This window comes from Oncorhynchus nerka, linkage group LG12 (assembly GCF_034236695.1).
Source record: "Oncorhynchus nerka isolate Pitt River linkage group LG12, Oner_Uvic_2.0, whole genome shotgun sequence".
Taxonomy (NCBI): Eukaryota; Metazoa; Chordata; class Actinopteri; order Salmoniformes; family Salmonidae; genus Oncorhynchus; species Oncorhynchus nerka.
In genome coordinates this window covers 58,039,460-58,183,638 of record NC_088407.1, presented here as the reverse complement: position 1 = coordinate 58,183,638, position 144,179 = coordinate 58,039,460, and the positions used below count along the sequence as shown (strand labels likewise).

The following is a 144,179-nucleotide window of genomic DNA, read 5'->3' as shown; positions in this document are numbered from 1 at the left end:
TCTATGTCTTCACTATTATGGTCACAAGTGTATTTTTTACACCATTTTCTCCTCGCGTTAGGTCTCTTGGCTCTTCTCTGCAAGAGTTCGAGTCATGCATCCTCTGAAACATGGCCCGCCTGGCTCCTACTTCTTATCACCCTGCTCGCTTAACCCGGATGTCAGCCGCACCAATGTGTCAGAGGAAACACTGCTCGCTTAATCCGGATGTCAGCTGCACCAATGTGTCAGAGGAAACACTGCTCACTTAATCCGGATGTCAGCCGCACCAATGTGCCAGAGGAAACACTGCTCGCTTAATCCGGATGTCAGCCGCACCAATGTGTCAGAGGAAACACTGCTACCTTAATCCGGATGTCAGCCGCACCAATGTGTCAGAGGAAACACTGCTCGCTTAATCCGGATGTCAGCCGCACCAATGTGTCAGAGGAAACACTGCTCGCTTAATCCGGATGTCAGCCGCACCAATGTGTCAGAGGAAACACTGCTCGCTTAATCCGGATGTCAGCCGCACCAATCAGAGGAAACACTGCTCGCTTAATCCGGATGTCAGCTGCACCAATGTGTCAGAGGAAACACTGCTCGCTTAATCCGGATGTCAGCCGCACCAACGTGTCGGAGGAAACACTGATCGATTGACGACTGGAGTCAGCTTGCAGGCGACCAGTCCTGTCAAAAGTAGTCGCTAGAGCACGATGAGCCAAGGAAAGCCCCACCGGCCAAACTCTCCCTTACTCCGAACAGCGCTGGGCCAATTGTGCGCTGTCCAATAGGCCCCCGGATCGAACGCCAGGTTATAGTGGCGCCTCAACACACCATGTGAACTTCTTAGGGACACTATGTTTAACAGATGAAAATGAATATGGCTTGTTTGTACATGAATGGATATGACTGAGACAAATGGACTTGTCTGTTCCTAATAGACAGTCCCACTCACAGGGTACTTGTCCAGAGGATCCATTAGCAGCATATCTCCAAATATGGTCTTACAGTAGTTCGCCATTTTCTCCTGCTGCTTCACCCTGGAAAAACATAATACAGCTTCAATGATAATCCATTATTGTCTACATGCAGGTTACAGGATCAATCATATGATATAAATAGTCACATGATATTAATGAACCCAAAGAAATGTTTGTGATGGTAGGGGCACTGAATGCTAAACTTGCATGTTTTTAATTTGAAAAGAGGAGTGAAATGCATTGTCTTACGAGTCCACATGGTTCTCAAAGGAGAGGATGACGGGGTACTGTGACGTCTTGAAGGCGCTTTCCGCGATGGCCTCAATCACATCCTGTCACACAGACAAACAGACAGACAGACCAATCTGGACTCTGGGACATACTAAGTAGACACACAGCATGACTGGCAGTATCAACACAACTCTATCAGACCCAGCTAAACGAGCTGGAGGCAGGCCAAACATCATCAAGGCTGGAGGAAATCCGTGTTTGACAGTAAACTATGCCGAGGCGTTTGGTTTGGTCTGTGTGCCAGTTAGAGTGGAGCTCTGGGTGCCCTTAAATGGCAGTGTTGAGTGAGGGGCCCAGGGGACATATGGTGTGGTGTGCTAAGGCTACCGTGCTGCACGCAGGCTCCAGTGCCCAGGCCCAACATGACACTCTGCGCTGTGTCTCTATTGACACCTGCTGGCAGAGCCACAAAGAAAGCTGTCACTGTGAGACGTAAAGCAGAGGCCACTTCCTGGGGCCCCTGCTACTGTAGGTGCTTGGGTCTGGACTACCGTTGCGTAACAGTAACAGTCAGGGCCCGGCATTAGTGACACTATCTCTGTTGTCTGTGAGTCTTAATGAATCAGGGCTGTGTAAATGGGGACTGCAACAGTGGTCACAATGGGTCAATGCTGTACATTTAGTTAGATGCTTTGTCTTTGGTTGGCACGCACCATATTGGATCAGTAGGACTATTCTCTAGCATTGAGGCTAAGGCTAGAATCCCCCCAAAATAGGTTGTATATTCCTTTAAAAATGTATGAATATTTGGTTTTACAGCACTATTGCACTGTCCAGCACTGAGAGACGAGGGCTGACTGACACCTGACCTTGAACAGAATCTCAGTTGTCATGGTGAAGCCGTGGGTGATAATAGGCTCCTCATCCGGTGGTTTTCCCTTCCAGCAATCCAGCTCCAGGCAGCGGCAGCCGGCCAGCAGACACTGGCGGTACATCTCTGGAGACGACACGCCGGAAAACTGACCAGCTGTGGAGGGATCACAACATTTTTGGGGGGTCATTATACACTTTAGAGACACTCAAAGACGCATTAAAACCACAGTCTATAAGGTTTCCGGTCATTTCAATTAAGGAAATAACCAGAAAGGATTTGTCAAAGATCATTCAGCCATTGTCTTTCTATTGCTTCTACTACTAGCTCTGGGCTCACAGTTTCTGATAAGAAAAATAGGCATTCCCATTTGCATTGCTCTGAGTAGCCTTTTACAACCTTGTGTACCATAGCTTTGTTGAAATGTGTGATAGTTTAAAGACTGTTCCCGTCTCACCCGTCAGGTATGTGTTATGGGAAGACTTGATGAGGTAGTGGGGCAAAGGTTGGCTCATGTCCTGACACTTGGCCAGCTTGTCCAGTATGACCACAGATGTCTCAGGCCCCATCAAGTAGAACAGCAGACCTTCCGGAGAAATCTGACCTGTAGTATAAGATACCTGTGCATTATAACAGTGTTACACATCTCTCTTCTATAAAACACTGGATTTAGAATACAGTAACGATTGGGAATAGAGTGTAGTCAATGATGAAGATTGGCTAATGCAGTAGTAATGTGATGATCTAGACTTCTATGTTAGTTCTCCTGTTCTGACCTTTAGTAATCAAACTGTATATATGTGTCTCTTACCTCTGTTGGAGTTGGAGGAGCAGGGTTCGTACTTCTCGATAAGGGCCTTCACCTGGTCAGGTCTGAAGCGGGGGAATAGCTCCTCATTGAGGCGGGAGTCACGCTGCTTTTCGTTGACGAACTTGGCCAGGCTCTCCTTGGTCATGTAGGGCTTAGCCTTGGCAGAGCTGGAGGGACAATCAGCCGTGACAATCCCATCAACAGCATCTTACATCAGCCAGGGCCCAGACAAACCCTGAGCCAGGGAACTAATGCATGAGCTGGACACTCGACCGACCAACCATTGAGGAGAACATGATGATAATTACACCTGGCATCACCTCATGCCTGTATTCTCCAATTGGTAAGTATGAATGTTACTTACTAGGATGTGAAGATCTCATAGATCTCAGGCCGGGGACAAAGACTCATCAGGAAGAGCTTGAAAGCAGCTTCAGTGAAGACATCCGGCTTCATAGTGTCACCCTGAGAGAACACACAACAGCCTGTCACATTATGACACTTTACTGAAAATAATTCATGATACACTTTTAAAAAGGATTACGATAAGTACTTGGACTACATGGGTGCAGACCCCAGAATTGTGACTGTTGAAAAACACTGGGGTTTCTCTCTGACCTTTCCTTTGGGGAGGTGTGCTGAAGCTAGAGCTCCCTCCACCCTCTTCTTATCAGCTGGAAACAGCTTGTAAATACTGAGGATGGAAATAAAGACAGCTAATGAGAGGCTTGAATGTAGTTTAAATTGACTGAATCTGTTCAACTGTTGTTGTACACTCGTAGGAAAAAGGGTTCTAAAAGGGTTCTTCAGCTGTCCCCATAGGAGAACACTTTTTGGTTCCAGGTAGAACCCTCCATGTAGAACCCTCCTATGGGGACAGCCAAAGAACCCTTTCAGGTTCTAGATAGAACCTTTTTTCCCTAAGAGTGCAGGTGTTAAACCAATTCGACATGACATTGTCTGTGGCTCACTTTTTTACAGGGATCTTGCCATCCTTATTGGTCTGAAGGGAGATGCGGACATACCTAGGATGGAGAGGTTATTCAAAAAAAATGTCATCTGATTTACTGGCTAACAACATAGAGAGAGACCGGTCCATGTCCACTCACATTTTCTCCATGAAGACTTGTCTGCATGCGTTGTTCCTCGATGGGTTGTAAGCAATGGACAGGATATCAGCAGCCCAGTTCTACAACATCACACCATAGCTGCATGAAATAGCTGTCTGGATTTATGACATGTCCTGATAATATTGTTTTATTTGTGACCACTAGGGGGCACAGAACTGATCTGTGCTTCAGGAAGAGAGAGTCACGCATGTTGACTGTCTATCAATTGTTATTTTCATTAGAGTTGATTAAAACCGGATATTGTAGTCGTAAACTCAAAAAGAGGGCTAGGACAGAGGCTGCTTTGTGGTGGAAATGAAGGCTTATATATTAGTGGTTGACCTGAGGATAGAGCTGCAGAGCCAGTATGGAATCAGGCAACGAATATCACTTAAACAAATGTTGGTGGTAAGGTGATGCTGATAGGTATGTAAACATCGAGAGTAAATTTGCCTATCTCATTATGTTTAATTTATATATATATATATATATATATATATATATGTATGACACTTAATCATTTGAAGTAATTTTACATGCAGTACGGGCAGTATGAGCTCTGGTTATGTCATGTTGCTGTAAAGAAGATGGAACGATGTAAGGATTATGAATGTGTATTACCTGTGTCACTTTCTCCTTGTAAGCAAAGAAATTGTGGTAAGTCAAATTCACCATGTCAGGGCCTGTGACAACAGTCAGGGTTTTGACTAGATGGTCGCTGTTTGGAAAATCCAGGTTGAACACATTCCTGACTTTAGGGTGCTGTTGATGAGAACGGACAGACATTTGTAAAAACCTCAATTCCAGTGACCACAAGTAATTGTTCCTTTGTACCTATGTTATCGCAATGTCTGTTTGGAGAGAGGGAAATGAGCCCTGCTGCACCCTGGTGTCTGTTTTCCATACACAGGACGCCTGGGAGCTCGAGCTGGACCAGGCAAATCAGTGCATGCAAACTCCCGACCAGAGCTGAGAAACATGAGAGCAGCAGCTCAGCAGAGGAACTGGGGAGTTACTATGCCCTCAACTACTACAGTACCAACAGATCAATGATGCTACAGCATTTTGTTTTGATACAGTATCCATGGCTTATAGAAGAGCAACTGCTCTCCTTGACGGCAACACATAAGACAGACTGCATAGATAGATGGCACACCAGCTATGGGGATGATGTTGTTTATCCCCCAGGGAATAGCTGTGACCTCCCCCAGTAGTAGGGAGTAATGGCTGCATACTGAAACTCTCTATGGAGACAGCTCAGTGTGGGAGAAAGCAGTGGGAGAAATTCAAACTGTCAAACTCAATCATATCTCTACAGCTTGATCTGCAGCACAGAAATCACACAGCTGGGCTCTCGCTTTGGCTGCAATCACATCACTAACACTGTGTGTGTCTGGGTGTGTGTGTGCACTGGCATTGTGTTTATTGCTGATTTTGCAATGCAAATTCCCCCTCAATTATACAACACAGAATGCATGCAGAGGTTTTTACAGACAAACAGATAGAGAGTGGTTGTATTGAGTGGATCACGCAGCAGTGAAAGCATTATAGCCCTTACATAATGGTACTCACTTTAGGAAGTTTTGCATATTTTCCTGATCTGGTATCTCTGATGTTTGCAACATCCAGGAACTCTGTCTCCTAGGAATGAGGAATTATAAAATGAAAACCCACTGAGTGTACAAAACATTGAGGACACCTTCCAATTATTGAGTTGCACCCCCTCCCCCCCCCTTTCCCTCAGACTAGCTTCAATTTGTCGGGGCATGTTGACTCCAATGCTTCCCACAGTTGTGTCAAGTTGGTTGGATGTCCATTAGGTGGTGGACCATTCTTGATACACACAGGAAACTGTTGAACATTAAAAACCCAGCAGTGTTGCAGTTCTTGACACAAACCGGTACACCTCGCACCTACAACCATACCCCGTTCAAAGGCTCTTAAAATCTTTTGTCTTACCCATACACCCTTCTGAATGGCACCCATACACACTCCATGTCTCAATTCTCTCCAAGCTTAAAAATCCTCCACTACATCTACACTAAGTGGATTTAACAAGTGACATCCATAAGGATCATAGCTTTCACCTGGATTTGCCTGGTCAGTCTGTCGTTAAAAGAGCAGGTGTTCCTAATGTTTTGTACACTCAGTGTGAAGTAGAACCCACTGCATACTGAGAAAACAAATGATATCTTTCTGACTATGATAAAACAATTATTATTTTATGATTGCATCAAGAGATAGGCTTCACCCATATTCAACTGTAATATGCTTTTCTATTACTTGCATGAATACTCTGTATGGAAGCTCCCACACTGTAAGCACACGTGTGTATTTAAGCCTCGGTGGGCATCAGAATGTACTGCAGACCAGAAGGTGCCGAGAGAGAGGAGAGAGGAGAGAGAGAGAGGGAAAGAAAGAAAGAAAGAGCAAAAGAGAGAGAGAGAGAGAGAGAGAGAGAGAGAGAGAGAAGAGAAGCCCAATGAACATTGTTCTGAATTCATCTTTGCAGCGCAGAAGGCTGGTAAAACCCACATCAGCTTCAATCAATACAATCCACAAGGCTGCTGGGACTGTGAGGCGCAATGCAACACTCTAAACCATTCCTCAGCTAAATGTAATTCACTGTTAACATACAGTACATTGTGGTTACAGCGGTTGAGGCTCTAAGTCATCCCACAGCCTGACGGACCCCATTCTAGAGCTGTGGAGCCTGAGGCAGCCAGAACACATTTCATATGGCCTGGATTTAACACATAAGGACCTAAACTGCTCAACTAAGCAACCAGGCAGATTATATAAGGGGGCAATATTTACTCACTGTAACCCAATTATTTGGCAGTAATTATCTCATTGTACAATGTCGCTTCTGTTACCTTACCTTGCTTTGGTTAGTCCAGTAGAGGTAGTAGCCCTTAGGGTCCATTTTCATGGTGACAGGCACAGTCTTGGTTGACTCCTAATTGAGGAGAAATACATTTTGAGTTATTGCAAACCTTATCACATAATTTATACTTGGCCCAGCTAGTTTTGTGACAGAGCTATAGCTCGGGGTCTTGAGGACAGACAGCTTGTATTATTTATAGAGGCAACACTGGAAATTGTAATGGATGTTTTACATCAATGGACTCTTTGTAAATGCAATGTATTTTGGAGAGATCTTTCTATGATTCTCATTCAAAGTGAACTAATGAACTTGTTTTCAATAGAAGATTTTCTCCAGGGATTTACTGCACTTTCAAGAGTAGCCAACTCACCTCTGACCATTTGGTAAACCTGTCTCCTTTGACCAAGTAGAGTTTGACCTCTGGTGGCTCCAGGGTATACCGTCTCTTGTCCATTGTGTTGGTCCCTCTATTGTCTCCTCTCCTGTTGTGTGACTGGTGGAGGTGACCCCTCTACACCATGGAGCTGACCAGTGACTGATCAACCCTACCTGTACTCTCACTGTGCCCTTGGAGAGATGTACTGTAGCTACAGTCAGACACAGGTAGGGATGACAAGGGAGGAGGCACCCCAACAAATATGCATTGCAAATGAGCCCAGCAATAAAAATGACATTATTTGACTTGGTGAAAGGGTTGTCAGAAAATCTAACTTAAATAGTGTGACACTGAATGCACAAAATGTTTGATGATGATATGAATTAGTATTCTGTTTACAAATCTAATTTATTTTGATCATCCCCTTGCCACTGGCAAATAATGACTGAACTTCCATGGACCTGAGCTTTAATTTAGTCTGTTAATGTTTTTCCTCTTCTCCAGACACATATTTTACAACACAATCACAGCATGCTGCTGGACATAACAATCAGTTCCCAAATGTAGACTGCATACTGTACAATATTGAGAGACAATTGCCAGGATTCTTGTTCTATCTGTGATGGATTACTGGTCTAATGGTATATTGATTTTAATAATGTGGTGTAGAGAAATGAAATGTACTGTATCATGTTAGATGGCCAGAGGTGGCAGAGAGCGCACTGATTAATGCTGATTCATTGCTTCTGCTTCTGACTGTTCCCTGTCATTTGTGTAATATGCAAATATCCACTTGAGAGCAATACTTTAGGACAATTGCATAGGGATAGGAGGACCCAAGTTACATAAGGACAGGAGTGTTTGTGGTAGGCCTAATAATAATGTCCTACATTAGATCAAATAGAACATTATATTAGATCAAATAGAACATTATATTAGAACAAATAGAACATTATATTAGAACAAATAGAACATTATATTAGAACAAATAGAACACTATATTAGATCAAATAGAACATTATATTAGATCAAATAGAACATTATATTAGATCAAATAGAACATTATATTAGAACAAATAGAACCTTATATTAGATCAAATAGACCATTATATTAGATCAAATAGAACATTATATTAGAACAAATAGAACATTATATTAGATCAAATAGAACATTATATTAGATCAAATAGAACATTATATTAGATCAAATAGAACATTATATTAGATCAAATAGAACATTATATTAGATCAAATAGAACATTATATTAGATCAAATAGAACATTATATTAGATCAAATAGAACATTATATTAGATCAAATAGAACATATTAGAACAAATAGAACATTATATTAGAACAAATAGAACATTATATTAGATCAAATAGAACATTATATTAGATCAAATACCACATCATTCACACTTTTCAAGGGGAAACTTGATGTATGGCAATATTTCCAAGGCAGCAATAAAAGCATACAGTATGTACAACATACAGTATCCAGCATGTACACTGTAGAGTTTCTAAGTCAAAAGTACCTGCATGTGATTCATGACCCAAGCCCAGCTCAGTTACCCCCTACCATTGTGTCACAGAGTCATCATAATGCTTTGGCAAATGTACATTATAGCAGGGGCATTGGTAGACGCCATGTAATTAATCTAATGTATGTCCCTCTAACTGCCCTGAATGCCTCTGCTGATCCTACAGCTATTGTATGCAGCAATCGTGTGCCTATGAACCAGATTTATGCTGTGAGCTCTGAGGAGGTGTGCTCTAGTAGGAAGACCACTGGATGCAACTCACCCTGCACTAGCACAAACAACATGAGAATTTCTACTTCTGCTAAGCTTCCCAGTAAAGCAATGAAAACAAACAAGCATACCAGAAAAGTGCTCAAAATAGCCTACGTTAACATATGTAGCTTAACAAAGAAGGTTCATGCAATTAATAACTTGCCAGTAACAAAGGACATTCATATTCTGACTATCTCTGAAACTCACTTAGACAATACCTTTGATGATACAGTGGTAGCAATACAAGGTTAGAACATTTACAGAAAAGACACAAATGCTAGTGGTGGAGGTGTTGCTGTTTATAGTCAGAACCACATTCCTGTCAAGATTAGAGAGGATCTCATGTTAAATACTGTTGATGTAATATGACTACAGGTTCATATGCCTCACCTAAACACCCGTTCTTGTGGGAAGCTGCTACAGACCACCAAGTGTTAACAGTCAGTATCTGGATAACATGTGTGAAATACTTGATAATGTATGTGATATCAACAGAGAGGTATTTTTTCTGGGTGATTTAAATATTGACTGGCTTTCGTCAAGCTGCCCATTCAAGAAAAAGCTTCAAACTGTAACCAGTGCCTGCAACCTGGTTCCGGTTATCAGTCAACCTACCAGGGTATTTACAAAGAGCACAGGAATGAAATCATCAACATGTATTGATCACATCTTTACTAATGCTGCAGAAATGTGCTTTAATTAAAGTGGTATCCAAATCCATAGGATGTGGTGATCATAATATAGTAGCCATATCTAGGAAAACCAGTTCCAAAGGCTGGACCTAATATAGTGTATAAGAGGTCATAGAAGAAGTTTTATAGTGATTCATATGTTGATGATGTAAAGAATATTTGTGGTGTGTAATGAGGCGCAACCAGACACTACACTTCACACATTTAGGAAATTGCTTATCCCAGTTACTAACAAGCATGCACCCATTAAGAAAATAACTGAAAAATGTTAAATCCCTGTGGATTGATGAGGAATTTCAAAATTGTATGGTTGAGAGGGATGAGGCAAAAGGAATGGCAAATAAGTCTGGCTGCACAACCGATTGGAAAAGTTATTGCAAATTGAGAAATTATGTGACTAAACTGAATAAAAAGAAGAAACAATACTATGAAACAAAAATAAATTACATAGAGAATGATAGTTAAAAGCTTTGGAGCACCTTAAATTACATTTTGGGAAACAAGGCCAACTCTGCGCCATCATTCATTGAATCAGATGGCTCATTCATTACAAAACCGACTGATATTGCCAACTACTTTAATCATTTTTTCATTGGCAAATTAGCAAACTTAGGCATGACATGCTAGCCACAAACGCTGACACTAAACATCCAAGTATAGCTGACCAAATTTTGAAAGACAAGAATTGTACTTTTGAATTCCATAAAGTGAGTGTGGTAGAGGTGAAAAAAGTATTGTTGTCTATCAACAATGACGAGCCACGGGGATCTGACAATTTGGATGGTGTCACCGCCGTCGATAGAAGTGGACCATGGTGCATTGTGGTGAGCTTAAATTTTATTTTTTATTTAAAATGTCGCCAACAAAACAAGAAACGAAGAAACAACCGTGAATTTTACAGGGCTATAGTGTCACTAACAAAGATAACTACCCACACTGAAAGGAGGGAAAACAAAACAGAATGCCCACCCCACATCACACCTAACCAAATAGAGAAATAAAACAGGTCTCTAAGGTCAGGGCGTGACAGTAACCCCCCCACCCAAAGGTGCGGACTCCGGCCGCAAAACCTGAACCTATAAGGGAGGGTCCGGGTGAGCAGCTATCCGTGGTGGCGCCTCTGGTGTGGGGACCCTCGCGGCGGGCCCCAGACTGGGCGCCGTCGCTGGGGGCCCCGGACTGGGCGCCGTCGCTGGGGGCTCCGGACTGGAGGCCGTCGTTGGAGGCTTCGTGCCATGACTCCTCACTGGAGGCTTCGTGCCATGGATCATCACTGGAGGCTTCTTGCCATGGATCATCACTGGAGGCTTCGTGCCATGGATCATCACTGGAGGCTTCGTGCCATGGATGGATCATCACTGGAGGCTTCTTGCCATAGATCATCACTGGAGGCTTCTTGCCATGGATCATCACTGGAGGCTTCTTGCCATGGATCATCACTGGAGGCTTCTTGCCATGGATCATCACTGGAGGCTTCTTGCCATGGATCATCACCGGAGGCTTCGTGCCATGGATCATCACCGGAGGCTTCGTGCCATGGATCATCACTGGAGGCTTCGTGCCATGGATCATCACAGGAGGCTTCTTGCCATGGATCATCACAGGAGGCTTCTTGCCATGGATCATCACTGGAGGCTTCATGCCATGGATCATCACTTCAGGACTCACCAGGTTCACCAGGCTGGGAAGACATACAGGAGGCCTGGTTCTGGGAGCGGGCACAGGATACAGTAGGCTGTGGAGGCGCACTGGAGGTCTCGAGTGTAGAGCCTGCACAACCAGTCCTGGCTGGATGGTTACTTTAGCCCGGCACGTGCGGGACGCAGGCACAGGACGCACTAGGCTGTGCAGATGCACCGGAGACACAGTGCACAGAGCCGGCGCAGGATATCCTGGGCCGTAGAGAAGGTAGCGCACCGGGCTATGAACGCACACTGGAGACACCGTGCACTCCACCGCATAACACGGTGCCTGACCAGTACGACGCTCGCCACGGTAAGCACGGGAAATTGGCTCAGGTCTCCAACCTGACTCAGCCAGACTCCCCATGTGCCACCCCCCAAAAAATTATGTGGGGGCTGCCTCTCGTGTCTGCTCTGTTGCCGTGACTCCTGGTAGCGAAGTCATTCCTCCCTCGCTACTTCAGCCTGTTTCCATGGCAGGGTCATGTCCCTGCCATAACCTCCTCCCATGTCCAATATGTCCTCCATTCTCTCTTCTCCCGGGCCCAGGATCCCTGCTCCTCCTGGCCACGCTGGTTGGTCCTTTGGTGGTGGGTAGTTCTGTCACGGCTGTCGAAGAAAGTGGACCAAGGTGCAGCGTGATGAGATTACATTTTCCTTTTTATTTAGAATGTCACCAACAAAACAAGAACCGAAGAAACAACCGTGAAGCTTACAGGGCTATTGTGCCACTAACAAAGATAACTACCCACACTGAAAGGAGGGAAAAAGGGAAACCTAAGTATGTTTCCCAATCAGAGATCACGATAGACAGCTATCCCTGATTGAGAACCATACCCGGCCAAAACATAGAAATAAAGAAACATAGAAAACAAAACATAGAATGCCCACCCCACATCACACCCTGACATAACCAAATAGAGAAATAAAACCGCTCTCTAAGGTCAGGGCGTGACATATGGAAAATTACAGAGGATAATAGCAGACGATATCGCCACTCCTATTTGCCATATCTTAAATGTAAGCCTACTAGAAAGTGTGTGTCCTCAGGCCTGGAGGGAATCAAAAGTCATTCCACTATCTAGGAATATTAAAGCCAAATCTTTACTGGCTCAAATAGCCGACCAATCAGCCTGTTACCAACCTTTAGTAAAGTTTTGGGAAAAATTGTGTTTGACCAGATACAATGCTATTTTACAGTAAACAAATTGACAACAGACTTTCAGCACACTTATAGGGAAGGACATTCAACAAGCACAGCACTTACACGAATGACTAAGGATTGAGAGAGAAATTGATGATAAAAAGATTGTGGAGGCTGTTTTTTTAGACTTAAGTGCTGCTTTTGACAATATCGAAAAATGTGATATGTGTTACGGCTTTACACCTCCTGCTATATTACGGATAAAGAGTTACCTGTCTAACAGAATACAGAGGGTCTTCTTTAATGGAAGCCTCTCCAACATAATCCAAGTAGAATCAGGAATTCCCCAGGGCAGCTGTCCCTTACTTTTTTCTATCTTTACTAATGACAAGACACTGGCTTTGAGTAAAGTTAGTGTGTCTATGCATGCGGATGACTCAACACTATTTTTACCTTTATTTAACTAGGCAAGTCAGATAAGAACAAATTCTTATTTACAGTGTGTTAACTGCCTTGTCCAGGGGCAGAACAACAGATTTTTACCTTGTTAGCTCGGGATTCGATCTAGCAACCTTTCGGTTACTGGTCCAACGCTCTAACCACTAAGCTACCTGCTGCCCACTAGGTAACAGGCCGCCCCTATACACATCAGCTACTACAGCGACTGAAACAGAGAGCTGCAGTTAGTTTCAGAATGGGTGTCAAGGAATAAGTCAGTTCTAAATATTTAAAAAACTAAAAGCATTGTGATTGGGACAAATCATTCACTAAACCCTAAACCTCAACCAAATGTTGTAATACATAATGTGGAAATTGAGCAACTTGAGGTGACTAAACTGCTTGGAGTAACCCTGGATTGTAAACTGTCATGGTCAACACATATTGATACAACATTAGCTAAGATGGGGAGAAGTCTGTCCATAATGAAGCGCTGCTCTACCTTCTTAACAGCACTATCAACAAGGCAGGTCCTACAGCCTATAGTTTTGTTGCACCTGGACTACTGTTCAGTCGTGTGGTCAGGTGCCACAAAGAGGGGGAAAAATGTGCAATTTGTGTCACGCCCTGACCTCAGAGCTTTTTATGTCTCTATTTTGGTTTGGTCAGGGTGTGATTTGGGTGGGCATTCTATATTCTTTATTTCTATGTTTTGTGTTTCTATGTTTTGGCCGGGTATGGTTCTCAATCAGGTACAGCTGTCTATCATTGTCTCTGATTGGGAATCATACTTAGGCAACCTGTTTTGCCAACTGAGGTTGTGGGATGTTGGTTTTTGTTAGCTCTGTGTAGCCTTCAGAACGTGATGTTATTTTTGTTGTTTTGTTTAGTGTTCAGTTGAAATAAAGTATGAACACTTACCACGCCGCACCTTGGTCCACTTCTTCCGACAAGCGTTACAATTTGCTCAGAAGAGGGCAGCACGGCTGGCCCTTGGATGCACACAGAGAGTAAACATTAATAATATGCATGTCAATCTCTCCTGGCTCAAAGTTGAGGAGAGATTGACTTCATCACTACTTGTATTTGTGAGAGGTAACGACATGTTGAAAGCACCGAGCTGTCTTTTTAAATGACTAGCACACAGCTCAGACACCCATGCATACCCCACAACACATGCCATCAGAGGTCTCTTAACAGTCCCCAAGTCCAGAACAGAATATGGTAGGCGCACAGTACTACGTAGAGCCATGACTGAACATAACCTGTTATTGAAAAAACATGTGTTATAGCTTTTCAGAGCTATCAATCTAATAGAACTAATATAACTCAAATGGTTTTCTTTAATGGAAGCTTCTCTAATGTCAAACATGTAAAGTGTGGTGTACCGCAGGGCAGCTCTCTAGGCCCGCTCTTTCTATTTTTACCAATGACCTGCTGCTGGCATTAAACAAAGCATGTGTGTCCATGTATGCTAATAATTAAACCATATACCCATCAGCAACCACAGCTAATGATGTCACTGAAATCCTTAACAAAGAGTTGCAGTCTGTTTTGGAATGGGTGGCCAGTAATAAACAGGTTCAGAACATCTCTGAAACTAAGAGCATTGTATTTGGTACAAATCATTTCTTAAGTTCTAGACCTCAGCTGAATCAGATAATGAATGGTGTGGCTGTTGAACAAATTGATGAGACTAAATTACTTGGCGTTACCTTAGATTATAAACTGACATGGCCAAAACATATAGATTCAATGGAAGTAAAGATGGGGAGAGGTCTGTCCGTAATAAAGAGAGGTCTGTCCGTAATAAAGCAAGTTCTGTAGAATCTAGTTTAGTCTAATATTTATTATTGTCCAGTTGTGTGGTCCAGTGCTGCAAGGAAAGACCTCATTAAGATGCAGCTGGCCCAGAACAGAGTGGCACATTTTGGCTAAGAGTTGAGGAGAGACTGACTGCATCACTTATTTTTATAAGAAACATTGTGTTGTAAATTCCAAATTGTTTGCATAGTCAACTTACACACAGCTCTGACACACACACATACCCCACCAGACATGCCACCAGGGGTCTTTTCACAGTCCCCAAATCCAGAACAAATTCAAGAAAGCTTACAGTATTATATAGAGCCCTTATTGCATGGAACTTCCTTCCATCTCATATTGCTCAAATAAACAGCAAACCTGGTTTCAAAAAACAGATAAAGCAACACCTCACGGCACAACGCCTCTCCCCTATTTGACCTAGATAGTTTGTGTGTATGCATTGATATGTAGGCTACATGTGCCTTTAATTTTTTTTAATGTAGTTCTGTCCTTGAGCTGTTCTTGTCTATTGATGTTCTGTATTATGTCATGTTTCATGTTTTGTGTGGACCCCAGGAAGAGTACCTGCTGCTTTTTGCAACAGCTAATGGGGATCCTAATAAAATACCAAATACCAAATGACTAACTGATGCAAGCAGTAGAATCAGATAAAAACAACTGATACAAATACCTTATGGAACAGCGAGGACTGTGAAGCAACACAAACATAAGCGCAGACGGATACACACATGATAACATACACACTATACACACACATACACATGGATTTTGTGTTGCAGATATGTGGTAGTGGAGTAGGGGCCTGAGGGCACACACTTAGTGTGTTGTGAAATCTGTTATGAATGTATTGTAATGTCTGCCTTAATTTTGCCAGACCACAGAAAGAGTAGCTGCTATTGGGGATCCATAATAAATTCAAAATACAAATGTAATGTAGCCTATCAATGGATGGAACAGGATCAATTGGAAAAAACTGTTTTTGATCACTCATATTTCTCACTCTTCATCTAAATCTGGCAGGCAAATAAGTCAGTCAAGCCCCCAGTCACCTGCCCAGCTAGCAATGAGGAATCGGCCCAGAAGCGGCCCTCTTCCGGGGGGCTGGAACTGATTGAATCGGGACAGAATCGGCTTTCGGACTCGGCCCGGGAATCAAAATGAATGACTTCTCAGAATCGGCCTGATGCAAATGTAAATAAATTTATACACAATTACCCGGTTTAGTCATTTTAAATATTACTATAATACATTTTATGCATACAAATTATACGCATCTACCAAAAAAAATATGTTTTGTCGGAGGAAACACTCTACACCTGGTGATCGTGTCAGCTGCGCCGCTGCGCCACTCCGGAGGCTCCATTCACAAAGTCTTTCGTGCTTATCAATTGCCTTGCACAAAGTACCGAAATACTCAAATACAACTTAAACAGAACTCTTAAAGAATGTCATTGAAATGTTAATTGTATTTTTTGATCACAGTAACAATGAGAAAATATGGAAAAATAAATAAAAATGAAAAGTGAATTATATTAAGCAGCCAGTGTAATCATCTGCCAGAGAGTATCCCCAAACGGCCCGAGACACAAGTAATACATTTGGGCCAGATAACTGTCACCGGAATCGTCCCGAACTCAATACCTGCATCCTAGCCAAAAGTAATACTGCCTAACACCGCCCAGACTCGGGCCACATGACGTCGGTCAAGTCTGACTCTCAGCCGAGTGCCCCGACTCTCAGCCGGAATCGGCCCAGATCCACTGTGCTAGCTGGGTGAGAACGTGTGTAATGTGTTGCCTGACCACACGCTGGTCACAGATGAACTACAGCCAAGAAAAGAAGTGGTATTGACAGTCAGGGTCGCGACCCATAGTGGGGTTGATGGGGAACTGTAGTGGGGTAGCCCCCCCAAAATAGCAATAAAAATAATGATTAAATTACCAGTACAGATTATTGTATGGGACAATACACAACGTTTTTGAAACAGATAATTTGACAAATAAAAATGTATTGAGTAAATGTATATATTGGTTTATTTTCATTGTGGTTATTTGTTCATGTACAAATCCAAATTTTACGATTTTATGGTTGTGTCATTAGATTTGGGGAAGGGTGGGGTCAGCATGAAATTCTTGGGGGGAAAATGGGGTCGCCAGAAGTTCTGGAGGAAAAAATGGGGTCCTCGCTGAAAAAGTTTGAATACCACTAGCTATCCCATATGAACACGCGCACGCAAACGGCACACACGCTCGTGTGCACTCAATGATTTGATGGGCTCCCAGAGGTCTGAGATGAACCTACATTCTTACTCTTAAGACATTATTTAGAAATGGCATTCTCAGAAGATATGTGAACCTGTTTGTTAATCTAAGAACATATACCGTAAGTATGAGTCAAATAATCCCAGATGATCCCATGAGCTGCCATGATTCGCAGACGCTAACATATTTGTTTAAACAGCTGACCTTTCAAGCTATTGACTCAATCCGTAAATCAATGATGTTTAAATAAAAGGTTTGTATTTCATTCACATATGCTATATGAAATATTTTTCACGCAATGTCCGACTGCTCTGCCAATTTAGGATCAATTGTTGCCATATGCACTTGTAGGACTATCGCGTAATTATCAGCTACTGGCCACTGTCCAAGGTGCTGAAATCATAATGGGTTGGAATCCTGCAGCAAGCGTTGGGACTGCTAAATGTGTCAATTTGAGCCTTCAGTAGTGGTCTCTAGATCATCACAAACTATAAATTCCTAGTCATCAGCTCCACGTTGATGTCAATATGTAAACATAGGCACTCGCTTTGGACAGTTAAACCATGCGCATAAATATATGTCTTTACTCAAGTCGTTTTGGGATGAACTGTGCGTTTGGTGACGTTTCATTAGTTAATCCAGCCCGCTGCATAGCTGCTGGCACTTTAAGAACCTTCACCCCCCCCCCCCCCCACACACCCCCCACACCCCCCACACCCTTAAGTATTTTTAGCTGAGCCATTCACTTCGTTTGTTGTAGGCAACCGTACAGACAGTTGTGTAGGCCTACCGTATGGTCTCACTTAATCGTTTTAATAAATTACATCGAATCCTTTACTGCTGATTCGCTATATTGCTGATTCCTTCAGAAATATTGTTGGAATAAACATTGGTTGTCTGGGATTCTGCTGGCGGATGCTGAAAATCACAAGAGCCCCTGAGCTGCTTGCCTCATCCGTGATGTCCATGATGAAACGCAATGCTGCACTGGGTTTCTGAGACAAATCGCAGTGCCTTCTAGGATGAAATGAATGAACCCAAAATATATTTAGAAATAAAATAGACAGTCAAAGAGCGCGGACGGTCCACAGTAAGGCTGTGGCTCTACGTCTTCTCTCGACCGGATAGGTTCCTGTGTTCTTTTGTATTGTGGATAACAATAAACCTTCAAGACGGACGGGGTGGTAGAGCATCGAGGGAAAAATCGGGGCAATATGAGAGAGCGGGACTTTATGCCCAACATGGAGAGGGGCAAACCTGCCACCTATACGGGGGACAAAAAGGCTAAGATGGCTGCGAAGACGAACAAAAAGTGGGTGAGACTAGCCACTGTCTTCGCATATGTATTGTCTGTGTCCTTAGCAGCCATCATTCTAGCCATTTACTACAGCTTGATATGGAAGCCAACGAGCGCATCCTCTCCAGCGGGAAAGCCGGTGGTGCCAGAGGAGGTCACAGCCTCCGCTAACATCTCAACAAACAGCTCCACAAGCATCAACGTCTTAGACACTAACTCTACACAGACAGAGCTTTTATCTGTCAATGACACCAGGTTAAGCGCAAAGCCTCAGACCAAGGCATTTAACTGGGAGGGCAGAAGCAAGAGCCCCGCCATCATCTCCGACGGCATTTTATCAGAAAGTGCTCACTCGCAACCGAAACGGCTCTACGAGTCTACTCAAAGACACACAGCCGCACAAACTGCGGATAGACCAAACACTGTGGGGAGAGACAGTCAACCGTCTCAGCTCACTGGGGACAATCGGGGTCCGTTGCGCACTGGAGCACACAACCCCATGCATGAGAGAGGGGAGAAGGATGCGGACCGACCAGCTACTGGCAGTGCGGATCAAGCAGCTGCAGATGCTGCTCCTTAAACCTCAAAGGCTCAGCTGCGCACCTCCGCCACGAGCCAACAGGGATTGCACAAAGGAGACTGGCCAGGCCTTTAAACAGTGATCTAACCAGTGTTTGACAGACTTATGCTGCGGTCGGATACAATTGCCTGCAGACAGGCGTCTTCGTGGAACAGATGTCGAAGAACAGGGGATGCTGCGAGAATTGCACAGGCTTCATGCACGTATTTTATTGATATGTTATATACCAATAATCTGAATGAGTATGACTGACAATTATAGACAAACTGCTTCAAAGAAATATTGTTTTTCCCTAAAACACTATGCGTTTTATGTTAGGCTACGTTAGGCTATGCATTAATTGATGTAGGCCTACGTCATCTTTCCTTTGGACGATCTCCACCAAGGTCATTTATTTATATCCATATTATGGACAAGGACATGACATACACCTGTATTTAAAGCTAGAATCCTTACTTGAAACAATAACAAAGCGGCATCCCACCTCTGTTTTGGTAAAACGTTAAGGGATGGGCCTGGAGAAATGTAACCATTCTCAAAGTTATAGACAGAGGTATGGGTGCAAGGACTGACCATTCATTATATTTTAAAAAAATCTAGTTTAACCATGTTTTGAGGCTATACAGTGTTTGTTACTATTTACATTGTTTACAAACATTGGGGTAAAACAAGCTTATATGTTGGGTTCTGATGGGGTAGGACAGTTGAACTCTAAGCTCCTGAGGCATTTAGAAGTTAAATTCTTCGAGAATCAATGGTTATATATCCTTAATAAGTCAAACAATTTAGCACCTAAGGATTCTAGCTTTATTAACTGGTACAGGAGATATGCCTGTGGTTTGTAGGATATGTAAATTACGCATAAACTATGGGCCTCCAATTTTATTCAATAGCATAGCCATTTATTATTGCCATTGATTGGCCGAGCTATTGAACAACAGGAACGCATTTACAAAGCATTGTGTCCTCTATATTTCCTTTCACGGATACATCTGGATTCCTGGTATATAGGAACCTGTATTATTGAGTTAAGCTCAGGTATATGTGCATATAACCATGTAAATGTATTGTGTATTTGGTCATGTATATAGGGCAGATAGTGCACATCCTTTGGCCTTGATCTAACTTCTAGTCTAATTAGATACTTTTTATTGAGACTATGTCACTTAGGTCTAAATCACAAGGAAAATAAACGTCCTATAACATGTTTCTTCGATTAGATTATTATTTTTTTGACATGCAACGCAGATGCAAAGCAACTTAATAATAACCCCTTTAATATTAAACATTCTATTATTTTGAGTGATCTGAAATCGTACATATGGAAAATAATGTCAAGTGTTGATGTTTTGGAGTTTGATAGAAGCTGTTTTCAAATCGCCTAGTCTAATTATCCTCTGGTAAAATATGATGCATTAGATTATCAGGTACATTATATCTCTATCCAGTCTACGGGATTATTGTTGACATAGTTCACTCTTTATCAGCTACCCAGTGGAACAGAGAAGCAGTAATATTCCGGCCAATTATTAGTCCGACAGCTCAAAGGACAGTCAGTTTACTGTCAATGTCTTCATGTGAGCCTGTCATTAAATCTGAGTTTTGCAGCAGGCAAGTGAACAGAGGTATAAAAAAAATAAAAAATGGCCCATTGTTTATCAGTCTGCCACATTTTATAGTCAGATCTCTCTCTCTCTCCATCCTGCTTCTGACTCACTTCTGGTGAACTCTGGAGAGGGGAAAAACAACAAGCCTGTATGTATGTATCTACTTGAACTGAACACACTGAACGGCATGTGAGGGAGGTGTATCGATTGAGCGCTCGGTAGTTACGGTGCAGAAAGGAAGAAGGAATGCATTACACAATACTGGCCGGTACTATTTCCAGCTACCGCTCTTTGAAGGGCTTCTTTTTTTCACTGAGTGGTGGAGAGGTTTTGTTGTGTGTTGCTGGTGGCGAGCATCACAGTGAAATGTAAGCCTCAGTTGAGTAGTGCTGCACTGCAACCCTGTCATGACGACACCTATTGTAAAAGAGCAGGTAGTATCAGGGTACTTTGAACATAATTGTGCACAGAACACACTGGATATCCCTACAGTAGTTTCCCTATAGGCCCTACAATATGTCCGTGACAAGGACGGGGAGGGGGTAGTTAACTTTTGACCTCCCAGTCACCCGGGAGAATGTTTACAGGATGGAGTACTCCGTAGGAGATGGCCGTTGCTGCAACAAAGATCCTATTAAATGACAAATTCTTTGGTTGCTGCCCTTTCATCACTGCTCTGTTTTTCCTAACCATGTGACCTGACCCTAGTCATCACCACACCTCTCAAAAAAAATCACACCTGAGTCAGACAATCTAGCAGAATATAAAAGCTGTCCTGTTGTCCTCTTTTTTAAGGTATGTGTTTAAAAAAACAATGTTTTTTCTCAATCTTACAGCTGCAGCACGATTAGATGTTACAGTATATTGAGCTCAAGCACAGCTACCACTACCGGGGCAATGCAATGCTGAGCAGGCAACGTCTTGGGTCCCGGGGTGTTGAGAGTTACCATTGGTCGTTAGGCTACACAGCTTAATGCCAGCTATAGAGGATGAATTACTGTTGATACTGATGACAGTGTTTGTTATCAGAGCAATAGCACAGCCTAACTTTGGATTTCGCAGAACTTCTTCTGTTTATCAGTCTCAGCATGTACTGCAGTGACACCAAGCATTATTTCAATGTGCCAAAATGCCACCCAGGAGAAACCTTTAAAACAAAGGCATTTTAGAACCGCATTGTCTGAACAAGACACTATCACAATACTTGTGAATAATTAATGAGGGTTTGCAACACAGGAGAGCAATATAAAGCAAGATCATAATAGGCTCTTCAATTAACGTCAGGGAAGAATTATGGGCCCGTGCATTATTACTCAAACTATAGATAGACCCATGGTGTAGCAGTCACTCTAACGTAAGATAACATATGGTGCAGTGCAAGAGGTTTATACAGTGTCCCAAACCATGCTGGGATTTATTTGAGCCTAAGACAAATAGCTACTGTGTAAATGTAAGTTCAACTGAATTAAGCCCTCTGTTCTCAGGGCCCTTTTACTATGAAGGTGTGCATGATTTCACCATGACAACATGGGGCACAGGTGCAGAGTCATGACATAATGCAATAAGCAGATGGTGACCTAAATGCTGAGTTCTCACCCTATGCTTTGCAGAACCAGGCTGTCTATTGAACATCTCAAACGACACCTGCCAAGACCCTATGCTGCTTTTTCAAAAGAAAATACATTATAGGGAACAACGGCAGTGCTGGTCTCCAGCCAGTTTAGCTGCGGTTCCCAATAGGAAAGATTCATCTTGGCTCATCCATATTCTGTTTAGAACAACAGTGGACAGGGAAAAAAATGCTTGTTACTGACACCCACCATTTTGTGTTACATAGAAGGCTACTGGGGACTGCCTGGACCTTCAGATTGACTGACCTCTTTAACCCGTGGAATCGGTACGACTTCAGTGAGAGCAATAGATCTATTTCATACAACACATCACAGTAACAATCCATATAGTGGTCTGCCAGGCTGTCTGCTGGAGCTGTTTTATGACACGAACAGTGGAGACATGACCCCATGGCTAAAATCAATAAGGCAAGCTGTACATTGACAGCCTTGTTTGCGAGGCGTGAGGAAAAGAAGAGCAGAACACGCTCAGATAACTCCAGCTGCTGAGGCGTGGTTGGTTGGTACAGCCTGCGCCATATAGAGGCAGAGGGATGACACACACGCTCATTTGGGGAAGAGACCTGCCAAAGACCACCTGTCCAAACGCAGCCATATATGTAAAATGTCATGGCGCCTCAGAGACACTCTCACGCACTTGAGAGAAAGAGGGTTGCATATCCAGAGCGTAGCATTAGGAGCTTACTTTCCTCACCCCGACACTGAGGGCTGCAAGCGTCTCTGAGCCTGGTTCCGATAAGGAATTGGCTTTGACAGAGCATGTCTGAAGGAGACACCTTGTGAGGCTTCAATACCAGCCCCGGGTGAGAATGCAGGAGTCAGGACTGAAACATGTTAATGCCCTTGGTGACAGGCTTGGTTTCCCGCTCAGAGCCTTTCTGCCTCCAAACGTTACAGTGCTTTAGACTTACAGCTGAGCTGCTGTCACCTCCTTTATGACAGAATACCTTCTGCATTTCAAATCTTATCCCACTGTGTATGAATACTGGTGACATAATCCCACAGCCCTCTTCAATTTCCAGAGCTACCTGTACTCCCACTGTTAAAGCATTGAGTTGCATCACACCCCTCAACATCTATTAGTCACCACTGGGAGAACTGGGGAGGGAGATCATACTAAATGTAATCAAACTGCAGATGAATAGTTACATCTGGTGGTTCAGTGAGATAAACAAAATGTAAGTAATGTAATGAAAGCCTAGAGACTGTTCCCCCATGGCCATGAAATGAGAACCAGATGTGTTTTAAAAAGGGACAGAGGAGAGCCTATTACCTGCAAGAAAACAACAGGCAATGAAACATGAATGTAAGGGCTGATGCAGACTCAACTGAAAAACAAGGAGCAACAAAGCACTATGCCGAGGTCACAGGACCCAGGGGTTTAATGGTAGAAGGTGGCCCTAGAGAACGCCTGTGGAGAAGGTAATTAAAAGAGTAACACCTTGGAGGATTCTCACCCGAGGAGATGGAGGGAATGGTCTCCAACACAACAGTCCCATGGAGAGCTCATTTGAAATTAATCAAAAATGACTCCCACATGGAGGCAGCTTAACACAGGCAACACCATACTGTCAGTCTCCCATTCTGAAACACCATACTGTCACAGTCTCCCATTCTGAAATACCATACTGTCACAGTCTCCCATTCTGAAATACCATACTGTCACAGTCTCCCATTCTGAAACACCATACTGTCAGTCTCCCATTCTGAAACACCATACTGTCACAGTCTCCCATTCTGAAACACCATACTGTCACAGTCTCCCATTCTGAAACACCATACTGTCAGTCTCCCATTCTGAAACACCATACTGTCAGTCTCCCATTCTGAAACACCATTTGTTTTTTACTGTAAGTTCAGTCAAATGTAATCAAATCAAGGGTATGCATGTGCTGCTATCGTGTCATATTACATTATTCAATCTCTTATGGGACACAGAATCATAATTTTTCTAAAGTTGGCGGTTAAATATTTTACATAAGCTATTAGATACATATTAGCAGCCAACTTTCCCATGCATGTATGTGAATCATCAGAAACCTCTCTTGGGAAATGTACTGGTGTTGCTTATCAGTGCTCAAAATGAGTATGTGAAGTGAATTAGATGTGTATATAAAACATGAGATATTGTAGTGTACACTGAGTATACCAAACATTAGGAACACCTTCCTAATGTTGAGTTGCACCCCTCAGAAAGCATTCCACAGGGATGCAGGCCCATGTTGACTCCAATGCTTCCCACAGTTGTGTCAAGATGGCTGGATGTCCTTTGGGTGGTGGACCATTCTTGAGACACACGGGAAACTGTTGAGTGTGAAAAACCCAGCAGCGATGCAGTTCTTGACACAAACCAATGCGCCTGGCACCGACTATCATACACCCGTTTAAAGGCACTTAAATATGTTCTTGCCTATTTCACCCACAATGGCACACATACACTATCAATGTCTCAATTGTCCCAAGGCTTAAAAATCATTCTTTAACCTGTCTGCTATCCTTTCATCTACAATGACTGAAGTGGATTTAACAAGTGACATCAATAAGGGATCATAGCTTTCACCTGGACAGTCTATGTCATGGAAAGAGAAGGTTTTCTTAATGTTTTGTATACTCTGTGTATATTACATAGGAAAAATACTTTTCACATTCACTCCGTTTTCATGATGTTTCTATAGGTCAGGGTTAGGGGACAAGAGATCATATTTTTGAGCAGTCAGTTGTGCACCTCTGTGTAAAGCATGACAGAAAGAGAAAGACAGAATCTGAAACAGGGGGTACTTTTTTTATTGTGCTGTATGCTAACTTACAACTGTTTACAATCATAGAATTTGCACTCAAGTTAATACAAACAAAGAAGACATTTTGACTGTAAAAAACTCGATGGACACACATTTTTTTGAATTATTCAAACATCCTGTGTGAGTCCATGGAGCACAGGGCTCACAGTGATGCACATTCATGTTGAAAGGAGCAGTAATATGGCAGACAATCATTTCTAAAATGTTCAAGTGTCGTTAGGCAAGGCTTGGTGATGACGTAAATGTCAAGCAATAAATACACTTACCAAACAAACAAACAAACAAACTGGAACCCTTATCTAAAATCGAACAGGCACTGAACAGGAGAAGTACGTTTTGCACTACAGTCACATGGTTGAAGTCAATTCCACTACTTCGCACAAAAAACCTCCCTACGTTCAACTCTTTCCCTTTCTCCCTCTCCCAGGATCAATTTGTTCACTTCTGTTTTCTCCCAACAAAATAACTTCACTTCTGTAAGCTCTCAATTTCACTCTTTATTTTTCACCTCCACAGCTCCTTTTAATAACAATCGAAAGAACCTCAACTTGCTCCTGTAAATTGTCACTTGGTTATGGCAATGTGCTTTTAATACCATGTTCTCCAACATGTGCTGTACACTGAATTGCATAAAGAAGTACTCTAAAATGAAGAATGAAAGTGTTTCATTAATAAACTTACTATTTATTACATGGTAAGGCGCTCAGTCATATTTTGTTGTCAGTCTATCAAAGTATGATAAAACAACAAAGGCAACTTAATGACCATTTCCCTACTTTAAATAAAGCACTCCATCCGCTAATGTCATCAAGTAAGAGTTTACACTCCAGCAAATAGTACTTGACAATCCAATTGAGAGAAATAAATCAAATCAACATGGACCGTTCGTTAATACCACATCACTCAAAACTAAACGTGAAATAGTTCCTACATTTTTTTTGAAGAAAAACAATGCAACAATTAACAACCATCATTGACGGAGGAACCTTCTAGCATTTTAGCTATATTTGAACTTTTCTGCCAATACGATTTGTATTCGAAAATAGCAGAAAATGTATACTGAACCTTATATGACATAGTAATCCCACACTTAAATAATGCACTTGAATGGACTTTTACTTCATGTAACTGGTTTCACCAAACCAAGCCGTAAACTACTGTATGAATGAATGAGCCATCATATCAACAGATAAGTGCAATGGTTGGAGCGTTCTACTTAATTGATCATAAGAAAAGTTACATACAGCGACATGAAAAGTATTTGCCCCCTTTTTAATGTTCTCTACTTTTGTATATTTTTGATACTGAATGTTATCAGATCTTCAACCAAAACCTAATATTAGATAAATGGAACCTGAGTGAACAAATAACACGACAATTACATACTCATTTTATTTATTTTATAAACAAAGTTATGCAACACCCAATGCCCCTGTCTGGAAAAGTAATTGCCCCCTTATACTCAATAACTGGTTGTGCCACCTTTAGCTGCAATGACTCCAACCAAACGTTTCCTGTAGTTGATCAGTCTCTCACGTCGCTGTGAAGGAATTTTGGCGCACCCTTCAATGCAAAGCTGCTGTAACTCAGTGTGCAAAAAGTTATACTTTTGAATAATCTGTCCATAGAACATACTTCCAAAAGTCTTGATTATCATCCAGGTGTTTTCAGGTGCTTTTTGGCAAACTTGAGTCAACTTTTTGGTTGACATGGGTCCCATTATATCTGGCGAAAACCAAACACTGCATTCCACAGTAAGAACCTCATACCAACAGTCAAGCATGGTGGTGGTAGTGTGATGGTCTGAGGATACTTTACTGCCTCAGGACCTGAACGAATTGCCTTAATAGAAGGAACCATGAATTCTGCTCTGTATCAGAAAATTCTACAGGAGAATGTCAGGCCAGCCATCTGTGAGCTGAAGCTTAAGCGCAGCTGGGTCATGCAGCAAAACAATGATCCAAAACACACAATCAAGTCTACATGAAAACGGCCTAGTTAAAGTCCAGACCTAATCCCAATTTGAGATGTTGTGGCAGGACTTGAAACAAGCAGTTGATGCTTAAAAACCCACAAATGTCACGGAGTTAAAGCAGTTCTGCATGCAAGACTAGGACAAAATTCCTCCACAGCGACGTGAGAGACTGATCAACTACAGGAAGCGTTTGGTTGGAGTCATTGCAGCTAAAGGTGGCACAACCAGTTATTGAATATAAGGGGGCAATTACTTTTTCACACAGGGGCATTGGGCGTTGCATAACTTTGTTAATTAAATAAGATAAGTATACACTGCATATTTTTTTGTTATTTGTAAAACGCAGGTTCCCTTTAATATTAGGTTTTGGTTGAAGATCTGATAACATTCAGACACAAAAATATGTGCAGCTCATTGCAACTAGAGGTGGCACAACCAGTTACTGAGTACAAGGGGACAAATCCTTTTTCACAGCACTATAAATACAGCCAGTGTACAGTATAACTATAAGCATATAATGCTAATTATATTTCATCATTCAAATTAGGCCTACTGCTAAGGCAAAGATTGACACAACAGCACCAGGTAATTTGATTGACAATCACTTGCGGCAGTGAAGTTTAAACGCAGGGCCTGTTCAGGTCATGTAGGTTAGTCATCCATAGGAACTGAACTAATACAAGCATTAGGACTGGTATCTTGAAATAATACTTCAAATGTAAACAAAGACAGCCATTCAACATAAGTTTGCCATTCAAATAGCACACTTACCTAATGTATGACGTGGCAATACTCATACCTCAAAGAATAAAGTGCTTGTAAGTATTTTCAAGCAGACAAAATTCTCAAAATGACTTACTTTGAACATTTATCGTTTCCTTTTCCCACTGTGAGCAACTAGCATCATTTCAAATGAAAGAACATTGTGGATGCTAGTCTCACCTTGACCAACTAGGCACAGGACATCTTCAAAGAGCTATTGGAAGCAAATGTGCTATTAAAGTGGAACTGACAGCATTTTCTGACTAAAATAGGGTTATGTTCCTACTTTCACACTTTCATAGAATGTTTGGAAGTTATGTAGAGCAAGTCATTTGTGAAAATTCTATAGCAATATATAGTGGGGAAAGCGGCCCTGCATTTGTACAATAGACACCGCAGTAAATAAAACCTCATTAAAAAACGTGTCAGTCCTGTCCTAAACCGGTTTCTACACAGACCGGACTCTACACAGTAGGCATATATGCAAATAAGCCATTTGCCACATGGGCCTGCCATCTTTCACTGAACTGGACTGTTTACAGGCATTAGCAACAGCGTGACTTTAAACCATTAGCCAAAAAAATACACCTGAAAATGGATTTCTGCAAATATGCAAACACCACGGGAGTCCTCTTACATTTGGGAACTTTACAGTCCTATTGATCAAACAACCAAGAACAGGTAGATTATCCCTCCCTAAAATCAACAACTAATGTTAGCCAGAGCTAGATGATTTCAAAGAATAGATAAACCCTCTCAAACTTTTTCAGCTTGTTTGTTTGCCCTCAAAATTGCACTGAAACGATGGAAAATAAGTAGCCTGCTAACCTTTCTGCAGCTTGCCTGCCAATGCATGCTTGTCCCAACCTACGTTTTGACAACTGAATGGGGACTGCCTGCCCGCCCATTTGATTGATGCCAAATGCATTTGATTGACAACTAAAGAGATCTGCATGCTAACTGTGTGTAACGGTCGTTCAAGTTCAGCTAGCTAGCCAAGCGATTCACGTCTCTTGCTAACTAACCAAATTCATCTCTAGCTGTTGCCACCGAAAAACGATATGAGGGGAAACTCATCCAATGACATGACATCCTCCCAGCAGCTAGCTCATTTGGCTCAGTGTTTTTAGCTTGCTAAATAAATAGCTACATAAATAGATACGCTAGCCTATTAGCCACGTTATGGCTGACTTGTGATCATTGCCCTTGCTAGTTTGATTGTAGTGATGGGTCGTTAACTTTTTGGTGAACATCGGGAACCGAATTGCATTGAGACGTTCATTTTGGCTTCCTGATTTGCATACTGCTACTATACCAAAACTATGCATACATTCAGGCCCACACTCATTTTTGCAGTGCTTAAACCAATAATAATCTAATAAATTTGGCCAGGTAAAAATATATTTGAATCCGAATTTCCCGATCTGATATAATGGTAGCCTACTTTTTGGGCTTGACATTGGAGATTGATTCTAGGTGGTTCTAAAAATCATGGTTCAAAGTCCATTTTTAAGCAGTTGGAACAAAGAGCTGTTTCAGAGCCAAATAAGCCAGCTCTTAAGTGAACGAAGCCAAATTAGCCAACTCACAGAAAATACTCTGAATGTCCATCACTATTGTATTGACATTCCGAGCCTAAACTATATATGTCAATATTTTGGACAAAATATTGAGTCATTGAAACTGAAACAGTGCATCCCGAATGGAGGCAGCAAACAATGTACCAGGCCAGCTGTGATTTACAAGCCGATAGCAACATTTTTGGACTACCATGAAATGTATTGGTGAATTATATGAATCATGCATTGAACTGCATCCATCTATTCTGCCAACAATGCCTTACTCTACGTCATGAAAATGTTTTGTCAAATAGAACCTATTTTTAAAACCTCTTATAAAGTTGGTTTTGTAGCATGAACTGGAAATGTGATATTTTTGACTGATATTATGATTGTCTGTTTCATATCTGCAAAGTAGTTAAAGTGCTGTGATTTCCACTTTAAACTAAAAGGCTTATGGTAAATTCTCTACTTAAGCATGTTTTGGTTTTACATATTGACCAATTCATATAAACGTTGAAAGTCCTTCAAACAATCTTCCCATTTTCTCTTGCCTATGAAACAAAACAATGGAAAAAGGGGTTAAACAATGTGAATTTTTAAACAAGTGTAAGTAAGTACATTATTGTTTTTAATCAATGGTAGGCATACAGTACTTATTTATGCACAAGTGGTTGGTAATGCACCATGCTACAGTGGTGAAGAGCTGGAATCTGAATATGCATTGTCTCTCAGCTATTTTAAATCCACTTGAACACTACAGAAGAGCATAGTGAATACACTCATGCACCAATCAAATATCCACATTTTGCAGCCCTGATGAATCATACACACTTATCTCTCTATCCATCCAGTTTCTTTCTCTCATTCGCTCCATCTCTCAGTCCAGACTACAATGCAGATGAGCCATCCATCCATCACAGTTTCATCCTCTCAGTCTGTACTGACCTTGTCAATGCTGGTGGTGTGGGTTGGGTGAGTCTCTCCTGACTCCAGCCTCAGAACAGACAGACTAGAGTCAATCAGTTCCTCTGTGAAGGGAACCCATTTTTTAAAAACATTACATCATAGTGATAACTATTCACTGTACCTATTTGACAGGGAGCATCCATGAACAAAACCATTGCCTACCTGTATTTCTGTTGCTATTGCTCTTAGCGTGTTCTAAAGGCTGGACAGCATTCTCCTGTGGAGGGGCAGCATCTTCGACATTGCTGTGTGAAGTGGGAAAAACAGGGGTGAGCACACTGTGCTGAAAGCGGCCATGACACTCTGTTTTGGAGGAATCGGGAAGCTCAGAGCCCTCCTGCCCCGGTGTCTGCTCGAAGGCCCCGGGCCCATTGAGCTCCACCGAGAAGCGGACCTTCTTCTCTGCAGCTCGAGGGGACGATTCCTTAGCCTTCTCCTGTCTGGGTGTACCCTCCTCTGAGGTGTCGGCTGGGGCTTGAAACCAGTCGGCTTGGTCCAGGGCAGGACTGACGGGTCCACTCACCTCCTCAGTCTTCACCACATCCGGGGTCAGGAAAGACTCAATTTTGAGGTAAACATCTTTGACCTCTGGAGTTTCTGCAGTGGAGTCGTCTACGTCAGGTCCACCCAAAGCATCAAGCTCTTCTAAGAATTCCTCCAAACTTGTCTCGGAGGCCTAAAGAACCAAAAACAAATTCCATTGGTAATATGAGCCCAAGCACAGCCATCTTTCATCGAAGCACAGAGCTATACAGAACAAAAATATAAAACGCAACATACAACAACAATAAAGATTTTACTGAGCTACAAAATGGCTTTATTACAGACAGAAATACTCCTCAGCACACGTGGTCTACGGTTGTGAGGCAGGTTGGACGAACTGCCAAATTCTCTAAAACAACGTCGGAGGCAGCTTATGGTAGAGAAATTAACATTAAATTCTCTGGCAACAGCTCTGGTAGACATCCCTGCAGTCAACATGCCAATTGCATACACCCTCAAAACTTGAGACATCTGTGGCATTGTGTCGTGTGACAATACTGCACTTTTAAAGTGGCCTTTTATTGTCACCAGCACAAAGTGCACCTGTGTAATGATCATGTTGTGTTAATCAGCTTCTTGATATGCCACACCTGTAAGGTGGAGCGATTATCTTGGCGAAGGAAAAATGCTCACCAACAGGGATGGAAACAAATTTGTGCACAACATTTAAGAGAAATAAGATTTTTGTGCATTTCGAACATTTCTGTGATTTTTTAAATTTCCGCTCATGAAACTTGGGACCAACACTTTACAGTATTTGTTGCGTTTATATTTTGTTCAGTGTGCATTATCTAAGCAAAGCATTCAGTTTAAACCCCACCTGCAAATCATCCCCATCCTCGCTGGCATCCCATCTGAAATGTTAAAAGGTTTATGATTAGAAGCATTCAGAACGAGTGGTCAATGTACTTCAGTATCCTGGTAACAAAGAGTGCTTTTGCGCTTAGAAAAATACACAGAAAAAACACTATATCTGTTCTGTATGGTATCACAGATAGAGAGAGAAATATAGTGTGTGAGTGACACAAGAAGGAAATTGAGAAGGATGATAGGTCCTCTTACACACTTGTGTTTAATCATCATCTCTGCACATCCTGAGAGATGCTCTAGGCTGGTCTCAGCAGTTCTCTTCACGCGCTGCTCTTTTCCCATTTGCACCAGCAGCAAAGCCTAATAACAGGCAACTGAGGCCAGGGACCACTCTCTGGACAGACCTGACTGCTATTTCCCATGGCTAGCTCAATCTCAGAGAACTGCACAGCCACCAACACCTGCCTCTCAAGCACTGCTAACAGACTAAAAGCATTCTAGCCTCACAAATGGCTACAGTATAAAACCCTGGAACAGTTGGCTTTTTAAAATAACAGTGTGAAAAAGTGAATATGATGTTTTTTTATCATTTGACAAATGTGCACTCTTAAGTCAGTGTGTTTTGCGTACAGCCAGGCTACTGTATGTGTGTGGTTTCCTTCTCTCAACACGGGCTGCTACTACAATTGAAATCTGCTGCTACTCACCTCCTGGCCCTCCCAGTCAGCCGATCCTTGCCCTTGGCTTTACTGCTGACTACGGGCACTTTTTTAACCCCCTTGTCTCTGGCCCGTGGTTGCTGAACTGTCGATACAAACAAGGGAAACATCAGAATAGTTCCTCTATCAGTACGTAGCATGTACTTAGAACTTCAACACTGATGTTGAACTGATTCAGCTGCTGGTGTACAGTTTACAGCATTTCAACTCACCCTGTGACTCAGGATTTGATTTGGGGTGACCTCTTCTTGCATTTCGTCCTCCTTGAAATGAAACCAGTTCAACAATTATTGGGTATCACTTGATTATGGTCTGACTATTCCTGTGTTCGAGTTGACAAGAATGTTTCAAATTGATTACAGAGTGAATTTCTCACCTCTATCTGGAGGCCCCTGTACTCTCTCCTCCGGAGATTTATCTGAAAACCTAAATAGGAGACATTTCGTTTACAGTGAAAGAACTAAAACCAAATACACAGCCAGGATGTTCCATCAACAGAAGAACTACCAGATAATGAAGCCATGGTTTTGGTGTTAAACAGTAAACAGGCAAACTCTTTCATGCCAGGGATCATGAAGGGTCCCATGCATTTGGACATTCTTAAATATCTGTATTGTTCCACTAACCTAACAATTTACAGCCATATTCATTTCCCTGTATCATTATGTTCTGTGATCAGAGATAGAATGACACATTGTACAAAGATGAGTATGGTATCTTGAAGTCATGCTTCTACACTCCTCATTCATTGAGAACATCGAAGCTGCTGAATAAATAAAAACAACTTTTCTTGCTCTATTTAGTCTCTGGGGCCTTTTTTAAACCATGCCAAAAAAGGAAAGGCATCCCAACCCCAGCTAAATATAGTCTCCTGTTCTCTCCTCTCTTTAAAGTTAGATGCTTCTTTCTTCTAAACAGTACTTGTATTTATCCAGCCACTGGGCCACTCACAGCACATCAGCTGTGTTTGAAACCTAAAAAAACAACAGAAAAAGAAGGGGGTGTTCATTTTTCTTTTCCTGGTAGTAAGGATGACACTGTCTGAAAGGATAGTGCCTCAATACATAGCCAAATAGTGGGTTTCAAAATCAAATAATGCAGGTTATACACTATATACAAAAGTATGTGGACATCACTTGAAATTAGTCAATTCGGCTATTTCAGCCACACGTGACAGGTGTATAAAATTGAGCACACCGCCATGCAATCTCCATAGACAAACATTGGCCGTGGAATGGCCTTACTGAAGAGCTCAGTGACTTTCAACGTGGCACTCTCAAAGGATGCCACCTTTCTAACAAGTCAATTTGTCAAATTTCTGCCCTGCTAGAGCTGCCCTGGTCAACTGTAAGTGCTGTTATTGTGAAGTGGAAATGTCTAAGAACAACAAAGGCTCAGTGGCAAAGTGATAGGACACACAAGCTCACAGAACGGGACGCCGAGTGCTGAAGCTTGTAAAAAGCGTCTGTCCTGGGTTGCAACACTCACCACCGAGTTCCAAACTGCCTCTGGAAGCAACGTCAGCACAATAACTTAATTGGGAGCTTCATGAAATGGGTTTCCATGGTCAAGCAGCAGCACACAAGACTAAGGATCACCACCATGCGCAGTGCCAAGCGTCAGATGGAGTGGTGTAAAGCTCGCCGCCATTGGACTCTGGAGCAGTGGAAACTTGTTCTCTGGAGTGTTGAATCACACTTCACCATCTGGCAGTCCGACAGACAAATCTGGGTTTGGCGGATGCCAGGAGAACGCTACCTGCCCGAATCTATAGTGCCAATTGTAACATTTGGTGGAGGAGGAATAATGGTTTGGGCTAGGCCCCTTAGTTCCAGTGAAGGGAAATCTTAATGCTACAGCATACAATGACATTCTAGATAATTCTGTGCTTCCAACTTCGTGGCAACAGTTTGGGGAACGCCCTTTCCTGTTTCAGCATGAACATGTCCCCATGCACAAAGCGAGGACTATACAGAAATGGTTTGTAGGGTTCGGTGTGGAAGAACTTGACCAGCCTGCACAGAGCCCTGACCTCAACCCCATCGAACACCTTTGGGATGAATTGGAACACCGACTGAGAGCCAGGCCTAATCGCCCAGTACCCGACCTCACTAATGCGCTTGTGGCTGAATGGAAGCAAGTCCCCGCAGCAATGTTCCAACATCTAGTGGAAAGCCTTCCCAGAAGAGTGGAGGCTGTTATAGCAGCAAAGGGTGGACAAACTCCCAAGTAAGCCTAAACTGGCCTAGGTTTACCAAGATGCGTACCAAAGTTGAGTCAGTAAGGTCAACTCTACTTCTCCCTGGTTCCATCACGTTGCCTTTCAGCTTATCACAAACCACAGGTCAACTTCTTCTAGTGGAAGTGCCCAATGTCTAAAATAGCTAACCAATGGAGATGGAGGTTAGAGTACTAGGGAGAAGGTAGTTTGAGTACTACATGATACATATCTTAAGAGGGCATCTTTCCCCTTTCAAGGTCTAACAGAGCCTTTTTCTAAGAATGGCTCACAAACTAAGGTGATCCAATAAAGATGTTACCTCAGAAAACAAACACATTTTTCCAGGTCTTCCCTCTAATAGCATTATATGCCAGTCTCCAGTTTGCTGTGAATTGTTTTACGGTCTTGTGACTTGTTTGGATTAAGTCTTGTGACAGTGTGAAATCAGTATCATGGGATGAGGCACGGGCAGGGCCAGACCACCACATCTGGGGCCACAGGGCACCGACCTCCAGGATTAGTTTTATAGTAATCTCATGCAGTTCAGTATTCTAAAAAAATATTTCCATGAGGCGGAGAGAAAATGTTGCAGTTTAAAAGCCGATTCACTGCTATGCTACACATTCTGTCATGAGGCTGAGAGGAAGTGGCAGTTTTAAAGCAAATTTCCTGCAATTATAAACATTTTGCCATACCTTATGACAATGTTCATATGCTGTCTGGGGGGGGGGCCCCAACCAAAAATATATAATTATTTTTGGTTGGAGGCTGCCTCCAATTGTGTTAATACCTACAAACAATTGACATCTTCCGTCAGCCTAATTCAACATACTGAAAGTACCTTAGAGAGTCACAACAGGAAACAAGCCTATTAGTTCATTACCAGTAATTTGATAAAAGGGCCATAGCCATGAGAATAAGAACGTCACAGTATTGCTTTCCCTGTTTTTACCACTGTCTTCTCCACAGACATCATTCTGCGCTTCCGTAGAAAACAGTCAATGGCTATGTATAGAAGCAGACAAAAAGTAGAGAAAAGAGATAGACCGGGCTACTTCCTCTATTGAACAACGAGGTAACAGAGCAGGTAATCTGCGTGATGAGTGAGTGAGTTAATGTGTTAGTTTAGTTACAATGGCAAAAGCATGGTCTATATTGCATGGTAAGACACAACATGTGTGGTAGTTAGCTGCAAGCTGATATGTGAAAACAAAAAGACCAGAAGACGAACACATACAGAAGAGTACTCATTTTTAATTGTAACATGACTTTATAATGAAATGAAAAATGAGCACTTAAACATGGATCAAGCAAATGGAACAGCCAAACATGCAGAAACTGAAATGATTGACAATGCAAACTAAAGTGAAGTGCAAAGCAGCCAGGAATGGGAGCAGTGGGCTTACATATTCTCTGTTTTGTCCATGTCCCATGCCCGCCTCCACTGGCCATTGGCATTTCTGTGGCGGGCCACACGCTCCCGGTCGATCTGCTCACGCTCCTTCTTCCAGCGCAGGTACTCCTGCTGCTCCTCTTTGGACGTGGGGATGGTGAGGTCTGTGTCACCTGCCAGGCCTGGCCCCTCAGACTTCTGCAAGGAGAACACACGTACCAGTCATAGTTCAGTGCCAGTGGTGAAAACTGTGAAAGGTTTACCATAGTCAGATATCAAAGCTGTATTTTGGGTGTGAGAGGTAGCTTTCAACAAACTATGGGAGACAATAGCAATAAAAAGGTCAAAATAACAGCCAACAATCAGCTGGCCTTGGGTTAGTGAAGCCTCTGTGCAGTCCAGAAGATCAGAGGAACAACAGGGGTATGGGGTAGAACTGAACAAGTGCTCCTGGTTCTAACATGAAAGAGAACATGTCTGTAGACTGGATAGGCTTTTATCGCATCACTGGGACTAGTCACCTGGGGTCCCAGATAACTACACTGTCTGCAGGCTTTCATCCAAGTAATTATCTTGTTTCACTCATTATCCTTCCCATTGTGATTCATCCTCTCTGCCCAGTGTTGGTAGTGGAATTCTGTAGTGTGATGATAGTGGTAATGTTTCCATGGATGACCAAACCACTGGACTGCTACTAATATGCAGTGGTGTGTATTCATAGTTGCCAAGGGAGGCCAGGCTTCCCCATAAATAAAAAACATATTTTGTCTCTCTGCGTTTCATAATATTCCTTCCATTCGCAAGAGGCTGAATGTATCTCCCTGGAGAAAGCATCCAAGCAAGCGAAACAGCCCCCCTCTGTCTCTGAATGTGTAGGCCATCTATCTGATGCTGTCTGCTCAAAGAGTATGACATTGTTGCCGCCCCTAGCATTGAATGCAAGGAAAGCCCGTGAGCATTTGGCCTCCCTTGATAAAAAAATAAAAATAATAGCCAATCAGCATTGAGCTAAACTGAGTGAGCTCAACTGTGAATGGTCCTGGTGCACCAAAAAAAAAAAAAAAAAGATATTAAAAAGTGTCAAGGGAAGCACATTTGGATTTGGCTTCACTCCAACCACATCGCATTGCATCATTGACAGAAACTGGTTGTCTAAAATTGTCCCTTTCCTAAATTAGCCATGGATAGAGATAGGGAGTTAGACTTGTGGTTTTATTTAATTCTCCGTACTGGCCAATGATTATAACGGCGATTCTGATCCAACCATTCATTCATTCATTCATACATACTCCTGGCCTGAGAGGATGGAAGTTCAATATGTAGCTAGATGTAGAAGGTTAACTAGCTAATGTTGCCCATGAAAGAAAGTTAGGCTAGCGAGCAAGCATTTGAACTAGGTAGCCTAAGACAACAAAAAATGAAAGTCTGTACTATATGACAGAGGGATTGACTTTCATCAACATGAAAGAAAGGAGGATGGCATTTCTCTAGGGTGAGGGTGAGTCAACATGTTTTTTCTACTTGCACGCACACACACAAAACTATGGACATCCACATAATATTTAGCTTACGTTGATTGGACTAAATCGTTTTTGGTATCTTTTAGTTGTCACAGTAAGCATAGGTGTAAGCATAGGTGATTTGATCATGTTGACATGTTGAAGTTGAAATGGTGCTGGAATAGTGGAGGCAGCTTCTCTGTTCTTTTGCGACTCGCAGTAACTCTCCGTGGTTCTAAATCAATAGTTGTTTAATGGTCCGAAAATATTAACTTGCTTGACTGTTTGTTTACATGCAATATGCTTTGTGGACTACACCGGACTGATGTTGCGCTCCGGTTTTGTGATGAAACAAAAAGGTGGTTGAATTTATTCTGCCACTGTTTTCTTATTTTCGTCTCAGCCTTAGAGCTAAAGATCACGGTGGCGAGGTGTATGAACTAACAGGTTATAGAGCAAACAACGCAATTATCACAACACAGAGGTTGGAATACGTAGTTGTTTTTGGCTTGGCTTCCCCAGTGATTTTACCCACACCACTACCACTAATATGAGCTCCAGAAGTAGAAAATAATGAATTACATTAAGCTCTGAGAAATGCCCTTCACATCATCCACATGGCCCCAAAGATGCATCTCAAAATGTCAATGAACTCTGCCTTAAGGGAGGTTAGATGCTTGGCAAAAGAAGGGAGAAGAACAAGGCTGGAAGTTGTCATTGCTAAGAGTGTGTGCAGGACAGAGGAAGTCATGATGATCGGTGAAGATACAGACACAATAACAGAGCTACCACTGTACAAACCAATGTGTGGTCTGTGGAGCGTTTTTACGAACGAACCAGAGGACAGACAGAGACAGGGAGGGAGAGCGAGACAGGGAGGGGCAGTGACAGGGCACAGAGGGATAAAGTAGGGGCAGACAGAGGTGATGTTTTCCTCAAAAGGTATGGACCAATCAGAGACAGGTAAACATGTGGCTCTCCTGCAGGTGGTATCGGGAACGTGGCATCCGTGCTCATCCTCTCCTCTCTGTCTTTTCTCCACCAGTCCTGGAGGACGCAGGGTCCACAGGGGACAGCACGTCTCACATGTTCTAACAGGCCGGCCCCCGCTGGCTCCACCAGCCACACCACTAATTAGCACTTTCAATTTCCTGCCTCTGCAGGCGCTCTCTCCCAGGGTTACAGGGGCCAGGGAGGAGCCCAGGGGAGAACGACCGCCCCTCTGATTGAAGCCACAAAAGGTCAAGGCCGACCACAATACTGCAGTCAATGTTTTCAGAAAACAGGATCCCTCATTATTGTGAATGAGAAAATGTCAATCTTCGTGTAAATAACATTTAAAAAATCAAAGACCATCATGGTACCAATAATTGCTTCTATTACACCAGATTTATGTCCCTGAACCACTTATTTCAAAATAGGTTATGGATAATTCAGTTGCTAATGACAGCCTGCAGTACCCCAGTCGGCCTTCAACGAGATACTCAATGAGAGGGGGCAGCACTGAGCTGTCAGAGAGGAAAAAGCGAAGCGAGAGGGTCCGCTCCCATCAAAATCTGTCCATGCGGGAATACAGCGATTCTGCTTATCAGTCTGCTTTATAAGCAGACCATCTGCCTTCCCTCCTTTAGTACAACGACTCACATTGTACACTGTATCTCTGGTTAAGTCTACATAAATCTCTCCCATGAGAGGCCATCTTACCAAGCTAAAACCAACTTCCTGAGCTTCAAACGCACCAATGATTCTTAGGAATGCATGGTGTGATGTCATCGATGGCTTTCTCCATTCATATACAGTCATTGGAGGAGCGGCACACTGGCCAACAGAAAGGACATGGGTCATATTCATTAGGGCATCGTAGCAAAATGTGGCAAAACATTTTGCAACAGAAAATGAAAAACATACATTTCTTATTGGACAAGTACAATAAGTTTCATCTGTTTTCCTCCATTTGGTGTCCATTGAACACAACTCTGGGCTGTCTTGTCCTGAACTCTATGACCATACTTACTCTGAAGCGGTGTTGGATACTTCCCAAATATCAGAATAGAGCGTTGCAGAGAACGAGGACGGAATAACGGAATCCAGACATTAACTTGGTAGGAAATCAACTAAATGCATTGAACATATTAGAAAATTCATTAATTTGACAAAGTTATTCATAAGACGAACTAAAGGCATCAGCGATTCGTATTTTCCTGCAATTTTCTGAAACGGCACAGGTATGCCACTCTGTATGTGTGTGCCTTTATCTGATGATGCTAATGATAACCTTCTTCTGGTAGATGGAAAGGCTTTCCCAAAAACCTTCTCAATTAAATGTTAACTATAAAGTAACCCATGCCTACCTAGCAGAATGATATCATGATTATTTGCATCAATCCAGTGGCCATTTGTTTAGCAAATTCTGCAATCATATGAGGGTTACAGAAACATCACTAACCAAACAACAGTCTTGCTGGTGCACACTTGCACTAAAGGGTACCTACACTCGAAAATCAAAATATACAGTATATTTTTTAGATTAACATTATAGTTTTCCCAGCCCTCAAAGTGTTCTCCTGATCTGGTTTAAGCATTGTTGTGGACTTACAACATCCATTTTTTAAAACTGGGAAAAACAGAAACCTGGAAGAAATGAATTTAGGGAAAAACTGAACTGAATCAGGCCCCACATTTTCTTAGGGCCCTCTCAGAAAAACGTCATATCTAGGCTTTAACAGAAAAGCAGCGAACAAAGCTTTACTGGGGTGGGTCTCTGATCTTGTTCTTCTTATGCAACACTGGCTTCCAAAAACCAGTCCAGGTGGAAGAGGTTGACTAACTCATTGCATTCTCCACAATCAGGCTGAGAACACAGCAAGGTAGTATAACAGAGTGGACATGAACAACATCACTTGTCATGTGACTCCTTCCCTCCTGCTCTGGCGGCTCTGTGCCCTCCCTCCTTGCCTACCTCCCTCTCTCTCTGCCTGCCTCCGAGTGTTTATGCCCTATATTTCACTGGAAATACTAACACACAGAAGGCACATGGGGACAGCTTACCAGAGGGAGTGGGGGGGGTGGAGGGTACTTGTGTTTTGGAAAAGAGGCAGTCTATCGTCACCTCAGAAGACAGGGAGTGTGGTCACAGAGGAATAGGAAGGGGTCTGGTCTCTTACCTGGTAGTAAGGCTCACACTCTGACAGCCAGTGACGCTCCACTGTCACACCCTTTCCCTGCCCCCCTTCATCCTGAGAGAGAAAGAGAAAGAAAAAGAGAACGAGAGAACGAGCGAAAGAAAGTTATCAAATAACAACAAATGATGTATTCCTGTCCTCAGCAGGACAACAATTCATGCAGACTTTCAGAGAGCTACACTGCCCCCAAGTGGACATACAGTATCAAAGTATTTTTAACAGCCAACAGCCTATGAATAGTCAGATCCCTCCTGAGCAGGAACAGCAGTACAGCAACAGCAGTACATATACCTCAAACCCATCTTACCCAATCTTTTTTCTATGACTTTTCATTTAATGCTATTTATAGTCTTGACACAGCACCATTGTCTTCCCAGTATCCATTCACTACAACGTTTCTATTGCCAACCTTCCACTACTGACTAAGGCCCTAGACCAGGGATCATGCCAACCTTCCACTACTGACTATGGCCCTAGACCAGGGATCATGCCAACCTTCCCCACTACTGACTAAGGCCCTAGACCAGGGATCATGCCAACCTTCCCCACTACTGACTAAGGCCCTAGACCAGGGATCATGCCAACCTTCCACTACTGACTAAGGCCCTAGACCAGGGATCATGCCAACCTTCCACTACTGACTAAGGCCCTAGACCAGGGATCATGCCAACCTTCCACTACTGACTAAGGCCCTAGACCAGGGATCATGCCAACCTTCCACTACTGACTAAGGCCCTAGACCAGGGATCATGCCAACCTTCCACTACTGACTAAGGCCCTAGACCAGGGATCATCAACTAAATTCAGCCTCGGGCCAATTTTTTCTTGAGCGGAAAGTCAAGGAGCCGTAACATAATTACAAATCATTTGTAGACTGCAAATTGACCACAAGAAGCCCAAACAGATATAATAGCTGACTAAAACTTAATCTTTTCAAACCTTGCTTACATTTGTACACAGTCACATATCTCTATATGTTATGCATGGGAATACTTTGGAACAGGTTTCCAAGATTACAATCACTTAGAGCTGATTTGCTGGTGTTTTTACAGACTTACGTCCAACAATACAAAACACTGCCAGTTGGAGAACCCTGCCCGAGACGGCTGGTTCTACTAGCAAACATCTCCAGAACAGTGAGAGACACTGTGTGATAGAGGTACTGGGAATTCTGGAAAGAGTCAGGGAGACTGTCTGAGGAGTGATTTAGAATACCTTCAGAGTCACACCACTGAGCCTGGGATTTTGTTCCCTTGTGAGCACACACACAAAGGATCCCTCGCTCTCGCTCTCTTACAACTCTCTCTCTTTCCTCCCCATCTCACCCTCGTCATCCCTCTCTCACACTCTTTCATCTCCTCTCTCCTTCACCCTTCCTTGGCATGCTGCCCACTCGGTCCTGTCAGCGGCATAATGAGCCTATTCAGAACAAAAAGCAGCCAAATGTTAATTAGATTAAATAATTCTTTCATGATGGTGGGAATGAGGAAACAATGTGGAGAAGGAAAGCAGACTCTCCGTGGCTCAGGGGAGAAAGAGACTGGAAGCAGCATGTCTGCACGCCAGGTTCTCTTCTCCCCCTTACCCCTTCGTGTCCCCAGGGCCTGTAATGATAGGTAGTGCCTCACAGTACTATCACCCTCATATTTCCCTACTGATACTCCAGCAGTCATCCTTTCCAGAGACTCCCAGTCTCAGCCCTCCTCACCATCCACCAGGAATGCTTCCTGTCTTCCCATCTTCCCCCTTTCTCAGGGACACTCCCATCCGTCCTCCTGTTCTGTCTCTGGGATACAGCAGCTACCCCACCCTCCACAATGGAGAGACTACCTGGTCTGGACACACACAGAAGACCAGAGGAAGACAGGGCAGGGCACAGTGGACCATAGAGTCAGCTGTGGATCAGTAGGGGCTATGCTGCTGCAGTAAGAGTGTTGGCTGTCTGAGGAGAGCATATGGGGGAGAGGCTCAAGAGGTGAACAACATTATATAAGTAGGGTCCAAGTGGACCAGGGAGAAAGGTCTAGTTTTCCACAGCTGAGGTGGCTCAAACACTGGCCATAGTTCAAACGCTAATTCAGTGAGCATGACATGACTAGGAGCGTCTGACCAGATAGATACAGGCCAGAAACACAGCCAGGAAACATCCTGTTCACCCTGTAAATGTGTCACGTTAAATTGCTGGACCTGGCTGTAGCAGCAGGAGCCTGTAAACGCAGGGTAGGGTTCTAGATCATTCTAGAGCCTCTGTCTGTCCTGTCCCACACCACGCTACAACGTTGTGCATCCATCCTCTCCTCCTGCAACACTGATCTCTGTTCACAGAGCCCGTCTGACTGAGTTTCACATTTTAGTGTTGGAGGATCAACTGTCTGTGATGCGTATCAGCGCGTTGATTGGGCCAATGTGCGTGTGTGTTGATGTGAGTGCCAGACCACAGCCGGAGCACTAGCAGCTGTTCCAGAGACTCTGTGTGCCCAAGGGTCTAAATCAGAAACCGTATGGCAGCAGCCGGCAGTACTGTGTGTGAGTGTCCCCACATCTTCTATGAAACAACCTGCATCAGGCAGTTAATTAAAACTCTTCCATCTATAAGTATTTATAAACACCATATCACTGCACCATAACTCATTAAGTCGTAAAGCTAAAGGCAGCACTACAAGGCAGGATGTTAGAGCATTGTAATTATCCTTACATTTTCCTTGAAATAAGCAAGCTATGATTAAACAATGGCTCCTAAAAGCTAAACAAAAGAAAGAAAAACACGAAAAGAACCTTGGAGGAAATACACACACATTTTCCAAGTTATTCACTGCAGTCATTCCCAACGGCCAGACCAGTGTGAGTGAGCGTAATGAAAGCTCTGGATCAGCTAGATAAATACTTCTCCCTACAGTCTCATTATGGCCATAACAGCCAGGCCACTGTAAAGACAGAGGGACTAACAAGCTGTATGTCTGCTGAGCGCTCTCAGCTCTGTCTGAATACAGCAGCTACATCCCACCAGGACTGCTTGAGGGGCTCTGCTACGGCTCTCCAGATCAGACCTCTGTGGAAAAAAGACGCCATTTACCATCGAATGGGATATTTACATGTTTTAACACATGTATGTGAACTGAGGGCTCTCAGACGTGACTAGCTACTCCAGCGTGAGTGTTGAGTGTTCTCTCTGCTACCGCACAGCAAGGGGTACCGGAGCGCCAAGTCTAGGTCCAAGAGGCTTCTAAACAGCTTCTACCCCCAAGTCATAAGACTCCTGAACATCTAATCAAATGGCTACCCAGACCATTTGCATTGCCCCCTCCCTCTTTTACAATGCTGCTACTCTCTGTTATTATCTATGCATAGTCACTTTAATAACTCTACCTACATGTACATATTACCTCAGTTACCTCGACTAACTGGTGCCCCCGTACATTGACTCTGTTACCCCCTGTATATATTCTCGCTATTGTTATTTTACTGCTGCTCTTTAATGACTTGTTACTTTTATTTTAATTTATATTTTTACTTAAAACTGCATTGTTGGTTAAGGGCTTGTAAGTAAGCATTTCACTGTAAGGTCTACACCTGTTGTATTTGGCGCGTGTGACAAATACAATTTGATTTGATTTACTAGCTACACCCCAGCAGGCCTGACTAGCTCCAGGCCAGACCAGCGTGACAGAACAGTTCCCAGTCCCGCCCCCTAATCAATCACCACCCCTGGGGCCCTCCCCCTGTCCAACAGCCTTTGTGCTTCTTCACAGGACGGGAGTTGCCTGCTGACATGTCTGACAACTGTGTAAAACAAGACAGCATTGTATGAGAGAACAGACACGAGAGAGGAGAGGGTGGCTTAATTAACAACAAGGTAAAGAGCAGGGGAGGATGTGGAGGCAATATAAACTAGCCAAAGTCTTGATAGTGTAAAAAGTACATAGTCACTGCTATATTTTCTAATAAAAAGCAGGCTGGTTTCCTCCAGGACTCTGTTTAGAGTGTGCAGCAGCACTACACTTATACTACAATGTCTCAAGTTATGATTCGGCCCAGTGTGTGTGTATGCACTGCTGACCTGTGGTCCCGTGTCCTTCTTTGCTGCGTTAGTGTGCTGGTGTTTTCCTCTGCCTGCTGATTCCACAAGGTACTGGTGCAAGCCATCCTCTGTAAGGCTCTTCACATTCAGCAGACCGGGGGGACCTGGTCTTCTCTCCAGCCTCTCACTCACCACCCTCTTACCCTGGGATCAAACAAACAGGGATCATCCTTCACATCAATATGGATCATTTACATGGGGTTAGGAGTTTCTCCTGACCAAATGACTTGATCAGGAAGAACTCCTGGTCCTAAACATCCTTCATATCGTTCAATGGCAATATTTGACCACTGTTGGCCACACAACTTAATAATTCCCCTACCGTCTCTCATAGACACCTGTCATGTTGTTTACCTTTGTGTTGCCAGCCATGGTGACCAGTAGCTGCTTCCTCCTGCCCCGTCCTGAGCCCAACAGGTTCCCCTCCGCCTCCCTCTCCCCAAGCTCCTGGACCCCCTTTGGGGTGGGAGAACCACCCGTGCCTGGTTTGGTCATCACAACACGAGGCTCCTGCTCAATAGCAAAGTGAACATGACAGTGTATATCACTGAATTGGGATAATACATCTCTCGTGCTGATAAACATACACTGAGTGTATTAAACATTAGGAACACCTTCCTATTATTGAGTTGCACCCCCTTTTGCCTTCAGAACAGCCTTAATTCATCGGACTCTACAAGGTGTCGAAAGCGTTCCACAGGGATTCTGGACTTTGTTTACTCCAATGCTTCCCACAGTTTTGTCATGTCGGCTGGATGGTCTTGAAGCGGTGGACCAATGTTGATACATGCGTTGTAGTTCTTGACACACTCAAACCCGTGCGCCTGGCACCTACTACCACACCCCGTTCAAAGGCACTTAAATCTTTTGTCTTATCCATTCACCCACTGAATGGCACACATACACAATCCATGTCTCAAAATCCTTATTAAACCTGTCTCCTCCCCATCATCTACACAGATTGAAGTGGATTTAACAAGTGACATCAATAAGGGATCATACCTTTCACCTGGATTCACCTGGTCAGTGCATGTCATGGGAAGATCAATGTGTTTTGTACACTCAGTGTATATTTATGGATAAGGTGGGTCTTTCATCAAGATGGACAGGTCATTCTATTGGCAAGAATATTCATATTTCAGAAGTGTTCTGACAGGTAAAAGCATCTCTGTGTACATCTCTGTAGGGAGATCGGGTCACTCACGGTGGTAGACTTGTTGATGGTGATGGTCAAGTCCCCTGTGTTGCCCTTGGGACTCTGCAGTGCCATTCCTTCCTCCTCCGCTCTCTTTTTGTCCTCCTCTACCTCCTGTATGGAATGAAACAGAACATGAAACCCAGAACAACCAAAGGATCCTGATATTAGTCCTCAGCAAACCCTGTAAAAGACCTAAAAGATTTGTTCAAATGCAGTCTTCACTCCATACTAGTTGTTAGAGAGACTTACATTATCTAAGGTTTCCAATGCCACTTGCCATTTTGTTAGGGATATGATGATTAAACCATTCCAGAAAGATGCCAGGTCTTTGTCAAGCTCAATGGTGTCCTTCTGTTTTCAGAGTAAGAACAGTAGAATACCAACTCACCTGGTACCTCTTCATGAGGGCTTCATTCTTCCTGCGGAGAGCCTCAATCTTTTTATCCAGCTCCACATCCTTCTGCTCCTTCTTCAGCATGACGTCACTGGAGGTCTGGAGAGGAGAGAGACGCACAACACTCATCTAATTAGAACTGTAGAATCTTGTGCTACTGGTCAGTGGCTACAGTCCCTACAGTAAACAGTCCATTATCCTGGACATGCTATGCTTGATGGGCATTCAGAATGATGAACTCGCAGCAAAAGCAGGCCAAAAACTTGAGACTGTCCTCTCTGCTACCACATGGAAACCGGTACCGGAGCACCAAGTCTAAGTCCAAGAGGCTTCTAAACAGCTTCTAACGCCAAGCCACCTGAACACCTAATCAAATGACTACCCAGAATATTTGCGTTGCCTACCTGCCACCCCTATTCATTTTTTCATGTGTTCCATCACAAACTGTCCATAGACATAAAGCACCCAGCTACTATCCAATCAAAGCCATATTGACATTATCCCACCCCTGGTTAGCCACTATTGGCTTAAAAAGTCCAACGTAACACAATATCTGCCAATTAATTTCCAACAATATTGCCCTTCTGTCTGTTTGGTGCGTACAGTTGTCCATCATCAGTCAGTATGTAGCCAATTAGCGATGTTAATGATACCCGGCATCTTGTGGGTAGATGGTCTTTCCCCTTCTTAATTAAATGTAAAACTGCAAAGTTGGCTTCCCAGACAGAACTATTTCATGATTCATTTGGACATTGTTTTGCAGCAGTAAGCCTTACTGCAGAAACATTGCTAAACCGACACATTCCTCTCTTGCTAGGTTCGCAATTAGGGGAATTAGACTCATAAATCAAGATTTGTCCATTGACATGGACTCAGAACATAATTTTTTGTTGTTTCTCTATGAATAATTGTAATATTGAGAGTAAAAAACTTGCAACTCCGGAAAAAGAAAAACAGAGAAAACAGATTTCTGGAAAATACAAAATATAATTTTATGGGGCCTGTCATGCCCATTGCTGTTTATTAACCATTACCAGAAAACACATCTCTTACAATAGAAAAATACCCCGTGAAGTGTTACAGGGTAGAGGAGAAGACAAGAATGTGCCTATTTTAAAGCTAAAAAAAAATATATCGCAATATGTTGGAGACCCCGGCATTACAGAAGGTAGCTCTAGGCCTAACAGCTGGTGTGTTGACAAACACATTTTTTAAAATGTATCCAGGGCACACAACCCAGTGATGGGGAATCTAATCTAAAATACAATCTGATTCAACTTTGGTTCTTCCCCTTCTGATCATAAGAATTCTTGTAGCAGTCTCTAATGGCGTTAATTTAAATGGCTGCAGCGTGGGCTAAAGGGCACGTGTATGACAGGCCAAAGGGAGCAGAGTACATGTAAAGTAATGCAGGACTTTCTGTTTCACTATACAGACAAGACTATCTGACTGTATATATATATGATACGATGGAAAGAAAAGTAGCCTACGATCACTACACTCAATGACAAAAAACATTTGGGAGCCGCAAACAGAAAGCAGACGTGCTTACGGCCAACTGTACAAAACAGCAGATTTGATCTCATCTTATGATTATTTTATCTGTTAAGATTGCAGCATGGTCATTCCACGTGGGTCCTTTAGACGTAACTCCAGCGGTGTCTGTGCTGAACTGACACCTGTGTATGATGAGTAAAACTTAGACGTTGGAACACGTTTTCAAAGGCAAATGGATGCCCTGAGCAGAGCTAGTGATGGAGCATCGAATAACACTCGTTTCCTCTCCAGGCGTAGTGAACGCCCACACCACTCAACAGCCCTTCACAGTTCTCAGAGGAAAATGTCAGATCGCATTGGCTCTGCACTCTTGTACTCAGCAATGTGAGATGCAACTCCCAAAGTTCACTAGATCCTTTCATATAAGCCGAGCACTCATGATGTGACTAAACCTTGAGCTCCAACAATACATACACAAAGGCACATGCAGACACTCAAACAAGCACCATGTGTGCTGTCAATTAAGGATGCTTACAATTCAACCTGTCAGCATGAAATAAATGCAATTCCACTTTGTCATTCCCCTGTCATCTGTGTAATGAGTTTATCATTAGGAGCACTGTATACAGCAAATAATGCTAATGGTGAGACTAAAAAAATTATACAACCAACAAGTGAAGTGGCCATAACAAAACAAAACCCAGGCCTTAATCAAATCTACTCATACACTTACTTGACATCAGAGGCAGTATGACAACAACCCTAACCCGAAACCATAACAAACATTTACACCTTTCAACCCTGTGCTGTACAATTCCCCCTATAAAAAGGGGCTACTGCATACCTTGCTGACTGTCAAAGACAGAGAAAGGCAGGAGGTGGCACTCACTGCAAAGCTGCCTGCCTGCCTGCCAGTTACCCGCCGTCGCCACAGTGACGACAAAAGAGAATCCTGGCTGCTCAATGTGACATTCCGCTCAGTGCAGAACAATGAGTCACAGCGTAGCCTACACAACACAGCATTTGTACAGGATCCTTCCATGCCGTTCCACTGCCATTGCACTGTCACTGCCCTGGCCGCAAATAATGGCTGCCAGACTCCTAGCGCAGATGGTAGGAGATTTTGGAGGAGGGGCGTTGGTCAGACGTCTTGTTTTTAAAATTGACTGAAGAAAAGAATATCGTATTATTTGAAGCTCCATGTTAAAAATGACCAACATTCACATTCATCATGAACCTAAAAAAAATGCAGGTTGAATATGGCACATTCATTTTTTAATGGACATTTTTTTAATGGACATACTGACAATTTTAAAATCAGTTTGCTTCCAGTGCAGCATAGCCAATAGCAATGATTCACAGACAGCCCAATAGGAACATTAGCAAAATAGCTTTAAAAAGGTGCAATATGCAAAAACTAAACTTAAGAACGGAAGGCATAGAAATAGTGCACATAGCACAGATCTACCACTTCTTAGACTTGCTTTCAATGAGAATGACAGATCTATAAATCAAATTGCGATGTGAATTTGGTCAGGCCGCCCCCAAAAAATGACATACTGCAGCTTAACGGGACAAGAGAGCATAAAATCCAATCTAAAGCTTTTGAAAACAGTGAGATAGAAATTGGGACTCACAGAGAGGCGATGGGAAGTGCCAACTGCTTTAGAGCTTCTAGTTGTCAGGGTATCCAAACACAACAGGCCATGATCACACACCAGGAATAGGACAGCGAGGGAAAAGAACATCACCAGCTCTCACGCAGGCAAGTGGCAGCTCATGAGAATAGCCAGCTAAAGTCTCAAAGTGAGCGAGAGAGACACCACAAGTTGAAAACGTGAGGGGGACGTGGATTTACCCTTCAGGGTTTGAGGTACCTCTTTTCTCCCTCTCGGAGTCCCTCTCACTGTGATCGCATGTGAAGGGTGTGGGTCCTTAGCATACGGTAGCTGGCTCAGACCCACACACGTAAACATACACACACAGGCTGTGGGACTGTCAGCTAATGGCACCCATGCCCAGGCAAGGAGGCCTGCGGAACTGAGGCTGGCAGAGCCTTTCGCCTTAATCCCTACCCACCCAGCGACCCCAGCATCTACTTGAGGACCACAGTGGAGAATAGAGCCAGCACATCTGACTGAAGCCCTGCATTTACTTACAGCTACAACCTCTAGCTGAAGAGAGCAGGGAGGAAGTAGAGACGAGCCTGTAGCAGGAGACAACGAGAGTAAGGAGAGAAAGAACTTAGAGATGCGAGAACTAGAGAGAGAGAGAGAGAGAGAGAGAGAGAGAATGCACTCACAGGTCTCTCCATGTCAGCATTGAAACCTGGGCTGGGTCCAAACGCGAAGCAGCAGCCGAAGCGGCAGAGTCCGCGATCATGCCTTGATTACAATGAACCAAGTTGGGCGGACAGCCAAGACATCTAACAAATGCACAGAGCGCCACTGTTAATGGATTTTACAGCGCCTGCCCGCTTGCTCTCGCACTCACCCCCTCTCCATCCTTCCCACTCTCACACACATGCTCTTGCGCTTTCCATTTCTCGCTCTCTGGGGCACTTGCTCTCAGTTAAAATTACCCTTTTCCCTCCTCCCCCTGTCCTCTGCTCAAAACACAATGGTTAAATACTGCCCCCCTCCCAATACATGCACTCAACCCTCTCTGAATTTAAAGGGAAACGGGAGATTATTTTAAGTTAGTGTTACCAAACACATGCTGTCTTCCTGAGCATGATACAACCCCTCAAATACTAATAACAGCAGTCCAGTCAGTGTTATATTTGCAGCCACTGTCAATGTTATTCCAAACATGTTCCAGCCAGTAATGAGATGCATGTATTTGATTGTTAGAACAATTCCCCCTACCATCTCTTTAACAGCTGGTTTGCGTGCGAGTGCCCAGACAGGGTATGCGTTGGGGGTTGGATTTGCCTGCAGGATTTCCCACGACTCCTTCTGCAGTCAGACAAATGCCAGACTGCTCAGGAAGCAGCAGGGAAATCAAAATGCTGTGACTTGCTGTCAGTCGCATAGTTTTCCCAGAGTGCTTCAGACACACAGATAGCTTCTTTGATAGAGTAGGGCAATTCCACGGTAACGGAATTACACTGAGACTCAGTTTTTTCTATTCAAAATGTATGCCAAACAAAACACATTTATTTAAAAGTTTAACAAACTCAATGCACAATGACAAAGTTTAACAATTTCCACTGAAAAAATTACAAAAACACAATTAAGTGGAAGAACTGTGCAGATGCAAACTTTGGTAAAAGAATTACAGTCAAATCTCCCTCAGTTTTTTATGTGACCACGTTTCCCCTCAAAAATATCTGCTCCGAATTCAAAGATGTCGGCAGAAAGAATGGAGTGTCACAATACATCTTCATCTTGAAAAGAATCTATTTTGGTTATTGAACTACAGTAAGTGAAGTGGATTTACACCCAGTAACAGAATTACAGAAATGGAATTACATCATGGCTCCCTGATCTGTAGTACACAGAAATGCATAATTATGGGTATGAATGTCATTCTCCATATGTTTCACAAGTTTGGACGTCACAGTGCACCACAGTGGAGTTCAGAGCAGTATAGTGCAGTAAAGTAATAAAGTAGAGTACATTATACTGTACTCTAGTGTGCTCTACTGTACAGTATTGTACTGAACATTTACCTACTTTTTTTTAACTGTTGTGTACCGTGATATCCAAACTTGTGAAACATACATCTATGATAAATCCAGTCCATCTGTGGATGTTGAAATCAAGGCCAGGGTGGACTGAACAAATTTAAACTACTTGTCAAAGTCCATGGACGTCCGGTGTCAGTTGGTGCACAGTGGCTGAGGATGCTGGTTACAGTAAATGGAAAGAAAGGGGGCTTTCTTGGTAAGAGCTGGGAGAGTTGACATTAGAGAGCGAGAGAGAAGACTGTTTTAACACTTTCAGTTGCAGTATTTCCTTTACAGATTGTGGGGTAATTCCTTAACATAATTATGAGTTAATGAATTTAATTCAGCTACCTTTACTGTAAACTCACCTTTAGTTCAAATTGCATTTAGTGTAATCAAACATATGCCTGGAACATGCATGAATTTCAATACATGAGTTCCAAATGTTTCAAGGACATAGCTAAACCACAGATAGAACAAGGAGTCCGATGTTTCAACGGATGTAGAAATCTGAAGCATCCGGTTGGAAGTTCCACTCCCTACCAAATATGGTGAGGAGAGGAAGCCCAGTGGCCGATAGTGGGAGAGTATGGAGCGAGATGGAACTGGGCTGACATTCTGCATGATTTTCTCATCGAAGAAAACCCCCGACCTCAATACAGTTCTCTGTTCCCCAAACTAAAATCTTGAGTTGAGTTATAGAGTGGTCTACTGTGTCCGGAAGCAACTTCACCATTACTTTTCTGGATTCAGGCTCACTCAAACATCGTTTTAAGCATTGTTTTACTAAGTTGCAGCTGATTTGGGGATTCTATACCGATCGATTTGCTCTCCTTTAATATTTGTAATTTGATTCAGTCTCTGAATTGTTTCATCTAACTTTTCGCCGCAAGCTCCTGATATCGGGGCATAAAAACTACAATTTTTGTCCTGAATTAGCCTGGTGCGCATGTGCGCCCAGCTATATCCTGTCCCGAGCTTGTTTTCCCCGGTTTTTCGTGGCTAAACTAGCTGAATTATGCTAGTTTTTGTCCTCATTGCCAAACTTCATAAATACTTCACCATCAAATGATTTGTTTTGTTAAATAGTCATGACTGGTTCGAGCTATGTGTCGTAAACAACGGGGCGAAGGATATCATTGCTACTTAGCGCGGAATTTAGTTTTGAGATCCACTGTCGTCATTGGCGTAGAGTTAGATGGAATGTTACTGACGGTTCTTGGAACTGTGTCAACAGGCAGCCTCCCCCACTTGACGGGATATGTATTGATTTAGCCTATTTAATTTGTTAACCTTTATTTAACTAGGCAAGTCAGTTAAAAACAAATTATTTATAATGACGGCCTACCCCAGCCAAACCCGATTCAGCGAGATATGTACACAGTTTTGTACCCTTAACATTTTTTGAACTGACTTTCGTATTTGTTGATTAAAATCAAGACTTTATTAGAATGAGTAATCCAATAATGCCACTCGAAAATATAAACTCTACAGAGCTACAATGAATGGCAAAATGTATTTGGTCCACCACTATGATAGAACCCAATAGGATCTCGCTAACTCGTGCTTGGCTCTGCCCACTTTGCTTCATTTGCTCCCATTGAAAACGGCACAGATGAACCATCTTGGGTTATTTATGAATATTTTGGGCTAAACTTAAAATAAAAATGTTCTCCGGCACTTGCAGGGTACCATCCATGATGAGGACAGTCTATTCTTATTTGCTATAAACTAACTTTTGGAACATCATCATCGTTCACATGTTCAAAAGACCTTGGATGTCCCTGACCTTGTACAGGCTGCATAGGCTCACTGAGATCCCATTGTAATTAACAGCAATGACACAGGGAACAGTTGCAGCAGGCGAAGAAGACCAATAACACTCACGGCATAGTCACTGCGGTCTCTACCCTCTACCACGTATCCACTCTCATCGTGCAGGTGCTGGTATTCGATGCCCACCTCCACCTGTCCAACTGTTGAAAGTTGCCTGACTAAAGAGATGGCCACATACATTATAATTGCATTCTATTAACAGTAAGTGATTTGCAATGACACTCGATTTTCATGCATAACCTGCACGCATGATGAATTGACACATGTTTACATGTAGATATTTGTTTAGGCTAACGTTAGCAAACTAGCTACTTGAAATGACACTGACAAGTGAGTTTTTAGATTTGTCGCTAAAAAAAGAACAAACAAAATCCACTGCTGACCATGAAATCCTCAACGGATAGCAATTTGGCAAGCTAGTTTATTTAAAGAAAAATCGGGATAGATTATATTAGATTGCTAGCTCTACCTGGGATGTAGCAAGCCATGTTGGATGGTGATTTTCCACGGTCGTCGAAGTAGAACACGTTGGTACTTATCAAGCTAACAATCTGTTAACACATATGATAAATAGGAAGCAGCAGTGTGTATTTTTGGAAATGTACAAATTCATAAACTTTTTGACGTGTATGCCTATACAAATTTATGGTATCATTATAGCGAAATTGTGCAGCCTCTGCAAATTGGAAAAAACATGTGGACTAAACGGCAATGGTGAATAATTACCCCTTTTAACCACTAGGTGGATTACTTGCTTTATCCATCTGGTTGGTGGTTTATTCCAAAGCCTCACCTGCCATACATACATAGGCTTGCATCAACTTGTGTTGGCTCTCATGCGTTAATTTATGCTCTCATGTCATTGTTGGTGAAGGAAAGACCATTAACGTTATATATCTATGATCAACTAGAGATTCAACTAATCTTAACCAAGAGGGGTTAGAGAGAGAGGTCTACGGGGGGGTAGACCACTACTGTGACACCATAGACATTGTCTGACTTTCGTTATCACTCATATGGGACTATGGGTTAGGCCTGCCTATTCAGTGAAAATCAGTCTGGTAGTGCCATTCTTTGTGTGCACATAGTAAAATAGTATAGAATAGACCCAATAAGTATCAACCATTCCTCTTTGGTTTGCATGAATGATGGGTGTACATCGCTGAAGTCAGGAGGACTTTATCAGCCAGGCAATGTCCCCTTTAAATGGGAAGGGCACAATTACTGCCCACAGAAGCAGTGGGGTGATGTGACAGAGATAGAAAGATGTTTAGCTCTGCCCTTTACATTTACAATATTAAGATGAGTGGGCCAAGACACAAAAAGGCAGAGGTAAGTCCGTTCACTTACTTTTGAAATATAAAAAATGGTTTCAGACCTGTGCGCTTTGGGAAAGATTTGTCTCTCTAGGCTTCTTTACTTCAGTCAACTCAGTCTTAAATCACTTTAGCAAATCTTAGCTGCCAGTGTTGTCCTGCGGGATGTAAACAGAATACTGCCTGTTTCACAGGGCTCCGGAGGAGAGGGCAAATAAGAGGTAGGAGGCTTACATGTTGCAACAATGTTTATTAACTATCAACATTAACTTGGGAAAGCAAAAAAAAAGGAGAGTCGGAAGGGAGTCTAGGATGTCATTTTTTTGGGTAATTTCCAGGGGAAGGGCAATGGTGGAGGGGAACACGGTCATGGGTAAGGGAGAAGAGTTGGTAGAGGAGGTGAACATGGAGGTGGTGATCACGGTCATGAGTAAGGGAGAAGAGGTGGTAGAGGAGGTGAACATGGAGGTGGTGATCACGGTCATGAGTAAGGGAGAAGAGGTGGTAGAGGAGGTGAACATGGAGGTGGTGATCACGGTCATGAGTAAGGGAGAAGAGGTGGTAGAGGAGGTGAACATGGAGGTGGTGATCACGGTCATGAGTAATGGAGAAGAGGTGGTAGAGGAGGTGAACATGGAGGTGGTGATCACGGTCATGAGTAAGGGAGAAGAGGTGGTAGAGGAGGTGAACATGGAGGTGGTGATCACGGTCATGAGTAAGGGAGAAGAGGTGGTAGAGGAGGTGGTGATCACGGTCATGAGTAAGGGAGAAGAGGTGGTAGAGGAGGTGAACATGGAGGTGGTGATCACGGTCATGAGTAAGGGAGAAGAGGTGGTAGAAGAGGTGAACATGGAGGTGGTGATCACGGTCATGAGTAAGGGAGAAGAGGTGGTAGAGGAGGTGAACATGGAGGTGGTGATCACGGTCATGAGTAAGGGAGAAGAGGTGGTAGAGGAGGTGAACATGGAGGTGGTGATCACGGTCATGAGTAAGGGAGAAGAGGAGGTGAACATGGAGCAAGACGAGGTTGTGGCGGACATTAAAGATATGATCATGCATCTGTTGTCAACACTTATTACAAAGAAAACAGTTTGGGCAACTTTGTAAAGTTGACAAATCTCAAATAAAACATACTTATAAAACTGAGCAAAATGATTGTTTAACTTCTTAATGCATAAGCAAATATTCATACGATGACATCTAAACAGGACCTTTATATGTCAAGAGTCGGTGAGATGCACCACCATTCTTGTGTATGCCAGACTGCCCAGATCAAACAGTCAATTAAGTCATTCTTATGATTTTACTCACATAGAGAACATAAACCAACGGGGTAGTAATAAGCCCTTGTTATCAATCCTTTCCACAACATTTCAGAAAAAAAATCCAAGACTAATGTTTGTGTACAACAAAAAGCCCACAGCATTGACCCAGTAAAAGGGCCAATTTAATTGGACCTTTATTTAACTAGGAACTGCCATCATTGAAAATAACTGCCTTGTTCAGGGGTAGAACGACAGATTTTTACCTTGTCAGCTCAGGGATTCGATCTTGCAACCTTTCGGTTTCAAGTCCAACACTAACCGCAAGGCTACCTGCCGCCCAATGGTCCTTGCAGTTGTGACCTTTACCACCAGAGGGATACACATCTCAAATTAGCTGTCTCATACATGTCCTATGAAATATATTCTAAAGATAATACATTCGGGGTCTGTGCTACTAAATAGTCTCTCAAATGCAGTTATTTATACAGCAATGGCATGTTTGTACACAGATTACATTTGTGTTTTTTAATTTGGTTGAATATAAATTGAAAAGAAAAGGCATGACAAAAGTTTATTGCACATGTCCATGTAAAAGTACAGTATAATAATATGGATCTCATTGCTATGGAAACAAGTCTTCCACAATCTGGGGTGTTATCTCACACGATGAGTTGCTAAACAAACAATATGACAGAAAAGCAAGAAGCTGCTTAAATATTATCCATCCGTGATACAGTATCATATTTCTAAGACATAAATTCACAAAGATCAAGATGACATATTAGCAACTATCTATACCTTTAGACAGCATGTTTTCTCTTTTTTTTTTTTTTTATACAAACAATGAAACCATAGCTTTCTGTTGTGATACAGGTTCATCATTTATCATAAGCAGGATGATGCAAAGGTCATTGTACCTCTGAATGAGAGAGTTTTTGGACTTTGCACGTGAACATTCAGCACTCTTTTTCCTCTTGGGTCAGTGTGGTATCTGAGTTCACCAGCTCAACTCTGAGCTGATCCAAGGCAGCGGTTATGACTACCTGAACCACAGAGCATGCAGTCTCCAGCAGGTGGACCTCTTTCTGCTGCACATCACAGTTCTGCTTAGAATCACCATTCTTTTTAGCATTGAGGATTTCATGGAATGTGTCACAACCAGTCTTCAAAGAGTTGTTCAGTTCAATAGGGTATAAATGCACGTCATCACACATGTTACTCTCTAAATGTGAATCCTCTTTAACACTCTCATTTACAATTATGCTCGTTGGAGTGTTTTCCTCTATTGCTTTTATTCCATTATCTACAAAAGCATCCTCACAAATTGCATTTAAGTCAATGTGTTTGTTAAAAGCGTTTAATGTGAATGCCCCCCCCAATGATGGATCCTCTGCGGCAACTGTGCTTGAGGTAACACTTTCACTGAAGCCTGAATGTCTCTGCACCTCCTCTACCTCTGAAACAAGATTCACCCCGTCATTGCCGGCACAACTATAGGTCTCTATGGGATATGGGGTTGCCAGCATCTCATCTGCCTGCTTCAGTCTATTTTCAGGATATTTTTTAGCTTCCATTTTATCAGTTGTAGGGGCAGGGTTTTCGTAAGCCTTAGTTTCTTCTTTACTTGTTTCTATGGTGTCTCTGACCTCAGTGTCCTCTGACTTCATAACACTCACATCCACACTCACTGTTAGTGTCTCAGAGCAATGCCCCTTAACCTCCCTGACAAAATCTAGGGGATGTGGATTAGGATTCATGAGCTCAGTAATATCATCAGCATGTCTGTTAGCCAGGACTATAGTCTCCTCCTCAATGTATTCCTGTGTGCCTCCAATACGCTCCTGGAAGAAGGGAGAGGGCTTTTTGGTTCTGTGCCTCCAGAGATTCGCAGTCTTTTTCTTGGAGGAAATAGTACAAGGATAATGATCTTGTAGAGAAATCTCTGGTCCTAGCTGTTCTTGCTTTGTTTTTGAATGGTCGCTGGGAGCGATCATGAGCCTTTTGAAGATTCTCCAGGTTTTAACTTTGACCTTTTCATCCTTTCCTTTCATCGCAGGAGTGTCCATGCTAGAGCAATTGTTAACTTGCTTTTCACTGGCTGTTACCCCATAAACTGCAGTTGGTTGAACAGCAAAGTCTCTGGTTTGCTTGTTGAAAAATGTGATATCATGACCTTCCTTGTCTTCCTTTTCACCAGCTCTCTTCCTCCACCTTCTAATGCAGATGAGTGATGGAGAGAAACATCGCTTCCTTGTGCCTTGTTTTTCCCTCTTGTGCTTTTGGTTTGAATGGTCAGCTTTTACATCACTTTGTTCTGTGGAGAGTGACTTTGTGGTTTCCATTGTGTTTTCTAGTGTTTCCTCCTCTTTGGAATCAGTGGATTTCCGAGGGCTCTTTGTGGTAGATTCCAGTGGAACCTCTTCAAAGATTGTGTCCTGACAGCCAGGCATGGAATCTTCCTTGGTCCCTTTGCCATCCCCTGATCTCTGTCCCCAAGCGCAAGTCTTTCCCTTCCTCTCCATGTCACTGCTAGTCTTTGATTTACCAAGGAGTCGTCGTGGAGGACCTGTCAGCTTTCTCCTCAGCCCCACTCTTCCCTGAGCGTGTCCAATCGAAGCCTCTTTGACTGACATGGTTGATTTATTATCAGACCAGCTCTTCAGTTATTTATCTTCCAGAGGAAGTTGGATGTGTCAAAACATTACTCAACCATGACACCAGAGGAGAAAATCCTTGAAGACCCTCTGGCAGGATATCAGCCCTATGAATAAAACGCACACATTGATGAATTGTTCGAAAGTGTGAAGATTTGCGCAATCAATAACGTTTTCCTGGTGCAAAAGTAGTAAGCGTGTTTTGAGGTATACATATCAGATACAGGAGTCTCAAAGGAGATGCAACAAATGGCTTTGTTCTTATTTGCAGAAGCACAATATTCATCAATATTACAGCTTCTAACTTTAAAGGTCTTTATTGTCATGAATGAGTCACAATTATGAGACTAATTATGCCAATTAGATCATTTCAACCCAACATTAGTTGTCTATTTTTACCACATGACTCATCCATGACTCAATGAATATTGAGGTTGTTATCACATTTGCATTTATTAGGCTAATATAGAAGAGATGAAAGGTAGAAGAAGGTTACAATCAGGTAAAAGCATTGAGCAAAACAACAATAGGATTTTCTCTCAAATGATACCTTTGGAAGAAATAACTCCTCTCTTCAAATAGTTCCTAACCTAATAAATTACAATTAATTTCAATGAATGAATAATTTAACTGCATCTATTTAAATGGTGAAGTAGCAATTAAAATACAATTATTCAGAAAATATATATAATATGTATATAATCATGTTCTACTTACCATTTGTACAACTATGTAGGAAAATATTTCTTAATTTCCCAATGCCATTAGATACATGGTGGCACAATACCTGTAGACGTCCTGACAAGCCGCAGTCCGCGTGCAAGTGTCCGACAGAGCTCTCTCAGAGAGCAAGCAGTATGTTTCATTTACATGTTTCAAAGCAGCAGCATCCTACCCGGTTTCCATAGTGACGCATTGATTGGATTGTAGCACGATGCCCTGCCCACTATCACTACAACGTACAGTGCCTTCAGAAAGTATTCACACCCTTTGACTTTTTCACATACATTTTTTTACAACCTGAATTCAAAATGTATTAAATTGAGATGTTTTTCCGTCTGGCCTACACGCAATACCCCATAATGTCAAAGTGGATATTTTTGTTGTTGACATTTTTACAAATGTATTAAAAATGAGGAGCTGAAATGTCTTGAGTCAATAAGTACTCAACTCCTTTGTTATGGCAAACCTAAATCAGTTCAGGAGTAAACATTTGCTTAACATATGTTGCATGGACTCACTCTGTGTGCAATAATAGTGTTTAACATGCTCTTTTAATGACTGCCTGATTTCTGGACCCCACACATACAATTACCGGTAAGGTCCCTCAGTCATGCAGTGAATTTCAAACACAGATTCAACCAAAGCAGACATTGATGATCCCTTTGAGCATGGTGAAGTTATTAATTACACTTTGGATGGTGTATCTATACACCCAGTCACTACAAAGATACAGGTGTCCTTCCTAACTCAGTTGCCGGAGAGGAAGGAAACCACTCAGGGATTTGACCATAAGGCCAATGGTGACTTTAAAACGGTTACAGAGTTTAATGGCTGTGATAGGAGAAAACTGAGGATGGATCAACAACGTTGTAGTTACTCCACAATACTAACCTAATTGACAGAGTGAAAATATTACAAAACATGCATCCTGTTTGCAACAAGGCACTAAAGTAATACTGCAAGAAATGTGGCAAAGCGATTAACTTTTTTTCCTGATTACAAAGTGTTATGTTTGGGAGAAATCCATTACATAACATTACTGAGTACCACTCTCCATATTTTCAAGTGGTTGCATAATATTATGGGTATGCTTGTAATCTTTAAGGACTAGGGAGTTTATCAGGATAAAAAATAAAAGGAATGGAGCTAAGCACATGCAAAATACCAGAAAATGGTCGTCTAGCAATGATCAACAATCAATTTGAAAGAGCTTGAATCATTTTGAAAATAATAATGGCCAAATGTTGCACAATCCAGGTGTAGAAAGCTCTTAAGAGACTTACCCAGAAAGACACACAGCTGTAATCACCACCTAAAGTGCAACAAATTGTTGACTCTGGTGTGAATACTTACAGAAATCCCATTTACATATTTCATTTTCAATAAATTTGCAAACATTTCTAAAAGCAAGTTTTCACTTTTGCCATTATGGATTGTGTGTAGATGGGTGAGAAAAATCCATTTTGAATTCAGCCTGTAACACAATATGTGGAATAAGTCAAGGGACATGAATACGTTCTGATGGCACTGTATTTGTGAATTTCTGTTTTCAATTGACACAATTGTCACCAATATATAATTATGCACCAAGGCCACCCCCCTCAATTCTGATTGATACTACAATCAGTGTAGACAGATAAATACCTGTCTCAATAACAGGGACAAAGAGGGTAAAGATTGCAGCCAATACAATAACGTTTTGTGAATAGTTAAGATTACAGTACTGTTTGTTTTTCCTGCTCTTCTCTAAATTAGCTGCACAGCCATGCTACCTGGCTCTGATTCTGCATGTAGTTGTGCTGCTAGGCAGATGGCAGCCCCAGCAGGTGGTCCATGTCAGACTCAGCTCTATAATAATTGTAGCTCCTCTGGTCACCAGTCACAAAGCTTAATGCACACACCAACCTCCTCAGTGGGGAAATCCACTCTAGAAAAAATATCACACCTGTGTTATTTATTAAAAACCCAAAAATTCCAATGAACAGAGACATTTTCCATTTTAAATGTGTTTTCTTCTCCATTTAATAATTATTTTCTGATATGTGTCATATTGATTTTAAGCAACATGCTCAAATTTCACAGAATCAATTAGTGTACAGTACTTTAACAGTATTTGACATTGTTTCTATTTTATATTGTAATATAGAATGACCAAAGGAAACATTAAGAGAGGCACAATTAGGACAAATCTTTAAACAACAAGGATGGTCAATGTCAGAAGTTTTTATAATGCAGCAATGTCCGAATTTGTTCTGCTTAATTTTCAACTCTGTTTTGAATCTTTACCAGTCCATAGCAGTAGACAGAGTCTGATTTACACACAAATAACCACCCGATTCATGATCTGAGACTTCCCTCTCCCTAGGGTCTCCTTGCCATGCACAGTATTATCAGACACAACACTGTACTTCTGGAGGGATAAGATACAGTAGCTTCTGGGAAGGTTTGTTTATTTTTAGAGGTGATTATTGAAGGAATGTTAAGTAGGTCATTTCTCCCTGCTAGAATACTAATACAGAGTTAGTCTCGAGGGAAGTCTGTTGACAGAATTTCACCAACAAAAATTAAGTCTGGCCTTAAGTCTCTTTTTTTTCTTGAACCTTCAAGGATGAAGTTGACAACGAAAGGCCCATGTCCTTGAGTAGAATGTTGGTGTAAAGCTCCACCTTGTGCTGGGCATCTGGCAGCAGTAGATCTTCTGAGCAATGATCCGGATCTTCTCCACAATGGACAGCTAAAAGTGATTCAGACAGACAAACACACACATATGCATGACATATGAGTACCATAAAACTGGTTCAGGTCATCTACACGGATTCGTCAACATGTTTCAATTTAGTGCATTTGCAACAGTACCAACCCACTGGGCACACCACGTCATTTTAACGTGGACAATTGGGTAATATTTGGTTGAGACGTTGGTCAATGAGTAAGTTGAATTTCCAGTGTGTTATCACTATGCTTTAAACCATATAAAAGCACAACCAAATTCCAATCGAAAAACAAAGTCCAATTTTTGGTTTAGTTGTCACACATGCTGTTCCAGATTCTGCACAGTACAACAGCAACAGCAATTGTGAAGATCTCCACAGACCTGAGACGACCCATGCATGATATCTTGAACATGCATGCTTAATATGATTACATAAGAACAAATGTATAGTCACATTAACCTCAATGTGGCCATGGATGTGCTACTCATTTTAAGGTTGAATGTTACATTAGTTTGTAAGATAGCCTTAACATTAGGCTATTTACTATATTTCATGTAAAAGTCATATTGACTTGTGTTTGGTTGACAACACAACCAAATATCAACATTTAAAGGATATGCATCTACTGCTTGTATAGTTCCATCTGAGCCACTGGCTTAATCCCATCATTTTATTATTTATTTTTGGTTGAGTTGGAGCTGTGGATCCAGCATATCATTTGTTAACAAGTTAATAGGCTATATATTTTACACGACACAAGCAGGTGTGCTGCTCGTCGAACTTCTCAAAATCATGGGCATTAATATGGAGTTGGTCCCCCCTTTGCTACAATAACAGTCTCTACTCTTCTGGGAAGGCTTTCCACTAGATGTTGGAACATTGCTGTGGGGACTTGCTTCCATTCAGCCACATGAGCATTATTGAGGTTGGGCACTAATGTTGGGTGACTAGGCCTGGCTCACAGTCGGGATTCCAATTCATCCCAAAAGGGGTCGATGGGGTTGAGGTCAGGGCTCTGTGCAGGCCAGTCAAGTTTTTCCACACAGATCTCGACAAACCATTTCTGTATGGACCTCGCTTTGTGCACGGGGGCATTGTCATGCTGAAACAGGAAAGGGCCTTCCCCAAACTGTTGCCACAAAGTTGGAAGCACCGAATCGTCTAGAATGTAATTGTATACTGTAGCGTTAAGATTTCCCTTCACTGGAACTAAGGGGCCTAGCCCGAACCATGAAAAACAGCCCCAGACCATCATTCCTCCTCCATCAAACTTTACAGTTGACACTATGCAGTCGGGCAGGTAGTGTTTTCCTGGCATCCGCCAAACCCAGATTTGTCCATCGGACTGCCAGATGGTCAAGCGGGATTCATCACTCCAGAGAAGGCATTTCCACTGCTCCAGAGTCCAATGGCGACGAGCTTTACACCACCCCAGCCACAACGGTTGTCATTGCGCATGGTTATCCTAGGCTTGTGTGCGGCTGCTCGGCCATGGAAACCCATTTCATGAAGCTCCCAGCGAACAGTTCTTGTGCTGACATTGCTTCCAGAGGCAGTTTGGAACTCGGGATTGAGTGTTGCAACCGAGGACTTTCACGTCCTACATGCCTCAGTTCTCGGCGGTCCCGTTCTGTGAGCTTGTGTGGCTCACCACTTCGAGGCTGAGTCGGCAAATTCTCCTAGATGTTTCGACTTCACAATACCAGCACTTACAAGCAGACATTTTACAAACTGACTTGTTGGAAAGATCGCATCCTATGACGGTGCCAAATTAAAAGATACTGAGCTCTTCAGTACAGGCCATTCTACTGCCAATGTTTGTCTATGGAGGTTGCATAGTGTGCTCAATTTTATACACCTGTCAGCATTGGGTATGGCTGAAATAGCCAAATCCTCTAATTTGAAGGGGTGTCCACATACTTTTGTATATATAGTGTATTTCAAAAGTGATATTGAATTGTGTTTGGTTGTCAATGCAACTAAATATCAACATTTGAAGGAGATTTATATTGTGCTTGGCTAATTCCATCTGTGCTACTGACTAGTCTTCAATTTCAGTTTGTCTACAAAGTAATAATTTATATGTTGGATTCACATCTCCATCTCAACCAAAAATCTAAGTTAAAGAATAGGACTAAATCAAATAAAACTTTATTTAAAATGCATTTAAAGTTTGATTTGATGTAGTCCTATTGTTTAACTTTCGTGAATCCAACATATCAATTATTCATTTGCAAACTAACTGGAATTAAAGCCAGACTAAGGCAGTGGCACAGATAGGCAGGGCAGCATCTTTTGCATGGATAGTTCTATCTTTTTTTTCTGATAGTGGATATAACGGTGAAGATCTGACGTTTTAAAGGTACAAATTCAACATATTTTATACAAGGTTTTTCCCTATGTTGAAATTTGGTTACCATGACATAATCCTGTGGTTTAAATTTCACCCTCAACAGTTTACGTCGATTATTTTTTTCAAATTCAATGTATTTTCCACATAGATTCCACTTTACAGTACATTGACAAATGATGTTGAAATAACATTGATTCAACCAATTTGTGCCCAGTGGGAAGCCATTGCATAGCCTATATCAAGAATCAACCAATATTCCACTGCTCCTCTCCTCTGATTCCCCTTGTGCTCTCAGTCAGTCGCATGGGCAGTCACCAATCACCAGAGGGGCGTACAGCAGCAGTCCTGCTCCTGTCTCTGACAGATCCACTGTAGAGCCATTTCACATTTCGACTAACCTCGACTCAGGGGTCACAGGCACATCTCTCCTCACCTGTCAGTCGCACATTGACTGATGGGGTGACATGGGGTTGATGTATGGATACTCTGTGATGAAAACAGTCATTGGAGGACAAGAAGTGAATCAGTGATTTAATCTATGGACATGACACAAGACTGATAGTGAGATGGTATGAATGGAAGTCCAGCCAGTGAACAGTCAAGATGAGAAAAACCTTTACCACCTGAGCAGGATGAAATCAATGCACCTATGTCATAAAGTGAAAACCAAGGTCTTTCAGTAAGGTCCAACGCTCGCTTTACCTCTACATCATAGAGAAACTTGAAGTCGCTGGGGGCCTCAGAAGCCCTCTGCACAGCCTGTCCCAGGGCCACAGCACCAGCACCCCTTCAGCCCATTGAGAGCAGCGCACCGCATCAAAGGCTCCCACTGCCTTGGCCAGGCTACAGATCAGGTCCAGCTCTGATTTCAGTGTCTGTCCTGCAGTCAGGGTCACAAAGGTCAGAGGTCAAAGCACTAATACACAGGACAATAGGGGTAAAATAGTTTCAGATGCTCACCATGACTAGGACTTACTTGAAAGCGTTGACGGCCACCACCACTGGCACTCCAAAGTGTGTGGCATTTTCCACCTGTTTCCTCATGTTACTGCAGCCATTCCCAAGATGCTCAAGGTTCTACCCAAGAACACACAATGGGTCTTGTTGATATATAGCCATTACATAACATATTGTGTATACTGTGCCTTTGTAGAGACACCCCAGTGACCTTGACGAGCAAGTTAAGTGCAGCCATTTTCTACTCGCATCAATGATCACAAGTAAGCAGTATGCACTGGTCCATGTAAATGAAGGGAGCTTGTGACCTGGACCTAATTGCACTCCATAATGGCTGGGCCTGGGTAATTCAGATCAACTAATAGCATCAGATGATAATTAAACCAGGTCACAAGACAGAGCAAATACCACGCTCATGCCCTTGATGCCTTCTAATGAATGATTGAGTCTTTAGTGCAGAGGATGGGTAATATGTCATTAACAAAACATTTTCATAAAGGGGAAGTGACACATTTAGGATGGATGCCCTTTCATTGATGTGATGAGGTGTGAAGGGGGAGGGGCTGAAGTTAAGACAGTGGGGGTGAGGGGCGAAGTAGTGTCTTACCTCTTCCACATTCTTTGGGCAGGGGCAGTCCAGCAGTAACCTGCAGCAAGGGAGAAGTCCAGTCAAAAAGCCACCAAACTAGCATAAGCAATTATGGGATCAATCCCTACCCAATGACATGAAACTTAGTAGTGTTTGTGGGGGTAGAGCTAAAGCAGCAGCATAGTGAATATGAATGAGGTCTTCCTGTGTGACCGCCAAACAGCAGGAAATGTAATTACATTCTCAGCAGTGCACCTGCATTCATTGACGCGGGATAGAACATTCCATACGAGAAGATATGTGACAATAACGTGTGAACATTCTCTAGGCTGATCTGATGATTATAATTCACTGCAGTGAGCAACCATTCTTTTTCCTTTGAGGGTAAAAACCTGTCCTTCGATAGTTCTTTCTGAAAGCTGTCCGTTGGCACCACCGTTAGGACAGAGATGGAAAGATATTCGGAGACCCCCGGTAAACTGTGCAGTCACTCACCATTGGCCCATCTCCATGCATCTCCGTGCATGGGGCGGCAGGTAGCCTAGTGGTTAGAGCGTTGGACTAGTAACCGAAAGGTTGCAAGATCGAATCCCCGAGCTGACAAAGTAAAAGAAATCAGTGGTTCTGCCCCTGAACAAGGCAGTTAGCCCACTGTTCGTTCCTAGGCCGTCATTGAAAATAAGATTTTGACTTGAACTGACTTGCCTAGTTAAATAAAGGTAAAATAAAAACAATTTATAAAACATCTTCAGGGCTCGGACAGTGTCCACCAGCACCACCACGTGAGGCCGGAGTAGCGGCATTTGATGTTGAAGAATGTCTCCATGCCGATGTAAGCACCGAACCCAGCCACCGTCGCTATCCCATGAGAGAGACAACCAACACTCACATTGCATGACTCGTTCATAGCTTTGTTTCTTGCCACGGTAGAGGCTGTGTGTTTTAGCTCCACTTACCCGCAAAGCCCTCCTGGCCGACCAGCTTCAGGGCTATCTTATCAGCCAAGATGGAGGAGTTGCCATGGGCGATGTTGGCGAAGTGTCCGGCATGGACGAACACAGGTGTTTTCTGTTGAGAGAAATGCCTCAGTCACACAGCAGCAGAACATACACAGACTGTGGCAATGTCACCACTCAGACTCACAGCAGTCAGTCTACCACTTCAAAAGCCATACCGACTAAGAATCCCTTATCTGCAGTCAACATAAGTTTAGCTAAGCAAGTTCTAGGCTTTGAAATATCTGTTGATTAGACCAAATCCTGCCTCTGTACTTCTCAAAAGAGATATAGGGGATTAGTAACTAAACTAAAAAACAGCCACAAGCAGATGCCTTCTGTCTATTCCAGACTGCGTTATCACTGCTCCGGGATAATGTAGGAAGCCTCACATCCACACTACCCTAACCAATTAAATAAATCTAAAACCCATTTTCCCACGCTGCTTTGCTTCCCTCTCCTCCAGTCGCTGGGCCAGTACAGTTCACCTCCCCCGGCTCTGTGGCCCCCACCCACCTCCAAAGTCTGCATCAGGTTGGGCTTGATGGCATCCCTCTTCAGCACAGTCTGGGCTCCGCTCACATCTTGTACAGAGTGAAAGCATAGGAAGAACCTTTCAAGCCCAGAATCAACAAGCACTCATCACGGCCTATGTATTGGTTAACAGTGAAGGAAAAAGACTAGGGTCACTGACCAGATCCTCTGTGGTGATGGGCTGCCCGCTGCGGCTGGTGGCCACCACCTTGGCCAGGTGCTGGCGCATGTCCTCCAGGCTGCTGGTGAGAGCCAGCACTGGCCACCGAGATGCTGAACTGGGCCTGGGGGAGAGGGACAGAACAGGAGTCAACATGTCAGTATTAGGTGACTAACTAATGGTAAACTAGTGTGTCCCTTCTCAGTCGGTGATTGGCCAACGGTGATCTTCATCAGGAAACGATCATTGGTATCCAACACTGAAAATGACGCAAAGACCCATAAAACATTCTACTATTTCTCATGATTTTTGATAATATGCAGTATGCACAATAACAGCTGCTTGTGTCTCCCAGACACAGTGCATCTCCAGTACCTCTGTGCCAGGTAAGAGAGTCTGGGTCCATGTCCAGGTGGGCGAAGCGGTTGATCTCCTCAGTGAGAGTGGTGGGGTCAGTCTTTTCAATGCACACTCTCTATAGGAGTCATATACACAGACACTTGCAGAGAAATTCTCTCACTAGCACAGCCAAGATGATAACGGCATTATCCAATTGTCATCCAATGAGCCGTTCTTTGTTCTGATGTTTTTACCTTCAGTCTGTTTATCTGGATGGGGAAGAACATCCGCTGACCTCCACTAAGGGGGACCAGACGGTTATATAAAGCCTGTGGGAGAGGTAATAAAAGAGAAAGATAAGAAATGGACTGACACACATTCATCAAACATGAAATACCACCTTGTGCAGTGCAATCTTTCTCAACAACAGAGGTCGAGAGAGAGTTCACCTTGTCTATTTGGGTGGCTTCGTGGAACACGCAGGCGTCAATGGCTGCCACCACCAGGTTGTTGGCAGCTGTGATGGCATGGATATCGCCAGTGAGGTGGAGGTTGAACTGGAATCAGAATTAAGCTATATGGTCAGACACAGGCGAAGACGGTGAGCTTCATGTGAGCCCCCAGAGCCTGGACCAGTCCTATGGTGGTGGTGCTTTTTCCCTCCCCAAGCGGGGTGGGGTTGATTCTAGAGATACAGGTAACATTAACACTGGTGTGAAAAGTTTCAGAGAGCATAACAGATCATCAATCTTGATAAATCAAGAGTTCTGTACCAGGCCACTGTAGTGACAAGGAGCACATTTGTACATTACACCTACAGCATGATAGAAAAATAACAGATTCAAGTCAAGAACAAAAGGTTATTGTACCCAGTACAAAATAACTAGCGACACAGACAGAGCGTACCCAGCGACCACCACGTATTTCCCATCAGGCTGTGCCCGCGGGCGTTTGAGGATGTCCAGCTGCACCTTGGCCTTGGTCTTCCCATAGAGCTCCACCTCTTCCAACAGCAGCCCCACCTCCCTGGCCATCCGGTCGATGGGCTTGAGTGCGCAGGAACGTGAGATCACGATGACACTAAGGGCCACAGTGGGGTCACACTCATTTAGTCAGCAGTAACAGCAGACAGAAAATGTTCCGCAAGCCTCTGAGGACCAGGTTTAGGGCTTTCCACCATGAACGTAGAGACTCAAGACTAGAGCCTCCTCAGTTAGTGGATGCTTGAATTATTCAGCAACAGTATGGAGGAGTATTAAAAGTATGACTAAGTGACTACGAAAGAGTGATTCCACATCAGAGAAGGTAGGCAGAGGATGAGGGAACCAACCTTGGCACAGGCAGGTTGAGCTTGATGTAGGTGATGCTCCACTTGCCTGGCTGGTGAGACTCCAGTAATCGCTTGGCACTGTGTTCTGGAGATGAAGAAAAGTTGCAAACCACACAGCCAATAAAAAGCTCTGACTACACGTTCAGCTTGGAATTTGTACATAACTCGAAGGCAATTTGCTATGGTTCTGCCTTATGGACAAAAGCTATTAATTCTAAGGGAATGTGCTCTGAGCAACCGTGGACTGCACAGTGCCATAAAAGTGAATAAAAAGAAAAATTGCTTTCCATTCATTCATGTCGTTAGAATGCAATTGCCTCAGCTCAGAGGATTACCAGACAGAGGGAAATTAGCTTCTGAAGGAACACCTTATCTACTACAAAATGCTCCAGTCTTTTTTCCATAATGGCATGCTGCGGAAACAGGTGAATAACATTGATAAGGCCACAGGACAGGGAGTTTCTCCATCACAAACAAAATGACCACCAACTTTTCCCCTGAAATGTGAATTCTCACAGGATGAATTTTGGAGGTGAAGTGTTTTGTGTAATTACTAGTAGGGGTGACACTACCTTCGAAGTAGAGGTGAAGTGTTTTGTGTAATTACTAGTAGGGGTGACACTACCTTCGAAGTAGAGGTGAAGTGTTTTGTGTAATTACTAGTAGGGGTGACACTACCTTCGAAGTAGAGGTGAAGTGTTTTGTGTAATTACTAGTAGGGGTGACACTACCTTCGAAGTAGAGGTGAAGTGTTTTGTGTAATTACTAGTAGGGTGACACTACCTTCGAAGTAGAGGTGAAGTGTTTTGTGTAATTACTAGTAGGGGTGACACTACCTTCGAAGTAGAGGTGAAGTGTTTTGTGTAATTACTAGTAGGGGTGACACTACCTTCGAAGTAGAGGTGAAATGTTTTGTGTAATTACTAGTAGGGGTGACACTACCTTCGAAGTAGAGGTGAAGTGTTTTGTGTAATTACTAGTAGGGGTGACACTACCTTCGAAGTAGAGGTGGATCGGTAAACTACACTCACGTCATGAGTAACTTTGGCTGAGATCTGAGGACTTGTATTCCAAGGCTTTAGCTTGGTGGGCTACCGTATTCTTGAGGCATACAGAGAACCCGTGTTCAGTCATGGGCTCCACTCCTCCTGGTACGAGAGTGATGAAGCCAGCCTGCTCCTTAGCAGAGGAGTATTACACATCCCCCACCTCGCGCTTCCCACTGGGCCTCGTCCCATCTTAGAAGGTCAAAACAAGCATAAGTGCCCCTAAACTTTACCCATAAATAAAAGTTGCCAGCTCCATGGAGAACTGATGACACACTAATGGTTAGCTCACATATTTGTTCTAAAAAGAAAGAATACTTGTCAAATGGGAAACCAATGGAGGGGACCATACTAACCTAGGATGTGATTAATGCCACAGTCGATGACCACCGCTCCTTTCTTTACCCAATCTCCCTTCACCATCTCTACTTTCCTGAACCCAACCACCAAGATGTCAGCTCTGCCCACCTGCAAAGAGGGGATTGGATGGATCTCCTCAAAATACTATATTAGTGTCTTTCGTGGAATGAGTCTGTCAATCTAATGTACATTAGTGCTGCTGTATATGGGATCTGTATGTGACATATTACTACCTGTATACATGATCGTGACGAGTTGGATGTAGTAATGGCCTGTATATGACATGTTATGGTTGTGAGTGTGTTCATGTTCTGAGTGAGCGTGTGACATGTTCTGGGCTTGGGTTTACCTCAGCAGCGAGGTCAGCAGTTTTTGAATGGCAGGTTGTCACGGTAGCGTGGTTCCACAGCAGCAGGTCATGCATGGGCGCACCCACAATTTTACTGCGGCCAATCACTACAGTTTTCTTCCCAGCCACTGACACACAATCATTAAATTGAGCACTTTTACATACCTCTTTTGAACTTTGAGCTGTTCTGGACTGGTTCTGACTGACATTTTGGTGTACAAAGCGATCTGAAAGTGCTTATAGTACCAGAAAGCCCCACTAGTGCCTTATAGTACCAGAAAGCCCCAACTGTCCGCTCTCCACAACCACTCTGTCAGCAGAGCAGACTTGAAGTGTCAGGTTTCACACTCTACATTTGCATAGGGAATGACGTGTCACATTTTCTGGCCTATCCAGGCAAATAATAGATTTGCTCTCCCTCTAAACTACGGAGCCCAACCTTGGAGACTGCATATGAAAGAGGAAAGTCTAGCGATTCCAGCAGTTGTGGTTTCATCTCATTATAACCACTTTCACTTGGTCACTTTGTGCATAAAGCTGAAGTTCTAACGAGTCTGCAGCAATTTGAATGGTGTCTCTGCATCACTCAGAGGAGACTTTACAGAAAATGCTCTGTCATCAGTTATATGAAATGGGGCCACATTTGTACACTAACTAAATATGATCATATTTATTTTCCAGTTCTAAGAAAAGTGAAATCTTATAAGTCATTCGTAATTTGATTGTTACTATATTTTAAAAGCTTTTCAGTCATTTCAAGTCCTATTTCCACACTTTTGTTGAAGATTTTTGTTATATTTTCACAATATTTGTAAGATGTACTTGAGCTCACCTCAAAAGTGAATTCAACTCAGCAATTTATAATTATTTCTACCAGAAAGGTGAGTTCCCGTCCTTTCTAGAACTAGGCAGCATTACTAGTTTTTGTTTATGGGCATCATGAAAAAGTATCACTTTTGGCTATGTCTATTTAGGCGGAAATCTATATTTTGCATTATCATTCAAGTCAAGTGATTCAGCTGACTGGCATTTAGTCCTATTTTCTCCACTGTACCCACCAGTCTGTCTGATGAGCTCCATGCACCTGTTAGGAGTACAGGGGATGAAACAGTCACCCAGGTCCCCACGGGACAATTTCCCTGCATTTATACTAGTCAGACTGGGAACACACAAACAGTACACTCATTATCAGCATCCGGTTTCTGATCAACAATTCTAACCACTAAGAGTTAGTCATACTTACACATACAGTGGGGTCCGAAATTATTGACACCTTTGATAAAGATGAGCAATAATGATTTTTAAAAAAATAGTTTATTCAAATACTAAGCTATATTATATGCTCAAAAACATTCTGGAAATTATATAATTTTATACTAATACAATTGCTCAGAGAAAGAGCTTTTGTTTAATAAGTCATATTTTTTCTAAAACAAAGTAGGGGGTCGAAATTATTGACACCCTTAAAGATTCTTAGAAATAAAAAGTCAAAAGTTTAGTATTTGGTCCCATATTCACAACATGCTTCTGATGCTACAAACTTGTTGGATGCATTTGTAGTTCATTTTGGAGTAATTTTTATTCTAAATAAGAATAGAATATGTTTTTATTTGACCTTTTATTTAACTAGGCAAGTCAGTTAATTAAGAACAAATTCTTATTTTCAATGACGACCTGTCATTCTGCCTATTTCAGTGGCAGAATGACAGATTTGTACCTTGTCAGCTCGGGAATTTGAACTTGCAACCTTCCTGTTACTAGCTCAACGCTCTAACCACTAGGCTCCCCTGCTACCCCAGGGTAGCCTAGTGGTTCTAAACACTACTATATTAATGTGGATCCTATCATGATCATGGATAATCCTGAATGAGTCGTGAATAATGATGTGTGAGAAAGTTAGAGGTCAAAGATCATACCCCCGTTATTGGTAATGGTGAGAGGTTAGCATATCTTGGGGGTACTCATCATTATTCACGATTACTCATCATTATTCACATTAAACAAAATCTTTCTCTGAGCAATTGTGTTAGTATAAAATTATATAATTCCCCCATTTTTTTGCAGCTTTAAGGGAATATTGAGAAAACATCCTGGGTGAAGCTGCTACTACAGAACAATAATGTTTCATTCTATTGTTAATGTCGGCGTATTCCCAACCTTGATACAGCATTTTTTTAATTGAATGACATTTTTGTTAAATTTAACTAGGCAAGTCAGTTAAGAACAAATTGTTATTTACAATGACGGCCAAACCCGGACGACGCTGGGCCAATTGTGTGCCGCCCTATGGGACTCCCAATCACGGGCGGATGTGATACAGCCTGGTTTTGAACCAGGGACTGTAGTGACTTCTCTGTAGTGACTTCATTTCACTTGAATGGGCAGGGGCGCAGCCATCGGTGGGTCTGGGGGGGGCATAGGCCCACCCGCTTGGGCGCCAGGCCCACCTACTGGGGAGCCAGGGCCAGCCAATCAGAATGAGTTTTTCCCCACAAAAAGGCTTTATTACAGACAGAAATACAACTCTGTTTCATCAGCTGTCTGGGTGCCTCGTCTCAGATGATCCCACAGGAAAAGAACCTGGATGTGGAGGTCCTGGGTTGGTGTGGTTACATGTGGTCTGCGGTTGTGAGGCCGGTTGGATGTACTGCCAAATTCTCTAAAACATGAGGCGGCTTATGGTAGAGAAATTAACATTCAATTCACTGGCAATAGTTTTGGTGACATTCCTGCAGTCAGCATGAGAATTGCATGCTCCCTCAACTTCAGTCATCTGTGGCATTGTGTGACAAAACCGGAGATTGTAGATTGGTCTTATTGTCCCCAGCACAAGATGCACCTGTGTAATTATCATGCTGTTTAATCATGCCACATCTGTCGGGTGGATGGACTTTCTTGGCAAAAGAGAAATGCTCACTTACAGAGATGTAAACAAATTGATGCACAAACTTTGAGAGAAGCTTTTCATGCGTATGGAACATTTCTGGGATCTTTTATACCAGCTCATGAAACATGGGACTAACACACATGTTGCATTTATATTTTTGTTCAGTATAGATTTTGTTCTTGAGCGGATGCTCAAGGTTTAGTAATATTTGACTAAACCTAGCTTACATTTGTATACGGTCAGACATACAATATCTCTCTCTATTACAGTGCATTAGGAAAGTATTCAGATCCCTTAACTTTTTCCACATTTTATTACGTTACAGCCTTATTCTGAAATTGATTACATTTATTTTGTTCCTCAATCTACACACAATACCCCATAATCACAAAGCAAAAACAGCTGTTTTTTTTTTTAGAAACTTTAGCTAATTTATTAAACAGAAATACCTTATTTACATATTCAGTATTCAGACCCTTTGCTATGAGACTCGAAATTGAGCTTAGGTGCATCCTGTTTCCATTGATCATCCTTGATGTTTCTACAACTTGGGAGTCCACCTGTGGTAAATTAAATTGATTGGACATGATTTGGAAAGGCACACACCTGTCTATATAAGGTCCCAAAGTTGACAGTGCATGTCAGAGCAAAAACCAAGCCGTGAGGTTGAAGGAATTGTCCGTAAAGCTCCGAGACAGGATTGTGTCAAGGGCACAAATCTGGGAAAGGGTACCAAAAATGTTCTGCAGCATTGAAGGTCCCCAAGAACACAGTGGCCTCCATCATTCTTAAATGGAAGAAGTTTGGAACCACCAAGACCTTTCCTAGAGCTGGCCCACAGGCTGGGAAGACTGAGCAATCGGGGGAGAAGGGCCTTGGTCAGTGAGGTGACAAAGAACCCGATGGTCACTTTGACAGAGCTCCAGAGTTCCTCTGTGGAGATGGGAGATCCTTCCAGAAGGACAACCATCTCTGCAGCACTCCATCAATCAGGCCTTTATGCTAGAGTAGCCGACGGAAGCCACTCCTCAGTAAAAGTCACAGGACAGCCCGCTTGTTTACCAAAAGGCACCTAAAGGTGGCCTGAATGCCAAGTGTCACATCTGGAGGAAACCTTGCACCATCCCTTCGGTGAAGCATGGTGGTGGCAGCATCATGCTGTGAGGATGTTTTTCAGAGGAAGGGACTGGGAGACTAGTCAGGACTGAGTGAAAGATAAATGGAGCAAAGTACAGAGAGATTCTTGATGAAATCCTGAGCGCCATGGAGCAGATTCTCAGACTGGGGTGAAGGTTCACCTTCCAACAGGACAATGACCCTTAGCACACAGCCAAGAGAACGCAGGAGTGGCTTCGGGACAAGTCTCTGAATGTCCTTGAGCAGCCCAGCCAGAGCCCGGACTTGAACCCGATCGAACATCTCTGGAGAGACCTGAAAATAGCTGTGCAGCGACGCTCCCCATTCAACCTGACAGAGCTTGAGACAATCTGCAGAGAATAATGGGAGAAACTCCCCAAATACAGGTGTGCCACGCTTGTGGCGTCATTATACTTCACAAATTCAACTAGAATGCTTCGAGAATGGCAAAGATGTGGATGTGAAATCTCCATGATTGTCGGAGTGTCACAAAATAAAATGAAAACCGTTTTTGAGAGTTTATCACAGTTTGATTGACAGTAAACTGGTCACACACAACATGACAAACATGTTGAAACATCTTAGTGCTTTCCCATCCACATCCTTCTCTGGGGCCGCAGCGTTAGTCACCTTCTCAGTATCTATTTTGTGGATGGAGTCTAGAGGCAGCTGCACGATGAGGCCATGGATAGCAGAGTTCTCATTCACCTCCGTAATGCTGTGCAGAACCTAGAGATGTGGGGTGTGTAAAAGAGAGAGGAAGGGAAAGAAATCAAAAGAAAGGGAATGACTGAGACAAAGAGAGCGACAGAAAGTGGCCTGCAGGGACCACTAGGAAGAAACGCTATGCAAGCTGTGAAGTCAACCCCCTCAGGATCCCTCCTCACCTCATCCTCTGTGGCAGTCCTCGGGACCTTAGGTGTGTGGCATTTATTCCAGTCTACAATAGGCACAAGAAAAACAGAGTTTATGAAGTGAACAGGGAACAACGTGGAACATGTATCAAACATAAATAATCACGTCAAACTGTTATTTACCTGGGCTGCTGCCTTCAGCTTCATGCTGATGTAGAGGCTTGAATCATCTCAGTCCCCCACCTGAAAAGTACACAGCACATTGGAGCAAATAGGTAGTCTTCATTTGTTGCAATAATGATTGAATAACCAATGTCAGTTATTATGTACATTACGTTTCATAATTCAGCTATATAAGTATAAGAATGGAATAAATTCTCCTCTCCACTCTGAGCGAGTGGTTCTGAATCTGCCTGAGGAAAGATATGACCCCCAGGCTTTATTCTGTATCCCTTTTAGCACACAACACAAATTCGTTACCATCTCAAGTACACTCAAATGATACAAATACTACCCATAGACAATGGTAGGAAACAGGCCATAGGAAAATAGGCTACATGGACAGAATGAAGATTTGAACTGCAGCCCTAAACACAAACTCTTGCTCTTACCTGTAACACAACCAGAACTGGTCGAAAGTTAGGGTCCTGAGACTTCATCTGCTCCACATTCTTCTTCAGCCTCTCCCTCACCTGGCTGTGGACATAAGACAAGCTACAGTCTCACAAAGAGAAAGCAGGGGGACCATTACTCGGGGGTAGAACCTGGATGGTCTTACAGGGACGTGGTGTTCCCACACACCACTGAAGCCCTGGACCTCCATCTTCCAACTGTCCACAGCACAACTCAGATCTTTGGAGGAGGTGAGGTGCAGCATGATTACCAGCTGAGGGACAACTCCAGGAGTATGGCAAAGAGCAACCCCTGGAGTGCAATGCTAGGAAAGAGCCCTTATAGCGCTAAGAGACTCAGACCACAGGCAACCTTGGGTGTAATAGCTGGTTATTTTGGCATGGGAGAGGACAGCAATATATGATATGTGACAGAGAAAGTCTTGCTAAGGAATTGGACTGTTGCACGATGTCCATGTAAATTCACCAGCCCAGCCAAATGAAGGCCTCTTAAGAGAGGGGCATCTCAGAAATGTCTTATCTTAGGCCCTTTTCTATCAACTAAACAGTTATTAGAGAGAGAGAGCGAGAGATGTTAGGGTCGTCATCATCTCATCCTGGCTTGGCGGTACTCACATGAAAAAGGAATGGGTCAATGGCACATTCTATTACATAATAATTAGCTCCCGAGTGACGCGGTGGTCTAAGGCACTGCATCTCATTGCAAGAGATGTCACTACAGCCCCTGGTTCAAATCCAGGCTGTATCACATCCGCCCGTGATTGGGAGTCCCATAGGGTGGCACACAATTGGCCCAGCGTCGTCCGGGTTTGGCCGTCATTGTAAATAACAATTTGTTCTTAACTGACTTGCCTAGTTAAATTTAACAAAAATGTCATTCAATTAAAAAAAATACTGTATCAAGGTTGGGAACACGCCGACATTAACAATAGAATGAAACATTATTGTTCTGTAGTAGCAGCTTCACCCAGGATGTTTTCTCAATATTCCCTTAAAGCTGCAAAAGATTTTGTGACATTGTTCCCATCCACTTTGACATGAGACTAAGAGGAAAACTATGAGTGACATTTGACGTCCTCAGGTTCAAAATAAAAATGTAAGCCAAGTGGTTCATGCAGTAAATTATTAGCTACACACTAACAAGTGCATACTGTTGATACCAGAATAAAGGATGTATGGAATTCTCAGGAACACGTAGCTCAGAATCTGTTCCAACCTTGTTTGTGGTTTGCAAAGTTTTGGGTAGAGATTCTACAGAACATTATGAATAGAACGAGGTTGCCAAGTCATGCTTGATGCATGTGGCTGTTGTTCACCATGTACAATGTCTGCAGAATGCAACAGAACGTAGAGATATGTGAGAAAACCAAACTGCTACGAGGAAGCTATGTCAAAGGTTTACACAAAATCAACATCATTGTGCTTTCTAAACCCTCTGCACAAGAGCTGTGTGCTAGTCGAGCAAAGTTACAAAAATGTGCGTGATACACTTGCTGTGGTCGCCCAGCAGCAGCACCATTTTGATCCAACAGACATGGTCAGAAACATTACAGAAACGGACAGTAAATCTCTTACGCAGAAATGTCTTATCCACTGATGATTTGGGCTGGCATTGTTGGCTGAAAGAAAGTTCGTCCCGAGACAATTCAATTCAAGGGGCTTTATTGAACTTGTTCTCAACTAGCCTACCTGGTTAAATAAAAGTGAAAAAAAATTAATAAATTGGCATGGGAAACTTAGTGGGGCAAAAAAGTATTTAGTCAGCCACCAATTGTGCAAGTACTCCCACTTAAAAAGATGAGAGGCCTGTAATTTTCATCATAGGTACACTTCAACTATGACAGACAAAATGAGAAAAAAATCTACAAAATCACATTGTAGGATTTTTTATGAATTTATTTGCAAATTATGGTGGAAATTAAGTATTTGGTCACCTACAAACAAGCAAGATTTCTGGCTCTCACAGACCTGTAACTTCTTCTTTAAGAGGCTCCTCTGTCCTCCACTCGTTACATGTATTAATGGCACCTGTTTGAACTTGTTATCAGTATAAAAGACACCTGTCCACAACCTCAAACAGTCACACTCCAAACTCCACTATGGCCAAGACCAAAGAGCTGTCAAAGGACACCAGAAACAAAATTGTAGACCTGCACCAGGCTGGGAAGACTGAATCTGCAATAGGTAAGCAGCTTGGTTTGAAGAAATCAACTGTGGGAGCAATTATTAGGAAATGGAAGACATACAAGACCACTGATAATCTCCCTCAATCTGGGGCTCCACGCAAGATCTCACCCCGTGGGGACAAAATGATCACAAGAACGGTGAAAAAAAATCCCTGAAGCACACGGGGGGACCTAGTGAATGACCTGCTGGGACCAAAGTAACAAAGCCTACCATCAGTAACACACTACGCCGCCAGGGACTCAAATCCTGCAGTGCCAGACGTGTCCCCCTGCTTAAGCCAGTACATGTCCAGGCCTGTCTAAAGTTTGCTAGAGAGCATTTATATGATCCAGAAGAAGATTGGGAGAATGTCATATGGTCAGATGAAACCAAAATAGAACTTTTTGGTAAACTCAACTCGTCGTGTTTGGAGGACAAAGAATGCTGAGTTGCATCCAAAGAACACCATACCTACTATGAAGCATGGGGGTGGAAACATCATGCTTTGGGGCTGTTTTTCTGCAAAGGGACCAGGATGACTGTAAAGGAAAGAATGAATGGGGCCATGTATCGTGAGATTTTGAGTGAAAACCTCCTTCCATCAGCAAGGGCATTGAAGATGAAACATGGCTGGGTCTTTCAGCATGACAATGATCCCAAACACACCGCCCGGGCAACGAAGGAGTGGCTTCGTAAGAAGCATTTCAAGGTCCTGGAGTGGCCTGGCCAGTCTCCAGATCTCAACCCCATAGAAAATCTTTGGAGGGAGTTGAAAGTCTGTGTTGTCCAGCAACAGCCCCAAAACATCACTGCTCTAGAGGAGATCTGCATAGAGGAATGGGCCAAAATACCAGCAACAGTGTGTGAAAACCTTGTGAAGACTGACAAACGTTTGACCTCTGTATTTGTCAACAAAGGGTATATAACAATGTATTGAGATAACCTTTTTGTTATTGACCAAATGCTTATTTTCCACCATAATTTGCAAATAAATTCATTAAAAATCCTACAATGTGATTTTCTGGATTTTTTTCCCTCGTTTTGTCTGTCACAGTTGAAGTGTACCTATGATGAAAATTACAGGCCTCTCATCTTTTTAAGTGGGAGAACTTGCACAATTGGTGGCTGACTATGTTTTTGGCCCCATTGTATATGGTTTTGCTGTTTGTTCTTTATTATAGAGCCAAAAAGATTGGAGAAGTGGTTTACCCATACATCTCCATTTTGGATAGACAAGTCTTCGTTTTGTTGTTTAGTGTTTTCCAATTTTCCCAAAAGTGGTTAGAGTTGATGGATTCTTCAATTACATTGAGCTGATTTCTGACGTGCTGTTCATTCTTTTTCCATAGTGTATTTCTGTATTGTTTTAGTGATTCACCATAGTGAAGGCGTAGACTTCCCGGTTTTCCGGGTATCTATGTTTTTGGTTGGACAGGTTTCTCAATTTCTTTCTTAGATTTTTGCATTCTTCATCAACCATTTGTCATTGTTGTTCATTTTCTTCGGTTTTCTAGTTGAGATTTTTAGATTTGATAGGGAAGCTGAGAGGTCAAATATACTGTTAAGATCTTCTACTGCCAAGTTTACACCTTCACTATTACAGTGGAACGTTTTATCCAGGAAGTTGTCTAAAAGGGATTGAATTTGTTGTTGCCTAATTGTTTTTTGTTAGGTTTCCAAACTACATTCCTTCGATCTATAGCATTTCATAATATTACTCAGTTCCTTTGGCTTTGATGCCTCATGATTTGAGTATTGCTCTGTTCAAGTAGACTGTGATTTTGCTGTGGTCTGATAGGGGTGTCAGTGGGCTGACTGTGAACATGTACTCTGAGAGACTCTGGGTTGAGGTCAGTGATAAAGTAGTCTACAGTACTACTGCCTAGAGATGAGCTATAGGTGTACCTACCATACGAGTCCCCTTGAAGCCTACCATTGACTATGTACATACCCAGCGTGCGACAGAGTTGCAGGAGTTGTGACCCGTTTTTGTTGGTTATGTTGTCAAAGTTGTGCCTAGGGGGGCATATGGGGGAAGGAATGCTGTCACCTCCAGGCAGGTGTTTGTCCCCCTGTTTGCTCAGGGTGTCAGGTTCTTGTCCGGTTCTGGCATTTAGGTCGCCACAGACTAGTACATGTCCCTGGGCCTGGAAATTATTGATGTCACCCTCCAGGATGGAGAAGCTGTCTTCAAGTATGGGGATTCTAGTGGGGGTTATAGGTAGCACACAGGAGGACATTTTTCTCTGTTAAGATAATTTCCTTTTGAATTTCTAGCCAAATGTAAAATGTTCCTGTTTTCATTAATTTAATGGAGTGTGTTAGGTCTGCTCTATACCAAATTAGCATACCCCTTGAGTCCCTTCCCTGTTTCACACTTGTAGTTTGGTAGATGGGACTACCAGCGCTCTGTAACCTAGAGGGCAACCAGTGGGTCTCATCTCTTTCTTTCTTGTAGGATGACAATGCCTGTATTTCTGATTTATTTGATGAAGTCCAGGTTCCTGCTCTTTAGGTCAAAGGCAGATGATCTCAGGTCTGGGATATTCCAGGATGAGATAGTGAAGGCTTTGTGTCCCATAAAGTGTCCAATGTTGTTGGTCGTGTGGTTTGGCCTCAGGCCAGTGTGACCAGAGCCTACTGAGCATCTGGTACATTGGTTGGGATGGGGGTGTGTTTGTGGCTGGTGGTGTTGTGTCCTGGATATAAGGTCCTCTGTGTGAAGTGCTGGGGCTACATTTGAGAGCGATGTTCTTTAGAGTCCGGGCGAAGGTGGGCACTGCTGCCTTGTATAGGTGGACCTGGTCATAGGGGCTGTTCAAGACCAGGGTGGAGTGGTGGGCCAGGAAAACATTTGGTTTTGAGGCACAGTCATGGGAAATACTTGTGTTTACCCACTGTATGGTAGCAGGGTGGAAGTCTTTTCATGGTAGCAGGGTGGAGATAACCACTTGTGCATTGGGGAAAGTAGAAGAAGCTATTTCAATCACTCCCTTCAGTGCTGTGGCCACTCTTTCCTGCTGTGTTCTCAGGTCATTTGTGCCTGTGTGTATTATTATGTGGCTGGGTGATCCTAGTTAGTCCTCAGACAGAAGGTCTAGGGCGGGCTGGGCATTAGGACACCAGAGTTTAGACACACTGTGTTTGGGAAAAAGTGTTTTTTTCTTGAATATATTTCCCATTTGAGTCCATAATGAGTACATTCTGTGTCTTGTGTATGTCCTCAGTGGGTGTGGGGGGCTTGTCAGGAGGGATATCAGGGTGGCTTGGGGTTCTTCATTTGTCTGTTCTGCTGTGATGTTGACGCTATGGTCAGGGTCTGGTTTGGACTGTTCTTCTGATGAGACTTTTGTCGGGAGCTGAGGTGGGCTGTTCTGCTGGCTTCTCTGCAGGGGTGGCCAACTCTAGTGGGTTGTTCTCAGTCACACGCCATCCCTCTCAACCTTTCTTCTAGCAGTCTGATCCTCACCTCTCGCGCTCTGTTCTTCTCCTGCTCTTGCTTTTTATATTTTTGAAGTTGTCTCACCACACTCCAGAGTGCAGATATCTCTTTCCAACTACAGCTCTCCGGGTCTGGTTAAGGGATTGTTGTTGTGCTGGACTGTTGTCTGGGTCTGTGCTGAAATCACCTGCTGTTCCAGCTCCACCTGCCTTACCTCCAGCTGGGTAAATATATCCTTAATTTCATTGAGTGAGTAGTACTCTGTGCTGGGAGGTTGACTTTCCACTTGGGGTTGCTCGTCTGTGGGGTTATATAATGAAGAGGTCTGGTCTGACCCGCTTGGGTCAGGAGTCCTCGTTGTCTAGTACCCCTCGTTAACAACCCCTCTCTTAACAAAGGGGTAGTGTGCTAATATAGCACTGGGCCATGCCAGGGGATGGTTGGTGTGGAAGGTTACTGATGTTCCCATGTTTATAATAGTCAGCAAAAAGTGTCTCTTGATTTTCCATAAGGAGCTTCATTTTGTGATCTTTTCTTGCCTTATCATTCTTTATTGTATTTGAATTCCCTCTGAACAGCAGGAGGCAGCTTCTAAGGCCTCTCCATTTGTTTGGAGTAGACTGTTCAACTCTCCTGCCATTGTTGGGCTAAAGGGCTTTGACATTCTCACTTGACACGTCAGGACTAATTGAAGTTGTATCAAGCTTGGCAGCCTTAATTTAGCATGCAGTCCTTATAAAGTTAATGTAATGTATTTTTCATCTGGGCTTTTGGCAATAAAATATAGCTTCAGACTAAACATTACTCACTCACAGTTCCAGGTTGGATGGTGTTTTCAGGTTTCTGTTGTTTTCCCAGAGCATTTGCTGCAGTGTTGGAATAATAAGCTTTGGTAGTTGTAAACCTTCCAGGTGATTTCGTTATTACGTCCAAAATCAGGTTGTAGGATTTGATTTGGAGTGAAGGTTATGTTGTAGAGGGTAGTATCCTGTATATGTTCCTGACAAAAAAAATAAAAGTTTACCTAAGTCTAAATCTATCTTTTTTTAAAACATGCTGAAAAATGCAGGAGCTCATCTGGTCATGAACTCTGTCTCTCTCTCTCAGCTTGTCTCTTCAGTCTGACTGGTTTTTGATTCTGATTACTGATGGTGGTAATGTTGTTAATGAGCTACGATGCTAGCGTAGCCCACATCTATAATGCTCGTACAATTTTTCGATATGGCCATAAAAACGTCTAAGAATATTGGCATAAGTAACTATAGACAAAGATACTAGTGGGTGGAGTCATTTGTGTTGCTGTCAATGCGGTCAACCTACCAGAGAACAGTCTGAGTTGAGGGCAGGAACTGTTGGCCAATCACATGCGTCTTAAAATCATACTAAACTCCTACCACAGAGGACGCAATAAAATGTACACCACTGCGCGCCTCTTGAGGAGGAGGCAGATGTGTGGAAAATCTCATGAAAAGCAAAGATCTTTTAGACAGCAGGTGGCAGCATTGCACTTCTGAAAAAAGGGCTGAAGGGCGTATCAAAACAATGAATGTGGGCGTGGCTATGTGGTGCAATGGGCGTAACTTGACATTGCTCAGGATGTTTTGAAGCTTTCTCGAGGGTTACAGAAAATTCTAGTAGTGGTCATATAAGGATTTGTGGCTGTTGGCCTGAATTAAGACATGAAGAAATACAGAGAACGATGGAGAGCAAATTCTGCATTTTGACCGACACAGAAGACCTTAGAACCCTAATTTCAAGTACCGAAAATAATCAGCAAATTGAAAGGTAACGCGTTAGCTAGCTAGCTAAATTTCATTGGCGGGGCTAGCTTGCTAGGCTAGCAAACCAATAACTACATTTCTTGCCAAACAGTAGACTAACCGATAAACAGTATTCAATATTGCATCGACAACTAAACGCATCAACACTAGGTTTTAGAAGGTTGCACTTAGCTAGGTAGCTAACTATCGAACTAGCTATTTTCATAGCTAGCTAGCGTCAATACTAGCTAGTTACAATGGAGGTACTTAATTAACAAGTTTAATGGTCTGCAAACTAACGTCAGCTGGCGTATACCATGGTGTGTGTTGCAGTTTGCGTGCAAGAGCATTAATTATAGCTGACTAACGTTAGCTGCCATGTTCATCTTCTATTCAATTGATCAAATTATGTTGACTACAATAACAATGCTGACTAAAAACTGATAATATACATTTTTTAATGTATAATGTAACTGGCTGTATTTATTCCTCGTGTTATTATTTTTCTATTTGTCTTTTTTATTCTCTGCACTGTAAGCATTTCACTGTTAGTCTACACCTGTTGTTTACGAAGCATGTAGCATAAGATTTGATGTAATTTACCTGGGATTGCATTGCAAATGTGCATCAGACAGTTTGCTTGCTAACGTTTACAAGGTGATCCCTGGACTCTGGTTTGAAGGATGTTTTGCAGTACACTCATTTGTACTTTAATGAATTAGGCATTTAGTAAATGATGAATACATTCCTTCATCAAGACCATACAGGAAAACCCTTATTAGTCATAAGGAAGATTTAGGATCGAGGATATAAGCTGAGCCTAGCTCTGTTTAAAATCAACTTCACTTACCCCTTAGCCTAGGAGAATGATAATACCTTCATGTTATACCTTCATGTTGTCTCCTTAGGACAAAGACTTTGTTTGAGGAGATCCGTGCATCCATCAACAACAATGAAGAAGAGGACCGTTCCTTTTGGAGGCCTGTGCTCCCATGGGGGGGTGTCTACACCATCAGGGCGGGGAGGAGGGCCATCTCATGCACGCCTCTGTATGTTAAGATAAGCCTAAAGAACACCTGCACAATTGACGGGTTCCTCATGATCCTCTATATAATACTGAGAGACAACCATAGCTTTCCCCGAGAGGTGGGCATCTTTCTGGGCAGGCAGTTTGTAGAGCATTTCCTCTACCTGATGGACTCGTATGACTACACCACCGTTAAGATGCTGTGGATCTGGGACAGGATGTCCAAAAGGCAGTACCGCTCAGTGATCCACCATGCAGCGTTGGAGATCGACCTGTTTGGTAACGAACATGAGAACTTCACCAAGAACTTAGAGACAATGCTGTCCACTATGCAGGAGAGCCTATGCACCAACTGGAGCTGTCCTGCTCGCTTTCAGGAGTTCTTACAGAGAACCATCAACATCAAGTAAGAGAGGCAGAGGCTGTAAGTTAAAGTCTGATAGCTGGTCAGTGTGGGAGGATTTTATTTGTTCCGTATCTCCCAGAGTTTCTGATCAGAGAACAGTGATCCTCCATTAGTATATAAATGAATAGTTACTACAAATAAAGTATGAACTCAATTAGTTCAGTGGGGTGAACTGGGCTATGTCCAAATGGGAGGGCCTTCCCTGTTTCTATTGCTGGCTTTGCTAATTCTTCTGGACAGCTGGTCTACACCTCTGTCTTCAAGAAGCTTTTATTTCTCCCCCTTGACTCGCTGCTTGACTAAAATAAGGCCCAGCTGTCTATAATGCAGGGTTGTGCTCAATTCAGAATTGACTCCCATTCAACACATGAGTTGAAATTGAATTGGCCACACATGTTGAGTTTGAGTGGCGGGAAGTAGAATTTTTTATTCTGTGCAATTCAAAGAAATTCCACACAGTCATAGAACATAAGAGTTTAATTGAATCTGGCAGGTGGGTTGTTCCACTTCAAAAAGCACATAAAAGATTTTGACACCTACCATCTCCGATTGTTCTGAAATTGTTTGTAGTTAGAAACAGATAAGATAAGCATTTCTGCAACATTTTGTTGATTGCACCCAAATTGGCCATTTCAATTTATAGGATTTATATAGTATTCAATAAATATAGTACCTACTGTTCGATTTGCACAAAAACCTCTTCTTAACAATGATTACAATGTGAGGAATCCAAGTAATTGGTCAAAGGCCAGTATACAGTATCCGTTCTCTGTTTGAAGAGTTGTATGAAGCTGCGACCTTGGAGTGTTCTTTCATACCATGTAATATATTCTTTGTGATTTAAAAAAAAATGTAATCAATTGTTTCATCAATATTTTATATGAATGTATATAACGACATGCTTGATGTTTTATATACAAGATGTATATTTGTATAGACTACACATAATATACTCTGAGTGTACAAAACATTAGAAACACCTGTTCTTTCCATTAGACTGACCAGGTGAATCCAGGTGAAAGCTATGAACCCTTATTGATGTCACTTGTTGTATCTACTTCAATGAAGGGAAGGAGACAGGTTAAAGGTATTCTTCGCGATTTTTGCAGATGCCTTTAGGCTAGTAGATACCCATAGACTTCCAGGCATTGTGCTAATGCTAGTTAGCATTGGCTCGCAAAACTACCTCTAACTTCCTTCATACTGGACACAGAGACACAAAAATGGTATCCACGAGTTCGTCTGACTCTGGGGAATTAAATAAAGGACATCTGCCAAAATTCCAAAGGGTTTTTCACTCAACAGTTTCCTGTGTGTATAAAGAATGGTCCACCACCTAAAGGACATCCAGCCAACTTGACACAACTGTGGGAAGCATTGAGGTCAATATGGGTCAGCATCCCTGTGGAACACTTTCAACACCTTTGTGGAGTCCATGCCCCAACAAATTAATTCTGTTCTGGTGGCAAAAGGGTGTACAACTCAATATTAGGAAGGTGTTCCTAATGTTTTATAAACTCAGTGTTGAATAGAAGAGGCATTTGAATTTCACGAAATTCAATTATATTGCAATTCTGTATCCTGTTTACTACTTGAATTGAATTGGAAAGAATTGAGCATATTCCTGGCTCACAGTAGAAAATAATGAAGAGAGCAGTTGGTTTCTAAACAGCTCTGGTTCAATCTCTGCCAGAGCCTTATAAAGGTATGTTTACCCACGGTTGGCTGTATTTAGACAGTGGACTATACCTATTACCGAATCCCAACTATTTCAGTTGTTTTCATAGGTGCTTTTCTTTCTGATGGAGATTAAAATTATGAGTTAGGTTTGTGTAAATGCATCTATGTAGCCGGATACTGGTGATGGTTAGAGTTAACCCTAACTACATGGTGTTCAGAGTTCAACTTCTTAACCTTGTTCTTGTTTCCCAGTCCTCCTCATGAGCTGCCCCATAGAGATCCCATTCAGTCAGCGGTGGAGGAGTTCTTCTGTCCCAAAATCATTCTCTGCAAAGAACTGGGGTGAGACATAACGTGAATGTTGAACCATCATATCCTATAATCTCTCCTGGTCTTTTCTATGATGCTGACTGATTTCCTGTCTGTTCTGCAGGTGTAATGGGTTGAGGGAGTTCTCTCAGAGGGTCTTCTGCCATGGCCCACCTCCTTTTGTCATTCTCAACATGCAGCTATGGAAGTCTGAGGAGCTGTCCTACGTTCCTTACCATCTGGCTCTGTCCCAACACAGGTAAGGAAACCATGTAGAGCAGGAGGACTCCGATCCCAGCCTCATTGTCTGATGCTGTTCTTTTTCTCCCTGGTTGTTCATTTAATGTCAATATTGCCCGTCTGTTTTTTTTATTTTGTTGAAACAGTAACCTCCTTGCCTGTACTTTGCTATTTTCATTGATTTCATTAAGCTTTTTCTGGTAACCGAGACTGGTTTTTAACATGCTAAAAAATACAACCGTCTCTGCTTTTCAATAGGTACTCACTGGAAGGCGCCACACTTTTCAACAAGGAGGAGCATCACTACTCTGCAGCCTTCCAGATAGATGGCTACTGGATGCACTATGACGGGCTGAGGAGCGACAATCTGATCCTGTTAAACAAGCCCCCTGAACTCCTGCTGCTCTCTTCCCTTGTCTACATCCGCGCCTCAGACAAATGAGGTGCACAAAGGTAACCAAACAGGGATGGGGTCAGATCCATTTTTCATGACTTACTTGAATTAAAATTCTCCTGAATAGAATTTAATTAACCCCAACTTTGTCACCAGGGTCCTGACGGGACACAGAAGGAAGGAGGGAGACACTCGACAGCACTAATAGAAAGGAATCTTTAGAAAATTGCTCACCCTACACTTACACCTTCCTGTCTTTTTGTTGCCCTTAATTCACAGAAAAATAACCCTTTACCTTACATTTAGTTAATCATGGTTTTGTCTTTCATTCCTCAGTGAGAACATACCATAACTTTTTTTTAGCACCAAATCCTATTTTAATGACATGTCAACAACTTCCTTGTTCTGTTTTATACTTTTAAGATTATTTTCAAAATGATGTGCTCTATTTTGCCTTACTGTTGCCTCTGAAACTCTGTGTGCAAAGTGATAAGTGCGTCTTCTCTTTGGGCATGCTTGGAATCCAAGAATTTATGTATGAACTATAGTAGTTCTGGGCAGGTATGCATATTGAAGAATGAACTCAAACTTAAATAGTTTTACTGCGTAAATGTTTGTTGAAAAGTTTGCTTGCAGTGTGTTCTCTTGGGTGGGATGGCATTCAGAGAAGCAAATTCAGCTAATTCAACTTTGATGTAGACTTGTCAACAGGGTATATAAGCTAGACCAGCAAAGCTTGTGAGAGTTGGTACAATCTATTTGTGCATACCAGCCCTGACTTCAGATTAAACTGGTGCTTTTTTAAATACTATTTCCACTGTAGTTTGAAAACATTAGAAACTGTTTAAGTATTGCTTTGTATTTTGTGGAAATTCAATCATTATCCTTGATTTACTTGCTTGTTTTAAATTGTCCATTAAGCTTTTTTATTTATCCATTATTTTATCAGGTAAGTTGACTGAGAACACGTTCTCATTTACAGCAACGACCTGGGGAATAGTTACAGGGGAGAGGAGGGGGATGAATGAGCCAATTGTAAACTGGGGATTATTAGGTGACTGATGGTTTGAAGGCCGGATTGGGAATTTTAGCCAGGACACCGAGGTTGACATCCCTACTCCCACAATAAGTGCCATGGGATCTTTAATGACCTCAGTCAGGACACCCATTTAACGTCCCATCCGAAAGAGGGCACCCTACACAGGGCAGTGTCCCCAATCACTGCCCTGGGGCATTGGGATATTTTTTAGACCAGAGGAAAGAGTGTCTCCTATTGGCCCTCCAACACCACTTCCAGCAGCATCTGGTCTTCCATCCAGGGACTGACCAGGATCAACCCTGCTTAGCTTCAGAAGCAAGCCTGCAGTGGTGGTATGCTGCTGACTACTTGATGTCAGTGATTGTTAGAATACATGCTCCAATAATTGTATAACATCAGTTCTGTCTTAATGTCAGTAATTACTTACAAGTACCCCAGCACAGTGACATTACAGAAGTGCTTCTTGAGTGCTCGCTTGTTTGCCTTTCATAGTAGCATATGATATCCTGCACAATTCAATAAGGTAAATGACTACATCCCAATCTAAAGATGTCAAACCTGTAGTAAATATTAGTATACAAATGTGATTTTGTAATGCATTTGATAATTTAGAAATTAACAGAGCATTGAACCATCACATTGTGCCTCTTGCCAATTTATCAGTGTACAATTTCATTCTTGACAGAAATACATAATGAAACTCTTAGAGCAAAAATACTTGTATCTATGCTTTCATTGCTAAGTCTTCTTTTTTTTTACCAATACAAATGTTTTATATGCGAACGTGTCTGTTTTCGTTGCTTGTTTGCACCATAACTAAGAAACAAGAGCCAAAGAACAGCGTACCTTTAAGGCAGGCATTTATTAATTTTAACTCGGTACGACGGCACACACAAACTGGCTAAAATGTATGTTCAATCAAAGCATGATAACATTTTGGAAACAAAAATACTGCTTCTAAATCAAGGTTCTTGTAGTTCCAGTAATAATCCACAGGATATAGAATTCAACATTTTCACCTTAAGCCAGTTCAGACACTCATGGGAAATGTAAAAGAAGCAGAGATAATTTGGCTAACATTGACATCAGTTTCAAATGACTTCCTCCAGACTTGATTTTAGTATTCCCTCTGCATTCATAAGTTAAACAAGCACTTTGGTGAGTGGTGGCAAAACAAGACATGGTTAGGGCATGATAAAAGTACACTTGTTTTTCTTTTAAAAAATTCACATTTAGCTATACATCCCTTCATTTTGCAGTTTCACGTTTTCAGATTCCATGTATGGTCATAAAATGTCCCTCCACAGCGCAGTAAAGACTAAGTCTGTATACATTCATCCCTAAAATGTATGTTGTCTTCAATATCCCCAAGGATAACATCTTTCAAAATGTAGTAGTAGTATCAAATCCTTGACAATGGGATGGCAGCTGCAGACAATCATGCCTGCGTGATTTTCACTCTGTTCTGGTTCATTCTCCCAAGATGTTGTGGATGGACAAATGCCTAATTTGCCTAACATCAAGAATTGAAACAGAAAAGCCCAATTGCAAGAAAATCTAAAAGGGAAAAGACTATTCAATTAAAATGGTTAATGTAATACAGTATTCGTTCATTTTATACTATGTGCACTAAGTTATCTTAGGATGTTCCAAGGATGTCATATTTCACCTATTGCAATATGTTGGATTTGCGTTGATTATTCATATGAAGGACATTGAAGAAAATGAAAACCAATTCATGGTTATGTGAATAGGAGCTGTACATTCATGCAGGTTGAAATGGCATATTTACTTCCATCCCATGGCAGCGTAAACTTGTTTTGCAATCGTAGATTAATTTAGATGTTTCCACTGTGAAATGTTAAAGCCCACCATTCCAAGATGGGGGAAAACAGCAGCAGGTCTAACCATGAAACAACTTGTTTTAGAAATAACTTTAACATCACCTAAGATTCAACCATCAGCATTTAAAGAAGAGAAGTCAAGTGAAGAACTTGCATGCTTGTTCAGACAAGCTCTCATACTGCTGAGATGCTGACAATGGTCTCTTATTGCTAGAGCAAGAATAAACAGTCTTAAGATGTTTGTTTGGGTGGGAGGGGGGGGGGGGCTTCCATTGATCTTAATGTATTACGTCTAAGGAAACGTTTAGAGGGTAAGAGCTAAAGAGTATAGGTAATCACAATTGACAAGTGTGTAAATGGAACACAACACTGCAGCACTGTAACTGCAAGGCTGCTCTCTGGTGAGTAACTAGATCAGATGGCTTAGAGCAAGACCCATACAGTCAGTCTTGTGCCAATCTTACATTACATGCCAACTAGAATTTTTACTGGAATACAATCCATTTGATTGTCTGCAAACTTTCCTCAGTACATGTGAATTGACTTGCACAACATTGTTAATGGCTCTTCAAAGATGAGAGCAAACAATGCAAAGTGGGATGGGGAAAACAGACAAAAGGTTTGAATGGTGGTGGTCTTTCAGACAATATAAAACATTTGATAACGTCACAGCAATATGATACGCCTGGACTTGAGGCTAAATTCAAAGCAAAAATAATTGTATCCACAAATGTATTGCATTGTTTAAATTCCATGAACCTAAATTGAGACCTATGTACAAATTGAAATTGCACTACTCCTCAATAAGTCCGGGTAAGTGCAAAGCTCCCTTTAAGTTTTCCTCATGTGCAAACATCTATAAAATGTACAATACAAGGAAACTGCTCCTACACTCTGGACCAACAGCAGGGACTGAGTTTCTTGATCTACAGTCTCATGTTACCTGTCCTTCAGCGTGGCCCCAAGGCTACAACACCCAGACTCGGCCTGCAGCCATTAACCCAGGCGAGCGCTTTGAGCTCAGTCATGTCTCCATGCCCTTGTCTATCTGCCATGTCTCTCTCCGAGGTCCAAATAGTTCGTGACAGTGACAATTTTGCTTGACATAGAACACAGCCCTTACTGCTCCATATCCACCCCATCCATATGACAGAATGCAGAATGTCACACAGGAGAAAGTTACACCAGACTTGTGAAAGCAGGTCATCTTTTGGCACTTCACAAGGCTGTGTATATGCACTCTTGCCTGAGCTCCTCAGGAAGACCTTGGCCACATGTGGCTTCTCACACATGCTTCATCAGAGCAAGCAGAGAGCGGGGATGTAGGGGTCATTACATTTTAAGCATTTTGCAGACACTCTTATCCAGAACGACTTGTAGGAGCAATTAGGGTTAAGTGCCTTACTCAAGGGCACAGAGATTTTTCCCCTAGTCGGCTCAAGGATTCAAACCAGTGACCTTTCGGTTACTGGCCCAACACTCTTAACCGCTAGGCTTCTTCCTAACCCATTAGAGACCAACAATCTCAGACTTTCTTTGTGAGGAAATTGGCAGTGAGCCATACAACCAGATCCACTACTTCATAATGCAGGGATAATGTTTCAGACAAACTATCAGTAAACGAATGACAGCAGTGGGGCTTGAGGGAAAGCATCAGATCATAAATGGATCCATAGATGGTACCTAACGAGTCCAATTTAAAAACGGGGCTCAAAGTAAAGACTGGTGGTTGAGGTATTCCAGTCACAAGCTTGCCTTCTAGCAAGACACTGCTTTATAGCATGGGGACATTTTGATGCACAACCAACATCTACAACAACACAGAAGAAGAAATAAAAGAAACCTGATACATTGAGGCAACACAGACAACAGCTGAATCCTAATAGCACCAGTTAGTATTGTGTACAAACCCAGCTAGTGAAAAGCAGGACAGGAGAACTTCAATACTTATGAAGAGGGATGAAGTGTGACCCTACCTCAGGAAGATGTAACAGAAGCCGTAAGATGGGGATTTATCAATTGCTCCGAGGATGAAAGACAGGTGGCAAGTACTCTCAAGAGAATTCAGTGGGGTTTGTTAATCCTTCACAACCTCAACCCTTGAATCAAATACATGTATACACACACATACCATAACTAGTAACCCAGTGCAAAAAAACATTTACAGGCAATGCACTAAAGGATATATTAATATCTATACATTTCTTTTCATTTAAACTATTTACAGAGAAAAAAAAGGCAGCCCTTTAAGTGAATATAAATATTCAGATCTCTCTTTGTGAAGCACTGATTTAGATGCAGACATTTCAAACTGTGAGTCGATCACCTTGCCTGAGCTTTAATCCTGCACACAGACACAGAAGAACAATCATGCGTCTACTCACAAGCATACAGACACTCTGCGCCACACACATACTTTAAAGATCTAGGAAAAAAAAAAAAAAATGGAACATGTTCTGCTCATAGCAGAATATTTTTTTTAAATGAACAAAATAAAAAGTCTACAATTAAAAAAAGTGACAGTTTTCACCCACGGTCCTGTGAAAAGTTGTCATTGTGGTCCAGCAGCAGTCATCTCTTCTCTGTGACAAGATCCATGGTGATCTGCTCCTCTCCTCCACCCAGACCCTTTCACTCTGGCCATCTGTGGTTCCCTGGTGCCAGCCGGGCTCATTCATCCAGCAACAAGCTCTCTCTCTCTGGGATCCACAGCAGTGTGGAGGCCTCCTCAGCCTGTTGGCGATGAATGGAGGGAAGAAGAAAAAAAAAAAAGAGCCTTTTGTCTAAGTCTTCTTAAGGAGTCCTACCCAGGGGTGCCATGGGTCAAAGAGCAGTCATGCCAAAGTTACAGCGGCAGTACATCATGCCACTAGAGTCCAGCCAGCTGTCTGTGATGGGGTCGTATCGCTGGACAGTGTTCAGGTAGGATGATCCCGAGTGACCCCCCACCACATAGAGATAGTTGTCCACGATCGCGGAGCCAACCCCTGGGAAGAGAAATATTATAAATGGTTATTCCTGGCCATGCAATATGAATGGTCAACTTCCCAGCATCAACATAAACCTCTCCCTCACCAACTTTAAACATCTGCTATCTGAGCAGCTAACCGATCGCTGCAGCTGTACATAGTCCATCTGTAAATAGCCCACCCAATTTACCTACCTCATCCCCATACTGTTTTTATTTATTTACTTTTCTGCTCTTTTGCACACCAGTATCTCTACCTGCACATGACCATCTGATCATTTATCACTCCAGTGTTAATCTGATAAATTGTAATTATTCGCCTACCTCCCTCATGCCTTTTGTACACAATGTATATAGACTCCTTTTTTTCTCTACTGTGTTATTGACTTGTTTATTGTTTACTCCATGTGTAACTGTGTTGTTGTCTGTTCACACTGCTATGCTTTATCTTGGCCAGATTGCAGTTGTAAATGAGAACTTGTTCTCAACTTGCCTACCTGGTTAAATAAAGGTGAAAAAAAAGAAGAAAAAAAAAGAAAGTAATTTCCCAACTCACCTGTGCGTGGTTCATTCATGGGCCGACAGGCTGTCCACTGGTTCTGGTGTGGGTCATACCTCTCAATGCTGGACAGATGAGATACCCCATTGTGTCCCCCAACCACAAATATGAACCCTAGCATGACACCCACGGCAAAATTGATCCGTTTGTCTGCCATGGGGGCTACCATTTCCCAGGCATCCTTGCTGGGGTCGTACCGCTCCACACTGCACAGTAGAACAACAGAGTTAATCAATTAAACACTGTCCTTCAAGTGGCACAGTTATAGTCATACTGTACATTGACAATATCACTGCTGTCTTTTTAAACAGGTTAGTACAGTAGCAGGAATTATAGCAATCATAAAATGACTGACTCACTTTTTCCTGTATCAAAGCCAATACAATTCACTATTGCTATTTTTTGTTCTTAGACATTATATAGCTGTGCCATTGTCATCTCAAACCAATGCAGCCCCATTTAACGAGGCCATCTATTCCAGTCCTATATTTTTCTGGCAATATCAAAGCGATGAAAACCTCGACAACGTTGTCGGAAAACTGTCAATTTGGGAATTACCTTGGAACAAATAAGTCCCCACAGCTTCCCTGTCCAAACACATTCTCCTGAGGGGTTTGGGGAGTCAAGGAAACTGTAACACATCCCTCTAGTCAACAACAGAGGTCTAACCAGCAAGCCAGCACTTATTCTATGAAAGCAGCTACAGTGCCCGCTGTAATTATTGGATCAATTCCTTCTTTTGGTTCTATACTTTAAAAGTTGGGATTTGAAATCAAACCATGACTATGAGGTTAAAGTGCAGACTGTCCGCTTTCATTTGAGGGTATTTTCATCCATATCAGGTGAACCATTTAGAAATTACAGCAGTATTAGATGAGCAAAAGTATTGGGACACTTGTGTGTTAAAGTAGTAAAAAGTGAAGTATTTGATCCCATATTCATAGCACACAATGACTACATCAAGCGTGTGACTCTACAAATTTGTTGGATGCATTTGCTGTTTTTTTGGTTGTGTTTCAGATTTCGTGCCCAATAGAAATTAATGGTAAATAATAGTGTGTCATTTTGGAGTCACTTTTATTGTAAATTAGAATATGGTAGTATGATATTTCTGCATCTAACTTTGTCACTCATCATTATTCAGGATTCATTCAGGATTATCTGTAGTCATGGTAGCATCCACATTCATATAGAAGTGTTTAGAAACAATAAAAGTGACTACAAAATGACAGTACATTATTTACCATTAATTTCTATTGGGCACAAAATAATCTGAAACAACCAAAATAAACAAATGCAGCATCACAGACTTGACGAAGTCATTGCGTGTTATAAATATAGGACCAAATATTAACCTTTTTAATTACACAAGTGAATTTGTCCCAATACTTTTGCTCCCCTAAAATGGGAGGGGGGCTATCGACACAAAGTGCTGTAATTTCTAAAAGGTGAAAATCCCCACAAATAAAAAAGCTGACGGTCTGCACTTCAACATCAGTCATTGCTTGATTTCAAATCCCATCTTTTAAAGTATACGGCCAAAAGAAGAAAAAATGCTTCACTGTTCCAATAATTACAGAGGGCACTGTATAACCATCTGAGTAGAAGACAACAAATCCTGTTTTTACAGAATATGGGTTGCACCGCAGGCTAGTAACAGAGCAGGGGGCTGAAACTCTTTGAATGGATGGATCAAAGCATTCAAAGGTTGTGGGGTCGACCATAAATAACCTTTCCGATGTGAAAACGGTCAACGAACAAAAAGGTTGATGGCAGGTTTTGAAGTAGACCTAGTATTTCAAAAGCCTATTGGAACCCTCATGAGCAAAGCCTGTAAAAATCCATAATACCACCGCAGATTGACTAGATGAAGTGAAAACGTACCTGTTCATATGGGCGGGGCCATAGCCACCAATGGCATAGACCATGCCATCCAGCACAGCCGTGGCAAAGCAGCTGCGTGACTTGGTCATAGGTGCCACAGGCTGCCACTCCTTCACCTTGGGGACATATTTTTCTACAGACTGTAGGTAGTACTGGCCATCATAGCCCCCCAGGGCATAGAGCTCCCCAGCCAAGACCACCACCCCCAGGGTGCTGCGACACTCTGCCATGCACTCCACTGTGGACCACGTGTTGCTGTCAGGGTCCCAGCTCTCCACTGTGCTCTCATGTCTCCGGTAGCTAATGCCCTGTCGCATGTGTGTGGCGATACCACCCACCACATACACCTTCTGGTCCAACACTGCCACTCCAAACTCATAGCGGGGCACACTAAGAGGGGCAAGCCCAATCCATGAATCAGTTTGAGGGAAGTACATTTCCATGCTACGAGAGAAAGAAATAAGTTACATTTGTTCAATTTCTTTCTAATTCACATGAAACAAATTAAGAATCTACATATTAAAAAAATAAAAAGGGGTGGGGGGGGTTGACAAACAGTTTTGAATGATTCTGTTTGGGGCTCAGCATTACCTCTCGAGGGTGGCAAAGAGTCCAGCCTTGCCTCCCACAGCAAGAAGAACTTTGGCAGCACAGCGTGGCCTTGTGGACAACACCGTCTGGTAGGAGAGCCGGTGCTCAGGCATGAAATGGTATTTGAGGGCCTCATTGAGGAGGTGCTTGCAGGCGTGGTCATCCCGGATAAGGTGGTTGGCCTCGTAGAGGCGGGTGAGGAACTTAACGCTGAGGAAAGGCAAACGGACGCAGTGCAGTAGCTGAGCTAGGTGCTGCTGCCGCTCAGTCACATCGTACTTGATCCACGACTCCAGGGCGTAGAACACAGTCTCTTCCGTTACCACCTTCAGACAGTCATTTGACACTATTTCATCCAATTCCGCCCGTGTCAGCTCAAAGAACTCCTCTGTCAGGCACACCTCTTCAAAATTCTGACAGATGAATTTAGTGGCAGCCAGGCAGAGATCATGGCAGCCATAGGTCTCAGCGAAGCGTGAGATGCCTATACAGTTCCCAGCATCTAGCTGACTCTCCAAGAAGGAGCAGCACTCCTTCAGCACCAGCTTGACCTGGAGCAGGTTAGCAGCTGGCAATAGGGACTCCACTCTTTCCTGTGAGATGAATACCGTGCCAGTGTAGGCATACTCAACGATTGCCTACAGGAGGAGAAATAAAAAACACAATCATGCTATTAAAGAGCAAGACAAAGTGTGCTTTTAGGAAACACAGTGAAATCTTCCAAATGATGACAGTGAGCTTAAATGACGATTACCTGTAGCGCAGCCTCGTCAATGCACTGGAACTCCACCTCGGAGGTCTCCTTCTCTGACAGGTTGCCCGTGAACATGGCCTTGAAATAGGGGCTGATGCTCGCCAGCACCACTTTGTGGGCATGGATCTTGCATTCACCCACGCGCAGCACAATGTCACACAGCTCATGGTCCTGCCGCAACAGCTGGAGGCCTTGCAACAGCTGCTCAGAGTGGGGCCGCGTCAGACTGGCAAGCATATAGGACTGGGCCTGCTGGTCCATCTTTGAAAAAACAACGCACAACATTGCCATGCTGTCAAATGTAAGGGACACGTACAGTTTAAAAATACATTGTTGCAGCATAATCTCCATGTAAAGTTGCAGGACAGCCTGATAACAGCATCAATTTCATGAAACCAAAATACTGAACTATAGATAAGTGGAGGAGGAAACTCAAGACAACAATTCCCTCTCCAGGTCAAATCTAAGGGAAGGACTGAATTGACTTGCAGTATCTAGCAAGGTAAACACGTGAGCCACCTAAGTCATGCCAATATGATTTATGCTATAGTTAAGTACAACATACAATATGCAGTGCACAGCATACAATATATCTGAGTATGTGTCTACAAGTTTCATCGTATCATATCAGGGATGCGAATTAGCTAAATCTGATGAGTAGGGAATGGCATAAAAAAAATGGCCTGATGAAAGATGACACTGCAACTGAAAATCTAAGCAGCCTTTTATTTATTTTTACTCAACGGTGAAAAATATGTTTATCAACAAGAATTCAGTTTGCCTTGATAATCCTTTAGTAAAGACGTGTTCTTTCACAGTTGAATGCGTACAGTTTAGCTCACTTAAAGCACAAGAGTCAAGAGTTGAGCAAGTTTCATCTAGCTAGCTAGTTATCTGGCAACTAGCTAATAATAACCCCAGTTACTAAATAATATTAAAATGTAAGATGTAGCTATGGCAGAGTTCTTAAACCTGTCAAACATTGCCATCTAGCTACGGTAGTATATTTGGCTATGCTAGTAGCTTTGCATCTTCAAAGCATATTTCGACAAAGCTTGAGCGACGCCTCAAAACCGCAAGGCTCCGTTAGCTAGCTGTCAAATGTTGTCAGCAAACTAGCTAGTCTACCATTGCTTAGCTATAACTAAACTGAGCGAGCAAGCTTGCTAACAGTTTAGCACAACAACAGCATCTATTTGCCAAATATCGGTGCTCCAATCCTTTCAAAACTTGTCGAGGACCTGTAATGAATACCAATGTAAAATATTAACATTACATTTCTCAAGGGTAACGTCATCTGTTTAGCGACTAGTAAAGGTGTATAATGAACCCTACTAGTTTAGTTAGCTAATCTGGATAGTATCAGTAGCTGCCTTCGCGACGTCGGCCCATTTAGCATAAATAGCAACAGCCTTGCAAGCCACAAAATTACTGTTCTGATTTTTCAGACTAGCTGATGAATATTGCTTGCATTTTATAATATAGCTAGTAATAATGCGTAGCCTGCAATAACCGGGCTATCGGATGTACGAGGGGTTTGAGGCATCGTGTGAGAAATTAATTTAGCTAGCAACAAGGGTGTTATTTCCAATGCATTACCACGAAGCCAGTACACTGTTGCTGCTCAAATAAAAACAGTACTAATCAAGCTAAACATTGATCTCCAGCTTGTTGAGTGATATCTATTGTAACGTGTGATAGCTACTAGCTAAATATCTTTTTTTTTTAAATCAACACTATGCAAGCTAGACAAACCTGTGTTGAGCGTCAGATGAGCCGACAAAATCTGTTTTATTGCAGCAGCGGAGTATAATCCAGAAACCGCAGGAACCCCAGCGTCTGTCAGGAAAACAAAAACCAAACACTTTATGCTGCGTAATTTTTAGGAGCAAGCAGGGTACTTCTAAAGGAATGGTATATTTGTAGCTATTTTGCACACATTGCCATTGATAATCTTTTTTTATACACAACCATAGTACATCATACAAGTTAGAACGGAAAGAAGACAACAACCAACTAGGAGTCATGAAAATAAAATACAAATATCAACATAAAAAAATCCCAATTTTAATTTGGTATGATGAAATAGTGTAATACTTTGTCAATTCGCTAAATTGACAAATGTACAGTAGCTTTATGGTAGAAGTTGCACTCCCTCTGTTTCCCAGCAGAGGTGACCAGCAAATCAATATATGAGGCTCTGCTGGTATCAAACATAGTCATTAGAAGGGCTACAATATCACAATTAGTCATTTATAAACTTATTTGAACAAGAACAGTTATGATATACAGTGCCATGGGAAAGTATTCAGACCCCTTGACATTTTCCATATATATATTTTTTTTTTTTCTTAACCAGGCAAGTCAGTTAAATTCTTATTTACAAAGATGGTCTACCCCGGCCAAACCCTAACCCAGACGACGCTGAGCCAATTGTGCGCCAACCTATGGGACTCCCAATCACGGCCGGTTGTGATACGTGTAATCAAACCAGGGTCTGTAGTGACACCTCTAGCACTGAGATGCAGTGCCTTAGACCACCACACCACTCAGGAACCCATGTTAGAGCCTTATTCTATGGATTAAATAAATAAAATATCCTCATCAATCTACACACAAGTCCCCTTAATGACAAAGCAAAAAAAGGTTTTTAGAAATATTAGCAAATTTACCTGTGGTAAACAAAATTGATTGAACATGATTTGTAAAGGCATACACCTGTCTATATAATGTCCCACAGTTGACTGTGCATGTCAGAGCAAAAAACAAGCCACGAGATCGAAGGAATTGTCCGTAGAGCTCCGAGACAGGATTGTGTCGAGGCACAGATCTGGAGAAGGTTACCAAACATTTCTACAGCATTGAAGGTCCCCAAGAACACAGTGGCTTCCATCATGCTTAAATGGAAGAAGTTTGGAACCACCAAGTCTCTTCCTAGAGGTCGCTGCCAGGCCAAACTGAGCAATCGGGGGAGAAGGGCCTTGGTCAGGGTGGTGACCAAGAACCCGATGGTCACTCTGACAAAGCTCCAGAGTTCCTCTGTGGGAGAACCTTCCAGAAGGACAACCATCTCTGCAGCAGTCCACCAATCAGGCCTTTATGGTAGAGTGGCCAGACAGAAGCCACTCCTCAGTAACCTGAAAATAGCTGTGCAGCAAGCTCCCCATCCAACCTGACAGAGCTTGAGAGGATCTACAGAGAAGAATGGGAGAAACTCCACAAATAGAGGTGTGCCATGTTTGTAGCGTCATATCCATGAATAACCGAGGCTGTAATCGCTACCATAGGTGCTTCAACAATGTACTGAGTAAAGGGTTTGAATACTTACAGTTGAAGTCGGAAGATTACATACACCTTAGCCAAATACATTTAAACTCAGTTTGAACACTAGGCCGGTTGCGGTGTTCTGGATAAGTTGCAGGGGTTTCATGGCACAAGTGCGGAACCCAGCCAACAAAGAGTTGCAGTAGTCCAGACGAAGGAATCCAAGTGCCTTGATTAGGACCTGCCCGCTTCCTGTGTGAGGAAAGGTCATACTCAATGGATTTTGTAGAGCATGAACCTGCAAGAGCGAGTCACTGCTTTGATGTTTGCAGAGAACGACATGGTTCTTTGTACAATGGAAGGGGGACATCATGGAGTTGTCAACCGTGATGGAGAGGTCTTGGAGAGGGCAGGCCTTCCCGGGAGGAAGAGAAGCTCTGTCTAGTTGAGGTTGAGCTTGAGGTGGTGGGCCAACATCCAAGCTAAGATGTCTGCCAGGCACACAGAGATTTTTAAAAATATATATATATTTTACCTTTATTTAACTAGGCAAGTCAGTTAAGAACAAATTCTTATTTTCAATGATGGCCTAGGAACAGTGGGTTAACTGCCTGTTCAGAGGCAGAACAACAGATTTGTACCTTGTCAGCTCGGGGGTTTGAACTTGCAACCTTCCGGTTACTAGTCCAACGCTCTAACCACTAAGCTTGTCGCCACCTGGGTGTCAGAAGGGGTAAGCAGAAAATCAGTTTAATATCATCCAAATAGCCATAATAGGAGAGACCATGTGAGAATATGACAGAGTCAAGTGATTTGGTGTATAAAGAAAAGAGGAGAGGGCCTAGAACTGAGCCCTGGGTGACACCAGTAGTGACAGCATGTAGTGCAGACACAGATCCTCTCCATGTCACCTGGTAGGAGCAACCTGGCAGGTAGGATGAAATCCAGGAGTGTGCAGAGCCTGAGAAGCACAGCCCTGAAAAGGTGGAGAGGAGGATCCCGATGGTTCATGGTGTAGAAGGCAGAGGATAGATCTAGGAAGATGAGAACCGAGAAGAGAGCGTCAGCTAAGGCAGAGCGGAGAGCCTCCATGAGACAGAAACGTGTGGTCTCAGTTGAGTGAGCCATCTTGAAACCTGACTGGTTAGGCTCAAGAAGATCATTCTGAGAGAGATAACAAGAGAGTTGGTCAAAGACAGCACGCTCAAGTGTTTTGGAAATAAAATAAAGAAGGGATACTGGTCTGTAGTTTGATGTCAGAGGGGTCGAGTGTTGGTTTCTTGAAGAGCGAAACAACTCTGGCCATCTTGAAGTCTGAAGGAACGGAGCCAGTGGTCAGGGATGAGTTGATGAGGTAAGTGAGGATGGGAGAAGGTCTCCAGAGATGGTTTGGAGAAGGGAGGAGGTCGAGGGGGGCAGGTTGTCAGGCAGCTGGACATCACTAGCCGCAGAATTTCATCTGAAACTTTTTTTCAAAGTGGTTGACAAAGTCAGTCACAAAGAGGGAGTAGGGATGGGGAAAAGAGATTCCCAGGGTTGGACCAGTAGTTTGAAATGTAGATTGATAGAAAGCAGCTTTAACAGTGGATACAGAGGAAGAGAAGGCAGAGAGGAGGGAGTGGATGGATTATAGATCCTCCGGAAGTTGAATTTTGTCTCCATTTTTGCTCAGCTGCCTGCAGCCCTGTTACTGTGCCCTCAGAGCAGGTGGGGAGGGCACAGTAATAGTCAAAGGATGTGGAAAGGGAGGAGAGTAGAAGAGACAGAGACAGGAGGAAAAATTAAAGCAGAAGGTATAGATTATAGGATAGAAGAGGAGAGAGTAGTGGGAGAGAGAGAGCGAAGATTGTGACGATACCTGCCCATCTGGGTAGGGGCTGGGTGGGTAGCGTTGAAGGAGAGAGGTAGAGAAAAGGAAACAAAGTAGTGATCGCAGTAAGATTGCAGCAAGATTAGTAGACAAACAGCCTCTAGTAAAGATGAGGTCAAGTGCATTGCCTGCCTTGAGTTAGAGGGGACTGGGAAAGGGTGAGGTCAAAAGAGGAAAGGAAAGAGGTGGAAAGAAATTAATCCAAGTCAGGCGTCGGGAGGTTGAAATCACCCAGTATAATGAGTGGTGAGCCATAGTCAGGAAATTAGCTTATCAAGGTGTCAAGCTAGAGTATATAAATTGTTGAAAGATCAGTGTACATATTTTATATATATATAATGTGTTTAATACACTTGGCTATTTGTTCATGTAGTGTGAAATACAAATATATCACTGTACACTGATAGTAAAAAAAAAAATGCATGGGCAGCACCATTGCGTAGGACTTCCTATGGATTAAGGATTGATCACATAATTCCATCCAGGTCATCAGGAGGGATCAGCCAATGAGTTATAATCATGAGCAAATGTTCCATAACTGCAGGTGGCGGTAAATCTAGTGGTGAACGACTCCAACTCCTGCCATCAGAGTTGTTGGAGTCAACCCTCTTGTAGTGGAAGAATGAGAGAAGGTGATAATCGCAACTAGCAACTAGCAACTGGCAGTCTCATGGAAGTCACGCCAGGAGAGGTGTGACGACTAATGAAACTTGAATTGATGAAATGAACCTTAGTGTGAATTAAAATGTCATATTTGGATTGTTTTAATAGTTTATAAAGAGCTATGAATTCTGATATGTTTCATTGAACTGTAAGTGCTATGGATTTATTGTTACAGGGAAACTGTATTATTCTGTTTGTCGGATGGCGGATAGTTCAAAGAGGAGCGACACGGGTGTGCTCTTATCATACAGTGTTGAGGTGTGATTATTAGATTAGAGCAGTGGTTCCCAAACTTTTTATAGTCCCGTACTCCTTCAAACATTCAACCTCCAGCTGCGTACCCCATCTAAGCACCAGGGTCAACGCACTCTCAAATTGCCACACACAAGCTATACGATACAGTTATTAAACATAAGAATAAGCGTTACATGGTCGCTGCCCATTAACAAAGTTAACCGTTTTCACTGTAGTGTCCAAAACGTCTTTCAAGCTCTTCAGGCATTCTCTAGGCATCAAGAGCCTCTCGGTGGATGCTGCAGTGTACCCAAGTGGAGTCGGGAGCAACTGCTTGCAAGCGCGTTACCACTCCACTATGTCTCCCTCATGTGGACCGTTAGTGGAATTCCTGCCAGAAAGTAACGGTTAATGTGATTGGATGTTAATTATTTGACTAGGCTACCTGTATTTAACATTGTGTTGTTATTTCGCTGAACACTAGTTTAATTTTATTTTTGGCAGTGAAACGAGGCTACCTCACCCAAATATATAGCCCCGTTGGAGAATATAAATAGACTGTTTGAAAATGTGAAGGATTAAAAAAAAAAACATGTAAATCACATTTTTATTTGGCGTACCCCCGATGGTAGTTTGGGAATACCTGTAGAGAATGCTGGTGAAGTTTTATGCATTTTGTTTTAATGTTCTGGGCCATACAAGGTTATATTAATTAGACGATAGGAGATATTTGGCGCTCTTGGAAGAAAAAAAGCTGGGCTTAAACCTAGATCATGGAGTCATTGGTAAACCGATCTCCTGACGTAATTTTGTATGTCATAGTGATTCATTTTATATGCTGTTAAGAATTAAGATATTTTGTATTATATTTATTGTGAAGATTTTTGGTATGTACCATTTGTTAAATGTAATCTTTTTGCGTAACTGTAATACATCTGATTACTTTTAAATGGATATGAACCGTAGTCCTCACATTTCTGAGTAATATTCCTTGAATTATTATTTGATATGTCTAATGGTTAATATTATTGACAATATACATAGCATATATACTCGGTCTCTAATTGTGCATCTCTGAGTTAAAGTTAAGTCAATAATTTAATGCTAAGACATAGATTGCAAGATATTAACTCCTTGTTCCTCAGCCACTTAATAATTGCATAACGGTAAACATAGACTCTAGCATTTTATAGTATTCCGAGTGGTGACGCAAGGCTCGCAACCTTGGCTATACCCACTGATTACGATTATGGGTCTATAGCGTTCACATAATACTGGAGTCAGATTGATAAATTTAGTTTATTATTCAATGTAATTTTTACACATCTACATATTGGAGACCTCTCATCCTCAGTCGATGGGGATTTCCACCACCCTACATAATGGTTGGATAATTTCCACCAAACTGAATAGAGACTCATCCAGTTGATGGCTGACCAAAACAAACCAAAATTAGATACAGCAGAAATGTCAGTGTGATGAGTCACTAATAAACTAGTGGATTGAGCGGTTTGACAATATCTACTAACCAAAATATTCAAGGCTAATCCGTAGCCTACGCCAGCCTAGCTTTCTACGGTAAATTTTTCATTGGCACCATTTATAATATTTTATTTTTTACACCAAAAACAAACAGACATTTACAACGTACAAACGCACACAAACAACAACTACATACAGTGCCAACAGAAAGTATTTATACCCCTTGACTTATTCCACACTTTGTTGTGTTACAGCCTGAACTCAAAATATATTAAAAAGCTTTTTTTCTCACCAATCTACACACAATACCCCATAATATAAAAGTACTCCATAATATAAAAGTACTCCATAATATAAAAGTACTCCATAATATAAAAGTACCCCATAATATAAAAGTACTCCATAATATAAAAGTACTCCATGCTCACAGCTACAGTTGAAGTCGGAAGTTTACATACACCTTAGCCAAATACATTTAAACTCAGTTTTTCACAATTCCTGACATTTAATCCAAGTAAAAATTCCCTGTGTTAGGATCACCACTTTATTTTAAGAATGGGAAATGTCAGAATAATAGAGAGAATGATTTATTTCAGCTTTTATTTCTTTCAACACATTCCCAGTGGGTCAGAAGTTTACATACACTCAATGTATTTGGTAGCATTGCATTTAAATTGTTTAACTTGGGTCAAACTGTTCGGGTAGCCTTCCACAAGCTTCCCACAATAAGCTGGGTGAATTTTGACCCATTCCGCCTGACAGAACTGGTGTAACTGAGTCAGGTTTGTAGGCCTCCTTGCTCGCACATGCTTTTTCAGTTCTGCCCACAAATTTTCTATAGGATTGAGATCAGGGCTTTGTGATGGCCACTCCAATACCTTTACTTTGTTGTCCTTAAGCCATTTTGCCACAACTTTGGAAGTATGCTTGGGTCATTGTCCATTTGGAAGACCCATTTGCGACCAAGCTTTAACTTCCTGACTGAAGTCTTGAGATGTCGCTTCAATATAGGTGCATAATTTCCCTCATCATGATGCCATCTATTTTGTGAAGTACACCAGTCCCTCCTGCAGCAAAGGACGCCCACAACATGATGCTGCCACCCCCGTGCTTCACGGTTGGGATGGTGTTCTTCTGCTTGCAAGCATCCCCATTTTTCCTCCAAACATAACGGTGGTCATTATTGCCAAACAGTTCTCTTTATGTTTCATCAGACCAGAGGACATTTCTCCAAAAAAGTATGATCTTTGTCCCCATGTGCAGTTCCAAACCGTAGTCTGGCTTTTTTATGGCGGTTTTGGAGCAGTGGCTTCTTCCTTGCCGAGTGGCCTTTCAGATTATGTCGATATAGGACTCGTTTTACTGTGGATATTGATGATGTTGTACCTGTTTCTTCCAGCATCTTCACAAGGTCCTTTGATGTTGTTCTGGGATTGATTTCCTTTTTTCGCACCAAAGTACATTCATCTCTAGGAGACAGAACGCCTCTCCTTCCTGAGCTGTATGACGGCTGTGTGGTCCCATGGTGCCTCTTTGGGATAGGCGGGACGCAAATGTCTCAACTGGCCAATTGTCAGGGAAAGTGCAGAGCGCCAGATTCAAATAAAATACTATAAAATTCAAACTTTCATTAAATCACACATGTAAGATACTCAATTAAAGCTACACTCATTGTGAATCCAGCCAACATGTCAGATTTTAAAAATGCTTTTCGGCGAAAGCTTAAGAAGCTATTATCTGATGATAGTACCAGCAGTAAACAAAGGGGTTAGCATATTTCAACCCTGCAGGCGCTACACAAAACGCTGAAATAAAATATAAAACATGCATTACCTTTGATGAGCTTCTTTTGTTGGCACTCCAATATGTCCCATAAACATCACAATTGGTCCTTTTGTTCGATTAATTCCATCCATATATATCCAAAATGTCCGTTTATAAAGCGCATTTGATCCAGAAAAAAACAGCTTACAAAAAATGCAACGCCACTACAAAATATTTCAAAAGTTGCCTATACACTTTGCCAAAATATTTCAAACTACTTTTGTAATACAACTTTAGGTATTTTTAAACGTTAATAATCGATCAAATTGTAGACGGGGCAATCTGTATTGCGCAACTCACAAAAGTGTTACCCAGTTCCTAGTTGGCCTACTTCTTTATTGCACAAAGGAATAACCTCAACCAAATTCCAGAGACTGGTGACATCCAGTGGAAGCGGTAGGAACTGACAACAGGTTCTTAAGAACCTTGGCAATGACAACTCAGCGAACAGAGGGGGGGGGGGGGGGGGGGGGGAATTCTGAACAGTTAGTCCTCGGGTTTTGCCTGCTACATAAGTTCTGTTATACTCACAGACATGACTCAAACAGTTTTAGAAACTTCAGAGTGTCTTCTATCCAAATCTATGAATGATATGCATATCTTATATTCGTGGCATGAGTAGCAGGAAGTTGAAATTGGGCACGCTATTTATCCAAAAGTGAAAATTCTTCCCCCTAGCCCCAAGAGGTTTTAATACATGTGTACTATTGTTTGTACAAATGAACGTGGTAGCTTCAGGCATTTGAAAATTGCTCCCAAGGATGAACCAGACTTGTGGAGGTCTACCATTTTTTTCCTGAGGTCTTGGCTAATTTCTTTTGATTTCCCATGATGTCAAGCAATGATGTCAAGCAAAGAGTTTGAAGGTAGGCCTTGAAATACATCCACAGGTACACCTCCAATTGACTCAAATTATGTAAATTAGCCTACCAGAAGCTTCTAAAGCCATGACATAATTTTCTGGAATTTTCCAAGCTGTTTAAAGGCACAGTCAACTTAGTGTACGTAAACTTCTGACCCAGTGGAATTGTGATACAGTGAATTATAAGTGAAATAATCTGTCTGTAAACAATTGTTGGAAAAATTACTTATCATGCACAAAGTAGATGTCCTAACCGACGTCCCAAAACTATAGTTTGTTCACAAGACATTTGTGGAGTGGTTGAAAAACTAGTTTATGACTCCAACCTAAGTGTATGTAAACTTCCGACTTCAACTGTTCATTCCTAGTGCCTGCATTATTGTTTGCCACATGGCCTTAAATTGTACCAATTCGTTTTTCTCTGTCACCCATGCTATTTCAATAATTAAATAATAAATCATTTGATTTTTCCATTGTGTTAATGATAGTGGATTAATTGATTTTCAATTTCTAACACAAGTTTGTTTTGTTGGCACCCATTTAATTAGCCCCAAGGTAACCTTGTTAAATTTAGTTCATTCTCTTAAGTTGATGACTGTTCTCTCATTAGCTGGGAATGTTGTTTGAAATGTACAATACAACATACTTGATATGGTTATCAACTTGCGTACCCCTAAAATGTTTTAATAAAGTTGTGCAGGGTGTACTATTAGCATGCTAACACTCATTAAGACAGACTGGGATAACAAGTAGCATAGCTAGCCATCACTAGCCTTTACTGGTTGAAGTTGAAGTAACTTCTGAGTGTAATATTGTTGACTGATGACTATAATATATATCATTTACAACATTTGGACGAAAGCTATATGAAGACATCAAAACTATAAAAAATAACACATATGGAATCATGTAGTAACAAATAAAGTGTTAAACAATATTTAAGATTTTAGATTCTTCAAAGTAGCCAACCTTTCTCTTGATGACAGCTTTGCAGACTCTTAGCATTCTCTCAATCAGCCTCATGAGGTCGTCACCTGGAATACATTTCAATTAACAGGTGTGCCTTGTTAAGTTAATTTGTGGAATTTCTTTCCTTCTTAAGCCAATCAGTTGTGTTGTGACAAGGTAGGGTTGGTATACAGAAGATGGAAAGAATAGCGCAAATAAGCAAAGAGAAACGGCAGTCTAGCATTACTTTAAGACATGAAGGTCAGTCAATCCGGAACATTTCAAGAACTTTGATAGTTTCTTCAAGTGCAGTTGCAAAAACCATCAAGCTCTATGATGAAACTGGCTCTCATGAGGACCGCCACAGGGAAGGAAGACCCAGAGTTACCTCTGCTGCAGAGGATAAGTTCATTAGAGTTACCAGCCTCAGAAATTGCATCCCAAATAAATGCTTCAAAGTTCAAGTAACAGACACATCTCAACATCAACTGTTCAGAATCAGTGTGAATCAGGCCTTCATGGTCGAATTGCTGCAAAGAAGCCACTACTAAAGGACACCAATAAGAAGAGACTTGCTTGGGCCAAGAAACACAAGCAAAGGACATTAGACCGGTGGAAATTTGTAATTTTGTCTGAAGAGTCAAAATATGAGTTTTTTTGGTTTCAACCACAGTATCTTTGTGAGATGCCGAGTGGGTGAAAGGATGTTCTCCGCATGTGTGGTTCCCACTGTGAAGCATGGAGGAGGAGGTGTGATGGTGTGGGGGTGCTTTGCTGGTGACACTGTCAGTGATTTATTTAGAATTCAAGGTACACTTAACCAGTATGGCTACCACAGCATTCTGCAGTAATACGCCATCCCACCTGGTTGGACTCTCATTTGTTTTTCAACAGGACAATGACCCAACACACCTCCAGGCCATGTAAGGGCTGCTTGACCAAGAAGGAGAGTGATGGAGAGCTGCATCAGATGACCTGGCCTCCACAATTGAGATGGTTTGGGATGAGTTGGACCACAGAGTGAAGGAAAAACAGACGAGTGCTCAGCATATGTGGGAACTCCTTCAAGACTTTTGGAAAAGCATTCCAGGTGAAGATGGCTGAGAGAATGCCAAGAGTGTGCAAAGCTGTCATCAAGGCAATTGTTGGCTACTTTGAAGTATATCAAATATATTTTGATTTGTTTAACATTTGCTAACTACATGATTCTACATGTTATTTCATCGTTTTGATGTATTCTCTATTATTCTACAATGTAGAAAATAAAGAAACCCTTGAATGAGTAGCTGTGTCCAAACTTTTGACTGGTACTATATGTGTGTGTGTTTCGTTATTGCTTGAAATCAGGCATGGATTAACTGCTTTCAAAGGTGAAAAATTGCTTCCATACCCCGCTTACGTGATTTTCGTTGAAAATGTATCTGTGTATGGACAAATGGGATAGATACAATGAGTCATCTATCATTCTCTATGTTCTCAACCTAAATATATAACTCCATACATATCCCAATGCTCAGGTTAATGCAGAGTTTAAGACAACTCGGAAACCAGAGTTAAAATTTGAGCATGTTTTTTGTTGTTGTTACATAGAGCTTCTTAAGTTCCTATTTGGTTGATTCTGCTACTTTCCAAGTGGGACGCTCAAACTTTTTATCTTTCTATAAGATTCCAAGTCGATCATTTCACAAATATTTTATTGGTCTCCCAAGCGGCACAGCGGTCTAAGGCACTACATCTCAGTGCAAGAGCCATAACTACAGTCCCTGGTTTGAAATCACATCTGGCTGTGATTGGGAGTCCCATAGGGCAGCGCACAATTGGCCCAGCATCGTCTGGGTTTGGCCGGGATAGGCCGTCATTGTAAATAAGAATTTGTTCTTATCTCCAATCAAAATCAATCAAATGTATTTATATAGCCCTTCGTACATCATCTGATATATCAAAGTGCTGTACAGAAACCCAGCCTAAAACCCCAAACAGCAAGCAATGCAGGTGTAGAAGCACGGTGGCTAGGAAAAACTCCAGAGAAAGGCCAAAACCTGGGAATAAACCTATAGAGGAACCAGGCTATGAGGGGTGGCCAGTCCTCTTCTGGCTGTGCCGGGTAGAGATTATAACAGATTATAACATGGCCAAGATGTTCAAATGTTCATAAATGACCAGCATGGTCAAATAATAATAATCACAGTAGTTGTCGAGGGTGCAGCAAGTCAGCACCTCAGGAGTAAATGTCAGTTGGCTTTTCATAGCCGATCATTAAAAGTATCTCTACCACTCCTGCTGTCTCTACAGAGTTGAAAACAGCAGATCTGGGACAGGTAGCACGTCCGGTGAACAGGTCAGGATTCCATAGCCGCAGGCAGAACAGTTGAAACTGGAGCAGCAGCACGGCCAGGTGGACTGGGGACAGCAAGGAGTCATCATGCTTAACTGACTTGCCTAGTTAAATAAAGGTTAAAGCTCTTATGTTTAGATAAGAATTGTATACCTGTCTTGTACACCATTCCTGTGTGTGTTTAATAAAAAATATTTGAAATAAATAAAGGTTAAAGAAATAATAATGGTCAAACATGGGCATAACCAGAGTATCTCTACACAAATAATACTGTTCCTGATAGCATGGCTTCCTCTCCAGGCAGGGCCCAGCAAGTGGTAATGGCAGGTGGAAGATGCTGGAGATCTGAATCCACTGCGCCTACATCTTGGCACTCCCCCCACCATTGTAAAAAAAGATTTTGGAAGATATAGAAATGCATATATTAATATCTACAATTAATGTATACTTTTAAATTATATTATGTGAGCTAAACATAAAAATGTATGACAAATGATTAAATAATTTTTAAAAAGTTCTAATGTTAATGAAATACAAGTAATGTAGTCCTTGAAACATTGAATTGAAATACTATAGAATTTCATTCATTCTATGGAGGACTGCTTCTTCTGGGGAGTGTCAATTTGGCCTACTAGTGGGTTCAAAGCATTTAATTGGCAGATACATAGACTGGTTAATTGTATAATTGGATCTGAAGACCTGTGTATTCATAAATTCCGAGTTGTCACGAATGCAGCATTTTTCCAACAACTCGCGTCACCATGGAAGCGATCCGTTTGTGTCATGTTGTATTCGCCATTTTGATGGTTCTATGTGTGTTGGCTACGGCGATGAATGTCTCTACAGTGCAGATAGCTAGCTAGTTAGTTTACAAACATTCAACATAAAGTCTCATACTGTTACATACATTTAACCGAAGAGATTAAGGAGATGTGTGCAACTTTTTTGTATGCCGGACGTCAAATTTGAACGACTAATCGGAATGCGAAGTCTGCATTTTAGTCTGTTTTCTAACTTCGCCAGCTAGCCGCAAGGTTTCTTCTACTAAGCCGCAATTCAAAGTCGTACGTTAAGCTAAAAGCTAGCGATGATATTGGATTCTATGGAAATCATACATCTGAAGCGGTACTGGCAGCGACGTCGCCCTGACACGCTATTTCTGGACATTGAATGATTGCTTCCTAGTTATGCAGCTAGTTAGCTATGTTAGCTAATTTAGCTGAAATACAAAATGGGCTTTCAAATACAACATTCCACCGTGCCTTTTTTCGTCATGGCTATGTAGGGGAATGCACAGCAAGCTACAAGTGTTTTTATTTTCACTCAACGTTGCTTTCACCGTTCATGTTCCAGTTGTCTGGAGTTGACTAGCACAATGAACCGTTATTCATAAGAAACTGCAAATGTCCAATCGAACCACCAAGATGATGAGTCAAAGAAACGGGCAATATTGTCCTCACAGAAATGTGATTGCTTCATTAGATTCTTCCCTTTGACCACATCAAAAGGACCATCAATTATGATTTTTGGATTGATACCCCAGGAGTTACATGAACAGCTCCTAGACCTAAAAAACTACCAAAATCGAACAAATGGTGTGGAAGAGCTGAAAAAACTCCTCTTTGGATTGGACTTGAAGCCAGTCCCCTCGGACAGTATTGTGGAGTTTATATATTTTCTCCACAGACTTCTAGATGACACCAACTTCAAAGTCTTGTATGGCACTTTACAGGTGATAAACCTACTCATCCAGAAATTGGATTACAATATAGACAAATATTTCAAACAGATAGTATGTGTGGCTCTGAAACCCCTTGGAGACAACCGTGCTGTCACCCGGAATGAGTACATGAATGTGTTCAGGCAGTTGACTAGAATTGTAGGGCCACAGAAAGTGTTAGACCTTGCCATTGGACACCTGAGACACAAGAACTCCAGGGTCAGAGAGGATGTCATCAACATCATCACAGCAGCTATGCTCACCCACCCCAAGAAGGACTTCAACATCCCCAGCCTCTGCTTTGAAGTTGCACCATACTTGGCGGACAGCAAGAAGAAGGTCCGCCATGCAGCCCTAGAACTATTTGCTGTTTTTGACCATTGCCTTGACACAGGGAAAAAACAGCCCCTAATGAAGGCTGTAGACAGAGTGGAGCTCAATGGGGATGTGGAGGGTCTTATGGCAGCTGTTCAAGCAAGAAGAGCCAGGCACATACTTCCCAGACTGTCCTCCGATGGGATGGTAGAATACGCCCTTCTAATCCCTAAATCAGGACAACGACGGTCACCACAGTTTGGGTCAGGAGCTGACCTGGAGTGGGTGCTCAATGGTGGGCGGATCAGCAGTGCCAAGAGCATCAGGACGGAACCAGACTCTGACAGGCTGTATCATGGTTATGGAAGTTTGGGCTCCCTCATTGATGACCTTCCACTGCAGAGGAGAATTGTCAGTGCAGGCAAAGGGAAGAACAAGCTTCCCTGGGAGAGGTCAAGCCTTCCTTCCACAGTGAACATCCAGCCATGCAGTACCTCTAACGGAAAATCCTCTGATCAGGTTGGTCATAGTTGACGCCAAGGTTACATCAAGCAAAAGTCTGCTGATGACACTTGTTTATCATTTAGCTTTTTTTAATGTAGCAAAGTGTAATTCGAGAAAAATAAATATCAAGACATGCTCTCTCTAGGCTACAGGTACAATAATCTTATTTTCATAGTGGCACCATAATTACATGGAAGAAGGTGCAAATAGAATGAGGGTTGTGACCACCCAAAGTGAAAATCTGTCAAATATTAGTTTGCAGGAACCTGAAAGTTCACTGAAACAATAACACACAGTATACTAGATATTGACAAAGGGTTGTGTTGGGACTATATGGAGTTGTATCCATAACTATTTGTTTGATGGCTGATTTGGGCAATTCCACGTAGAGGAATTATGTTTTGACTCTGATTTGTCACTTTAAAGGGAAGGTAGCATACTCTTAACCACAAGTAACATATGGATATGCATTAGTATACTCATCCAATGCAAAGTTGCACCTAATTTTTCAAGTTGTTACATAAAACCGATCAGAATGCCGAAGTCATGTCAGAAAATGTTTTTCTGGGGTGTGATGTAATATGGAGGCCCCGGCAAGCCAGCCTATTCCTTAAAGGTTAACTCCAACAGAAATAACTTAAAATGTATAACCTCAAATTAAACCAAATCGTTTACACTCATGACTACTTGTTTCAATAACATTTTCAGCCAATTTACATGTTAATACTTTATAAATGTATTGTTAGAAATCAACTTGCAAGGTTGCTAGCCGACTAGCCTGCTAAAGTTAGCTCTACTAGTCTGTTAACATAAGCCCTATTGGCCTGCTAACATTAGCCCTACCAGCATGCTAATGTTACATTAGAACTGCATGAGTCAGCCATTTGCTATCAACACCTAGCTTACAGCTACATTAACCCTTTACGCTACAGACGATGTTGTGAGAAGACAGATTTTCGGGATGTCTCATGGTCTGACAAACGCCACTCTTGCTCTGTCACCTTTCACCTCAGATGCAAAAGTGTGACATTGGCTGATGGGGTGGAGTGAGACGCATCCAATGCAAAAAAACAGATGTGCATATTATGTATGTGCATATTATGTGTGTGTGAGCAAATGATGATGTGAGTGTTTGTGTGTTGGAGTGTCAGTGTGCATGAGTGTGTAGGGCCATAAGAGTGCATAGAGCCAGTGCAAAAATAAAATACAAGGGTCAACTCAGTCAGTGTAGCCTTTGTGTTAACTATTTAGTTAGTTGTTTAGCAGACATGGTTTGGGGATGGAAGCAGTTCAGGAGCCTTTTGGTGTCAGACATGATGCACCGGTACCGCTTACCGTGCGGAACCAGAGAACAGTCTATGGCTTGGGTGGCTGGAGTCTTTAATGAGTTTTCGGGCCTTTATTTTCACACCGCCTGATATCGAGCAGGGAGCTCAGCCCCAGTGATGAAGCCCCCCTCCCCCGTTTCCTTTAGTCCACGATCAACTTTTGGCCTTACTGACATTGAGGGAGAGGTTGTTGTTCCGGCACTACACTGTTAGGTCACTGACCTCCCTGTAGGTTGTCTCATCGTCACCTGATCACCTACCACCGTTGTGTTGTCAGCAAACTTTATGATGGTGTTCGAGTCGTGCGGGCCACACAGTTGTGGTTGAACAGGGAGTACTGGAGGGGAGTAAGCACACACCCCTGTGTTAAGGGTCATTAGGGCGGTGGTGATGTTGCCGCCGACCCTCACCACCTGGGTCCGGCCCGTCAGGAAGTCCAGGATCCAGTTGCAGAGTGAGGTGTTCAGTCCGAAGGTCCTAAACTTGGTGACAAGCTTGGAGGGGACTATGGTGTTGAATGCTGAACTATAGCCAATGAACAGCATTCTCACATGTCAGCAAAAACATAACACCTTGAGTTAAAAATATATATATTTGGGATATTGAACTACAGTAGGTGAAGTGGATTTATATCCGGTAATCGAATTACATCATTGCTCCCTGATCTGTACCATACAGAAAATGATAATTCTCGATATGAATATCATTCCCTTCATGGTGTTGTATCCTAATAGGTACACAAAGGTACAAAATATGCAATGTCCTTATTTTGCATATTTGAGTATACGACGCACTGGCTATTATTGTAATGATCTCCACCCCCAAACAATACCACATTCAGTTGGTCCGAACCAGACCAACTCTGAAACAATCATAGACATCTATGTTTCACAAGTTTGGACACCACAGTAGAGTACAGTAAAGTATATATGTATAATACAGTACATAACATTCTACTCTAGTGCTGTACTGTACAGTGTAGGGTTGGCCGGTATCTAGATTTCCATACCGTGCCATCTCGGGATATATATGTTATTACCGGTAGTGCACACAAGGGGCGCAATTTCTTTTTCGAATGGTAAAAAAAGCCCCAAAAATGCCACTTACCAGAATGCTAAGAAGTACTAAGGAATCCTCATAGTGGATGCTTCAAATCAAATCAAATTTTATTTGTCACATGCACATGGTTAGCAGATGTTAATGCGAGTGTGGCGAAATGCTTGTGCTTCTAGTTCCGACAATGCAGTGATAACCAACAAGTAATCTAACTAACAATTCTAAAACTACTGTCTTATACACAGTGTAAGGGGATAAAGAATATGTACATAAGGATATATGAGTGAGTGATGGTACAGAGCAGCATACAGTAGATGGTATCGAGTACAGTATATACATATGAGATGAGTATGTAGACAAAGTAAACAAAGTGGCATAGTTAAAGTGGCTAGTGATACATGTATTACATAAGGATGCAGTCGATGATGTAGAGTACAGTATATACGTATGCATATGAGATGAATAATGTAGGGTAAGTAACATTATATAAGGTAGCATTGTTTAAAGTGGCTAGTGATATATTTACATTTCCCATCAATTCCCATTATTAAAGTGGCTGGAGTTGGGTCAGTGTCAATGACAGTGTGTTGGCAGCAGCCACTCAATGGTGGCTGTTTAACAGTCTGATAGCCTTGAGATAGAAGCTGTTTTTCAGTCTCTCAGTCCCAGCTTTGATGCACCTGTACTGACCTCGCCTTCTGGATGATAGCGGGGTGAACAGGCAGTGGTTCGGGTGGTTGATGTCCTTGATGATCTTTATGGCCTTCCTGTAACATCGGGTGGTGTAGGTGTCCTGGAGGGCAGGTAGTTTGCCCCCGGTGATGCGTTGTGCAGACCTCACTACCCTCTGGAGAGCCTTACGGTTGAGGGCGGAGCAGTTGCCGTACCAGGCGGTGATACAGCCCGCCAGGATGCTCTCGATTGTGCATCTGTAGAAGTTTGTGAGTGCTTTTGGTGACAAGCCGAATTTCTTCAGCCTCCTGAGGTTGAAGAGGCGCTGCTGCGCCTTCTTCACGACGCTGTCAGTGTGAGTGGACCAATTCAGTTTGTCTGTGATGTGTATGCCGAGGAACTTAAAACTTGCTACCCTCTCCACTACTGTTCCATCGATGTGGATAGGGGGTGTTCCCTCTGCTGTTTCCTGAAGTCCACAATCATCTCCTTAGTTTTGTTGACGTTGAGTGTGAGGTTATTTTCCTGACACCACACTCCGAGGGCCCTCACCTCCTCCCTGTAGGCCGTCTCGTCGTTGTTGGTAATCAAGCCTACCACTGTTGTGTCGTCCGCAAACTTGATGATTGAGTTGGAGGCGTGCGTGGCCACGCAGTCGTGGGTGAACAGGGAGTACAGGAGAGGGCTCAGAACGCACCCTTGTGGGGCCCCGTGTTGAGGATCAGCGGGGAGGAGATGTTGTTGCCTACCCTCACCACCTGGGGGCGGCCCGTCAGGAAGTCCAGTACCCAGTTGCACAGGGCGGGGTCGAGACCCAGGGTCTCGAGCTTGATGACGAGCTTGGAGGGTACTATGGTGTTGAATGCCGAGCTGTAGTCGATGAACAGCATTCTCACATAGGTATTCCTCTTGTCCAGGTGGGTTAGGGCAGTGTGCAGTGTGGTTGAGATTGCATCGTCTGTGGACCTATTTGGGCTGTAAGCAAATTGGAGTGGGTCTAGGGTGTCAGGTAGGGTGGAGGTGATATGGTCCTTGACTAGTCTCTCAAAGCACTTCATGATGACGGAAGTGAGTGCTACGGGGCGGTAGTCGTTTAGCTCAGTTACCTTAGCTTTCTTGGGAACAGGAACAATGGTGGCCCTCTTGAAGCATGTGGGAACAGCAGACTGGTATAGGGATTGATTGAATATGTCCGTAAACACACCGGCCAGCTGGTCTGCGCATGCTCTGAGGGCGCGGCTGGGGATGCCGTCTGGGCCTGCAGCCTTGCGAGGGTTAACACGTTTAAATGTCTTACCGCATGTTTTCGTTGCAGGCCGTGTCAGTGGCACTGTATTGTCCTCAAAGCGGGCAAAAAAGTTATTTAGTCTGCCTGGGAGCAAGACATCCTGGTCCGTGACTGGGCTGGGTTTCTTCTTGTAGTCCGTGATTGACTGTAGACCCTGCCACATGCCTCTTGTGTCTGAGCCATTGAATTGAGATTCCACTTTGTCTCTGTACTGACGCTTAGCTTGTTTAATAGCCTTGCGGAGGGAATAGCTGCATTGTTTATATTCGGACATGTTACCAGACACCTTGCCCTGATTAAAAGCAGTGGTTCGCGCTTTCAGTTTCACGCGAATGCTGCCATCAATCCACGGTTTATGGTTTGGGAATGTTTTTATCGTTGCTATGGGAACGACATCTTCGACGCACGTTCTAATGAACTCGCACACCGAATCAGCGTATTCGTCAATATTTTCATCTGACGCAATACGAAACATGTCCCAGTCCACGTGATGGAAGCAGTCTTGAGTGTGGAGTCAGCTTGGTCTGACCAGCGTTGGACAGACCTCAGCGTGGGAGCCTCTTGTTTAAGTTTCTGCCTGTAGGCAGGGATCAACAAAATGGAGTCGTGGTCAGCTTTTCCGAAAGGGGGCGGGGCAGGGCCTTATATGCGTCGCGGAAGTTAGAGTAACAATGATCCAAGGTTTTACCACCCCTGGTTGCGCAATCGATATGCTGATAAAATTTAGGGAGTCTTGTTTTCAGATTAGCTTTGTTAAAATCCCCAGCTACAATGAATGCAGCCTCCGGATAAATGGTTTCCAGTTTGCAAAGAGTTAAATAAAGTTCGTTCAGAGCCATCGATGTGTCTGCTTGGGGGGGATATACGGCTGTGATTATAATCGAAGAGAATTCTCTTGGAAGATAATGCGGTCTACATTTGATTGTGAGGAATTCTAAATCAGGTGAACAGAAGGATTTGAGTTCCTGTATGTTTCCTTCATCACACCATGTCTCGTTAGTCATGAGGCATACGCCCCCGCCGCTCTTCTTACCAGAAAGATGTTTGTTTCTGTCGGCGCGATGCGTGGAGAAACCCGTTGGCTGCACCGCATCGGATAGCGTCTTCCCAGTAAGCCATGTTTCCGTGAAGCAGAGAACATTGCAGTCTCTGATGTCCCTCTGGAATGCTACCCTTGCTCGGATTTCATCAACCTTGTTGTCAAGAGACTGGACATTGGCAAGAAGAATGCTGGGGAGTGGTGCGCGATGTGCCCTTGTCCGGAGTCTGACCAGAAGACCGCTACGTTTCCCTCTTTTTCGGAGTCGTTTTCTTGGGTCGCTGCATGCGATCCATTCCGTTGTCCTGTTTGTAAGGCAGAACACAGGATGCTTGGTAAATGCTAACGAGCGCATGCAAACATTTCCTACTAAGACAGACAATCCAGCTCATAAAGTTATGCAAGCATCTCAAAACGCAGTTTGCAACATGCACAAAACAAATATTAGACAGCCGGGATCTTAATCCAGGAGGGGATTGTCTCTGCTGCTGTTACCAAGAAGCTTGATCCTGCAAGCTAACATTAGCCACCTAGCTAACATTAGCAACCAAAACCCAGCTAGATAGAATTTATTTGGCACTTCTTAGATAGTTAACTTAATAGTTATAAGATATATAGCTGGCAAACAGTAGTGAATTCCATACAAGTGTAACTTGATCACCTCACTTAATTTGCACTACAGGACTGACTCACCTCAAGAAGCTCCCATTTTGCACGTTCTTTTTTGTAAACAAACACACGTGACTGGCTCAAACAGCTTTTCGGGAAACTAGTACCGGTAGCTTCATAATGAAGGCAAAATTATGAACGCGATCTGCTTTATCTATTACCTAGTGCACACGTTGACTGCAGGTATTTATTTATAAAGTACTAATATTCAAATATCTAAAAATTAAAAGACGGTATTGGAAAATCATACTGATGGTATTTGTAAATACCCCAGGATAACTGTTTGGAGTTTGTGACAGTAACTATGTGAGCTTATTACAGTATTACATACATTTTGTTCTGGGATTTCTAGTGTAGCTTGTCAGCATCATCTTAGATTTTTATAGATAACTTTTAATAGTTTGTAGCTCAAACCATTCTGACTACAGAAGTTTTTGTAAAATGACCCGGGCCCCTTCCCGATCCCGGGCCCCTTCCAGATCCGCCCTTGTCTCACAAACACCACTCTAGCACAGCCCCCATTAATCACACATACTAATAGTGGGTATCTACAGATGCAGAAGAAATAGACAAATCCGATTAGAAGTCCAAAACATGCCAGCGTTACGGTGGGACTCATTGGGTTAAGGGACATTTCCCTTCTCTGCTTCAGCTTGAGTTTTTGTAAAAACTACTCCACAGATATGGCTCTTTTACAACTTGTGCTCAAAATCTTTACAGCCCTGAACAACACCGTTTATTATGAAATATGGCTCGCTAAATTGCATTATTACAGTTTTCACGACTATACATATAAATGGCTATATAATTATGTTTATGATCGAGAACAATTTGTATATGCAATTGCTTGTGCATCTACCAGGGCCAAGATATCCTGTGGTGTTTCACCCCTTGGACCGTTGTTATTCCTAATCTATATCCATGTCCTTGCTGCTGTGTCTGCTACCGTACTTACCGTTATTGTTACTGATGATACCAACTTCATTTTATCACACAAGAATTTCAATTCACTTATCATTGAAGCCAACTCCAGCATGGCACATTTTATGAATGGTTCCAGATAAACTATCTTTAAATGTTTAAAAAAATCCAACTTCATTGTATTTACTGGTAAGAATATGATTTTTTTATTTTTTTATTTAAGGGCCAGAATTTCAATTGGTGGGAATGAAATGGGGCAGGTTTCATCCTCTAGATTCCTAGGTGTTCTTGTTGATGAAAAGTTGTCCTGTAAAGATCATATTCACTTTGTCTGCAGAAAAGTCGTGAAGTCCGTTGGTATCATCAGAATGATTCGTGGTTTGGTTCAGGCTTGCTTCCTAACACGCACTATACTATAGCTTAATTTACCCATATCTCATTTACTGCAATATTGTCTGGGCCAGTACATATGCTTTCTACCTACACAAATGACTCATCACACAGAAGAAATTGGCAAGACTAGCCGCCTCTAACGGCTTGGCTCCATCTGCCCATCTGTTTTAGACAATATAGTGAGTTGCTTATCTACAACATTAATATACAAGAAACAATGCACCTTCATCTACAAATACACATACCTCCCAGACAGCCTACCTAATCCTTTCAATAGATTCTTCCAGGTTCATTCCCAAATCCATGCAAACACACAGCGATAACCTTCACCCTCCCCACTGCTGCACCTCACATAGTCAATTCTCTATCAGATACAAAGGTTCCATACTCTGGAATTCTTATATTCACATTGCCAAAACATCATTATCCATCAATAACTTAAAGTGTAGACAAGGGGTCAGACTGAAAAATCTAACTACGGAGTAGTCTCGTTCATGTAGCTTAACTCTCTTACACACACACACACACACACACACAATTAAACATGTTTTTTCTTGTACAGTTGAAGTCGGAAGTTTACATACACTTAGGTTGGAGTCATTGAAACTAGTTTTTCAACCACTCCACAAATTTCTTGTGAACAAACTATAGTTTTGGCAAGTCGGTTAGGACAACTACTTTGTGCATGACACAAGTCATTTTTCCAACAATTGTTTACAGACAGATTGTTTCACTTATAATTCACTGTATCACAATTCCAGTGGGTCAGAAGTTTACATACACTAAGTTGACTGTGCCTTTAAACAGCTTGGAAAATTCCGGAAAATTATGTCATGGCTTTAGAAGCTTCTGATAGGTGAATTGACATAATTTGAGTCAATTGGAGATGGACCTGTGGATGTGTTTCAAGGCCTACCTTCAAACTCGGTGCCTCTTTGCTTGACATCATGGGAAAATCAAAAGAAATCAGACAAGACTTCAGAAAAAAATGGTAGACCTCCACAAGTCTGGTTCATCCTTGGGAGCAATTTCCAAACACGTTCATCTGTATAAACAATAGTACGCATGTATAAACACCATGGGACCACGCAACCGTCATACCGCTCAGGAAGGTTAGGCATTCTGTCTCCTGGAGATGAATGTACTTTGGTGCGAAAAGTGCAAATCAATCCCAGAACAACAGCAAAGGACCTTGTGAAGATACTGGAGGAAATGGGTACAAAGGTATCTATATCCACAGAAAAACAAGTCCTATATCGACAGAACCTGAAAGGCCACTCAGCACGGAAGAAGCCACTGCTCCATAACCACCATGAAAAAGCCAGACTACGGTTTTCAACTGCACATGGGGACAAATGTTGTACTTTTTGGAAAAATAGCTTCTGATCTGATGAAACATAAATAGAACTGTTTGGCCATAATGACCATCGTTATGTTTGGAGGAAAAAGGGGAGGCTTGCAAGCTGAAGAACACCATCCCAACCGTGAAGCACGGGGGTGGCAGCATCATGTTGTGGGGGTGCTTTGCTGCATGAGGGGACTGGTGCACTTCACAAAATAGATGGCATCATGATGAGGGAAATTATGCGCCTATATTGAAGCAACATCTCAAGACATCAGTCAGGAAGTTAAAGCTTGGTCACAAATGGGTCTTCCAAATGGACAATGACCCCAAGCATACTTCGAAAGTTGTGGCAATATGGCTTAAGGACAATAAAGTCAAGGTATTGGAGTGGCCATTACAAAGCCCTGACCTCAATCCCATAGAACATTTGTGGGAAGAACTGAAAAAGCGTGTGCGAGCAAGGAGGCCTACAAACCTGACTCAGTTACACCAGCTCTGTCAGGAGGAATGGGCCAAAATTCACCCAACTTATTGTGGGAAGCTTGTGGAAGGCTACCCAAAACGTTTGACCCAAGTTAAACAATTTAAAGGCAATGCTACCAAATACATTGAGTGTATGTAAACTTCTGACCCACTGGGAATGTGATAAAATAAATAAAAGCTGAAATAAATCATTCTCTCTAATATTATTCTGACTTTTAACATTCTTAAAATAAAGTGGTGATCCTAACTGACCTAAGACAGGGAATGTTTATCAGGATTAAATGTCAGGAATGATGAAAAACTGAGTTTAAATGTAGAAAGCTAAGGTGTATGTAAACTTCCGACTTCAACTGTATACTGAGTATATCATGTACATTTATAATTAGTATGCTCTGTTTAACTGATGTAACCTTTTTTGTACTTATATCTGTAGCCCTTTTGGGTTTCCAACCTCACCTGCTCAGTTTTGACCTTTTTTTGTACTTATATCTGTAGCCCTTTTGGGTTTCCAACCTCACCTGCTCAGTTTTGACCTTTTTTTGTACTTATATCTGTAGCCCTTTTGGGTTTCCAACCTCACCTGCTCAGTTTTGACCTTTTTTTGTACTTATATCTGTAGCCCTTTTGGGTTTCCAACCTCACCTGCTCAGTTTTGACCTTTTTTTGTACTTATATCTGTAGCCCTTTTGGGTTTCCAACCTCACCTGCTCAGTTTTGACCTTTTTTTGTACTTCTATCTGTAGCCCTTTTGGGTTTCCAACCTCACCTGCTCAGTTTTGACCTTTTTTTTTATCTGTACTGTTTTGTCTTTCATCTACATTTAAAAAAATTAAAAATAAATGCTGAAAACATTTTGTTTCACTATTTGAAAAGAAGGAGAACAAGCTATAGAATGAAAAATACAGCCGTTTTGGTGCAGGTACAGATGATTTTTATGTATTTATTATTATTCTACAAATCAATACTTGGAGTCAAATATCAATATAATATCATCCAAAAAGAATATTGTGATATGTAACTTATATTGCGATTGTGGAACGTCAACCACTTAGGCTGCGTTCACACAGGCAGCCCAATTCGGATCTTTTTCCCACCAATTGGTCTTCTGCTCAATCACCGTTTCCCGATACCGATAAGCTTTACAGTGTTTTGACGATACATCGTTCCTATAACAGCCGACAAACAGTGTCACATGCGTTTCCCAAAGCACCACGTAGAGAGAACGTTCGCGTCATTTGTAGCATGTGTCAATACCGAAAGAAAGGCAGCGCTGCTCAGTTTCACCCATTCAAATATTACCTTAATATCAGAATTATTTTACAATACTGACGACGGATCAGCCCCTAGAGCTGTATTATAACCTATGGCTGCAAATATTGAGGTGGTTTAGTCTATTCTTACCCAACAATACTGCACAAAATTACACATTTGGTACTTCATCAAATAAAAATCGAATAAAATGTTATTTGTCACATGCTTCGTAAACAACAGATGTAGACTAACAGTGAAATGCTTACTTATGGGCTCTTCACAACAATGCAGAGAATAAAAAAGAGAAATAAAGAAAAATATTAACACGGGGAATAAATACAGAATGAGGAACGATAACATGGATATATACACGGAGTACCAATACAGAGTCGATTTGCAGGGGTGCGAGGTAATTGAGGTAGATATGTACATATAGATAGGGATAAAGTGACTAGGAAGCAAGATAGATAAACAGTAACAGCAGCGTATGTAATGAGTCAAAATAGTTAGTCCGGGTAGCTGTTGGTTAACCGTTTAACTAACTATTTAGCAGTCTTAGGGCTTGGGGGTAAAAGCTGTTCAGGGTCCTGTTGATTCCTGATGTGGTGCATCGGTACTTCCTGTTGTGTGGTAGCAGAGAGAACAGTGTTTGACTTGGGAGGCTGGAGTATTTGACCATTTTTAGGGTCTTCCTCTCACACCGCCTGGTATAGAGGTCCTGGATGGCATAGAGCTTGGTCTGTCTCCTGGGCCGTATGCACTACCGTCTAGTGCCTTGCGGTCGGATGCCAAGCAGTTGCTATACCAAGCGGTGATGCAGCCAGTCAAGATGCTCTCAATGGTGCAGTTGTATCACTTTTTGAGGATCTGAGGGCCCATGCCAAATCTTTTCGAGATCCAGTTGCAGAGGGAGGTGTTCAGTCCTAGGGTCCCTAGCTTGGTGATGAGCTTGGAGGGCACAATGGTATTAAAACACTGAGCTGTAGTCAATGAACAACATTCTTACATAGGTATTCCTCCTATCCAGGTGGGAGAGAGCAGTGTGGAGTGCTATAGAGATTGCGTCATCTGTGGATATGCTGTTTGTAACAATTGCAAAGACATTGGCAACTTTGTTCTGAAGTGATCTGCAGTCACAGACAGACAAATGAACACCTTGATTCTATATTAGGTGGAGATCTTCTGTGTATAAAGTAGACAAAAAAACATCTATTGACCCACTTAGCTGTTCCGAGGCAGTTGGTAAACAACAATTGTCTAAAAGTGCAACTTTACTAACGATGGTTTTGGGAAGCAACTCTGAGATTTAACAATGCTCCTACGAAGGTTCTAATGATGAACTTAGCCTTAAGATGCTTTTGGGACTCTGGGTCCTGATCTTTTCGCATCAGATTTTTTGGATTGATCAAAAGACCAATTAGTGAAAAGAAGATATGAATTGGGCTGCCTGTCTAAACGCAGCCTTACTGCTCTAGTGTTGATTAAGATCCCAGTGGTTAAATCTAACGACAATGGGAGTTGCCTTTAATGTGAGATGGATCTTAACACCATGTCTGAGGGAAGCTTTGGTGAGAACTGAGGTGAAAACTGCCTATCATTCATTCTACTGCCTATCATCAATTTTACTGCGACGCTTGAAAATGTCCCATGGCTACACTTTACATATTTTACCCCCTTTTCTCTCCAATTTCGTGATATCCAATTGGTAGTTACAGTCTTGTCCCATCGCTGCAACTCCCCTACAGACTCAGGAGAGGCGAAACACGACCCTGCCAAGCCGCACTGCTTCTTGACACACTGCTCGCTTAACCCGGAAGCCAGCCGCACCAATGTGTTGGAGGAAACACTGTACAACTGGCGACCGAGATCTGCTTGCAGGCTCCCGTCCCGCCACAATGAGTCGCTAGAGCGCGATGGAACAAGGAAATCCCAGCCGGTCAAACCCTCCCCTAACTTGGACGGGGCTGGGCCAGTTGTTCGCCACTTCAAGGGTTTCCTGGTTATGGCCGGCTGTGACATAGTCTGAGATCGAACCCAGGGCTGTAGTGACACCTCAAGCACTGCGACGAAGTTCCTTAGACTGCTGTGCCACTCGGGATGCCCGGCTACACCTTTTATAGTGAAAGTTTAATGAGAGTAGTACACGTCATTGAAGTAGGACAGACACCATTGAAGTTTGGGTTTATACACTGACAGAGTCCCAGAGCACACCGTTTGTTGTCTGAGCTAAATCGCTGCAACATGCCTTTGTTGATACCAATGGATGAAATTAAAGTTGATCCATGGTAGGCTCTCTGTTTTCAAATAGTTGTTTATGTTTGACATGTGAACTTTACCCAGTTTTGTGGCTCAGTGACATAATTGTCACCATAGTTATCCCCTGATTCCATCTCCTCAGGTCATCAGTGAAGACTGCTTGTCCCTCTCCCGGAAGCTGAGCCCGGAGACATATGTCCCCAGTTTTGGTAAGTGCCCATTTCCTGCCTCTTGCATACATCATGAGCTACCACACAAGCTGACGAGGTGCAGTTGAGTTGCTGTCAGTGCCGAAGTTAGCCTGGCTCTAGATTAAACCAGCTTTGAATTGGATTATCACACCGAGTCAAGGAGCCATGCTATTTCACGTCACTCAGAGCACTGACATGATGGATTTGCTAGGCCCCCTGGCAGAAGAGTGCCATACACACAACAAGAATCATTCATGATTGAAGAATACCATGGATTAATTGCTTATATTTTGCTGTTATTGTTGGAAAGAGAGTGTGTATGCAAGACAAGTACCAAGAAAGCCTAATATGGACAATAGCACGCTTGAATATAATTTACCCTTCAAATCCTAACAAATGTCCTCTCTATCTCAAACCGGTGTGAAAAGGGATTTCTCTCCAAGAATGCATAGGTTGAGAGTTATGTAATGTATGGTGATAATATATGGAGGTGTCCTTGATGTGAGGGGGTGGTGAATTCTCTAAACATGGTTGATGTAGGAGTCAGTCACTCCTCTTCATGTTCCTGCTGTTTAGTGTCAATGCCATTCGTAGGCGTTCAATAAGTAGACACTTGATACGAGCCGTGGAGGCTGGCTTTGAGAAGGAGCTGTTGAGAATGCATTTGGTTATTACCAAACCTCGATTTGGTTCTCATTAGGAAAGCAATGGGGCCGAACTTGCAAACATTAGAAAATGTTTGTTTAACCTGGACCTCAAAATGTGCCAATAAAAATTCCTGACATGGGGTTTGATAACGTGCAGCTATGTGTTAGCTGTTCCCACATTTACATTCCAATCATTTAGCAGACTCTTATTCAGAGCGACTTAGAGTTAGTGCATTCATCTTAAGATAGCATAGTAAGTACATTTTTCCTTAATAAAGTAGCTATCAGCAAAGTCAATGCTAGTAGGAAGATGTAGGGGGAAAATGTGTGTTCCCATCAGATAATCTGGCAGATTTAGGCCCTGTGCTAACCCTTCTCTTCCATATACGTGCAGGCTAGGGATGAATATTTTCCCCAAAATCTTCCAAGTTTCAATAGCGGGAATAATTCATATTTATCCCAGGGTCCTGGGAAATGCTTGAAAAACCGGAAGTACCCATTCAAAGAATTTAAAACCAAGATATGGTCACTGCCAGGCTTCTCCCCAAATAAGAGGGTCGCTGCGCCACCTTGTCGGCTTGGCTGCATGTGCAAATGACACTGATATTTTGTAATGATAGAGTAAATATCTTTGATCGCCAGTGACAGTATTGTGAATTGTTCATAAATTCAGAGAGTTGTCATGTTCCTCAATTAATTCAGCGCATTTTGATAAACCATTTCTGTATGGACTTCGCTTTGTGCATGGGGACATTGCCATGCTGAAACAGGAAAGCCTTCCCCAAACTATTACCACAAAGTTGGAAGCACAGAATCGTCTAGAATGTCATTGTATGCTGTAGCGTTAAGATTTCCCTTCACTGGAACTAAGGGGCCTAACCCGAACCATGAAAAACAGCCCCAGACCATTATTCCTCCTCCACCAAACTTGACTTTTGGCACTATGCATTCGGGCAGGTAGCATTCTCATGGCATCCGCCAAACCCAGATTCGTCCGTTGGACTGCCAGATGGTGAAGAGTGATTCACCAATAGCGGCAAGCTTTACTCCACTCCAGCCGATGCTTGGCATTGTGCATGGTGATCTTAGACTTATGTGGCCATGAAAACCCATTTCATGAAGCTCCCGACGAACAGTTATTGTGCTGACGTTGCTTCCAGAGGCAGTTTGGAACCCGGTAGTGAGTTTTGCAACTAAGGACAGACCATTTTTATGCTCTTCAACACTTGGCGGTTCCGTTCTGTGAGCTTGTGTGGCCTACCACTTTGTGGCTGAGCCGATGTTGTTCCTAGACATTTCCACTTCACAATAAGTGCACTTACAGTTGACCGGGGCAGCTCTATCAGGGCAGAGATTTGATGAACTGACTTGTTGGAAAGGTGGCATCTTATGACGGTGCCATGTTGAGTCACTCAGATCTTCAGTAAGGCCATTATACTGCCAATGTTTGTCTATAGAGATTGCATGGCTGTGTGCTCAATTTTAAACATCTGTCAGCAATGGGTATGGCTGAAATTGCCGAATCCATTCATTTGAAGGGGTGTCCACATACTTTTGAATATATAGTGTATCTACCAGAGTGAAAGTTGCTATTGGTAGTGGAGATGTTGAGGAGTGAGCTAAAGGGGTGGTACCAGTGGGTCTGCCGTTGTTTTTTTATTTTTTATTTCACCTTTATTTAACCAGGTAGGCTAGTTGAGAACAAGTTCTCATTTGCAACTGCGACCTGGCCAAGATAAAGCATAGCAGTGTGAACAGACAACACAGAGTTACACATGGAATAAACAATTAACAAGTCAATAACACAGTAGAAAAAAAATGGGCAGTCTATATACAATGTGTGCAAAAGGCATGAGGAGGTAGGCAAATAATAAAATTTTGCAGATTAACACTGGGGTGATAAATGATCAGATGGTCATGTACAGGTAGAGATATTGGTGTGCAAAAGAGCAGAAAAGTAAATAAATAAATAAAAAAAACAGTATAAAAACAGTATGGGAATGAGGTAGGTGAAAATGGGTGGGCTATTTACCAATAGACTATGTACAGCTGCAGCGATCGGTTAGCTGCTCGGATAGCTGATGTTTGAAGTTGGTGAGGGAGATAAAAGTCTCCAACTTCAGCGATTTTTGCAGTTCGTTCCAGTCACAGGCAGCAGAGTACTGGAACGAAAGGCGGCCAAATGAGGTGTTGGCTTTAGGGATGATCAGTGAGATACACCTGCTGGAGCGTGTGCTACGGATGGGTGTTGCCATCGTGACCAGTGAACTGAGATAAGGCGGAGCTTTACCTAGCATGGACTTGTAGATGACCTGGAGCCAGTGGGTCTGGCGACGAATATGTAGCGAGGGCCAGCCGACTAGAGCATACAAGTCGCAGTGGTGGGTGGTATAAGGTGCTTTGGTGACAAAACGGATGGCACTATGATAGACTGCATCCAGTTTGCTGAGTAGAGTGTTGGAAGCCATTTTGTAGATGACATCGCCGAAATCGAGGATCGGTAGGATAGTCAGTTTTACTAGGGTAAGCTTGGCGGCGTGAGTGAAGGAGGCTTTGTTGCGGAATAGAAAGCCGACTCTTGATTTGATTTTCGATTGGAGATGTTTGATGTGAGTCTGGAAGGAGAGTTTGCAGTCTAGCCAGACACCTAGGTACTTATAGATGTCCACATATTCAAGGTCGGAACCATCCAGGGTGGTGATGCTAGTCGGGCATGCGGGTGCAGGCAGCGATCGGTTGAAAAGCATGCATTTGGTTTTACTCGCGTTTAAGAGCAGTTGGAGGCCACGGAAGGAGTGCTGTATGGCATTGAAGCTCGTTTGGAGGTTAGATAGCACAGTGTCCAATGACGGGCCGAAAGTATATAGAATGGTGTCGTCTGCGTAGAGGTGGATCAGGGAATCGCCCGCAGCAAGAGCAACATCATTGATATATACAGAGAAAAGAGTCGGCCCGAGAATTGAACCCTGTGGCACCCCATGGAGACTGCCAGAGGACCGGACAGCATGCCCTCCGATTTGACACACTGAACTCTGTCTGCAAAGTAATTGGTGAACCAGGCAAGGCAGTCATCCGAGAAACCGAGGCTATTGAGTCTGCCGATAAGAATATGGTGATTGACAGAGTCGAAAGCCTTGGCGAGGTCGATGAAGACGGCTGCACAGTACTGTCTTTTATCGATGGCGGTAATGATATCGTTTAGTACCTTGAGCGTGGCTGAGGTGCACCCGTGACCGGCTCGGAAACCAGATTGCACAGCGGAGAAGGTACGGTGGGATTCGAGATGGTCAGTGACCTGTTTGTTGACTTGGCTTTCGAAGACCTTAGATAGGCAGGGCAGGATGGATATAGGTCTATAGCAGTTTGGGTCCAGGGTGTCTCCCCTTTGAAGAGGGGGATGACTGCGGCAGCTTTCAATCCTTGGGGATCTCAGACGATATGAAAGAGAGGTTGAACAGGCTGGTAATAGGGGTTGCGACAATGGCGGCAGATAGTTTCAGAAATAGAGGGTCCAGATTGTCAAGCCCAGCTGATTTGTACGGGTCTAGGTTTTGCAGCTCTTTCAGAACATCTGCTATCTGGATTTGGGTAAAGGAGAACCTGGAGAGGCTTGGGCGAGGAGCTGCGGGGGGCGGAGCTGTTGGCCGAGGTTGGAGTAGCCAGGCGGAAGGCATGGCCAGCCGTTGAGAAGTGCTTATTGAAGCTTTCGATAATCGTGGATTTATCGGTGGAGACCGTGTTACCTAGCCTCAGTGCAGTGGGCAGCTGGGAGGAGGTGCTCTTGTTCTCCATGGACTTCACAGTGTCCCAGAACTTTTTGGAGTTGGAGCTACAGGATGCAAACTTCTGCCTGAAGAAGCTGGCCTTAGCTTTCCTGACTGACTGCGTGTATTGGTTCCTGACTTCCCTGAACAGTTGCATATCACGGGGCTATTCGATGCTATTGCAGTCCGCCACAGGATGTTTTTGTGCTGGTCGAGGGCAGTCAAGTCTGGAGTGAACCAAGGGCTGTATCTGTTCTTGGTTCTGCATTTTTTGAACGGAGCATGCTTATCTAAAATGGTGAGGAAGTTACTTTTAAAGAATGACCAGGCATCCTCAACTGACGGGATGAGGTCAATGTCCTTCCAGGATACCCGGGCCAGGTCGATTAGAAAGGCCTGCTCACAGAAGTGTTTTAGGGAGCGTTTGACAGTGATGAGGGGTGGTCGTTTGACTGCGGCTCCGTGGCGGATACAGGCAATGAGGCAGTGATCGCTGAGATCCTGGTTGAAGACAGCGGAGGTGTATTTGGGGGCCAGTTGGTCAGGATGACGTCTATGAGGGTGCCCTTGTTTACAGAGTTAGGGTTGTACCTGGTGGGTTCCTTGATGATTTGAGTGAGATTGAGGGCATCTAGCTTACATTGTAGGACTGCCGGGGTGTTAAGCATATCCCAGTTTAGGTCACCTAACAGAACAAACTCTGAAGCTAGATGGGGGCGATCAATTCACAAATGGTGTCCAGGGCACAGCTGGGAGCTGAGGGTGGCCGGTAGCAGGCGGCAACAGTGAGAGACTTATTTCTGGAGAGGGTAATTTTCAAAATTAGTAGTTCGAACTGTTTGGGTATGGACCTGGAAAGTATGACATTACTTTGCAGGCTATCTCTGCAGTAGACTGCAACTCCGCCCCCTTTGGTAGTTCTATCTTGACGGAAGATGTTATAGTTGGGTATGGAAATCTCTGAATTTTTGGTGGCCTTCCTGAGCCAGGATTCAGACACGGCAAGGACATCAGGGTTAGCAGAGTGTGCTAAAGCAGTGAGTAAAACAAACTTAGGGAGGAGGCTTCTGATGTTGACATGCATAAAACCAAGGCTTTTTCGATCACAGAAGTCAACAAATGAGGGTACCTGGGGACATGCAGGGCCTGGGTTTACCTCCACATCACCCGCAGAACAGAGAAGGAGTAGTATGAGGGTGCGGCTAAAGGCTATCAAAACTGGTCGCCTAGAGCGTTGGGGGCAGAGGATAAGAGGAGCAGGTTTCTGGGCATGGTAGAATATATTCAGGGCATAATGCGCAGACAGGGGTATGGTGGGGTGCGGGTACAGCGGAGGTAAGCCCAGGCACTGGGTGATGATGAGACAGGTTGTATCTCTGGACATGCTGGTTGTAATGGGTGAGGTCACCGCATGTGTGGGAGGTGGGACAAAGGAGGTAACAGGGGTATGCAGAGTGGGTCTAGGGGCTCCATTGTGAACTAAAACAATTATAACTAACCTGAACAACAGTATACAAGGCATATTGACATCTGAGAGAGACATACAGCGAGGCATACAGTAATCACAGGTGTTGAATTTGGAAAGCTAGCTAAAAACAGTAGGCGGGGCTAATCCGCTAGCACAACAAACAGCAGGTAAAATGGCGTTGACTAGGCAACGGGGCCGACAGGTAAGACAAACAAGCAGAAAGGAGTACCGTGATTAATGGACAGTCCAGCGTGCGTCAGCTATGTAGCCAAGAGATCAGTGTCCAGGGGGCAGCGGTGGATGGGCAGGGGGGCTGGGCTGGCGAGTGTTATCCAGGTTTTTAAAAAAAAAAATTTTTTTTTAAACTAACAATGACTAACTAGCTTGTAGCTAGTTAGCTGGTTAGCGTCTGGAGGTTCTTGAGTGTGTCATAAAAGTAAAAGTAATAGCGATTCCGTATCACATTGGGTGAGGCAGGTTTCCGGAAGGTATAAACAAATTAAAAATCAAAAAGAGATAGAAAGTAAATGGGGTCAGAGAGTGATTGGGACGCGGTGGTTCAGACGGTTAGCAGGCCTGTGCTAACAAGCTAACAGTTGTGTATGTAACAAGGGCCAGTTGACCAGGGTATAAAGGTCACAGTAATGAGTGTTGAAGGGGGCACTGGTATCAAAGCAGATGGCAGTTTGGTAAATTACGTCTAGTTTATTGAAGGAGGTTTTGGATGCAAGCCTTTAAAACTACGTCGCAATAGTCCAGTCATTTTTACAAGGGTGTGCTTGGCAGAGTGGGTGAAGGATGTTTTGTTGGGGTACAGGAAACCAATTCTGGATTTAACTTTAGACTGCAGGTGGGGGACGTGGGTATGGAATGAGAGTGAGCAGTCCAGCCATATACCAAGATATTTATAGGTGTCAACATACTCTAGCTCTGACCCATTCAGGGTGAAATTGTTAGGAGGACAGGCATGTTAAGGTCGGTTACGGTTGAAGAGCATACGTTTATTTTTTTTGGTATTGAGGAGTAGGTTAGGTCAGAGAAGGCATGCTGGATGTTGTTAAAGCTATGTTGTAGGGTGGTCAGCACGGTGTTCAAGGAGGACCCAGTTGTGTACAAGATAGTGTCATCGGCATAAAGGTGGATGGGGGAGTCACCAGCAGCATGCGCAGCATTGTTAATCTACTCAGGGATAAGGTCGGCCCAAGAATCGATCCTTGTTGAGCTCCCATAGATACAGCCAGTGGTTTGGACTGTAGGCCTTTGGAATTCACACATTGTACACGGACAGAAACATAGTTTTCAAACCAAACTAGACAGTTCTCTGAGAACCCTAGGTCGATGAGTCTATTGAGCAGGATACAGTGGTTAACCAAATCAAAGGCTTTAGCCAGATCAATAAAAGCAGACGCACAATACTGCTTGTTGTCAAAAGCAGATATGTTGTTTAGAACCTTCAGTGTTGCAGAGGTACACCCACGGACAGTTCTGAAGCCAGACTGCAGACTGTTCTGAAAGAACACTGTGGGACTCAAGGTGGCGGGTTAACTGTTTGTTGACCAGACTTTCAAAAACTCTAGAAAGGCAATGCAAGATGGAGATTGGTCTGTAACAGTTGGGGTCTAGCTTGTTGCCCCCTTTGAAGAGTGGTATGACGGCAGCAGCTTTCCAATTCTGTGGGACTTCAGATGTTTGCAAGGTGAGGTTGAAGAGGCAAGTGATGGGGGCTGAGATGATGCTTCAGAAAGAAGGGGCCCAGATCATTGAGCCAAGCTAATTTTATTAGGGTCCAGATTACTCGACTCCTTTAGGACCTCGTTCTTCTGTACTGGCTGGAAGGAGAAACGGGGGGTGCTCTGAGGGAGAACACTACTGGGGGAAGCATGGCTCGCAGCAGGCATGGTTAAAATGTGTGGCCAACCCTGACAAAGTGCTTGTTGAAACTCTCAACCCTTCTGACTTTATCAGAGGTGATATTGTTCTCAAAGTTGAGTGCAGAAGGCAGCTGAGAGGTTGAATTGTCATCTTCCATGGTTTTCAGTGTTCCTGAACTTGTTAGGGTCAGAACCACAGGCAACTAATAGTTTTTTGTAATATCCTGATTTTGCTTTTCTGATTGATTGAGTGCTCTTGTTCCTTGCTTAGAGCAGTCCGAGCACAGGCGGGAACAGACTTCTAAATAGCTGTCACTAGCCGGCCTCCACCCATTACCCTGCCCTGAACTTAGTCACTGTCACTAGCCGGCTACCACCCGGTTACTCAACCCTTCACCTTAGAGGCTGCTACCCTATGTGCATAGTAGAGGTCGACCGATTAATCAGAATGGCCGATTAATTAGGGCCGATTTCAAGTTTTCATAACAATCGGAAATCTGTATTTTTGGACACCGATGTGACCGATATTTTTTTTTGCACCTTTATTTAATCTTTCTTTAACTAGGCAAGTCAGTTAAGAACACATTCTTATTTTCAATGACGGCCTAGGAACGGTGGGTTAACTGCCTCGTTCAGGGATAGAATGACAGATTTTTACCTTGTCAGCTCGGGGGATTCAATCTTGCAACCTTTCAGTTAACTCGTCCAACGCTCTAACCACCGGATTACATTGCACTCCACGAGGAGACTGCCTGTTACACGAATGCAGTAAGCCAAGGTAAGTTGCTAGCTAGCATTAAACTTATCTTATAAAAAACAATCAATCAATCATAATCACTAGTTAACTACACATGGTTGATGATATTACTAGTTTATCTAGCGTGTCCTGTGTTGCATATAATCGATGCGGTGCGTATCGTTGCTCCAATGTGTACCTAACCATAAACATCAATGTCTCTCTTAAAATCAATACACAGAAGTATATTTTTTAGCAGGTAATATTAACCAGGTGAAATTGTGTCACTTCTCTTGCGTTCATTGCACGCAGAGTCAGTGTATATGCAACAGATTGGGCCGCCTAATTTGCCAGAATTTTACTTAATTATGACATAACATTGAAGGTTGTGCAATGCAACAGGAATATTTAGATTTATGGATGCCACCCCTTAGATAAAATACTGAATGGTTCCGTATTTCCCTGAAAGAATAAACGTCTTGTTTTCCAGATGATAGTTTCCGGATTCGGCCATATTAACCTCTAGGGGAAACTATTTTTATTTTTGGAAAAATAACGTTCCCAAAGTAAATCGCCTATTTCTCAGGACCAGATGCTAGAATATGCATATAATTGACAGGTTAGGATAGAAAACACTCTAAAGTTTCTAAAACTGTCAAAATATTGTCTGTGAGTATAACAGAACTGATATTGCAGGTGAAACCCTGAGGAAAATCCAATCAGGAAGTGCCTCTTATTTTGAAACTGTTGTGTTCCTATGCACCCCTATTGGCCATTGAAAGGGATATCAACCAGATTCCTTTTTCTACATATTCCCTAAGGTGTCTACAGCATTTTGATGTAGTTTCATGCTTTTATGTTGAAGAATGAGCGTAAACGACTACATTGCGTAAGTGGCCAGCTGAGGGCTCTCAGAGTGATTCTTGCGTAAATGACAGAGGTAGTCATTTTTCTCTCGCTCCTACTGAAAAGCCAATTGTCCCGGTTGATATATTATCAAATAGATATTTGAAAAACACCTTGAGGATTGATTATAAAAAATGTTTGCCATGTTTCTGTCGATATTATGGATATCAATATAATATCATCCAAAAATAACATAGTGATATATAACTTATTCCCCCCCCCCCATCACTACTGTGGCCTGTGGCATTGCAATATGTGAGTTTGTCATCTCAGAGCTGTATTCTAATTAATTTCAAGTTGAGGTCAGTTTTGGAAAATGTCGGCCTACTGTACATCGATAGAGGGTTTGATGAACATCTATTGCATGATCCACATTAGACAGAAAAATATGAGTTTTCAAAGCATTTTCTCGTTCTATGTTGCTTGGGAAAACCCCTCTCTACAATGGGCTTACTCCCAGATCGCCTCATCAGGGAAGTCAATCTACTAATCTCCTCGTTTTCATTCTCTCAGATACTGAAACACCCAGCTGTCAGTCAGACAGTGGCAGACGTTTGTTTGTCGTGGGGAAACACCGGCCATCTCCCTTTTTTGGTATATCAAATCAAATTTAATCAAATGTATTTATAAAGCCCTTCTTGCATCAGCTGATATCTCAAAGTGCTGTACAGAAACCCAGCCTAAAACCCCAAACAGCAAGCAATGCAGGTGTAGAAGCACAGTGGCTAGGAAAAACTCCCTAGAAAAGGCAGGAACCTAGGAAGAAACCTAGAGAGGAACCAGGCTATGAGGGGTGGCCAGTCCTCTTCTGGCTGTGCCGGGTGGAGATTATAACAGAACATGGCCAAGATGTTCTAATGTTCATAGATGACCAGCAGGGTCAAATAATAATACTCACAGTGGTTGTCAAGGGTGCAACAAGTCAGCACCTCAGGAGTAAATGTCAGTTGGCTTTTCATAGCCGATCAGTCAGAGTATCTCTACCGCTCCTGCTGTCTCTAGAGAGTTGAAAACATCAGGTCTGGGACATGTAGCACGTCCGGTGAACAGATCAGGGCTCCATAGCCTCAGGCAGAACAGTTGAAACTGTTCTATAATAGAGTAGCCTACTTGGGCTTCTGAACTGTAGCCACAAAGTCACAACAGAGGTATAGGCTATGCGCTTAAAGATCCGTAGGGAAGAGATCCCAGCAGTGGCACCTTGTCACAGAGATGGTTCGAGATAACAGACTCAATATCTCAATTGTCTTATTGGCTTCACGTAGTGCAAAAGGTTTGAGTGAGCATTCAGGTACGATTATATCGTTGAAATTTGGAATGGCCATTTCGATTTTTTTGCAAGCATTTCGCTACACCTGCAATAACATCTGCTAAATATGTGTATGCGACCAATACAATTTGATTTGAACAGGCAGCAACAGTGAGAGAGAGGTACTTTGAGAGTTTGATGTTTAACAGCAGCAGCTCAAACTGTTTGGGCACAGACTTTTATATAGAATGACAGAGCACTGCAGACTATCCTTCCAATAGATGGCAACCCCTCCTCCCTTGGAGGACCTGTCCTGGCAGAATATATCATAGCCTGGAATGAAAACATCAGAGTTTGTAACAGATTTCCTGAGCTGTGATTCGGAGATGGCCAGGACATTAGGGGTGGTCGTGTGCACTAATGTTTTCAGCTCATCAAGTTTGGGGAGGAGACTCCGGATGTTCATATGCATAAATCCGAGGCTTTTGCGATTACAGAAGTCTTCAAAAGTTACGCTATTAGCATCAGGCATGACAGAGTTGTTAACAGAGGAAATGTCAGGGTCAGGGTTTGAATGTACATTACCAGAAACCATTAACAGTAATATGGTAAGGTCATGACTGTTATCGGCGCTCTCAGGCTGCCGTGCGCATGAGAGGAAATTCATGATAGGCTTAATGGAAAGCGTTTGGCCAAACTGTTTCATTAGCAGACAAGCAGACATCGGGGTAACATAGAGAATATCCCAAACATACAGTCCCTAGAGTTGCCATGAATGAAATAACATCCCTAGATGAGGAGATGAGACGCATCGATGTTTCACCCCGGGGAGAGAGAGGGACTGGCCCGAGGAGCTGGACGGGATGCAATGTGGCATTAACAGACGTTACATTAAAACAAGAGGAAAAGCCATAAATGACACTTCATTGCAGAGAGACTAAAATGCCACTGCTCCAAATATGGGCACCGATGCACATTGCGAGGACTCCTAGTGATCAGCTGTAGATGGTGGGTATGAGATGTAGCCCCGCTGCGAAGGGATCCAGGCCTGGGGCTCAGGGTTGAGAAAGGTTCGTAGCGCTCCGGTGTATCAACGAGGAGACAATCTGACAAACATAGAAGAAGAGTACAGCCACGGCGAGTCAGCGGGGAAAGCTCTGGGAGACACCGGGGATCTGTGGCACTTGTCAGCGTAGAATCAGTGTAGAAGCACCGACGCCCAGGGGAGCTGGACGGAGGAGACTCAGCAACTCAACAGAGTTTGTCATTGGCAAAGGAACAGTGGAGGAGACACCAGGACACCGGAGGCCTGGATAGGCGAGGGCTCAGCGGAGAAGCAGCAAAGAATCCACGAGAGTCACCGGTGATCAGTCAGGAGAAAACAGGGAAACTCAGACCCATAGGAGCAGATCTACTGCAGGCCGGCAATGGAGGGAAGACGGGCGGAGAGCTATATTGTTTGTAAATCTTTGCATGTTATTATTATTTTTTATTTAATTTGATATTTTATTAACAATTCAGAACATACAAATGACCCACTAGCACACACCCCCATCTCCAGGGCCTGCATAAAACATTTGCATATTAATATAGCCTAGATGTAAAGCTGGGCTTCAAAGGGTAGGCTCAAAACAACAATTGTAAATAAGACACAGATATAGACTAGATCAACAAAGCAAATCCGCACAGGGAAAACACCAAACACGGATGTAGACAGGACATGCAATGTTACTCCCATCTTTGGCCTGCCTGGTGACATACCATGCAGTAAATTAGTTAATAGACCAATAAGAAAGAGTTCTAAACTTCTCTGCCAATAACAGCTCGTTTTCAATTTTCCCCTCCCCACTCTGCCAGTCCTATAAAATTATTGCCTGAGAATTTGCTCTTTGCTAAGAACCTATTTTTGTTTACTTTTTACAATTTTGATGGAAAACAGAGTAAGGTACAAACTAAATTGTTACCCAAAAATGATTTACACTGAACAAAAATATAAATGCAACATGTAAAGTGTTGGTCCCATGCTTCATTGAGCTGAAATAAAAGATCCCCGAAATGTTCCATACTCACAAAAAGCGTATTTCTCCCAAATTTTGTGCACAAATTTGTTTACATCCCTGTTAGTGAGCATTACTCCTTTGTCAAGATAATCCATCCACCTGACAGGTGTGGCATATGAAGAAGATGATTAAACGGCATGATCATTACACAGGTGCACCTTCTGCTGGGGACAATAAAAGGCCACTCTAAAATGTGCAGTTTTGTCACACAGCACAATGCCACAGATGTCAAGTTTTTTTATTTTAGTTTTTTGTTACCCCTTTTTCTCCCCAATTTCATTGTATCCCATTGGTAGTTAGTCTTGTCCCATCGCTGCAACTCCCATACAGACTCGGGAGAGGCGAAGGTCAAGAACCGTGCGTCCTCTGAAACACAGCCCAGCCAAGCTGCTCTGCTTCTTGACACAACAACCGCTTAACCCAGAAGCCAGCCACACCAATGTGTCGGAGGAAACACCATACACCTGGCGACCGTGTCAGCATGCATTGCACCCGGCCCGCCACAGAAGTCTCTAGTCCTCATTGGGACAAGAACTTCCCTGCCGGCCAAACTCTCCCTTAACGACGCTGGGCCAATTGTGCGCCGCCCCATGGGTCTTCCGGTCGCGGCCGGCTGCGACAGAGCCTGGACTCGGACCAGGATCTCTAGTGGCAATGCAGTGCCTTAGACCACTGCGCCACTCAGGAGGCCTAGATGGCTCAAGTTTTGAGAGAGCATGCAATTGGCATGCTTGCTGACTACAGGAACGTCCACCAGAGCTATTGCCAGATAATGAAATGTTAATTTCTCAACCATAGGCCGCAACGTCGTTTTAGAATCCAACCGGCCCCACAACCGCAGACCTGGTGTATCCACGACAGCCCAGGACCTCCACATCCGTCTTCTCCACCTGCGGGATCGTCTGAGACCAGGCACCCGGACAACCGAAGAATTTATGGGGTTATGACATGGGCAGGAATAAGCTACGGACAATGAACACAATTGCATTTTATCAATGCCAGTTTGAATGCACATAGATACCGTGATGAGATCCTGAGGCCCATTGTCTTGCAATTCATCCGCCGCCATCCCCTCATGTTTCAGCATGATAATGCACAGCCTCATGTTGCAAGGATCTGCACACAATTCCATTGCTTGCATACCAACCAGACATGTCACCCATTGAGCATGTTTGGGATGCTCTGGATCGATGTGTACGACAGTGTTCCAGTTTCCACCAATATCCAGCAACTTTGCACAGCCATTGAAGAGGAGTGGGACAACATTCCTCAGGCCACAATCAACATCCTGATCAACTCTACGTGAAGGAGATGTGTCGCACTGCATGAGGCAAATGGTGCTCATACCAGATACTGACTGATCCTACTTTTATTTTTTAATTTTTTTTTTAAGGTATCTGTGACCAACAGATGCATATATGTATTCCCAGTCATGTGAAATCCATAGATTAAGGCCTAATTCATTTATTTCAATGGACTGAATTTCTTATATGAACTGTAACTCAGTAAAATCTTTTAACTTGTTGCATATTGCATTTAATATTTGTTCAGTGTAATATTGAGATAAAAACAGCTGCGTTGGACCTTTAAGAAATGCAATTGGTTGGTGGATATAATGTCTAAAATCTTTGATGGGCTGATGCAGAATTTATTACAGGGAATAATCACTGTCAGCTGGTGAGGTTAACCTGGCACACGCTAGCCCTAAGCTATATGATGGGATCAGCTACAATGTAGAGTTCAATCACATGCAACTACGTCGACTGTTGTAACAGGCTGACGCGCGTTTTCAGACCGAGGTCCGGGTTCAAATTCAACATTTTCTAATGTTCGCGAGTATGGACCCAATGTGATCAAATACATACATTTTTTTGTTCACTGTAGACAAAGGAGAATATATGAGCTATTAATTGTGAGGGAGGAAGGCCAGTAAAGTGGATGAAAGCAATAGAGTTGGCTACAATGATTTATTAAAGTTCCTCCACTGTGCAGTCACAGTTGGTTTGTGGTCACGTCCACCAACCTATCAGAGGCTTCCTTCCCATTGCAGTCAACTAGCCCACTGTTGACTTGGCCCACTCTGGAAGAGTGGCCAGGAGAAAAGCTCTCAAAGGAAGGAAAGGACCAGACTAGGTGGGGAAGCCAACTGAGATAATACAGCAGATACTGTGTCATGAACATGGTCTCTTCTCAAGCGGGGATGCTAGCGATGTTAGGTATTAAATTGCTAGTATCTTGGTGTGCAAATCTTATCAAGATACCTTACAGTGAGGGAACCTGTGACAGGAGAATAAGATACAAGCCACTTTAGGGGTATGGAATGTATGATTGGTTGATTTGGACATAATAAGTACTGCTCTGATATAACTTATCCCCACCTCCACTGCCTTGACTACCGGTACACATGTAATCTTAACACAATTCTGAATGTAATCCTCTATGTGAAGACTACAATTGTATCAGGTGCATTGGGAATTTGAATTGAGTCCATGTACCAAAATATTGTACAAGACTTTGCTAAAGTAGCCTATAAAAATGTTCAATAATTATGCTCTGTTTTCTGCTTTTACAGCATGCAGTGGAATACAAAAACGGCTAGATTCTATGCTGAATTGTGTGTGGGAGTGTTTAGTGGTGGGAGTGTGTGCGAACCGCTATGTAGCCAATATTTAAAAGAGCAGCCTGTGCTCACAGGCAAGACTGGACTTGACTCTTTTTCTTCTGGAGGCCGCAGAACACGCCAGAAACTTCTACCACCCAGTATGAACAAATAGTCTAATAAATCTCCCCCGCCCTTATGCTGCTCTCTCATGAAAGCTGTTTCCCATCGTTACTGAAAAAATGGGGTTGTCAATGCATGATTTAACTCAACTCTGACTTAGCCAAAGGTATTAAACCTAGACTGAATCATTTATCAAATCAAACAAACTTGGATCAGTTTACGTTCCCCTGTCAGTCACTGGGCTCACAGGTTAGCCTGACCTCCGCTTTAGCTGACCGTATCACTTTGAAGCTTAACATGAGTTGCTGAAGCCACCAACAATAAGTCATCATACTGTATTGATAGAGAATAGATCATGGTTATGAGGTACAGTAATAGCTGATTCGTTGTCCTCCAGGTTCTGCAGAGCCCAATAAGCCCCTGTCCTCTAGAAGGAGGGAATCCCCCGGACGATTGAGAAGGAGTGGGAGCCTTGACTTGGACCCTGACATCTTCAAATCGACCAACTTCTCTGATACAGAGGGAGGTGAGGAAGTCTTTACTCTGCTCAGCCTATGTGCCTTCTACAGAACGCAGTTTCATTGAAAGGTAACTGAAGGATCTTTGTGTTGCAGTGGTACACAAGGCCCGTCTCCTCCCTGGGACCCCCGGCGTTGAGCGCACGTTCTCCCTCCCTTCGGCCCAGGGCACCTTTCTACTGCCCTCCTACCCTCTGGCTACACTCCCCGGGGGCCTGCCGACCCCAACACTGTCCCGCCGTCACGCTGAATCCTCACTGTCTATGTCCAACACCTGGCCCAACAAGAGAGAGAGCAGCCCCCACAGACTAGACCCCAGCTCCTGGAAAGACATTTCAAGTATGGGTCTGGTATCTACTGCATATTATTGGGTAGATCCTGGTCATCATGTTATTTAGTTGAGGCATATTGTTGAGTGCGCTCTTTGTCCCCACAGGTGACTTCTCATCCAGCAGGTGTTCTCCACGGCCTCTCCGTGCCTCTCTGGTGAGCTCATCGTCCGCCTCGTCTTTCCGGCAGGCTCTGAGTGGGACGCGGACCGTGTTGCCTGTTTCCCGGTCTCCAGGCCTTCCCCTGCCAGAGCGGGGCCAGTCTCAGAATGGCCAGCAGTTCAATCCTCCAGCTCCATCCAGCCTGCAGGACCACCTCTCTGAGAGGAACCTGGACCTGGATCAACTCAGTCTGCAGGACCAAGATCAGGAAGATGACGATCTGGACCGGCAGGAGGTTAGGATCACTGTTTTACACACGGCTGCTTTTTATTTTATTTAACCTTTATTTAACTAGGCAAGTCAGTTAAGAACAAATTCTTATTTTCAATGACGGCCTAGGAACAGTGGGTTAACTGCCTTGTTCAGGGGCAGAACGACAGATTTTTACCTCATCGGCTCGGGGATTCGATCTTGCAACCTTTCAGTTAGTAGTCCAACGCTCGAACCACATAGTGAAGTCTCCAGCTGAATGTAGCTAGGACACTGTCTGAAAGCTGCCATCTTGCCATCAGAGATTTATTCATAGCAGTACCCATAACTCTGGATACCTCAGTGCTGGAAGATGGAATGTGGATCATGTTTTCCCTTTATTAGTGCAGCGGTGGTGAAATGGGTCATATTTGCTGACTAAGTATCTGTGTGGTAATGTTAGTGCTGGGTAAAGAGACTTGATATCTAAGTTGTCATGGATATACACCCCTGCATAAAATAGTATCTGTATTCACAGCACACTCTCACCTTGCTCTCAGGTTACTGATGAGCTAATGTGTTGTTGTTGTTATTTACAGATGCTGAACTCTCTGCGCTCCCTGCGCTGCAGTGCCGCTAAGAAGAAGGCCAAGGTGAGTCTGAGTGGCTCAGATCATGACCCAGATAGCCCTGACTCAGCCATGAAACTGGAGTTGGCTCTGGACTCCCCATCTCAAACCTCCCCCACTGTCACCAGCCCAGCTAGCAAGAGCGTCTACTCACCCCCAAACTCTACCCTCAACAGCACCAAAACCAGGTACATTCCACTAGATTCTAAGTAGGCTGTAAGCTGAACCAAATGAGATCCAATTTCAAGAATAATGGGGGGGCAAAGGGGTCAAGCTATGATATTCACGCCTTCAAGTAGACACCCACCAAGGTCTGATAGATATGATATCCCTTCTGGTGAATCACCTCTGACCTCTGTCAGCAGCCCTGGGAATTCTGCCTCCTCTTCAGCAAAGCCTCACATTGCTAGACTGCCTTCTGCTAAGCTGAGGTCTTCTGTCTCCATGGACGCCAG

At 42.8% G+C, this 144,179-nt stretch overlaps 5 protein-coding genes and 1 pseudogene across 7 annotated transcripts in view; 2 read left to right on the top strand and 4 right to left on the bottom strand.

Moving 5' to 3' along the window:
- The window catches only part of LOC115138441 (phospholipase C, beta 2), a 29,439-nt gene extending 22,024 nt beyond the window's left edge, over window positions 1–7,415 (bottom strand). Inside the window, exons 1-13 of the mRNA XM_065025676.1 lie at window positions 7,242–7,415; window positions 6,866–6,943; window positions 5,557–5,625; window positions 4,606–4,746; window positions 3,985–4,064; window positions 3,847–3,900; window positions 3,494–3,569; window positions 3,240–3,340; window positions 2,876–3,042; window positions 2,522–2,668; window positions 2,063–2,220; window positions 1,212–1,294; window positions 938–1,022 (exon numbers count right to left, since the gene is read on the bottom strand). Of these exons, the coding sequence (XP_064881748.1) occupies window positions 938–1,022; window positions 1,212–1,294; window positions 2,063–2,220; window positions 2,522–2,668; window positions 2,876–3,042; window positions 3,240–3,340; window positions 3,494–3,569; window positions 3,847–3,900; window positions 3,985–4,064; window positions 4,606–4,746; window positions 5,557–5,625; window positions 6,866–6,943; window positions 7,242–7,325 (1,323 nt within the window). The 5' untranslated portion in view covers window positions 7,326–7,415. The remainder of the gene's footprint in view (window positions 1–937; window positions 1,023–1,211; window positions 1,295–2,062; window positions 2,221–2,521; window positions 2,669–2,875; window positions 3,043–3,239; window positions 3,341–3,493; window positions 3,570–3,846; window positions 3,901–3,984; window positions 4,065–4,605; window positions 4,747–5,556; window positions 5,626–6,865; window positions 6,944–7,241) is intronic.
- A 19,108-nt stretch (window positions 7,416–26,523) lies between these two features.
- On the bottom strand, window positions 26,524–54,005 carry LOC115138438 (coiled-coil domain-containing protein 9B-like). Of its 3 annotated transcripts, XM_029675281.2 has the most exons (15): window positions 53,774–54,005; window positions 53,356–53,462; window positions 46,296–46,400; window positions 45,914–46,018; window positions 45,064–45,219; window positions 44,689–44,853; window positions 40,614–40,685; window positions 35,964–36,148; window positions 32,713–32,762; window positions 32,549–32,599; window positions 32,325–32,421; window positions 31,628–31,661; window positions 30,427–30,940; window positions 30,244–30,326; window positions 26,524–29,849 (listed from the first exon to the last, which is right to left on the bottom strand). In XM_029675281.2, exons 1-15 carry the CDS (start codon window positions 53,790–53,792, stop codon window positions 29,823–29,825), a joined length of 1,770 nt encoding a protein of 589 aa, XP_029531141.1. In that variant the 5' UTR covers window positions 53,793–54,005; the 3' UTR covers window positions 26,524–29,822. The 3 variants fall into 3 exon arrangements, with proteins under 3 accessions (XP_029531141.1, XP_064881747.1, XP_029531142.1); XM_065025675.1 differs by lacking the exon at window positions 53,774–54,005 and having other exon boundaries at window positions 53,356–53,500; XM_029675282.2 differs by lacking the exons at window positions 53,356–53,462; window positions 53,774–54,005 and adding an exon at window positions 50,101–50,339.
- A 2,836-nt stretch (window positions 54,006–56,841) lies between these two features.
- Window positions 56,842–78,111, bottom strand: LOC115138793 (C-1-tetrahydrofolate synthase, cytoplasmic-like; annotated as a pseudogene).
- Window positions 78,112–83,691: 5,580 nt separating this feature from the next.
- LOC115138440 (uncharacterized protein C14orf28 homolog) lies at window positions 83,692–89,744 on the top strand. Its single transcript, XM_029675285.1, has 6 exons — window positions 83,692–83,891; window positions 84,775–85,299; window positions 87,232–87,321; window positions 87,413–87,547; window positions 87,787–87,981; window positions 88,079–89,744. The coding sequence occupies exons 1-5, from the start codon at window positions 83,806–83,808 to the stop codon at window positions 87,968–87,970; spliced, it is 1,020 nt and encodes a 339-aa protein (XP_029531145.1). The 5' UTR covers window positions 83,692–83,805; the 3' UTR covers window positions 87,971–87,981; window positions 88,079–89,744.
- Window positions 89,745–89,797: 53 nt separating this feature from the next.
- On the bottom strand, window positions 89,798–99,506 carry LOC115138439 (kelch-like protein 28). The gene is made up of 6 exons (XM_029675283.2): window positions 99,317–99,506; window positions 97,562–97,822; window positions 96,808–97,445; window positions 96,217–96,660; window positions 94,330–94,538; window positions 89,798–93,792 (listed from the first exon to the last, which is right to left on the bottom strand). Exons 2-6 carry the CDS (start codon window positions 97,820–97,822, stop codon window positions 93,629–93,631), a joined length of 1,716 nt encoding a protein of 571 aa, XP_029531143.1. The 5' UTR covers window positions 99,317–99,506; the 3' UTR covers window positions 89,798–93,628.
- A 12,327-nt stretch (window positions 99,507–111,833) lies between these two features.
- LOC115138436 (TOG array regulator of axonemal microtubules protein 1-like) overlaps window positions 111,834–144,179 on the top strand; it is a 43,154-nt gene continuing 10,808 nt past the window's right edge. The window contains exons 1-7 of the mRNA XM_029675278.2: window positions 111,834–113,597; window positions 126,426–126,492; window positions 142,295–142,423; window positions 142,512–142,754; window positions 142,852–143,141; window positions 143,695–143,912; window positions 144,090–144,179. The exon at window positions 144,090–144,179 is cut by the window's right edge and continues 11 nt beyond it. Of these exons, the coding sequence (XP_029531138.2) occupies window positions 112,563–113,597; window positions 126,426–126,492; window positions 142,295–142,423; window positions 142,512–142,754; window positions 142,852–143,141; window positions 143,695–143,912; window positions 144,090–144,179 (2,072 nt within the window). The 5' untranslated portion in view covers window positions 111,834–112,562. The remainder of the gene's footprint in view (window positions 113,598–126,425; window positions 126,493–142,294; window positions 142,424–142,511; window positions 142,755–142,851; window positions 143,142–143,694; window positions 143,913–144,089) is intronic.

Bases quoted from the DNA above. Each gene is read 5' to 3' on its own strand.
- LOC115138438 (XM_065025675.1), bottom strand. From the start codon at position 53,484: ATGTATGTGGCCATCTCTTTAGTCAGGCAACTTTCAACAGTTGGACAG. The intron at 45,220-45,913 runs GTGAGTGACCCG...GCTATTGAGCAG, and splicing joins CCATCAACAAGTCTACCACC to GAGCCTCGTGTTGTGATGAC. The intron at 36,149-40,613 runs GTAAGAGACCAG...TTCTCCTTGCAG, and splicing joins AGTGTGAGCCTTACTACCAG to AAGTCTGAGGGGCCAGGCCT.
- LOC115138440 (XM_029675285.1), top strand. From the start codon at position 83,806: ATGGAGAGCAAATTCTGCATTTTGACCGACACAGAAGACCTTAGAACC. The intron at 85,300-87,231 runs GTAAGAGAGGCA...CTTGTTTCCCAG, and splicing joins CAGAGAACCATCAACATCAA to TCCTCCTCATGAGCTGCCCC. The intron at 87,548-87,786 runs GTAAGGAAACCA...GCTTTTCAATAG, and splicing joins CTGGCTCTGTCCCAACACAG to GTACTCACTGGAAGGCGCCA.
- LOC115138439 (XM_029675283.2), bottom strand. From the start codon at position 97,822: ATGGACCAGCAGGCCCAGTCCTATATGCTTGCCAGTCTGACGCGGCCC. The intron at 97,446-97,561 runs GTAATCGTCATT...CTCCTCCTGTAG, and splicing joins TTGACGAGGCTGCGCTACAG to GCAATCGTTGAGTATGCCTA. The intron at 96,661-96,807 runs GTAATGCTGAGC...TTTCTCTCGTAG, and splicing joins CTCTTTGCCACCCTCGAGAG to CATGGAAATGTACTTCCCTC.